At 36.7% G+C, this 105,092-nt stretch overlaps 6 protein-coding genes and 1 long non-coding RNA gene across 8 annotated transcripts; 2 read left to right on the plus strand and 5 right to left on the minus strand.

Annotated features, from left to right (window-relative positions):
* Positions 1–41,267: 41,267 nt before the first annotated feature.
* LOC108547167 (myrosinase 1) lies at positions 41,268–53,924 on the plus strand. 2 transcript variants are annotated; one of them, XM_017899576.1, is made up of 9 exons: positions 41,268–41,441; positions 46,302–46,428; positions 48,285–48,347; positions 49,427–49,533; positions 49,608–49,741; positions 50,961–51,616; positions 52,360–52,510; positions 52,790–53,031; positions 53,658–53,924. In XM_017899576.1, exons 3-9 carry the CDS (start codon positions 48,298–48,300, stop codon positions 53,767–53,769), a joined length of 1,452 nt encoding a protein of 483 aa, XP_017755065.1. In that variant the 5' UTR covers positions 41,268–41,441; positions 46,302–46,428; positions 48,285–48,297; the 3' UTR covers positions 53,770–53,924. The 2 variants fall into 2 exon arrangements, with proteins under 2 accessions (XP_017755065.1, XP_017755056.1); XM_017899567.1 differs by having other exon boundaries at positions 46,305–46,428.
* A 7,366-nt stretch (positions 53,925–61,290) lies between these two features.
* Positions 61,291–64,873, minus strand: LOC108547105 (UDP-glucuronosyltransferase 2C1). Its single transcript, XM_017899485.1, has 5 exons — positions 64,357–64,873; positions 63,413–63,780; positions 62,878–63,097; positions 62,550–62,769; positions 61,291–61,903 (listed from the first exon to the last, which is right to left on the minus strand). The coding sequence occupies exons 1-5, from the start codon at positions 64,844–64,846 to the stop codon at positions 61,609–61,611; spliced, it is 1,593 nt and encodes a 530-aa protein (XP_017754974.1). The 5' UTR covers positions 64,847–64,873; the 3' UTR covers positions 61,291–61,608.
* A 3,272-nt stretch (positions 64,874–68,145) lies between these two features.
* LOC108547027 (UDP-glucuronosyltransferase 2B15) lies at positions 68,146–71,544 on the minus strand. The gene is made up of 5 exons (XM_017899359.1): positions 71,043–71,544; positions 69,828–70,195; positions 69,191–69,410; positions 68,863–69,082; positions 68,146–68,440 (listed from the first exon to the last, which is right to left on the minus strand). The coding sequence occupies exons 1-5, from the start codon at positions 71,521–71,523 to the stop codon at positions 68,146–68,148; spliced, it is 1,584 nt and encodes a 527-aa protein (XP_017754848.1). The 5' UTR covers positions 71,524–71,544.
* A 2,399-nt stretch (positions 71,545–73,943) lies between these two features.
* On the minus strand, positions 73,944–78,185 carry LOC108547103 (UDP-glucuronosyltransferase 2B17-like). The gene is made up of 5 exons (XM_017899470.1): positions 77,687–78,185; positions 76,361–76,728; positions 75,723–75,942; positions 75,395–75,614; positions 73,944–75,044 (listed from the first exon to the last, which is right to left on the minus strand). The coding sequence occupies exons 1-5, from the start codon at positions 78,165–78,167 to the stop codon at positions 74,750–74,752; spliced, it is 1,584 nt and encodes a 527-aa protein (XP_017754959.1). The 5' UTR covers positions 78,168–78,185; the 3' UTR covers positions 73,944–74,749.
* A 2,793-nt stretch (positions 78,186–80,978) lies between these two features.
* LOC108547185 (UDP-glucuronosyltransferase-like) lies at positions 80,979–86,814 on the minus strand. Its single transcript, XM_017899595.1, has 5 exons — positions 86,264–86,814; positions 85,072–85,439; positions 84,036–84,255; positions 83,708–83,927; positions 80,979–82,174 (listed from the first exon to the last, which is right to left on the minus strand). Exons 1-5 carry the CDS (start codon positions 86,742–86,744, stop codon positions 81,880–81,882), a joined length of 1,584 nt encoding a protein of 527 aa, XP_017755084.1. The 5' UTR covers positions 86,745–86,814; the 3' UTR covers positions 80,979–81,879.
* Positions 86,815–93,953: 7,139 nt separating this feature from the next.
* On the plus strand, positions 93,954–94,582 carry LOC108547120 (uncharacterized). Its single transcript, XR_001890174.1, has 3 exons — positions 93,954–93,999; positions 94,088–94,408; positions 94,504–94,582. It is a non-coding gene; the product is annotated as an uncharacterized LOC108547120 (long non-coding RNA).
* LOC108547111 (UDP-glucuronosyltransferase 1-2) lies at positions 94,419–97,575 on the minus strand. The gene is made up of 5 exons (XM_017899499.1): positions 97,006–97,575; positions 95,997–96,364; positions 95,433–95,652; positions 95,106–95,325; positions 94,419–94,769 (listed from the first exon to the last, which is right to left on the minus strand). Exons 1-5 carry the CDS (start codon positions 97,484–97,486, stop codon positions 94,475–94,477), a joined length of 1,584 nt encoding a protein of 527 aa, XP_017754988.1. The 5' UTR covers positions 97,487–97,575; the 3' UTR covers positions 94,419–94,474.
* Positions 97,576–105,092: the final 7,517 nt, after the last annotated feature.

A 105,092-nucleotide genomic window follows, 5' to 3' on the forward strand; every position in this document is an offset into this window, starting at 1 on the left:
GTCTAGTAAATTTCATTGGCTACAAAGTGATATTCTCAGATTATTGTCTATTATTTAACTTTCAAAAATTTTGAGAAATTTCACTTTTCCCTGTATTGAAATGTATTGTATGAGCGACGTATGTAGAGTAATATAAAGGGAATTATTTATTGCTCGATTATTATTTTTACGTACCTATAGTTGATTATTTCTTCCCGGCATGTGATAAATATCTGCATGATTATTATTAGTATTTAAGATCACTCTTTTATTTACTCATGTTCGTAATTTTCTTATTGGCATGCGATAATTTGAATATGTTGACCAATAAGAGGTAAGTTCAATTATTTTCTGCTATAATTTTCGCCAGTCACTTATCGACATCGAATATTTTTTGTATGATTACCGATAATAGATAAGTGCATATTTTATTTGTTCTCATAATCTTACTTACGTAATTATCATCTGATAATTTTGTATATGATTACTGGTAATAGATTAGATCATATATTACGTAGTCTAGTAAATTTCATTGGCTACAAAGTGATATTCTCAGATTATTGTCTATTATTTAACTTTCGAAAATTTTGATTAATTTCAATTTTCCCTGCATTGAAATGTATTGTATGAGCGACGTATGTTGAATAATATAAAGAGAATTATTTATTGCTCGATTATTATTTTTACGTACCTATAGTTGATTATTTCTTACCGGCATGTGATAAATAACTGCATGATTATTATTAGTAGTCAAGATCACTATTTTATTTACTCATGTTCGTAATTTTCTTATTGGCATGCGATCATTTAAATATGTTTTCCAATAGGAGGTTAGTTCAATTATTTTCTGCTATTTCTGTCGCCAGTCACTTATTGACATCGAGTATTTTTTTGTATGATTACTGATAGTAGATAAGTGCAATTTTCCTATTTTCTCATAGTCTAAATTATGTTATTGACATCTGATAACTTTATATATGATTACTGATATTAGATCAGATCATATATTACGTAGTCTAGTAAATTTCATTGGCTCGAAAGTGATATTCTCAGATTATTGTCTATTATATAACTTTCGAAAATTTTGAGAAATTTCAATTTTCCCTGCATTGAAATGTAATGTATGAGCGACGTATGTAGAATAATATAAAGAGAATTATTTATTGTTCGTTTATTATTTTTACATACCTATAGTTGATTATTTCTTACTGGCATGTGATAAATGTTTGCATGATTATTATTAGTAGTTAAGATCAATATTTTATTTACTTATGGTCGTTATTTTCTTATCGACATGCGATAATTAATTGTATGTTTACTAATAGTAGGTAAGTTCAATTAGTTTCTACTATTTCAGTCGCCAGTGTCTTATCGACACCAGGTATTTTTTTGAATGATTACCGATAGTAGATAAGTGCAAATTTTCTATTTGCTCATAACCTAAAATACGTTTTTAACTTCTGATAACTTTAAACATGATTACTGATAATAGATTGGATCATATATTACGTAGTCTAGTAAATTTCATTGGCTACAAAGTGATATTCTCAGATTATTGTCTATTATTTAACTTTCAAAAATTTTGAGAAATTTCACTTTTCCCTGTATTGAAATGTATTGTATGAGCGACGTATGTAGAGTAATATAAAGGGAATTATTTATTGCTCGATTATTATTTTTACGTACCTATAGTTGATTATTTCTTCCCGGCATGTGATAAATATCTGCATGATTATTATTAGTATTTAAGATCACTCTTTTATTTACTCATGTTCGTAATTTTCTTATTGGCATGCGATAATTTGAATATGTTGACCAATAAGAGGTAAGTTCAATTATTTTCTGCTATAATTTTCGCCAGTCACTTATCGACATCGAATATTTTTTGTATGATTACCGATAATAGATAAGTGCATATTTTATTTGTTCTCATAATCTTACTTACGTAATTATCATCTGATAATTTTGTATATGATTACTGGTAATAGATTAGATCATATATTACGTAGTCTAGTAAATTTCATTGGCTACAAAGTGATATTCTCAGATTATTGTCTATTATTTAACTTTCGAAAATTTTGATTAATTTCAATTTTCCCTGCATTGAAATGTATTGTATGAGCGACGTATGTTGAATAATATAAAGAGAATTATTTATTGCTCGATTATTATTTTTACGTACCTATAGTTGATTATTTCTTACCGGCATGTGATAAATAACTGCATGATTATTATTAGTAGTCAAGATCACTATTTTATTTACTCATGTTCGTAATTTTCTTATTGGCATGCGATAATTTAAATATGTTTTCCAATAGGAGGTTAGTTCAATTATTTTCTGCTATTTTTCTCGCCAGTCACTTATTGACATCGAGTATTTTTTTGTATGATTACTGATAGTAGATTAGTGCAATTTTCCTATTTTCTCATAGTCTAAATTATGTTATTGACATCTGATAACTTTATATATGATTACTGATATTAGATCAGATCATATATTACGTAGTCTAGTAAATTTCATTGGCTCGAAAGTGATATTCTCAGATTATTGTCTATTATATAACTTTCGAAAATTTTGAGAAATTTCAATTTTCCCTGCATTGAAATGTAATGTATGAGCGACGTATGTAGAATAATATAAAGAGAATTATTTATTGTTCGTTTATTATTTTTACATACCTATAGTTGATTATTTCTTAATGGCATGTGATAAATGTTTGCATGATTATTATTAGTAGTTAAGATCAATATTTTATTTACTTATGGTCGTTATTTTCTTATCGACATGCGATAATTAATTGTATGTTTACTAATAGTAGGTAAGTTCAATTAGTTTCTACTATTTCAGTCGCCAGTGTCTTATCGACACCAGGTATTTTTTTGAATGATTACCGATAGTAGATAAGTGCAAATTTTCTATTTGCTCATAACCTAAAATACGTTTTTAACTTCTGATAACTTTAAACATGATTACTGATAATAGATTGGATCATATATTACGTAGTCTAGTAAATTTCATTGGCTACAAAGTGATATTCTCAGATTATTGTCTATTATTTAACTTTCGAAAATTTTGAGAAATTTCACTTTTCCCTGTATTGAAATGTATTGTATGAGCGACGTATGTAGAGTAATATAAAGGGAATTATTTATTGCTCGATTATTATTTTTACGTACCTATAGTTGATTATTTCTTCCCGGCATGTGATAAATATCTGCATGATTATTATTAGTATTTAAGATCACTCTTTTATTTACTCATGTTCGTAATTTTCTTATTGGCATGCGATAATTTGAATATGTTGACCAATAAGAGGTAAGTTCAATTATTTTCTGCTATAATTTTCGCCAGTCACTTATCGACATCGAATATTTTTTGTATGATTACCGATAATAGATAAGTGCATATTTTATTTGTTCTCATAATCTTACTTACGTAATTATCATCTGATAATTTTGTATATGATTACTGGTAATAGATTAGATCATATATTACGTAGTCTAGTAAATTTCATTGGCTACAAAGTGATATTCTCAGATTATTGTCTATTATTTAACTTTCGAAAATTTTGATTAATTTCAATTTTCCCTGCATTGAAATGTATTGTATGAGCGACGTATGTTGAATAATATAAAGAGAATTATTTATTGCTCGATTATTATTTTTACGTACCTATAGTTGATTATTTCTTACCGGCATGTGATAAATAACTGCATGATTATTATTAGTAGTCAAGATCACTATTTTATTTACTCATGTTCGTAATTTTCTTATTGGCATGCGATAATTTAAATATGTTTTCCAATAGGAGGTTAGTTCAATTATTTTCTGCTATTTTTCTCGCCAGTCACTTATTGACATCGAGTATTTTTTTGTATGATTACTGATAGTAGATTAGTGCAATTTTCCTATTTTCTCATAGTCTAAATTATGTTATTGACATCTGATAACTTTATATATGATTACTGATATTAGATCAGATCATATATTACGTAGTCTAGTAAATTTCATTGGCTCGAAAGTGATATTCTCAGATTATTGTCTATTATATAACTTTCGAAAATTTTGAGAAATTTCAATTTTCCCTGCATTGAAATGTAATGTATGAGCGACGTATGTAGAATAATATAAAGAGAATTATTTATTGTTCGTTTATTATTTTTACATACCTATAGTTGATTATTTCTTAATGGCATGTGATAAATGTTTGCATGATTATTATTAGTAGTTAAGATCAATATTTTATTTACTTATGGTCGTTATTTTCTTATCGACATGCGATAATTAATTGTATGTTTACTAATAGTAGGTAAGTTCAATTAGTTTCTACTATTTCAGTCGCCAGTGTCTTATCGACACCAGGTATTTTTTTGAATGATTACCGATAGTAGATAAGTGCAAATTTTCTATTTGCTCATAACCTAAAATACGTTTTTAACTTCTGATAACTTTAAACATGATTACTGATAATAGATTGGATCATATATTACGTAGTCTAGTAAATTTCATTGGCTACAAAGTGATATTCTCAGATTATTGTCTATTATTTAACTTTCGAAAATTTTGAGAAATTTCACTTTTCCCTGTATTGAAATGTATTGTATGAGCGACGTATGTAGAGTAATATAAAGGGAATTATTTATTGCTCGATTATTATTTTTACGTACCTATAGTTGATTATTTCTTCCCGGCATGTGATAAATATCTGCATGATTATTATTAGTATTTAAGATCACTCTTTTATTTACTCATGTTCGTAATTTTCTTATTGGCATGCGATAATTTGAATATGTTGACCAATAAGAGGTAAGTTCAATTATTTTCTGCTATAATTTTCGCCAGTCACTTATCGACATCGAATATTTTTTGTATGATTACCGATAATAGATAAGTGCATATTTTATTTGTTCTCATAATCTTACTTACGTAATTATCATCTGATAATTTTGTATATGATTACTGGTAATAGATTAGATCATATATTACGTAGTCTAGTAAATTTCATTGGCTACAAAGTGATATTCTCAGATTATTGTCTATTATTTAACTTTCGAAAATTTTGATTAATTTCAATTTTCCCTGCATTGAAATGTATTGTATGAGCGACGTATGTTGAATAATATAAAGAGAATTATTTATTGCTCGATTATTATTTTTACGTACCTATAGTTGATTATTTCTTACCGGCATGTGATAAATAACTGCATGATTATTATTAGTAGTCAAGATCACTATTTTATTTACTCATGTTCGTAATTTTCTTATTGGCATGCGATAATTTAAATATGTTTTCCAATAGGAGGTTAGTTCAATTATTTTCTGCTATTTTTCTCGCCAGTCACTTATTGACATCGAGTATTTTTTTGTATGATTACTGATAGTAGATTAGTGCAATTTTCCTATTTTCTCATAGTCTAAATTATGTTATTGACATCTGATAACTTTATATATGATTACTGATATTAGATCAGATCATATATTACGTAGTCTAGTAAATTTCATTGGCTCGAAAGTGATATTCTCAGATTATTGTCTATTATATAACTTTCGAAAATTTTGAGAAATTTCAATTTTCCCTGCATTGAAATGTAATGTATGAGCGACGTATGTAGAATAATATAAAGAGAATTATTTATTGTTCGTTTATTATTTTTACATACCTATAGTTGATTATTTCTTACTGGTATGAGATAAATTTCTGCATGTTTGTTATTAGTAGTTAAGATCAATATTTTATTTACCAATGGTCGTTATTTTCTTATCGACATGCGATAAATTAATGTATGTTTACTAATAGTAGGTAAGTTCGATTAGTTTCTACTGTTTCAGTCGTCAGTGTCTTATCGACAGCAGGTATTTTTTTGTATGATTACCGATAGTAGATAAGTGCAAATTTTCTATTTGCTCATAACCTAAAATACGTTTTTAACTTCTGATAACTTTAAACATGATTACTGATAATAGATTGGATCATATATTACGTAGTCTAGTAAATTTCATTGGCTCCAAAGTGATATTCTCAGATTATTGTCTATTATTTAACTTTCGAAAATTTTGAGTAATTTCAATTTTCCCTGTATTGAAATGTATTGTATGAGCGACGTAAGTAGAATAATATAAAGAGAATTTTCTATCGCTCGTTCATTATTTTTACATACCTATAGTTGTTTATTTCTTACTGGCATGTGATAAATGTCTGCATAATTATTATTAGTAGTTAAGATCAATATTTTATTTACCTATGGTCGTTATTTTCTTATCGACATGCAATAATTTATTGTATGTTTACTAATAGTAGGTAAGTTCAATTAGTTTCTACTGTTTCAGTCGCCAGTGTCTTATCGACATCAGGTATTTTTTTGTATGATTACCGATAGTAGATAAGTGCAATATTTCTATTTTCTCATAGTCTAAATTATGTTTTTGACATCTGATTACTTTATATATGATTACTGATATTAGATCAGATCATATATTACGTAGTCTAGTAAATTTCATTGGCTCCAAAGTGATGTTCTTAGATTATTGTCTATTATTTAACTTTCGAAAATTTTGCGCAATTTCAATTTTCCCTGTATTGAAATGTATTGTATGAGCGACGTATGTAGAATAATATAAAGAGAATTATTTATTGCTCGATCATTATTTTTACATACCAATAGTTGATTATTTCTTACCGGCATGTGATAATTTTGGGCCTGATTATTAATAGTAGTTATTTTCAACATTTCTATTTACATATAGTCGATATTTTGTTATCGGCATGTGTAATTTATATGTTCGATTTGTAACAGTAGATAGGTTCCAGATTGCCATTTACTCGTAGTCGATTCTATCTTATCTACATTTGATAATTTAGACCAGATTACCGATAGTGGTGAAGATGGCACCTTACGTTATCTTATAAATTCAATCGTTGCTGCAGTTTTACTGTAGATGTCACGCCTATGTAAAACTTAATGACTCGTAAGATAATCATTCATTGGCAAATGATGCAAGTGGCATATAATATTAAACGAGGTTGAAAATAGTGTTAAAAATATTACTCCTGGATTTATAAGCGTAATCGGATATTCATTAATTCTTTTCGAATATATATTTGTATATTTATATTATCGAATTCGTTAAAAGACCATTTGCAACGAATTGGTTGGGTATGAACTATAGTCCAATTGAAGTAGTGTCTTCTAAGAAATGGAAGCTAGTCGTACAAACAATTCTGAACTTTTTTACAATATCAATGGTCATTTGTCTATTCCTAGTACTGTATAAAGAGGTAAAGACATTATAGGTGTACCGAGAAAGCACGTAACAAAGGGAATAGGAAAGTGCGTGTGGTGATAATTAAACGATAAACAAAACATCTGGCAAATTCATTCATTCATAATAGATTCCTATTCGTGTCAAATATGGCATACCTAACTATGCATTAAAATCTCTGTATAACGGAATAAAGTTTCTACTGTGGATAATCGATCTTTCCATGCTTGGGTACAGTTAATTCAAACTCAAAGGTAAAATTTAAGGCCTTTGGTGTTAATTAACAAAATTAAAGGAAGTGGTTATATGCGTGTTTAATTGAAGTGAATTAAATTTTATTTATAGAGAATTAAATTGCAATTGATCACGCGTATAAAGAACGAATATAGATATCCAATGTCACCACATTTTTTTTCCTTTTTTCCATAGCAACCTGGCTAAAATGAAATTTACGCACGTTCCGTTGATTTCAATTATCCGTAGCATAACGCTCGATTCAATCTGTTGACTTGATCCGCACAAGTTTTAATTAACTCTGAACAATTTTCGTTTCACGGGAATTTATACTCTACTAGACGAAAGTATGCAAAAGTTAGGAGAACCGACAGATTGAAAGTAGATGTAAACGGCAACTTAATTTACTAAACTGTAAAGCCAGAAATATTCGTGTCAAAGATACGAAACCTCGAGTTAAACTTTTACAGCAAAATATAGTATTCGAATACAAAATTACAAAAATGCATTTTTATTAACTACAGCAAAATTATTAAAAAAATTCATGTATCAAAAATGAAATTTATTCTGATAAAATTAATAAATGTTATTTACAAGCTAATTTCATTACTATTTCGATGTCCGTTGTCAAAATATTTTGTCTTTTGCTACATATAGACATCGTATGCTTGACAAAAGGGGAAATTCGTTTGAATTAATGCGTTTAAAAGCTTCTATGATACATCTTCCAACTCAAAACTCATAAAAACGTTACACACGATAATTCCGATGATTCACGACATGGGATACTGGAGTTTTAACAATTTTATTACAGAACTTATTAATATTCAGCACACGTGTATTATAGTAAATTTCTCCTCTCTTCAACGTAAGCTGCATCAGCTTGATCAGAAAGTTGCATCGTTAGATTTTACCTGGATATTTATTACCTTATTTGCATAAATAACAGTTAGTTGAAATATGTATAAATTATTAATAAATATTTATAAATTTCATGAAAGCTGGAGAAAATTGGTTACTGGTGAGGATTTACGATGAAGGCAGGTAGACATCTCTGAATAAATTAGCAATTCGTTTAGACCTCCATAAAAATGGCCGAGGATAAAAAATTCAGCAGCAAGAGCTAGTGTATGAATACGGTGGAAAAATATTTTAATAGCAGAAGTGAGAAATTCTGTATCCACGGAATATATAAATAATCAGATGTAACGACGGCTATGTAACATATTAAATTGTAATGTTTTTTAAAATGACAATAAAATTCATCTGTTAATTTCAGGTTCTTGGGAATTATGGAAATATTGGTGCACATACATCTAATCTAGCAACCAATCCTGTAAGGCAATTCGTAAAGGCGAGTTCTCACGAGGACAAATTCTCAGGAAAACAATTTCTCGTAAAGGTAAGTTCTTATTTTCGTATGAAACGCATTCCACGAAGAAGAAACCGAGTTCATTGTTCGTAAGTTGGACGGTACACAATAGTCATTAATCAAACGAATGTCCACGGAGAAAATCGTTCGGCGCGGCACAAAGGAGAGGGATTATCGTTAATTCAGTAGAAAACGATTCGATCGTCGTGGCTATATTTACGTGGACTATAGGTTGCGGTCGAGTCCTTCAAACGTTCTCGAATCGATACCATACGTTCCTGGAAGGCAGCAGAAATTCCTTGACACACGCCACTTTGTCGAATCAAATATTTATAACACGTCGAACGTTACCGTCCGTCGTCTTTTGTTCGGCAGACATATTGCACTTATGGCGGCTCCTCACGACGCGGCGACGCGCGTTTTCAACGGACGTTCATCGTTCGCGCGACTATTGGGAGCAGAGAAAACGGGGTTTCCCGGGCTGGTAATTGGTAGACGTCTCGTCAAGTAAAACACCCCGAAGGGGGTTTTCGATTCGACGTGACAGGTATTCCTCTCGTTCCACCGTTCTTCCTACCGATTTTTAGCGAGTACTTGCTATAGCAAATGCTGTTGGTTTTTCAGAGCTGCAGAGTTTGTTATGGAATTACGAATTTATTGCTAATTGTTCTAACGCGAGGAACCTGTTTCTGTGTGATTAAAAGAAATTTCTGATTGTATTGCAATTGTACGGTATCGGATGAAGAATAATTCTGTCGTTAACTGGATCTTTTAAAAAATTTTATTATCACTATTTGTGGTAATTAAAGAATGGAGAAACTCCACATGTAGGTGTTTTATTCCGAAGACTTTGCATTTTCTCCAAGATATTATTTATGAAGATATAGGAAGCAAAATGGACACTTCATTTCATGACATTTATTAGACAATTCAATATTGCATGCAAAAGAATTATTTAAATTGTTAGCTATACGATATTACCAACTGACAAATTACAAACTGTGAATAATCTGAACAAAATGGTAGATTACAATGTACTCATATTTCATTTAGTAATATTGGACTAACATTGGAGTTTAGCTAATTCACAAAAGTATAGTATAATCTTTCTCAAACTCCATATTTACTATACTAAAATGTACATATTACTAAAATTTCCCTAATACAGATAAATTGAACTCGTAGAATTACTGTTACCTTCAAAACTTTCTTTATTTTCATCGTCGCTGAAACATAACCTCCAAACGACATAGCGCTGTAGTCGAGAAAACTGCACCGAGGAATTAGCAATAAAGATGGCGTTCTAACGCAGGTATCGTGAAGAATCAGAATTGGAATACGTGTTCTGTACAGATGCGGGTAAACTGTCGGTAGAAATTTATGAAATAGAGGCACTTTCAGGTTTCGAGGCACAGCTGGCGAATTCCTGTCGATGCAGCCAATACATATTTATTTACAAGATGCGTAGCAACCGAATGGGACGATCGATCTTTCCTTCGAGGTACATTTGATGCAGTTAGGGTAGCTCTTAATGCCTTATAACGGAATCGATATACGCGAAAGGAGTTTCATATCCATCCACGGAACGTTGCTTCCGCGTCTAACGTGTATACATCGCGTGAGAGCAGCGAGTTCTGCTAGATAATGTTCGATTTCCTTTCAGGAAACGAAATTATTGCTCGTAGCTTGTGCCTCGTCGACTCGATGGGCTCGCGATGCGATTCGTGGATAACTTCTCGAGTAATAGAAATCATTTCCAGTGGATTGATCATTTAAACCATGATATCAGGTAGTTTCTCCGTTTTTGCATTCTGCAGATCCTATATTTTAACCCCCTATTGCCCTTTGAAATTAACATTCCATAGCTTTGGAATTAACATTAATATTTATTATAATATTTATTATAATAATATTTCTTCAATACTAATCGGAGACTTCTGTGTTTCCTTTTGTGATATCAAATTACGTTTTGATATTTTGTAAAGGGATTTAAGAATTTTCCAAATTTCACGTAAATTCTGTTGTACATTTCAAAATAGTAAATAGAATTCTTTTGCATAATATTTTAGTATAAAGCTAAGTTGGTGGTAGTATAGAAGTAGTATAGAACTAAGGCAGTGAACACAATGGTAGTGCACAGAAATTCACTGTAAATTTGATGGTAGTGAAGAGAATTCCAGTGTACAAAATTTTGCTACAAATTTTGAAGTACTAAGTACAAAATAAAGACTTACTATATAACATTTAATATAATAAAATTAATTAAAATTTTGTTACATCCAGTGTTTATTAGGAAAGAAGTTAAAACTTTGGCGTACTCAGCGCTTATTAAAAAATTAATTAAAATATTTTCCTATTAGGTGTTCATAAAAATAAAATTAATTAAAGTTTGTTTCATATTCGGCATTCATTAAAATAAAATTAATTCAAATCCTTTTGTCTGAAAAAGGGTACTGTTTTCTTCGCGTGTAGAAATGCGGCATGAGTTGGTAGTTAAGACAAAGTAGCGCCACCTAGAGTATCTGCTATGGCGTTACGCCTTTACACTACCTCTCGCCATGGTAATTTTACGCAGTACGTGTTTCCAGGGTTATTTCTCCAACAACTACCGATATATGAACTTTTCGCACTACGACTAATGATTGACACGTTGCTATGAACAAGAGAAGGCGTAAGCAGCCTTGATGTTAAAAATATTGGCAATCGAGTCACGCGCGTAACATTTCTCTTTGTGTTCAAAAATATTTTGCAGCTGGAAAGAAAGCCAATCTGACTTTATACCCTTCTATTATACATGTAAAATGTAAAAGACAGCTTCGTTTAAGAGATCAAAGTGACGAATTTTTTAAAATAGAAACGATCAAATAATATTACAATATTAATTCTAAATATCATTTAGAAATATACGCAAAATTTGAAGTACATTAGAAGTACAAGTTAAAGTGTCCTGGAATCTAAAAACCTGTCATAAAGTGTTGAAAATTAAATGAATAGGTACAATAGGAGTACCTGCTTCAATGCAATTTTTATTAATACCTTTCTACCACCAATATGGAGGTAATTTTCTGAAATTTGGTATAATAACGTACTTAAGATCTAAATTTCACCTACCTTGCGGTATAACTATATACGTACAGCGTCATATCATTTAAGAGATCAGCAAGGCTGTATAAGGTATGCAAGGTATGAGAAGTACATAAAATTTAAAGACGTAAAGTTGCAAAGTATTTCGCAACGCTATGTAGCAATTATCTCACGTGACTTTAAACTTCCTCATTACAGACACTTAACACTTCACTGCATACATAATATCCTGAGAACTTTGCAGGTCGTGCAACAATGTTGAACAGAGATGTAAGACATCCTAAAATATTTTGAAGCTGTCCAAAACTTTTTACACTTCGTCACAATGTTTCATACATATGCATATACCATTATATATTATTTGATACCACTATCCACATTTGTACACATACAAAATTTGTCAAATATCTATCCAATATAACATAATTTCGAACAGAATAATCTATCAAGTATAATATACCTTCTTAAAAGGGAAAGCTTGAAATTCCATGAAATTTCATTTCCTCGAAATGTACAGTAAAATTTTATATCCTTAAAATGCGTGGTAAAATTTAATTTCCTAAAAATATCCCATTTCGCGCCACAAGAATTGTAAACATAATACACTACTTGTACATCAGACGAATCACCGTATAAGCTACACGTTAATTTATCCCTTCCACGCACGTGGAACGCGAGATGACTACATCGCGGTTACGAATTTTGATGCTATCTACAAACTGTGCGAGAACGAGACCAGAACACGCGTCGGCTCTTTCGTGGAAGTTCGTGAACTTACGTATCGCATATCTTATCCTCAATTTTGAGTGTAATCCACATTCGCGCTCAAGCATGCATCTATCCGTCGAATCGTCGTCTAAAGTAGTTGACAGGCACTTGATCGTCATGGCTGCGTCACGCACTTGCGCAGTAACCTGAGAATACAACTTACGAACAGCAACTTGGTCTGAAAGGAATAATAACAATAACGAAACGACTTACTAAAATATTTGTTGCTTATTAAGATTATCTTCAACTAAGTTGCATTTTGTACCTATCAATATGTATACTTACACACTGAGGCTTTCGAATTTTTGAAAACTCCTACCTTAGATAAAAGGAATTTTGAAATTTTAGGTTATGTCTTACAACTAGCAACAAGTCGAATAAATTGTAACCTAACGTAAATGGTGGAATTAAAATTTCCACGTTTGGTCGTTTAAGTAAGATATCATAAGTCTTCCTTGTCACACATTTTAGGTTATACTTACTATACTGAACCTTATGTTACATAAGTAAATAAATGCACCAATTTCTCAGCCAATTCTTCGAAATTAAAAACATCCGTCTACTATCTTCGTTAGAAAGATTATCATTCCAAACGATTGACGAGGGTGAACGATTCACACAGATGGCGCGCGCTATTCCATTCTTCGCGTTTCTAAATTTCTCGGGAGTCTCGGAATGACGAAATTAGCCGCCTGTCGCGCCGTGAAGGCCAGAACGCATTTTCTCCGGCCCGTCGTATCAAGCTTCGTTTGCTCGCTCTCGCCGATAGGAATAAATACATTTCCGATATTCCTGGCCGATCGGTATCCGACGTTATTAAGAGCGGCCATTTAATAACTGCTCGATGAAAACTTGAGAAGATTCCTCGTAGAAATGTCAGGATTAATAACGGTCGATATGTATCCGGATTGTCGACGGAAGCACTGCTGGCGCGGCGGAACAAAGAGGCTGCGAAGACGGTGGTCGAGTGGGGGTAAGAAGAACGGCCGGTGGCCGAGAGGGCGCAGCACAGTCGGAGAAGCCACTCAGAAAGTAATTTGCCCGATGCTTGGACGAACAGGGGAGAGACCATGTAGAAGCAGTCAGGATACGCTCATAGATGAAGAAAAAGGAGGAAACAGCACGGTGTGAAGGGAAGTAGAAAAATTGCCATAGAGACGGGAAATGGTAGACAGAGATGAAGGCTGGAGAAGGACGGGAACGTCTTGCGTATATACGCTAACGGCAAGAAGGAAATCGGTGGCCTCTGCAAGCAGAGGAGAATGCAAAATGGCTTTATAGGACGTTCGAATAAAAAATCACATCCACGCTCCCTTCCGACCCCGTGTTCCCTGTGTAACGCCTTCATTTCCAAAGTAAATGAGGACGTAGCCTCCGTTGAACGTGTTGCAGCGAAAACATAAACAGGCCGGCGTGATAAAAGAAAAACGAATCAAGGGGAGCCATGCAACGCGTAGGAGGCTGGAAAAGCTCGTCTTGCCTTTTCACTTTGTCGCGTGGCCTGGCCTCATCGAGAGAATGAAACGAGAACGAAACGATGGGTAAGGGAGCCTGGCTCGGTTCAAACGGTTTCCCGCTTTTGTATCGGTTCGTGTTTCTTTTTATTGAATCGGGGAACGATACGATTTAAGGATAGCACAGGCATCGAGAGTCAAAGCGACAGTGGCGCCGCGGGAGCGTTGTCGGTTTTAATCGACCTGGCACTAAAGAGCTGACCTCTTGTATCTTCTTCGGTTTATTACCCTATTAGACCGGCGTCTTGGGTAACTTTATCTTTCCTGTTTTTATCGAACGTGACGGTAACAATGGCTTACATTCTTCTAATTTATTGCCGCAGCTTAACGGTGCTACTGCTTTAAATTTGGGAATACATTTTCTTACTCCGGGGTTCTATTACCTTCTATATACTGCTATGTTATTGTTACATTAAAATATTAACTCATGGGACAACCATTTGGCGGAGGAACTAGCAAAGATTTGAATTATATTTCCGTCTTACAAAATGGCGGAAATTTAATGGTTCATAAATTATCGATAGAATGGGAAACAAAAGATATTAGAAGGACAATTGCATGAGACCAGTCGCCATCTTTACAATAACAACTTTGTTGTATTAATTTTACTGTATCTTAAATTTACAACAAGAAAGCTAGCAGATATTCGGGAACAACGAAGGAGCTTCTAGAAGCGACTTGAAAGAATTCTTTGCCAAGAGATCAATTGCCAAAAAGAGCATTTCAGGCGCTGTTGTCTGAAACGTTTCGCGTTTCGTTCTAATTGAAACAACGATATCGGCGGAGGAACAAAAGCAGCGAAGGTAAATAAAGAACGAGAAATGGTTAAGAACGCGAAACAGACTCAAAGAAACATTTACAATCCGTTAACAAAGAGAAGGGAACGGAAGAAGGAGAAATGGTGACGTTTAAAAACCGGCAATAGGAGAGCGTTGGCGAGACAAAGGAAACGAAAGGAAACAACGAAAAGGGGACAGCTTGTGGCGAAAGGAATTGTTTCCTGTTGCTGTTAATATTTTTACCACGCGTCATATTGTCACGCGTTCCCCACTCTTCACTTTTTCTCTCCCTTTTTCGCTGAATATTAACCGTAAAAGTTTCAGCCGGAAGTTCAACGTGGATTTCGCGTCAGCCCGCGGTAGCGAGGCGTGCGTTGACATGCCGGCAGAACAGAATAATCTCATTACGCCGCTGAAACTTCAGTCCTGGAATAATAAGGGGATATAAATGCAAATGAAAATTATGAAAATGAGCGATTAACCAGCCATTTCAGATACAAAACTGCCGAACCGGCTTGAAACTTACGATCGACTTCTCCTCGCGCCTGTCACCGTTGTCTGAATAACATTACAGCGCACGATGTACTTCGACGCGCGAATTTGCCATCGCGGCATGATCATCCGAGTAGATCTTAGTTCGCAAGAATATCAATTCATGGTGGCGCTGCATGCAAACTCCAAGATGACAGTGCTCTTTGGTGGTTTACCTTATGATCAACATACGTAAACCTAGCTAAGGAAGCTGATGAGTTGATTTCGTGACTGAAATAACGATATTCAAAGAATGGATTGATTATGAAAATCTGCGTAAAAAACAAAGACCCTATACGAAATTATAAGTGCGCATTCATTAAAAGTGAGGTTATGTGCACTTGTTTCTAATGTACCAGCAAAGTTTGTATCGTTAAATGCACTATATTTCTAATTATTTCCGAAGTTAAAGAATGGAATGGTTATGAAAATCTGTGTGAAAGACAAAGACCCTATACGAAAGTATAACTGCGTATTCATTACAAGTGAGGTTATGTGCACTTGTTTCTAATGTACGAGCAAAGTTTGTATCGTTAAGTGGACTATATTTTTAATTATTTACAAAGGAGTTTATGAAGTTAATGAACGATGGAGATACTTTAAGAAACTGAAACTGTAAGTACACCATAAGTGAGGTTATGTATATTTGTTTATGTACAAACAAAATTGGTATTATTGGAGATACTATATTTTTAATTAGTCCAATGTCAGACTAAAAGTTCTTGTCTAAATATATACAAATACGAATGTCTTTCCCATTTTTGTTTTTCATCTACATCACCGTTCCTTATTTCATACTGTCACCATAAGTCCACGGATCGCGCGGAATAACAGAGCTCGAAGAAGACGATAATCATCCTGGCACTGTCTTTCGACGGGAATCCCCCGCTGTCCAAAGGTGCATCGAACGTTTTCACTTGGTCGATCACAAAAAAAGCTTAGATTCGCAGGTGGTAGACGCGCGGCGATTACTGTCACTCACTTTTACCGGCGCGCAATCAGGAGCGGTTTTGCGACGCGCGTATCACAGACGTACAACCGCGGAAAACCATCGAGGCTGAGAGGTTCTGTCAAGTGTTCGACAAATACGCGACGTGTTTGCCGTCATCTTACGGTAAAATTTGATTACTCGTCCCCCGTTGTCTGTCGCCGAGCCTGGATTGACGTAAATCTTCCCCTAGCCCAGCCCCTTTGCCTGTAATACGACAACTTATGAAAAGTCTTCGCGTTTATCGTGGCTTTGCCTCGTAATCTCCTTCGGTGTCCGCGGAACGAAACGCGGCGCGACAGTCGGGATGAGCACACGAGCGAAGGTAAACCGTTTCTCTTCCTTAACCTCACTTTTCTATCAATTTTTTGAGACATCGGAATTAACGCTCAATCAGGCGACAATTGGATAAGTGGAAAATTAGGCGAATTCAATATTTATGATTATTTCTTATTTTCAAATAACCAAACTTGGCATAGAAATATTTGGTAAAATCGAGTTCGTGTGTATACAGGGTATTTCATAAGACTATACAATGAAAAATTCTGCAGATAGTAGTACTTTGAGTATTTTAACTACGAAATACAAAAATACTGAATATCAACTGATAAACCAAAATATTAAGAAATATGGGTCACCTCATTTGCTTATGAGATTCTTACTAGGTCAAGTTAAATGAGACACTCTGTACATGTTATCTTTATATTGTATCTGTATTTTTATTATTGCCTATTCGTTTAACTAATATTTGATTTTACTACAATGTAAATACACATTTTATGTAAATATCATAAGATATCATAAGGGAATCTGTTAGCTTCGGTAACAGGGGTCGCTCACGATCCATGTGGCGTGAACGGAAAGTCATTAAAAATCGATTCTGTAGGAACGTGTTAAGCATAGAGAGTTGCATTTCAGAAAACTGGATAACTTAACTGTTCTAGATCAAACAATAGGGGTAGATGGAATTTTTTCCGTTTAGTCCGTTTTCTGCAAATTGATATAGACGAAAATGTTGAAATACTAATGCGTCATAATTTACGGAGAATTTTAAATTAATGCGTAATAGCCGCAGAATGTGGTTATAATTGTTTAATTACTCGCTGAATTCGTTATTTTGAAAACTACGCCAACGAAAACACGCAAGCGCTAATTTACTTTCAGCATTATTTCTTTATTATCGTTTCAAAAGTGTCGCATTCAGGCCTTTATTCTTCGTATTTCCATTTTATAAACTTGTTGCTGGTACGTAGTACCTTTTTACATTTCCCGGAATACGTGCATATCATATATCACAAAACTAGTTACTTTAGTTGCTGTGTGCATCAAGTTGCAACGAAATTGCATGATGTAAATAAACAGGCTCGTTCGAAAGTAAATTACAGAATGAAAAATGCAAATGCTTCGTGAAAGTTGTATGAGATGACTTTAAGTTGATTGGTAGGATAATTTGTATTCAAAAATAGACATACAATGAATAAAACACAGAGGTTGTGGAAATTTCGCAACGGAATATTTGTAACACGTAACTTATCTTCGACTCAAAAATTCTGTGAACATCTAGATATAAAATACTTTTAAAAATAGTGAAATATAAATAAGATTAAATTAATACAGTATTTAGGAAACTGTAATGAACACAATTGCTAGGTCGAGCCACATATTTTCTGAACGAGTTCGGTTTATTTTGGTACCTCAATATTATTTGACTGGAGGTTGGTTGCCCTAATATTCTTCCTTGCTTCCTATCGATTTCCTATATGATGCCTTTGTACTTGTACGAGGATAATTTACAACACAGTGCATTGAAAGTCTTAAAACATATTTTTCTATTTTTCGATAAATAACAAATCTAAGGAATTTAATTCAGGCATATAATAATAAAAAAAATTTTTCTTAACCTTAAAATTGTCTATAATTAAATAGCTATTTTAATACTTATTGCATATTGAATTTTCTTTTTCATGTGTAATAATATTTCAAAATATCATCATTAACGTTGGTATTAGATAAGAACTCAGTACCAAGGAATACGAATGTTTGCAGCATATCTATCGTTCCTCATGCGATATCCTTTTACGTGTTCGAATAGTAAGCAAGCTAGGATTTAGTATTCGAATTGCCACGTGCACCATTCCATCTATCAGAATTTCTTGCACGTATATCGTCAGAAATTCAGCTCGCTAATATTCAGCTGCAAATTTCGGGGTCGCTTTATGCAAAGCGTCCAATTTTTCTGGGACGAAGTAGAAGCTCGACTGACACGTATGTACACTCTAGTCTGACCACGTACCCGCGTTACATAAAATAAATATTGACTATCCATCTTCTTGCGTATACATTTTAGTCGCTTTTCTATTTCATCCCATTTCCCACGAACCATGGATTTCGGTTTTCCAAGAATTTTCTTTCCTGTTCCTGTACATCTCACATCTCATATCATGCTGTGTCATCGCACTGCCACGTTACACAAATCGCATTCTAGAAGTATCGTTTAAATTTGAATATAAATTCACGAAACTTCGCGAGGTATAAATCTACGTGTAAATTAATTATACTTTTCTGTCACTGCTATTTTAAAACAATAAAAATTGCACTTAAATTTGTTTTCATTTAATTTATCAATACACCACTATATCATAATTATTTTCCCTAGTTTCACGAATTTTTATCATCACTTGCAATTTCTGATAAATTGCTCACGAATATATTTGTATAATTAATTCACAAAAACTGTTAAAAAGCTTCAAACTGTTGTAACTTATTACCACGTTATAACTGTTCTTGACTGACACGTAAAACCTACGAGATTCGATAATTTCCCGACAGAGGGCAGCAGACACAGCTCGAGCTGAGACCTTGTGACGTACTAGCGGGATAGCTAGATGCTCTGGGAATTGTCTGAGATATTTCTTCTCCCCTTCGTTCGTTCCTTAGTAAGAGCGAGAAACAATCAGTCGGAGTGGGATAGAGAGATTCGACTGTTGCTTAGTGACGTCATACGATCGGTCCAGCGTCGCAATGTAAACATAACAAGCCGAGTGCTCGCTCGAAGCAGTTCCAAGTAACGGTGAGGACATACAAGTACGTGGAAGCAAACTCTCTCCACGGAACTATATTTCAACAGTTTACAACGGTGTAGTCGAGATGAACGGTGATGTCGAGAAATATCTCGTCATCCGTTCGCATTGTATTAAGTCTCGTCTAATTAGAATTATCATAGAATCCAGACCTGCACTGGGTAAGTTCCATATCTTAGACGTCCTCTGTGATTCTACTTGCGTCATACCGTAATTGATACAAAGTTAGTTTTCACTTGTTTCTCAGCATGAATTAGTGGTAGTATATGGGAGTGGGGAGCGGCGTGTTAGTCTCTTTCTAAACTGTTTCTGTCTCTTACAATGGACGACATTGGAGGGACACTAGAGGCACGTGGCGAAGGGAACTGGACTAAATTATATATACCCAAACGAAGTTAGCGACGAAAGGTGATGCAGCTCGCGTAAACAGCGATGTGGCTTTTGCTAAATAGAATACAAGGCGTTTGCTGCCCTTATATGCTCGTATGCTACCATTTTACAACGGAAATTTATACACATATAAATTATTTCTGTATGTTTTTAGTTCCCGTAAGTAGAAAGGATACTTCGGCTTTATATTTAGATAAGAAAGAAGGGAACAAGGTAGTGCACTTAAAGGATAACGGCTGCGTTCGTATATTTTTCGCATGGAAATAATTTATTCCTGTATTCATACGCCACTTTCCACTTGTCCACGTAAATTGCAACTGATTAAAAACGACAGATCTTAGTACTTTTTTTATGGGAAGCCAAATTCGGGGACCGTTAAAAATGACACAAAAGCAGAAAGAATCATGCCAGTTAGCACATATCAATCACGTGTCCTTTTTAAATTTTCACCGACGAACAGGTAAAATACGCACTGGTCGCAATGTACAATTTCTTATTGTTCAGACGTGGAATATGGATGTCGAAGAGTTAGAACTGTCGGGTGGCAGACATGTTTTATAATACCCGGGTGTGGAGTAGCCGCGAGCAACAAATTTTCACTTCCAAACATAGAATCCATAGTCCAGCTTTTTGTGCCCACCTGAAATTTCGATCTGTCGTCACCCCGGTCACCCTGTGAATACACTTCGTTTCCATCACTTCCTGTTGCCACCACTGTATAGAGATAACCAGTGAAAATATTTGGTATACCTCCGATGTAAAACCTGATATATAATAATGTAATGTATCAGACGAGGGACAGGTACATGCGACGTCCAGTAAACAGTCTTTATTTGAGTTGACATTATATTAATAGGTGAGTACTAAGGTAATATTTTCTGCGTTGAAAATGTGTCAGTAACTGACACTATTACATATTAGATATGAATAGTTTCTTCCATTATTTGTACCTTTTTGATACTTTTGGGGTATGTTAAATTTTGTAATTTCACAACAAAGGATTGAAGTTGAGAAAAAGGTTTTGACGCTTTTTGCTGTTATATTTATTTAAATTTTTTACTGGTATGGCAACAAAAGATGTTCAATATATCTTTTTTGAAATTGAATGCATACACGTTGCTCCATTTTATTAAGCAATCTAAGAAAAAGCGTTTGTAATTCCAATTACTTTCACATTCTTGGTCTTACATAACCTCAAAGGTCCTTATACAGATTATGCATGAATTCGTTTAGATGCACGCCATCATTTGGAGATGATATATATATTGCATTAAATTTGAAAGATCGAGGGTTACGTTTGTTCTTCAAAAAACGTCCTAAATTTAGGAAATTAATATACAGTCTTGGTAATTACGGAAAACATTTATGAAACTCCTTTTTTGATTTTATTTTTGTAATAATTATCATCTATGAGAAAAGCATTGTTGGAAGAAAAATAATTCAGTGTACAATTACTGATTTTTAATATTTAAACAATTGGTGCTGCTAAACGTTCAAATACTTGATGTTCCAATTACTATAAATGTCAATGCCGTATCAGTTTAAATCTAATTAATAGGGAACAAGCTCATTCACTATCCCCTAATTAAATTGTACAAGTGATCTAGTATAGGATGATAGATATATCCAATCCTGTAGATACATCACTAATCAAACAACGTGATACACATGTTACCATGAAAGCAACTAAAAAATTCCTATTCCCATTCCTAAACTGATAACCTATTATTTTTCACTCCATTTCCAGTATAAGATATTTAAAAAATTACTATATATATTGTATAACAAATTCCAACAAGACACGTGTATTAAATTATGTACAAACTCGATGCCACAACTTTTGTTCCACGCTGTATCTTACAAGTCCCGTTCCCAGAAGACATTACATCATTATCAATCACCCTAATTACCTCGCGATTTTCTCGTTCGAATCTCGACGGAACGCCCTCTACTTCACTGGGATATCGTTCACACATCTCCGAGGATATTTACGTGTCCATAATTCTCGATCGTTTCAACACAACATAAATAACGAAATTCGCGTGAAATTGGGCGAAGCGAAACGTTTTCGCTGAAAGGAGCGGAATAACCCTTTTTCCACGAGGGACGAATCGATGAAGGGTGCGTTGGGATTTATTGCTCGTGGGTTGGACGCACGACCGTTCCGGTGCACGCGTGTGAGCGCGGCAAATTCAAAAAATCTATCAGCGAGTGGCCAGACAAAGGCCCGAGTTTTAATGAATTTGCTTAATCGTTTTCACTTTAATGTTCGGTTCAAGGTTTGGGCAAATCGACGATCTGCATCAAACAGCCGCAAATTACACCCTAGCTTATCTTATTATTAGCAGTGTATAAATGTGAAAGTGATTTTGAAAGTGGCGCAAGTCATATATATTTTATTTCGAGGTATCAAAAGTTTTGCAATAAAATATATTAGAAAATTATTAGAATACAAGTATAATACCAACTTTCATGTGCGATTCAGCTTTCGCCACTTTTAAATGGAGTTTTATATTATGTAAAATAAATGGCTGTAATTCAAAATAAATAAAAAATTCATTTTCTATATATACCTAACTTAGCCCACATCATGGTTAGGATTGGTGTTCAAAATGTAAATTTCAACATGTTATAAATTCGGTATAATTACAATTACTATTTTTAGAAGAGTACAATTATTGCATTTTTTGTTCTCCTACCGGTATACCTCTTACAGAGTACCAAAACAGAATTAAAAATGCTATTACTTCCTTCATTCATCACGTAGGTACACCCAATAAATAATAAAGAAACGCATAGCGACTACTCCCAGTGTAGCAACACTGAATTCAATTTACCACGATTCTATTTATCAGCCCCTTATCTCCGGTAGTACCATAATCAATTTCAAAAATCTCACCGTTTGCTAGTTACCTGCGCTGTCATGATAACGCATCGAGATCCCTGCGAGATTTGAATATCGATTTAAAACTATTCATTTTGCACCACTTTCACCGTATCGTTTATCCAGTACAATACAAATGTGCAGCTCTTCCAAATCTCACCACAGCGTCGAAAGCAAAACATCCACTAACAATCATATTCGTCGAGTGACAGGCTTATCAAGAACCTCTACACCTCGTGCACGTGCAATCCGAGAAAGATCGGTGCGTGTCGCAAACTTTGTCGATCCTCGATTGGGAGTCGTTCAATCTCAGCGAATTCGTCGGTCGTAAAAGGAACGTCGTCGACCCCCCTACCGAAAGCTGGCACGTGTGACCAACGATCCCTAGCTAGCCGGCGAGTGGGAAGGGGACAGAAAAACTGGGAACAGATCGGACTGGAGCGTTTTAATCCGTGGCTAGGAGCAGCGGTAACTGCCATCTTATTGGTTGCCCATATTGGCCTCTTTGGTGGCTGCGTCTAAACCCCGGAACTCGCAGCGAAACCTGGTCGATCGATCGTTCTTTGTTCCTAACGTGGAAATCCCGGAGGATTCTCGGTCCAGCGGGGCCAGGTTGCTTTGTTGCTACGGCTGGCTCGCAATATCGCTCGAAAAATAAAGTATCGACATCTTTCTTGATATAATCTCCCCGTGCTTTTGAAAGGGGAAGAGTTTTCCACTTTTATTCCCATCAGTGTATACTTACTTACCTCTGTGAAACTTAAAGCGAATCCAACCTCACCTTGGACCGAGGCAGGATGAAAGGGATGGCTGAAGGAGGTTGGGCAAGTGGCGACGTTCGCGTATTCATTGAACGCGTACCAGCTGAAATCCTTCAGCTTTCTGCATTTTAATAAATCTCGATGCAACGCAACAAAGGAACCACGATCGAATTCAGACAATTCTTAGCGACGACCTCGCGACGCGTGCTCGCTGGACCGGAGCGCCCCCTTTGGCTGAAACTTTTGCTGGCAGACTTGGGGAGATTTGGAGACCCGTGTGGGTGGATCCTTGGAGATAATGGATGATCGTGTCAATGGAATTCAACTCGTTTTATTTATGGGTTACAACTGATGGTGGTGAGAGAATCCGAAAATATCGGGAACTCGGTGATCCAGACGGGTTAGGTATAGCGAGACGACCCATAACGAGACGAGGTTATACATCGAGTCTCACTCGCGTTAATTATTGAAATTTCGAATCGATGAAGGCAGATGAAGATCAGTTTCAACCCTGGCCTTTTCTGTCTTCATTCTTTATACTGACGATGAATACTATTAAATATAAATTATTTATATATTCATTTATGTTAAGTATTTAATATAAATAATTATATCAAGTACTTAATTATAATCTTACAACGGTAAACATTTAATTTCTGATAGCTTCCAATGAAATCATAAGGTCAGAGGTTAGGTTCAGTTAGAACCTAAGACACGATAGAAATGTTTGTTTTATAGGTTAGGTTTTGACCATGTGATTGGAATGATTATTTTACAGGCTAGATTTTGGTAGACCTTGTATGCTTCTTGTTTTCTTTTCTTTTTTAGCATCTTACTCGATGAATGTAGTATTTCGATACTTTTTGCAGCCTTTAGCTAACGCAAAAGGGGTCTGGACGGGTCTCATCCGGCTACAATCTCGTTTCGGAAAACTCGAGTCACGTTTCGAAATCGAGATAATCTGCGTTGAAATCCTGCACTTCTTTCTAGCCAGCAGGTCGCCTTAGCAGAATCCACGTCAACCATGGAAGATTTAACCTAGTTCTGTTCGCTCGGGATTCTTGTTCCACGATTTCGGTTCTGAAGTGAAGATATTGTCGAAATGCTGTATTGAAGTGAGAATATCGTGGAAGAAAATAAAATATTATGAACAAACTTTGGAAGCTTTCTTTCATAATACCATCTTTAGGAGATTGTTCGTTATTAAATTTTAATTATATCTTAATAAATTGATTAAAAATGAATGGCAACTCGGTTCAAAGTTTAGGTAGCTAAAAATTTCACTGTATAGCTTAGATGTCCGACATAAGTGCTACATTGCTATCTTTTATACATCAATATCGACCTGAACGACGCGTTAATGGGAAGCAAAGCGGTTTCATCTGCGTTAACTGTCGTCTTGAAGGACGATCGACGCGATTCGACTCTTCTCAAGGCTCAGGATAGATGTCGCCGCGGAGATTGTGAGAACGATTGGAAAGGTGTGTTCGATCTAGCAATGGAACAATGCTTAAGTGGCTGTTATCGCGTTTGAGCACAAGCTGTCAGGCGTTCCTGACCCATTTCCGGCAAGGTTCTGCGGCAGGCAATAATACCATCTCCTGTTCGAGCACGTCCTACGGATACTCTCCGTATGGCTCGCCGGTTGTACAATGAGAATTACATTCTGTATTATCGTAAACGTCTGGATTGATCCTTTGTAAACGCGTTTCGACTAATTGCTCTCCAACGGAGGGAAGAAACCCGATGGATTGGAATTCTTTGAAGATAATTTGTAGGACACGATAGCGATATAATCTTGACTGATCCTTGAAACAATTTGCTTCATCCTGATAACGATATTTTGCGACCGATAAGCTTGAAAGTGTGCAAGAAGAAAGAAATTTGGAGTACTCCTCTATTTATGATTTCTTTAGAATTAATTGTTTTTCATTTTGTTTTCGAATTTCAGTTATGCATTTATATCTACTTTTGGGATTGGAAATAAAAAATTTACTTTTAGAACCAAGCTTTCTAGCTTTTCATTTGGTTCTTTGTATCCTTGGTCTTATTCTTATTGTTAGAAAACGATGAGCTTATTATTTGTGCCTTGAAGTACACGATTATTTGTTAAGTAGATGTAGTTATCTGTAACGATGCGTGATAAATATAACATAGATAGGGTATACGAGCTTTTAGTATCTGAAATAATATCTACCGATCTATGTGATTTCATTTGCGATTCAATAATTAAAAGAAATAAATTATGTAATGTGATTTATTTTTAAGACATTTCTTGAGTTATTATACATTTATTTTACGTTATCATTGCAGTACAAGTATTATACTTCTTTTGTATAATAATTATTTTATTTCATTATATTATTGTTGTAATGTCATTGCATTATTATTTATATTATTTCATTATTATACTGTTATTTTCGTACCACTATGATAGCGCAGATATACAAGGTATATTAAATAATCACCCTAGTTAAGTGAAAAATGCAACTAATTTGTAAAATCATTTCAAATGAAACAAATATCCATTAAGCACGAAATTACACGTTCTGTAATTGAACGTATACATAGCCGTGCTCCCAATAGTAATTTTGATTTCGATATGTTCTACAGCTCGTAATTGGAAGTAAAATAATTTCTCGATGAATCAATTAACGTCCAGTTCTCGCGGAAATTTTGAAGAAAATAACAACAGCACAATCCAAATATTTTAATAAATAGCTCGCCAATATTGAAATCTAAATAAAATTTAATCTGCAAATCTACATACAGTCCCGTCTTCTTTCCTTATCCGTTTTCTTGCAGCATCGTTAAATTTTTAATGACAAGTTAATCGCGTCATATATAATTCATAAAATCCTCTTAAAAAGATAAATGATTAAAATTTTAGATCAATCGTGATTGATTTCTGCAAATGGGAAAATGACGATATACCTTTGTTATGCACGTCGAAAAAACTGAATATCTCGGTGTAAATAAGTTAATTCCAAAACACTGACAGCTTGCGTGTCAATTTAACTCGTTTTCCCCAGCGAACGAGTTAGAGTGTGCAATATTAATCCTCGCGTAATAATACCGTAACGAATTGAGGTACGCGATATTGTGTCGCATTGTTAGCAATAAAACTAAAATAGTGTGTTAAAACATCCTTTCTCACGAATTACTAAGTTGATCTTATTCTATACAGCTGCACTCCAATAATTATTAGCTCGTTGAAATTTAAGTTGTAATCTTTTTTACGTTTAATTTCGGAAACAAAAAGAGTCTATTAGAATATTAAATAAACGAAATTAAATATAGCACAAGACATTTTTTCGAATTTGTAATTGGAATGCCATTTAAAAATTCTTTTACCAAATCCCTTTCAAAATTCTTTATAAGTGAACGTATCAAAAATATATTACCAATATGTTCAATATCTTATCATATTGCAAATGAAAGGTAACACTCTGTAGAATACCGTAAATGAAAAATCATGTCAGCTGAAATTATGGAAAAATCATTTCCATTGAACATCAAAATTCGACATAATTTAAAAAATAAGTGTATATGGATGTAACACTGTTCTACTATTCATTAGTATATAATTTATTTGATTAATCATTGAATTAAGCAGTTAGCCATTCAAATATAACCAATTAATCATTATTTATCTAATGATATGAACAAGAGATAGTAAGGCGCAGTTTTTAGAATAGACCTGGAATAAATTTTCATGAATGCATTGGTGTTAAACCACTAATGACACGTGTAATTATTGATCACCCTGTATAGTAATGATCGCAAGAGAAACGCCACGCGATACAGCGATAACTAACCAAAATTTCAATGTAGCGGCCTCAAACCGAGTCGGCATTAGAAACGCTATCGCCATCATCTGGGGATAAGCGGAATATTAAATTTTACTGCCTTCAGGCCGACATTGAAAGCCACCTGCCGGAAGTCACTTCAACCCCAACTTCGTTCCGCGATTGTTAACTGATAAAGTAATTTCGATTCCATCGTAATTTCTCTGGTAATATTTTATTTTTATTAATTCAAGCACTTTTTGCGTCTATAAAACTAGTGACATGTCGTAAATTAAATTCGAAACGTCTTTGGAAATATTATTTTTCATCTTTCGTGATTTTTAGAAACATTTTTCATATTCCAAATTGGAAACTCATAAATTAAGTTATAAACGTTATCTTTTCGATTAATACTTTTCCTTGATTTTCCATGTTCCTCGTTGAAAACATGTTGCAATTAAACTTCGAAACGTTTTTGGAAAAATTACTATTTCGATTATGATTTTTCCTTAATCGAAAGAGTATAATTGCATATATCGTTGCATGTTGCTTTCTCTGTTTATACATCTGATATCTGAAATGATTCAAGAACTGGATTTATAAAAAATTCTAGTATTTTGCTTTAAAAATAGAAAAGGAATTAATATACAGATGTACTGTACATAGCTGATAAGATGGCACTCGAGTCGGTAGAAGGGCATGATGGGTATTCCGTTGGCTCAGCGTGACGCCATCTTTGATTCTCTTGAACTCTACACTTTTAGGTTAAGTGTCAGATGCTTTGACATGATATTAGGTATTCCTTTTAGTTCGTTCTTAAATATTTAACACTGGTTCTATACTTGTGGCCCTTAGCGCGGTATATTGAAGAAAAAGTAATATAAATATGCTGGAAATTGTTCATTAATAAATTGTTTCGTGTGTTCCTTATCGGTTACGTTATAGGGATAATTGGTAGCCTCGAGGTTGTTACAATTGAACTCTATTATCGCCTTTTTGATAAAGGAATTGCGTACTGCTTGTGTAATTCGATTATGTTTGGACTGATACAAAGTGAGAAATTTGTTAATTTTGTTTATATTTATAGTGTGTGTCCTCGATCTGACAGCTTGTTAGTGATATTTGTATTTACGAAATGCGAGCGGAAAAGACCGTACTTTTTGCGGATTAATTTAAATCTTTCATTCGGCAGATAGCATGGATCGCATAGCACCGACGAACAACGTTGTTTGCGTAATTGCGATCGATGGAAGAACAATGTGCAAACAGGCATTAATGAATGCCAGATGTGAAATTGATCGTACGGTCTGCCGAAGTACTGTTGTCCTCCACAACTTTTGTACATAGCTGTCGTTCCATGCAATTCACTCGCGAGTTTGCGATTATAATTGATTCAAGCGATAACTCGTACGATTTCCAGAGAAAAGAAAACCAAATTGATTTAAATTAATTTGCATTAGAAAATTCAAAAATTAATCTGCATTATACAAATAAAATCACATCTTTCGGAAAATGTATATATAAACTTCACACTGTATTAGAAAAGGACCAATAATTTTAGCATAATTATAATATAACGAGTTATTACATAGTAATAACGTATTATATAATTGATACATAGATAGTGACATTTAGAAAAATATTATAAAAGCATCGAAGGATCAAAAATTGAATTACACCCAAAAATTGCGAATTTAGGAAAAAGAAAAGCTATTGTTACACATCAGAGTTGAAATTAAAATGAATAAATATTCTTCCAACTTTGATTCATGGATGTCCGCTCTTTACCTATTCTAATATAAAAAAGAATTCCAATATTGAGTACCTACATATATTGCCGACATCCTGCACTATACTGTACACGGTATACTTGTTTAATGCAAGCTCCAGACTTTCGATTCTGCAAAATTCAATTTTCCAAAAACTCGATAAAATTTCGTCACGAACGGGGATAATCAGATTCCATTCGAGAAAAAGAAAAAAAGGGGGAATGGAAAAAACGAACGAGGTGCAAGAAACGCGGAAGTTTCAGCTCCCAGAGGGTGCACGCAAAACAGCAGAAAATAGAGGAGCGGAAGTTCGATAACAACCGGCAGTGTTCTTATTTTCCGTGGCCCCATCGATCATCAATAATTCATCGGTTGTAATCAAATTCCCATTGAGAGCCGCGGCTTTTTCTCCGGCATGAGGCTATGGTGAAAACCGTCGCTGAATTTCGTAGGGCGGAAGGAAACTCGTAAAAAGGGAACAGGGTAGTTGGTTGCGTTCGATCAGGTGTCAGTGACGCGAGGCAAGTGTCGTCAAGAATTTCACGAAGCTTTCCCTCGACACGAAAAGAGAGTTGGAGTGAGAAAGAGAGAAAGGAAGGAAAAAGGAAAAAGAACAGAGAGGGAGAGAAAAAGAGAGAGAGGGTGACAGGTGAGAGAAAGAGAGGAAAAGAATGAAAAGGGAGAGAGAGAGAGAGAGAGAGAGAGAGAGAGAGAGAAAGAAAGAAGGAAAAAAGAGAAATAGAGAGAGAGGGGAGAGATAGAAATAGATATATATATAGAGAGAGACAGAGAGGGAGGGAGCGAGAGAAAGAGGGAAAAAGATAGGAAGAGAAAGAGAGAGAAAAAGAGAGGTAGGTGAAAATCGTTCAAGTGAATGTATTCCTTGGAGGTAGCGCAATTCCGTGACCGGATATCCCGACTTCCGGTTGCCCTTTGTGGCGAGCGCCATCGACGAATCGAGCCTGAGGGCGAAACGGTGAGGATCCGCCCTTTGTGGCCCGTGGCCTTTCACTTCATCATCACGGGGAACCGACTTCTCTGCCGGGGACATGGATTTTCAGTAACGGTCACGGAGAACATTTTTTTCAACCGAAGATCTCTTTGACGTGAGCTGAAAAGCGGCCAGACCGAGGGAAATAATATTAAGTGGGCGGACGTGTTCTGCGGCGGCACTGCTCAAGGACTCAGCGTACCACGGTGGTTAAACGTCCGTCATAAATTTTGCCCTTAAAGCGATAACGTGTTTTATTCGTCTTTAATATCCTTCTTCTTCTCCTATTTATTTCCAGCTTTTTCGTTTTTTATTGTTGTTGAGAGTTGCTCCAAGTGGAGGCCCTGTTCACCTAAGGTAACCTAAGATTCGGTGGTGCGATATAATTGCTATAGTTCGTAACGAGTGGTTGTTTTGTACCATTTCATAGCCTTTTCATCTTTTCCTTTTTTAACTTTTTCGTTGTTGGAGGAAAGTGTTACATTGCGCCGTTTTAAATGGCGGCGTTCGAAGCGCACCTAACCTCCAATTCGCGTGGTAGATCTATAAGACGCTTATGACTGCTAGGGTTTGTAACAGGTTGTAGTTTTATTCTCTTCTGTAATCGCTTCTTCTTTTTTACTGTGTCAGGCAGGCGTTAGTTCCCGTTACAACTAGTAGAGGCGCTGTAAGCGTACATAACCTCCAATTCTGTTGTACAACCGTGGGGTCCACATAATTGTCGAGGTTTCTCACAGGTTGTGTTCCAGGATTTGGTTTAATAACGGCAATTACATCGTATCTCGTGCTTTCATCATTCTTTTATTTTTATTTCTTTCTTTCTGCCTCACGTGACGAGCAATGGCGACGTTATTACAGGGATGAAAGATACGAGGCTGCACCTTGAGAAATTTCATTTTTGTTCATATGGTCATAATTTATGGTACTTGTTATTCTTCTAGTAATAAACAACTATCATCCATCAACTATGTGAATATAATATTTCCAAGGTTACCAATAATGACTACCATATTTTTGGTACAAAATGGTAACCATTTTGTTTTAAACCAAAAAGAATTGACTAAATAACACATTAACATAATCGCAATCTATAATAAATAAATCTATTCAGGAATATTCCAAATTATTATTTCGTACTAAAGAAATAGGATGACAATTTATTTTACACTAATTACTTCTAAAATCCCATTTTCAAAAACTCAAATATTCACGGTCTCAAAATAAATTTCGAATTAATTTTCACAATTAAACAACTACTTCCATAGTACATGTTTAACTCTAATTTTTAAGAATAATAAAATTCGATTAAATCGTGCAATTACTTCGTTTCTCTTCAATTTCATTCACCACGCGACGAACTCACACGATTAATCGATCAAAGGATGTTTCACGATTTTTATCGAAAGCCGAGATATTCAGAATCCGCGAGTTTACCGAATTTCCATGAAATTCGATGCGTCGCGGTGGACATATTTTTCTGGCGATTTTGCAACGGGGATCGCGTTTGACGTGGCTCGAGGAACTCGGATCGATGATCAGGTTGGAAAGCGATATCAATTGCGGGTGGGCAATATCCGACGTTTAATTACGTCAAGCGTGGTAGTACGTAGGTTGTGTCGTTAAATTTATTAGCACGCCGTGTGCTGATCTATGTTACACGCCTCCTATTTGGTATTCACATATTGCACGCCGCCATTAAACAAGTACCGGTAGCGGGACGGCAAACCTAATAACAGAACAGCCACGCGAAACATGTGACCCGAGAATATGAATTCTGCTTTTATTTACGTCGGTCGGGCAAGTGTGAACGTTGCATGTGACAGATAAAGAGTCTCGTTTACGAGTAATGGTTCGATATCGATTATCGAAGCAGTTGGGTACTCGGTTTCGATAAGCGGATGATCGAGTTTCGAGAAGATCGTCGAAGAAGATTATCGAGCTGTTAATTAGTTACCTGGCTAATAAATATTTTAGCAAGATACCAAGACAATGATTCGTGCGGTTTTATATCTGGTTTAATTATATGAAAATTTAAAATGACTGAATGGAACTGTGGATCGATAATGAGTACTGTTATAACCTTCATTATTGTTATTTTTTTGTTGTTTAATAAATATGATTAATATCCAAATGTGTGGTTAGAGTAATAACGAGTACCGCCATAACATTTATTATTTCTTTCTTTTATTGAATAGCTTTCGTAAATATCTAGATGTCTATAGAGTAATAACGAGTATTATCAAAATTTGTATTTCCTTACATTCTGTTAATATAATATTAGAAGGTGGAAGTTGAAACAGGATGTCAACAAAATAACTATGTGCTTATAACTATTTATATAGGTTTTATTAGAGATCTATTGCACGTGAGTATTGTGCACCGTATCCACGAAGGTCTACCATATACATAATATGACATATAATTAGTTTCAAGGGTTGCCAACACGCTGTGGCTCTTTAAGGCGCGAAGTATGAATTGAACGTACGAATATATTTCAACACATTCAAAGAATCCAATAAATATCTAAAAATGATAATAGAATAATAACGAGTGCTATCACGAGTTTTATGTTTTAACATTACATGAATCTAATAAACATAGCGATATAATAAAGATTGATAACAGAATAATAACAAGTACAAACACAGGTTTCAATCATTTTGATTTACGACATTATTCCCGATTTTAATAGGTTCTCGTGAACAGAACACGTTTTTAATAAAAATGATAAGGGTAAAGAGGTTAAAACTATCCGAAACTGCCAACATATTAGGTCCGAGGAAGTTGTAAACTAATTTTCGTAGAAAACGTAGTTAAAATTCTATTTCTAGATTATCCCGGGTAAAATTTCACGGTACTATGTTAATTTACGTTGTACCCATATCGCAAGCTGTTTAAATGCAGATTCTCGTTAAAAACTTTATTTCCCATGTTTCAAGTCGCGGTATACTAGAACATCATGTTCTTAATTTCATACGTAATCAGCACGATCACACGAAAACATACAAAATTACTCAGATCAGTTTGCAAACGTTAAACCACTACCTTTCTCTCTAGTCTGACCAAACTTACCAGAAAAATAAATATCTCTGGAAGCATAAATTTTTATAATTTCGTTTGAGTCACTAATGACCCAAATTAACGAATGATCTTAACTCTTTCGTGCACGCTGGGATTAAAAATGTCCCACCTTTTTGATGCACCGTAATGCATGCTGGGACATTTTTAGTCCTACCTCGAAATATTGCAATAGCTGCACGCACATAGGTTCATATTTCGTTTTATTAACGTTATTTATTTAGTTTATAGCAACAAATGCTATAAATGTATTCGCACGTGTTGACAGCATTCAACATGCCAGTATAGGTTCATCAATTGGTGCAAGTGGAAAGTTTATCGTGACAATCTTTTTCTCCTAGTTTTATGCTTTTACATTATGCGATTCCCTTATTAGTAAAAATATACCAATTTTGCTTCATTTAAAACGCAATAAAATTTCTATTCAACATGGGTCTGTTTTATTATCTGAAATCCAGTGCCGCAAAAAGTTAAAAAATCGCTATAGATCAAAATTATGCACACTATCTGCTGATAATTACATCCAAAGGTTCAATACGAGTGTATGTACAATTCGTATTTCACATCGAGAGCCTCGAATTTTTTACCAGCAGAATAATGGCTTATCTATCGTAGCAATTAGCTATCTTGAGGATACTTGGCACGTCTTGGTCGATAAGCTTGTTATTTCGGCGTTTTCGAAATCGTTACCAAAGAAACCGTGTACTGTAACCAATATCGACATTTTTATCCGTTTATAGACAAGCGTGGCAAATTGCTCGATCCAAAACTATTCGAGTTGGAGCGACTGACCGTGCCACATTACTTTCTGGCTCTAAACTTTCCCACGCCATCGATAACGAGGGTCATGGAATTCCGACAGGAATTTTATCGACGTCCAATCGAATTTTCCCCTGGCTGAATGGCGAAGAATGAAGTGCAATCTGAGACTGTTTAATTGCTCTTCGTCGGCTTTCTTCGAAGTTGATTAATAATTAAGAGGTCGACTGTGGCCTCTGAACGTCCATTGCGTAAAGTTTCAATCCAAAAACTCGCTCGGATGGTTTCTAAATGTTTGATGGATTTACGAGCTTATTAGCTGTATTGCCTGTGAAATGAAATTTCATAGTATGACAAATCCAATTGATGAAAATGGCAATCCGAGATTACGATAATGGCTAATCTGAAGAGTGGAATTTTTTCTCCCAGTTTTACGTGGTCGTTTGAAATATTATCTGCTCGCATATTTCGAGAGTATCAACCTTTATTAGGATGTGAATTTTTGAGAAAAAGGGTGGAATATTTTTCTCCGATAAGTATTGAAGGATTTAATTAACTTTCCTTAAATCTATATTACAGTAAATATCGCGGTTGCGAATCAAATATTACCATCGATCAATTAATATCTTGGCTAAATAATGAAATTTTGTTGAAAATCAGTCTGATATTGGAGAACGTACATATGGAATTATATTGGAACAATTAACATGTACACAGTTTACAGATACAACGTTAAAATAAATTCGACGACTCCATACTCTCAATGCTTATTTTCAGAGATGTACCATCAACGTAAAAATGCGAATGAAAAATAGTAGATTTAATAAATAGCAGGAACAAGGAGCACAAAAAGATTCCAATTCAATGTTCCTCTGTAAAATATCATCATGCCTTGTACAAATATCATGTACAACAATAGATCCTGCAAGAATTAAGAAACTTATGTGCCATACTGCATAAGGCAGTTTCCTTTAATTACACTTGTTGAACTTAACAGGATGGTAGAGGGGAAAGTAATTTAGATTCCTGGCATAGTAATAAAACACTTTTTGTTGTGCCAACGTTGGTCGAAGTTCCAATGACACGCTACACCATGGTTTGCGCGAACTTCAACGAAGAAGAACTCGAATTCTGCCGCGTCTCAGACACCTTGAAGGAGACACCCACTTCATCCTCGACTTCCGCCGGGGTACAGCCTTTCCTCCTGTAATTAGAGATGCCAAACATCGCAGAGGCGACCTCTATATAATAGCTTCCTTGGACAAGATCGTTAACACCGGATATAAAATCTAGGAAATTGAAAATAGCAAAGTGGGGCATTTATTCTTCATTTATAACTCTTCGATCTAGATTTTCGAATTTTTATTGGGAAAAAAATGCGTTCAGCGACGACCCTTGGAGTCTTTGATAAATACTAAATAAGTATTAATAGCTACTGGTAACTATCCAATAAAATCCGCTTATTTTGGCTATTACTATTAAATTATTATTAACATTATTGTATCAGGCAGATCAATAACTTTTACATTAATTTTTCTTACCTTGTTTTATTCACTGTTAATATAATATTAGGAGGTGGAAGTTAAAACTGGTTCTTAATAATGTAATCGTATATTCGTAACGATTGATACCGATTTTATTATAATCCTATTGCACGTGGGTATTGAACACCGTATACCGAGCACCATGTATTAAGGCCCGCCAACATTCACAACACATAACACATAGCAACTTTCGAGTATTGCCAACACGTCATGACAACTCTCCAAGACGCGAAGTATGAATTGTATATATTTCAACATTCACTACAGGAGTTATCGATAAAAGTTAAATATTTATTTAATTCAATAGCAATAAAATATTATCAATCTTCGCACTGAAGTGTTTAATGTAAGACAATGTTGATTGTGCACATTGAGCAAGGTTCATTCCGATGACCATCAATTTTTTGTAAAGGAAGATAATTCGAAAAAAGTGTACAATTTAAACTAACAGACAAGTTATCTACATTGCAATTATTTGCATCAAAAGAGCATTTATCTTCTTCATTAAAGAGTCTCGATGGCGCCGTATTAATTAAAATTAAATATGACTTGGAAGCTATCAGTTGTTACGATATAAATAAGTCGCAATGAAGCGTAAATGATAAATTGGAATGCAATAATAAAATTGTTATAATGTCCAATAAAATGAAAATATAATTTGTTTGCGACTCGATTATATAAAAGTAATACAACACAGAACGCTCTGTGAGATAATGGATTTTTAAACAGCCCTGCCCCTCGATGCCACGAATATGCCGCGGGTTGAAAGTCGAAAAAATTAGTAGAATTTTATAACGACGTTGGTTAAGTCGTTCAGCCTATGTATAAAACGATTGCAATTCGAGACGAATTATCCATCTTCGGAATGAATTAGGTTTAGGTTTCCTACGCACGAAACAATCAGACACGATTCGGTGGGATATTTGTCGCGTAGGCTAGTCGGTCTTTCGAATAATCGCGTCTCCTTTGTAAGACACGATATTTAATAAGGTGTCAGTAGCTTCACTTTAACTTCTTTCGCTCCAAGTTAGATTAGGCTACCTTTGATACGGATAGCGCCAGCAGGCTGTGCCACTAGGGCGCATGTCGGGCCTCGATGCGTAGCCACCTCCACGTGGTGAGACCTGGTAATTGGTATCGTTTCCCAAAAAACAATTTTTGGGAAGCGATACCAAGCTAAGAGTTAACGCACGACGTTTAAGATATTTCTTAACTTAGGTATAGTAAGTTTTACTTGATTGATTAGGGTGCAAATGGGGTAAGAAAAACGAGATTACGTAAACTGGCAAGTAGAGCACTAAAATGTCTGGAGACAAATGACAGTGAGAATTTTGATGATTCGAACAGCCCCAAACTCAAGATTATTCGATCACAGATCTCATCACGTCCCGTTCGATCGACTGGGGTGTACGTGGGATGAAAAAACGGAATCGCGGAAGTTAGCAAGCTAAACATTGAAATTTCTGTAAAGACAAAACGAGCAGGCCGGAGGGAAAGTCGTTAAGTTTCAGCGGACATTGCAGGTTTCGCCGACTAAATTGAACGGGCCGAGGAAAAGGCGTGCGTGTGCAGTTGGTAGTTCACTAACAAGGTATGATTAAAGCAAGCCCGTCGAGCTAAAAGATATTCCGTTTTTGCTCGTACCTACAAAAACATCTTGTTATAATAACCTGTGTATCTTTTGCTAACGATGTCGCGGCCAATCGGATTACCACGGAATAAAGGAACGCGACCTCTTACGGGAGAACGAAAAATAAGAGTGTAACGAAGGGGTATTAAAACGCTACCATTTATTCCCTGCAACGGAACAGCGTGATTGCTGTGGAAGTGCTTTATCGGAACAAGACGTCCCTCGAGGCTAACCATCTCGCAAAAGGATAATTTTGTCGTAGTTTAGAGGCAATTAGTCTTTATGACTCTTCATAGGAATGTATCATATACTATTTGGATTTGTTATACTTGTGTGGTAGGATTAGATCCCATAGCTATGCCAATTTGGTTTGTGTGTTGATAAATAGCTGAAGTGATCAACTCCAGTTTTTTAATTTTTCAAAATTTTATCCCTCGAGCATTGGATTGGTGCTTATATACAAACACACTTTAATTAAAATCAAATATCTACTTCCTGTTTCTTGGAATTAATCCATTTGACAAATTGGCAACTCAAACATTGCTATAGAATTTTCCTAATTACCCTCTGCTCTTTTTCTACTTGTATATATGAGCATATGGGGTGGCCAATTTAAATGGTAACAGTTAAATGTTACTGTTACTTACATAAGAAAAGATACATTATTTAAAGTACAGTACATGTAAAGTAGAATTCTTCACCAACAAATTTGTTTTAGTCATTGCTTCTTCATCATTTCCCTTTGTTTCTGAAATCAATACTGTACTCATATTATGCGCAAAAAATATCCGAGTTCCTACGAGGAAGATAAACTAAGAATTAGAAATCCATGATCGGTGATGATAAAATGCACGAACAGCGATGACCAAATAAGCACAAAAATATCCCACGTAAACAGCATTTGAACTGCATGACATTCCTCTCTCGTCGAATTATAAAAACGCTCGTATGAAAACACCACTTGCTTCCCGATTTGATCCACTCCCAAAAGTCTATCCGACCCAAAAATAAACAGCTAAAAGGAACTGCCTTATTCCCCTCCGGCGAGACTACGAGTCCCTCTGTCGATCGATCGGCGAATCACCAGACGGGCACGTGTCGACACTGAGAATGGGGCACGAGAAAGAATCACGGGGGATCCCCTCGGTACTGTGCCCAATCATGGAACGCGGTTCCCTGCGATTAACATTCTCGTTCGATACGTTCAATCGTGGAAACGCGACGAACGCTCTGGGAGATGTAATAACGCCTATTACCGCTTACACGTGCTCCTTTGTTCGACGTGGCTGGTACGCAGCAGCCAGCGAATGCCGATGCGAGTGTATCGCGGACGTGGAGGGGGCAGAGAAGCTATAGTCTCGTGACGGAGACCAGTGGTGGGAGAAGAGTGGAGCGGAACGAGGTTCGCGACACAATAAACCATTCCACGGAAGGCAAAACACAAGCCACGGCGCCGTTATAACCGAAGCCCAACGTGCTGCTTCATTATGCGGTGCGACGTGGCAAAGTGCCAGGGCCTTTGATAAAGGGGGTGGCCACGTTCTACCAGATTCTCCACCACCTCGTCCCTCCGTCTTTCCGCCCCTTCGTCGTAACACGGGCACGCTGTCCACCCTCTCACGCACATCCATGACTCGCACACAGGTACTGTACTATAGACACCTACTGCTGGCTCCAGTTCGGACAAAGAGCGGAAGGCTGTCCGGGGAATATACATCCTGATGCATGCTCCCTCACCTCTTTTGCGTCGGCCGCTAGGGGAGCCACCGTCGCCGCGGGCTCCTTCGGTTTCTTAGGGGACAGGATTTTAAGCGGATCTTGATTTCGACCGAACGCTACGGGCAGAGGTGTTGGAGAAGATTGGATGTCTTGACGGGGGCATCGGTTTAATATTTTTTTATGCGAGTTTATCGAGGTCGGATGCTTTTTAAGTGGTATGGAAATCGGCCCAAAAGAAAGTATCGCGAGTGAGAGCCGTTGTTTGTAGATAGTGCTCAGGGCGAACATTACGGGTCAGGGTCGTGGTCAACTTCGTTGATGTTTTTCTCTTTCAGTTACGCGTTGTACTTCGACGCGTTCAGACGAATTTGCTTGACGTGTATCAGATCTTGCTTTTGACTATGGCACTTCCCATCGCAACTTAAATGGCAAGGGGTTAATACTTAGATAATAGTAATTATGGAAGTTACGTGATGGAAACAAACAGGTGTACGTGTTGGTTTGTATTTGTTTTTAGGTGAGTTTTGAACGGTTTGCTTGGATTGATTTGATATTGGGAGTATTTCATTCCTACGCCTACGATATCGTGTGAGGTTCGTAAGGAATCGGGCTAAACATGAATGTCACGTATGAGGGACGTGGTTTGTAGTAGATACAGCACACGACTCAGTTACGTGTTAATTCTGGATACGATTCGACGTATGACCAACAAAAATCTTGCTGTTGATTGTGGCACGAACCATCAGAACATAAATGATAAGTCTGGGGGTAATGTAGGCTGGATTGGTGAGGATTTTGATGATAGAGTCGTGAAAAAGTACGTGTGCGTGAAATGTTTAAGTTGCTAAGTTAAGCTTTGTGAAAATTAATCATTGTGTGATATGTTGAATTAGAAATGGAAATTATATTATATATGAGGCAAGCTCTCTTCGTGTTAAAGAGAACAGGTCTGTCTGTTTTTTGAAAGAATGGAGGGAAAGGGTATAGGATGATGCGGTTTCGTCCGAGGTCTGCTAGCGGAATTGTGAGTCCAGTAGACTCGTGCCTCAGACGCGGGATATTATATAAAAATCAGGAACTTCCATTTATAGGACGCGGAGGATTCGTTGAGACATCTGCGAGAACCTCAATCGTCTCAGAATCCCTCTGGTGGAGAGTGCGCGAACTATGGGGCTGCCACACAAAATATTTTCAGTTCATATCTAGTACAGAATTCACAAATTCTTCCATCTGTAAAATTATTTAGTCATGTAATCGAATTCTGTTTAACACAATAATCTATTAACTTTCTAAAATCCTATAAACATCATTACAAGCATTTAAATAATGGAACTATCAAATGACTGCCAAAGTCAAACTAACTTCTTTTAATAATTATCATTTATTATTATTTATACAGTACATATCGATACAGTCTGCAACTATTATCATCTGTACATACTTTATTCGAGCAAATATTATAGTTCGGTAGTTCTAAGGTCAACGCATGAGGGACGCAGATAGCCATAACCTAAAAATTGCAGCGATTATCAGCGTCATGTGACTCACATTAATTCAAAATGTTGAACCACATAACTAATTGAAGGAATAACCTAACGTGACATGATATTTCTGTTATCAGAGATATATTTCTCCATCGTAACGAAGGTCTCACGATGAAAATCTGAGAATAACAGATTGCACTATATCAGAGTATCGAGTATCGCAAAACGAAAATGTTTTCAGCTCACGTTCCCTGGGAATTCTCCGTGAACTCGTATTACACACTCAGGGACTTGATAATACTGAAAAGCAGATATCGATCGAATGTCAATCTTGACAGATAGAGATAATTACTGATAAACTTATTCATCGGCAACCATTCGAAATCACCTCTCGTAATCAAATATTCGTGTTTCACGATTTAATCGAGAATTTGAATGCCACTTTGCATAATGTGTAATATTAGTTTGTACTGATCAATTTCGACCTTCTCAATCTTATCATCTACAATAATTCTTTGAGTCTCATTTCCTACTCTTTGAGATAACGATTTTATTCCAATAGGTCAAATGCCTCTCTATGACATTTCGGTTTTATTCCAGAGAGTTTTTGATATCAATACTAATGTTATATGTATCAGTATTGATATCAATATAATGTTTTATATTACAAATAAATATTATCATTTTTCTCAGAGATTTTGTGCGATACAAATGGATCAAGTAATACGGAACAGTGCTATTTATCTTTTTTATCCAGCAGAGAATGCAGAGGAACTTACAGAATGTTATTTCTGTTTAAATTTTGTGGAAAGATTGTTGAAAGAATACATACGAGTGTCCGATATATAAGTGATGCATCAAGAAGAAGTTGGTCAGTTCGAGTTCTACTGCATCACTATTGGTTCAAGTGTCCATTTTTGTTTAGACATCTGAATTGCAGCGAATTGTTTAATCTTTTAATTAATCTCTTGATTTTATACCAGTGGTAATTATGAGTGACATCTAACTGCTACTCAACTTTCAATTTTCTAATAGTCTCATAAAGCACACAAAGGTATTTCAAATGAAAAATATTTATCGTTGTAGAGATGGTTCAAATAAAAAATATTTCTTACTTTAATGGCACTTTCGAATAAAACTATATCTTTCTTTAATTGCATTTTCAAATAAAACTATTTTCATATTTTGAGGTGCTCAAAATTAAAGATGTTCCTTATTTTAGAAATAATTCGAATAAGATGTACTTCTTATTTCAGGGACAAAAATGTTATTTGCTTTAAGAAATATTTTTTATTCCAACACTGAAGCTAAGATTAATTTGCATAACACAATCTACCGGCTGATTCACTTTATATGTCTTCAATTATTTAGTTATTAAATAATACAAAATTATTTTGTCACAAATCAGAGGTATTCGAATAAATTTCGATGTAACGACAATAAAATTTTTATTAAATTAACGATATTACCAACGAGAGGAATAATTAATTAATCGAAAACGATCAAACTTGTTAGGATTAGAAAAACTATCCAAAATAATTTTCAAACTGATATGGTATACAGTATTTCTAGACTGAAATTCGTATTCGCGCACTGAGATTTATTATTTTCGTTTTCTCAAGCTATATGGTTAAGTAATCAGTATGTTGACGCTTACGAGATATCGGTCGACACGCACACGTTGGTAACAGAGGAATAAAGTTTCTTGACTTCACATATCCGCGAAATTGGTTTAATTAAACGACACTCGGAAGAAATGTCAAGTAATCGGAATCATTAATAATAACCGTAATTTCAAGACTTTAGACCACAACTGATAACTAATTATCGTCATAAACGTTTATCAAATTAAGTTTATTAAGCAATAATCGTAAAATAAAAGCTGTAACGTCGTCACTAAGTTTAAAAGTTAAAGTAAGCCTCTCGGGTTCACGATTCTCCATCTTTATAAGCGAGTGCATTTAATCATTCGCGAATAATTAATTCTTGCCGGCGATATTCACGAAGGTTACTTAATTAAATAACCTTAATTCCAGATAATAATTTCTCATGACTTAATCCAAATTGAACACTCCGATGTCAGGGTAGGTCTTTCATGTTTACAATATTCCATCCTCTTCAGAAGTAGATTTAATTATCCGTAAATAATTAGTTATTGCAATTGATATTTGCGAAATTGACGTAATTAAATAATAATCATCGAAGACAATAAGTAACTGTAATTCCTGGTAATAATTCCTCGTTGGTTAATCCAACCGAACGCAGAGAACTAATTTACGTATCTTTGTTAGGAAAGGTCGTGTACCTACAAGCAGTGAACCTGTGGATCACGATCTTCCTTCTTCTTCAGTTCGATCGATGACGTTGGGTTATATATTCCTTGCGATAGATTTCGAGTAAAGATGAAAATAAGAAATTCATAGTCAAAAGAGGGGGATATGTTCTGCAGAAGTATTCAATAGAAAGATCTAAGAGTAGGGGTGGGCAAAGAAACGGGTGATAAATGGAGGTGAAATCGACGAAAATGGAGGGAAAGGAGGGACGTTAATGAATTTGCTTCTTGCATGCATTATGAGGGATTACAGATTCGCAATTGGCCGGTTTCAGGTTCTTTTCGCAAATACTGTGGAAAAACACTTGTCTCTAGAAAAATCAATATTAATTATTATTCTAGTAGGAATGTAATAATATATGTATATTTGTTTATCTTCATCATACAATTTCAATTAGTATTTAAAACATATTTATATAAATTACTTTATATACTATTAATATATAAGTATTGTGAATGTAAAATATGTACACCTGTTTACCTACATCAAAACATTTCAACTATTTTGTACAATACATTTGTATATATTAGTACAGTATAAAATTATATACTTAAATTCACAACACCGTAATTCTGCTCTTCAGTAGTTTAATAATTAATGTTAATTAATCAATAACTTATCCAGAGAAAACCGGAAATGATTATCTCCATTATTAATTTTTCAAAATTTTCGGGTCACAGCAATTGATTAGTACTTAATTTTATATGTATTCGAAGTACATTCCGACTATTTAATTTCCCAAAGTCAATCGATTCGCAATAAATACACGTCACGCGTAATAATTCGATCAAAGTTCGATCCAATTTCACGTTAGAACTCGGAATACCGTTCTTCCGGTATAGGGGGCGAATAAAACGCGGAGCACCCTTTGAGTATGACCTGACGGCGAAATTCCCTTTTAAAAACTCGGCCAACTTCGAAAACTTGACATTTTACTAACTTTACACAAACTTACCGGTGCATTAATAATTTTCCTTCATAAAAATGTTGCGGCTTATGAATTCCACTGAAAGTAGCGTCCCGTAGAAGCCAGGCCACGCTTTAAAAGTTACTTCAAAAATTCATCGTCCTGGGATACGGTGAGCGTTTATCTCTGTGGATAATGTTTCAACATTTATTTCACATTTAATCATGCGCGAATTGCTTCCGCGTCGTTTCTGGTTGACTTCGTTTTATCAATTTTGTTATTCGATAACTAGTTACTAGTAGGTACACGATACTCCCTAGCAGCGTGTATACATAGGGTATCCAATTTTTATCGATAGATGAGAATTTCTGTAAACCAACGACCAAATAGAAAACAGGTCCATACAGAAATCGAGGTAAAGTTCACAAGGGGATACAAGATGGCGTGATAAGTGGACAGGTATAGATTACACTAAGGTCAAATTTGGTTTTCTACAGGGGAATGTATATTTTTTACTGAACCGTTTGATACAGCTCATTATGGACTACGCAAAACTATTACTTGATGTCAAGGAATAATTAGAGATTATTCCCTCATTTGCATAATTCATTTTAAATATGCGATATACACGATGTCCCATTTCCAAATGCCTGGAAACGATACGAAGAAATGGTATAAAGTGAAACGATTTCAAAGAGGATAATGGGTGATACAAAAACAAATTTGGAAATTTTCAATTTTATTCTATGTGTTTCATTATTTAGTCGACATCAAAGCAATTATTTAAAAAAATTTTACTATTTTAAATATTTAAATTATATATAAAAAATTTTAAATATAAAGTTTAGGTTAGGTGCAAATTAATAACACTATTGCAGACAAAAAATTAATTAATCCAAAATGATTAAAGCGGTTAGCTTAGGTAGACCTCCCAGAAAAAAATTAATAAAGGGATGGATGAAGGGAAGAGCCTCAAAATTATCCAATATTTCGATACTTCGAACCCGCACGTATATACTCCGTGAGACCATTCAAATTTGTTCAATGAAAACATAGATGGAGCATAGGAAACCGTATGTAGAACATATGTGCAGATTTAACGACGACACGTAACAGAGATTCGGTTGCCTGTGCGAACGTATGCGCCACGATAAGGGCAATTTTGACTGCAACCAATGTGCACGATAATCGGGAAATAAAGCCTGGCTTAATGTTATCTTCAAGTTCGATCGTTTGTCCAAGCAATATGTTAATACATTCGATCCCACGTAACTTCGTGCCTCGTTATTTTTTCGCGGCACACGAGAAATTATGACAGTGAAGGTATAGCGTGGATATAAACTAAATTGTTATAATCCAACGAGATCAAGGTTTTGAGAACTGATATTGATCGACACTATACATAGAGTACCCAGAATTTGCAACGTTCCATTTAACAGATTTAATAGAAGAATGGTTAAGAAGGTTTTGTTCTAGATTTCTGAAAACTTTTCTGGAGACAGATAATTCCTTTCCTACTCAATTTAAATGCATATTTTTAACATAATACTTTAAGAGTATCCATAATTTTGTTATGCAAAAATTTTTCAAGTTACTAGTGAGGGAGATATAGTCAGTACAGTACAGTTCTAGAAGAAGAATGTGTTTTCATGGTTGCCACGATTCTGGTGGTTCTGTCCATCAGAAACGAAATGATTGTATCATTGTTAATCGCGTTCATTGCAAATTGAACATGTTTACTTTCATGTCTGACTGATTTTAAAACCTCGTCATATCGTGGCCTCTGTTATACCTGATTTTTTTCTTCAGGCTGGTCAGTGTGTCAATGAACAAGTGATAACGTGGTTCGAAGTACGACTCGCAATTATTTTTTGTATTATCTTATACGAGAGATTACAAGTGAAACAAGTTATCGTAGAATTTTATATGTTCGAATTTGTTATACCGTTTTAATAGGTTAGGTCGAAATTTTAGTTTTAATTGTGTCGAAAATTAGTTCTAATCGGCTTAACATAAAATTTAGTGTTTAAATTTGTTAGATTACTATGATAAGTTAGGACAAATTTTTATTTTTAAATTTGTTTCAGTATCTTATATGAGAGTTCAGATATAACGAGTTAGGTCAAAATTTTATTATTATTTTAAGCGAAAAAAATCAAATGCAACAAATTAGTTGAGTATTTGATGTTGTATGACTTGAATATTATACATTAATTAATTGTCCGAAGCGCTGACTGCCTGTACTAGAATATATATGAATCATTCTTGTTTAATAAATCGCAATTTTGAAATGATTATGTCATTAACGATCACACTTTAGTAACTTCAGCTTTGCAGTTTCATAAGAAATTAAATTTTTCATTGCAATAAAGTAGTTTCAGAAACTGATCCACAATTAATAAATTGTAAAATAATGAATTTTGCCTAAGGCTGAAGCGAAAGCATAGGGACACGTAGAAGCCACCTGGCGGAGGCGTCACGAAACTGTCGAGTTTAGAGAACGCTAGCCTATCTATCGAACTTTTACTCGCGGTGATCCAAACGCAGACGGAAAGACGGAGAGAACTTTTTTATCCTATTATCCGCGAAGAAAGAAACGAATTACCACAGACAATGAACAAAACGGGGAAGCTCGGTTGCCGCGGCAACATTTCTTAATCATATTTCAATTAAGCAGGCCGGAGGTGCACCGACAGCGCGCGGCATCCAACCGTATTTCCTCTGGCTGCATCGAGACGTCGCTAATACCAGACTTCCGGCTGAAAATCCGCTGTTAGGAAGGAAGAAGGTTTTAACGAAGCGTAAGTTAGCTTAATAAATGTAATAGATTTTTATCGAATTACCACGGAGTAAATGTCCATTTTGCAAATATAATCCAAGCATAACGTTAGAGACAGTTGCGAATGAATTGCATTACCGATTTAAACTACCAGAATGTTTGGTATCGTAGAATATAATTTAATTACTCGAGATAATAGGAGTTACTTTTATTGTTAAGTATTATATACTTTGTATGGTAGACTTAACAAAATATAATTGGTTTCTAATTTCTCATATTTAAGAAAAACTTGGAGACTTTCCTACTGTCAATCGCCTTTTCAATGCAAAATGATACTACATACAATTTTCATAATTCCCGCCGAAGGCATGAAGCGCCGATAAAATTAAAGCAGGAAGCAGGCTCGCAGACAAGCCCTATCTGTCTAGTTAGAGTCACAAAATTAATCGCAATCGGCGTTGACGACACATGTTCCGATCACGTATAACCTCTATCCGCAAGCTGCGTTCGCATCACTGTCGTTCGCATGATGGAATTATGCCCGACTCGATCCCCCTAGGGTGATACGCCGACTGTCGGTCGTATAATGTTCCCTATCCTGGCGGAGAGAATACCCTTGATCCACTTTCTTTGCAAACTGTCGTAAAGCTGCGTGTCTCGGCACGCTACGACGAACGTACGGCGTATTTCGTATCGGGATATCGGGGAACAAAATAGGGAATTGTAGAAAGGGGCCGGTAGGTGGCGTCCTCGCGGCAACAAAGTTTTCGTACCTCTCCGCGTATTTTTCTATCCAGCTTATATAACCTCGCAGCCGAATGTTTCGCGGAGATTACCTGTCAGGATACGTATTTCCCGCTGGAAAGATTTTCCCGGGGTATTTCGTGCACGGGAACGACGAGCCACGGCGAATGCCCCTTAAACGCATTCGTTTGCCTTATTTCTCTCTCCTAACCTCTCATCTGTCGTTATTACCGTTGTTTACCTCGCGTTTAATCCGTTCAACGGAGAGCCGCAGTGTCTGGCTTGGAATGCGAATTGCTCCACACCTGCGACAATTAACTTAGCAAGGGGAAAAATGTTCGGGTGAGGAACGCGGTATTTATTGCAGAGATGCCTGGGAAAAATACCGGTAATTTAAATATCGGTCAGACCCTTGTAACACTCGTGGAAATCGACATAAAGGAATACCGTCTCGCATCGTTATATCTATGAAAAATATTTAGTTATATTAATTCTTATTGGTATTTTTATTGATAAACGTTTTGAAACTGCTATTTCTTTAGGAAATTTAAAAATTATGGATTTTTGGTTTGGAATCAAGACAAATTAAATTTTGTTCTTCTATAAGTTGTGGTAACATGGGGTAGCGAAATAGGAAGTAATAAAAATGAATAGGTAAGAATTGATTTTCGAAAATACGGATATTTATTTTGGTTTTTGATAAACTATTCGTTTCGATGCTATATCGGAATTGGTATTTCGATGATAGTCGATTTTGGTATTATACCGGTATTAAAAGTTCGCTTAGAGTCGACTTCGATGTCATATCGGTTTCGGTATAATTTTATTGGCATAACACTGGTATCAAATGCTTAATTTATTTGCATCTGTCTGATAGAAGATACGAGTTACTAGGGGAATGTCAAAAACTACGTGGAGGTAATTAACAGGTTGATAAAGAATTTTATTTGATAATCAATATCGAGAGATATTGATAAAATCGGCAAGCGTTTAATTACTTCAATCGTAGACATCGGTATCTCGGTAAGCAGTTAAAAACATAAACATTTCACGAACTATATTATCAACAAGGTTCGATAACATATGAAAGTTAAATATATAAACGACTGGTAAGAATTATTGATGCATTTGTAGTTTCCAAGCAAACATGTTCGCAACGTGCTCGCTGGGATTTGGCGTCGTTTTCCTACTTGTAATGTAAGTACCCAATTTTCTAACTCACTTTGGACCAATTGTTCCGAAATTTGCATATATTCTTAGAACTATTCAATTATCATTAATACATAATTGTTTTTAATTACTATTCAATCAATTTCCTTAGTTCTGCCTTTCTGTACTTAATTGTACTTAAGGGGGAACATACTTTGTATTTCGTGAAATTATGGATCTCCTAAAAATTTATTTTTGGAAGAATTATATATTGAATTGGTTTAATTTCTTTTACACAGTGAAAGAGGGATTGAAGCTAAATATAAAATATATATACCGATCACTACTTATTTTGACAAGTATTTAACAAATAAGTATTTACTCCGTTAATATTAACTGTAACTTCGTGAATTTTTAGAATCTTTGAGTGATACTTGTTCTGAATAAACTAGTAAAAAAAAGAAACACTGATTTTTTTAAATTTTTCATGAGTGTCTCTTCTCATAGGCATAGAATATATTGATTTATATTTCCTTCAATACTTCTGTGGTACTTAACGTTTCTCACTAGAACTACTCAAAAATCACTAGTTTCAGATATTTCATTCATGCAACTACTTCAAACATACAGTTGCTTCTGATGAAATTAATTTTTCTTCTGAAGTGCGAGACAAAAATAGTAGAAATACAAGTTCATTACTTTACACAAAAAAAAACTAGTTTTTATTTATCAAACACTAGAATGCATCTGAATTGGGGATAATGCAGTTTCCTCCGCAGCGCCCTCTTATCTGTCTGTAACTTATTGATTTTAGATCTTCCACTCTCCGTTGTGGCATTAGTAGTTTCTCGCAACCGTCACAGACGAAGTTAACCATCTCTAGAACGCAATCATAGCCGACTCATATCTGATGCTACTTCGATTATTGTCATTGCTTTATTGCAACATTATTTAGCTAAATAGTATTACTACTTACACGCCCCCCCCCCAGATCAGTAATTCTAGTGTTAATAAATAAATACATTAAAATACAAAGCAACAACGAGGAAGAATTAGAGACGATAGCGATTTTTCGATGGCTGGATATTCGATAGATAGGCAAGTTTCTCTAAGCTTGTCTTTTCTAGCTCTGCAAGTGGCGAATCTGCGGAGCAGAATCTGCAGTTCCCACCGAACTTTCTCCTGGGAGTTGCGACAGCCGCATACCAAATAGAAGGAGCTTGGAACGTGAGCGGTAGGTTGCTCAAGTTTAAATTCCCGCCTTCGAGCCTGCGAACTTCTCTAATATTACCCGTACTGAAAACGTAGATAAAACAGAAAGTACCTGGGATCGGTTCTCCCATTACCAAAATGGCGCCATTTACAATAACCACACTGGAGATATTGCAACCGACTCTTACAACAAATACAAGGAGGATATCGCCATTTTGAAGAAGCTCGGGGTAAATATATTTCGATATATCCTTCGTATCGCCTTATGGCAGAGGTTTCCAAAGTGTGGATCCCGAGTTAATCTTGAACGAATCGTGTCAAAATATTAAATTACTTTAATTGTTGATAGCAATTAAATTATTATATTTTCCAATCCATTTTAAATATTAAATTAATATTTTTATAGCCCTTTATACCCTAAACGAGTGGGGTTGCGAAACTGATCGTCTTCGAAATTGATCCGTAACCACAAGTTTGGGAACCACTGATATATGGTACATATTGTAGAATCGAAGTGACGGGACCTTTACAAAAAAGAACGTTGATATTATAAATAGAAAAGTAGTAACGTTTTAGTGCGAGAAATTGACAATATTTTAATAGTAATTAGTTAGTAATGGATAGAAATACGTAGTGAATTTTATGCAGAAGGAATGAAACATTCTCTCCTAAAACTGTATGTACGCGTAGCTGCTGTAGGAAGTTCGACAGCTCAAGTTACACGGAATTATGTCAAAATGTCACTCTGGAGTTCTGCGACGGTTTAAAATGTTCACGTAACAAAGTTTCCAAAACATATCGGGGAGTTGCACGATTTAAAAATCTCTGCGTCGAGTTTCCAGCGATACGACGCAATTTCCATCTGGACTTGACAGAATTCCGAGCAATTCAAACGTAAATAATCCTGTAAATTCGAACGTCTGCGCACTGGAAACAATACCATCCTGAATTACAATATTTATACCTTCCATATATAATAGTTCAAACTACGTACTTAAAATTGAATCCAACCAAAATTTCTGCTTAACCTCCATGTGTCAGCACAGCGAGAGGCTTTTTCCGCCTTCCATAGCTCTCATCCAATCTTCCCACTCTTTGCTTCCTCTCATTATACCAGTGTCCATTTATCAAGAATTTATTATCAAAATTGTCGGTAATTTCACCAATTTAATCACGCACAATCGTCATAAACAGTAGCGTCCGGTTAAATGTCCGCAGCCCGGACATATACACGGACGCTTATGCGAGGAGGTAATTTCCTCGAATTCAGCTGGAAAAAGGGGATGGAATATAGGTGAACACTAGAAAGAATCGAAGATCGGTGTCAAGTCCTGTCTGACAGCTTTTCTTAATCCGTACTTTGCGTTTTCAACAACGGGCACTAAAGCGGACAGGACTTGAGCGTCAAACCGAGGTCTATGTAATACGAACGATTCTTCTTTCTGTCAGTTCAAAGCGTACCGGTTCTCCGTCAGCTGGCCAAGGATTCTTCCAACTGGCTACTCGAACTACGTAAGCAAAGATGGCGTCCGGTTCTACCATGACTTCATCGATGAGCTGTTAGCGAACAACATCGAGCCCATGTTAACGATCTATCACTGGGATCATCCACAAGTGCTGGAAGATGCCGGTGGCTGGTTGAACTCCGAAATGGTGGACTGGTTCGCCGATTACGCTAGGGTCGTGTTCCGCGAATACGCGCCGAAGGTGAAAATGTTCATCCCAATAAACGAACCCTCTGCCGTTTGCAAGAACAGCTACTCCCACGGCATATACGCGCCTGGCAAAACTCTGAACGGATTCGGCGAGTACCTGTGCACGCACAACGTAATCAAGGCACACGCGAAAGCCTACAGGATCTACGAGGCCGAGTTCAAGGAAACCTACAAAGGCATAATAGCTGGCATGCCCAGATCTCACACGGATATCGACGCTGTTGAGAATTATTTCCAGTTTAACGCCGGTTGGACGATGCACCCTATCTACTCCAAGGATGGCGATTACCCTCCTCTAATGAAGAGCTTGGTGGCTAATAAAAGTATGGAGCAAGGTTACTCCAAATCTCGTCTACCAACCTTTACTTCGGAATGGGTCACTTACATACGGTATGGAATACACATGCTGATAATCTGTTAGTTGGAAAGAATATCTATCCTTGGCACAATCGTAGTGGTAGATGATGCGCATTTGTGTCGCTGGCTAGAAATGTCACACACAATAATATAAGTATGTCCATTGCAACGCATGACAAGGATAGCGAAAAAGACTCGATCGAGATCAAATGGGGTGGAAAGATGAAGCACTGGCACAGGCATAGAGTCAGCGTTGATTAGTCAGCATGAAACGATAGAAGAGTCTACGTAATATATCTATTAAGCATTTAGGGGTATGAACTTCAGTGGTATCAAGGTTGACACTTCTCTTAATTTTATCCGTCCCGAATGTCAACTGTCAACTGACCAGTCTTGCAGAGTACACGTGAATCATAACACAATAGTTGGGTCGAAGGATATAGGTAGAGCAGGTTGATACCAGCGTCTGGCCCTTTCAGTTTCTGAATTTTATTGTTAGTTAAGTAGCTACTACCTACTACCAGTTTACTAATCACTCTGAATTTTGTTTGGCATCTCGAATCTTTCAAAGAACTCGTGCTTCTCACAAATCATCGTCAGTATTAGCCAGCAAATGGATGAACCCGATACAAATTGATCTCACGTAACATTGATCGATACCGTTGCTTTCATATCTCAAATTACTGATTATATATCTGTTGCTGCTAGATGTGTGTACCTATTATGGTACTCGGTGTGACAAATTGTTGAAACGAGTGTAACGTTTGCTCCTGCAGAGGAACCTCAGACTTTTTGGCCGTCAATCACTATACCACGAGGCTAGTTACAGCTGGCTCAATGGGAAAAGTACCATCTCACGAGAATGACCAAGGAGTGAAAGAGATCGTGGATACACTCTGGAAACCTGCAGCTTCCACGTGGCTGAAGGTATGCTTATTGCTTTTGGATCATGCGAACCTCGAGTCTGTTGCCTGACAAGTATGTACGCCATCTTGGCTCAGGAGAGCTCGAACGAACAATTATAACAGGGCAAATGCTGTCAAAACTCATTTGAGCAGCAGGATTGCTATCTACTTTCAAATAATTTTTATGAAATGTTGTTCTCAGATTTTATTCTTCTTATCTTCTCTTCTTTCCTCTGGTTCATACTTTAGTATCCAGTGTAATTGGTGTGCGTGTATAGTAATCGACAGTCACACGTTCCAGGTTGTACCTGAAGGCTTTCGGTTCGTTCTTCGCCAGTTGGCGGAGAATTATGGCAATCCACCGATGTACATCACGGAGAACGGTGTTTCTGATTTCGGAGCATTGAATGATGACGACAGAATCAATTATTATCGCGAATACTTGAAACAAATGCTTAACGCCATTTACAACGATGGCGTGAATATACGAGGATACATCCTGTGGTCGCTTCTTGATAATTTCGAATGGAACATGGGGTACCAGTAAGTGTTCATCATTTGGCAATAATTGCGTCATACAGTAAATATCATAGAACTGTAAATTTCAAAATTGATGCTGTGAATAGCACGAAGTATCTGAGAATAGGATGTCCCAAAATTCGTGTGAAATTAGAATTTTGCGCCACTTTCGCGATAAAACGTTGCTGACGGTACAGAAAATGCAGCGTAACAGCTGACTGTCCAGGGTTATTAAAAATGGAGCGTTACGTACAAGAATAACGCATCTTCATTGTTGAGCAATATATGAAATTTTTAATTAAAATCATGTTTTTTCTATAAAAATTACTTTTCGCGTGAATTTTGGGATACAATAAATATATCGTACCTCGACAGCTCAGTGAGACTACATACTGATCAGAAAAAGTAATTTGTAGGATGTTAGTTTTAATGTACCTGTTAGTTTAGTAGGTACCTTTATACGTAGTAAAATTAGTAAGAATAATTAATATGTGCATTTGAGATTATTAAACTGATCAAAGTATTTTTCTGTATACTTAGTTCTGAGAAATTTTATTTGTCGACGAATTAAGTTAATTGATAAAAATTGGCTAAATTAATCGAATATTAAAAATGAAGGTGTCATCAAGTAATTATAATTGCATTTACAGTGAACGGTTTGGCATCGTGTCTGTCGACTTCAATGACCCACAAAGGCCACGAACACTGAAGAAGTCTGCCTCCTGGTGGCAAAGTATTATAGCATCTGGGAAGGTCGAGTGAATTGAACCAACATCATCGACTATTCATTAACAAGTAACAGAACTCAACAGATTTTAAATATAGAAGCATCCGTTCATCTTAAATCATGCGCAACTTCTATTCACGAGCATTCTATATGCAACTTCCATTATTTTAATAAAATAATTTAAAAATTATTTCCTGGATATCTCGTTGAAAGTGATCACAAAAATATTGATCTAACTCTTTGATACCTGGACTTTCAAATTATTTCATCGTTATAAACATTCAAAGATATTCAAATGTAAGTTTAGAGATAATAACTTGCCGACTACTCACAATGATAATACAAGAATTTTATTCTTAATCGTCCTTATTATTTTTAAAAAATAGTTTTTAAATATATCATGGATATCCCAAAGCATTTCAAAATATATACATATCTAAAAACAAATTAGGCAGTCATAAAATCTTTAAATTATATTTAACATACAGAAACATTAAAATTTATGTTTGAAAATAATATCTAGTCGATAATTCACATAGGTTATATAAAAATTTCATTCCCATTCGTCTTTATTAAATTTGATTTTTATATCCCTAACGATATTTCAAAAATACGGTGTCTACTCTGCTCGACTACACGTTTCATTGTTTCTCCGCGCGATTCTCTCTTCCACGAAACATCGAACAATATCGATTTTGCGAGAAGAAGCTTCATTCAACGGGCGTTCGTCCATGTTGCGTTTTAACCCCATCCATATTGAAAGATCAGGATGGCAGGGGGCGAGATAAGGCGTCAGCTACGAGGAAGCAGAGATAAGGGGGATCGAGGTTGGACTCGTAAATGCACGAATGCCTATCACGTTTATACAGCTTCCTATGCAGTCGACAGTCGCCTCAAGAGAAGGAAAAAGTACACTAATGGATCACGCTGTGCCGTGCTGGAATCTCCCGTAATTATCTTTTAGGGTTGCACATATGTACCGCGAAAATCGCGAACTTTGAGTGGCGAATTTCGAGTTTTACACTATTTTCCAAGCAAATGTGCGATACACGGGACAAACTCGTTATTTGAGACTCGAAAAAACGCGTTATTAATCGTAAATCATGAAAATCAGGAGAGCAAGAAAGATGTGATTTGAGGACTTCCTATTGGTCAGACTTTGCGTTTCACGAAATCACATCATTCACGAATGAAAATAATATATAATATATATATCCTTATATAGCTTTTACATAATTTAATTAATTTATTTTTAATAGATTTTTCAATATATTTCTACATATTATATATATTTAAAACATAATAACGTAATATAATATACACAAGAATATTCATAACTTTTAATCTAAATAAAAATTAAAATTTGTTTTGTCAGGAGGAGTTGTACACTTTCAGAATCTGACTATATCAAGCAGTTCAAGTGTTAAATGCTCGCATAACGAAGATTACGTCATTGCACTCCACGATAAAAGGTGAAATTCTTTAAATACCACGCACCGGTACTTGAACAGTAATTCATAAAAGGAAAGTAGCGTAACAAAAGAGCTGCCTGAATCTGGAGAATAATTCAGTTTCAACCCCGACGAAGCTTAATGTTCCCGAAGCCATGATTTTACTCTATCTTGCATTTTACAGCGCGCCACTTGCGTTTACCTTCACAGGTGTATTTTCCTTTCATAAATAACGTAATAGACCTCCATTTTCGTACAGTTACGATACTCCGCAGCAGATTTCTGCAGGGAGCCATGCAAACGGAAACGTGGAAGTCGTCAAAAATCGGACAGAATAAAATCAGCCGAGCTTAAAGCCGGTCGGAGATTCTCAAGAACCCTTGTTCCCGGTAGTAAATATTACCTGTACGTGTAATATATGCAGAGAGGCCGGAAATCTGTGCTCTGCAATCCCATGCGAGGGATTAGCTATCCACCGTATGCCCGGAACTGCGTAAATTCCTGTCACTTGGCGAGAAGTTCCACTTAACTCACTAGCGCCACCACGGTCGATATCTCCAATGTACACGTTAATCGATAACACCGTGCACATGATTGAATTATTTTCTTATTTTACCTATATGGTCTTGTAATTTTCCTCTTACTACGCTTGTCATATTGCTTGCACGATATTACTTTCACAAATTTTTCGACTGTGGAAGAGCTTACTCGTGAAAGGATACATAGATGGCGGTGGAAGAAGGTGACCTCTCATATACTATAGAATGGTTTCTAAAATACGTAGAAGAGTCTTACGATACAGGGAAGGTTCTCGAGATGGCGGCTATGTGTAATTGCAAAAGTTCGTGGCGACGACGTGTGAAACAATAACCGCGAGAGATCGTACGAAACAATGGCGTAGCAGTTTGCACCATTCTCTCACTTTCTCTTCATTTCTAGCCGTCGATACTCGAGTTGATTTCGATACTTCACTGACAAACCGTCTCCATTATCGTTCAACGACATCACGATTTCTTAAAGACGTTTGCCTTTGCCTCTAGTTGGGTGGAGCTCGAAAATCGTGGAGGATAAGCAGGAAGAGGACAGCGCGTTATCAAACGCAGAAATAAAGAGGAAGTACGAGCGGAAAGTACTCGAGTAGGAAGGAAAATGTCTGCCTTTATCGGTTTCTGATAATCTCTTTGCCACGACTGCGATGAAGTGGCTTTCCGATTCTCTTTGCTCGCGAGTCAGTTAAGGTGGCGCCACAAGCGACGCTTCGTGCTAGCATTTTTATTCAGACGAACCGAGGAAGCGTTGAATAGGAAGAGAGAAAGTCGAGCATTTGATTGGTAAGAATGAACAGCATTGAACAATAGTGTCTTGTGGCGTCAGTAATAGATGCACTTATAAATCCAAGAGACAATACGTACGTGATGTGGTCAAATATCGAGTGAAATCTAATACCAGTTTAATACATATGTATTTAATAAAATAACAACCACCATACCAGTTTCTATTTATCAAACAGAAATGTTTCATGAAATTGAAATTAATTTTTCCGTCATTACATATAGTCCTACTTATAGTAGAGTGAAGTGGCGTAACTAGAAAATTGATAGCTTCCAAATTCTGTGTATTCATTTATGATAAAAGAAAGGTCAAATGATATATAATTACGTTGTAATAAGCATATGCATGTAACCATTTATGTAATATAACGTGTGCTCCAACGTTTAATTATACAAGCAGTGCAATTAAGGAAAAAAGAAAACAATTTACCTTGAAATATTACGCGCTGTTTTCCGTGTCACAAAATCAGCATACAAAATTAGCTATTTCTTAAGGTCGTGTTATATTTAAACACGGAACAAGAGTTAATTATATTTCATAATTTTTTTAAAAATTGGTATGTGTACGAATAATTAAGGAAAATTTGCATCGTAGGCAACGGGCATTCGCTATTTTCGAACGATTAACTGACCTTCCTCCCTCCCTCTGATTCACAGAAGTGTTCCGCCACCGTTTGCAAACGCGTACGAGAAGTTTCCTACTTATTCTGAGCGCAATCGAGAAAACTATAAACGTAACGGCCGCTAAAAATGCCACGGCATCCACATCTTCGTGCTGGTAGCATGGTTTGCCAAGCCAAATTGCTATGAAAATGCGGAGCGCCCTTGTCACGGATCACGTACTCCGTCGACCAAACGAGATTGTTCACTGGATGGTACGGGGTGTCGTTAACCGGTCTTCCAAGTTTGATCATGCTCTCCTTGTACCCGAAAAAGTGGCCAAGAGGTGGAAGAATTAGACGAAGATAGAACTTGCGACTGCGAAAATTTCTTCCGCCATCTGTCGGAGACGACAAGAATCGATTTGGCCGCTTTGCATCCTCGAGGTTAGAAAATGTCTACGTACTGAAGAAAAATAATAGGGTTGAAGTGAAACCGGAGAACAGCGTTTGCTTCAAATGTTTTTTTAACGAACGGTGTATAATTTAAAGTGTTGGACGCTAGAAATAAAGATATTTAACACAAGAACAATGGATTAGTCCGTAACATTACACGGACACCTGTGAACGTGCCTTAGGGATGATTATACAGATAAAAAGTAATATATTATAAAATATAATGTTAATAGTATAATAAATTACAGTATAGTATTAATAAATAAATTAATATTAAAATAAAAGTAATAATAGTAGCAGTAATAATAATAATAGCACAACTACGGATACGAAAATGTATAATAATAAATATGTATAAAAATAGGTTAAGAATTATGTAATAGAGAGTCAAGATGACTATATAATGAGTACGTACTCATTCATAAATATATTAAAGAATGCACATTCATTTCACCATATTCATCGATTATGCAATATCAATAAATATTCATTCGCTAAACACTTGCATTGTGCAAAATACGTGTCAAGATTTTATTGCAAGTGGCAGGAAATTTCAACTGGAAGTATTAAAATAGAGTATTTAGTCACGTTCGGGCGAAGTTAAAGCGACGAATTTTTGCCTATTTATTATACGAGAGACGCGTCATGAAATCTTCGGCAAGATGAAAATTCCGCCCCTTTCTTTTATCTTTTCAATTTCCCAGCGTGTGTCAATAAGAGTCAGACAATCTTCTTTCTTACAGTTTGATTCAACAAAGTAAAAGCATCCATAAAAGTTCTTCCCTCCAACACGAACTTACTCTTTATTACTCATCATTTCTCGAATAGTAGCTTCCAGCTGGTCCTTCGTCAACGTTTCGAGATCCAAGCGATTTGCAACACCGTGAGACTTGAGCATCTTCAATTGAAATTCTTGATCCGATAATACCGGCGAACCGAGAACCGGCACGGTGTAATGGACAGCTTCTCCGGTGCTTCGTAACCTACCTTGGTACATATACAGCTTGATATCTGCATGAGCTACGAGAAAATACATATACATAGAAAGTGAAAAAATTTGTTTACCCTCGCGAATAAGAAAGAATCCATAAAAAAGCAAAAAAGATATTTTATAATTATGAATATACAGAATATTTGATATTTATATCACAATCAAAATATTTCTGAAGAAATAAACAAAAATTGGACAAAAGAGGAAATGTAAATTTTAAGTCTCAAGCAGGAAACGAAAACACTTCGTACCATTTCAAATAAAAAGGAATCCTCAAAAGAGGCAAAAAGGAATATCTCTCAAAAAATTACACGCAAAAATTGGTCAGAAAAGGAAATAACAATTTCAACTCGCAAACAGAAAGCGAAAATTCTTTTCACCACTCCAAATGAAAAAGAATCTATGAAAAAAATTTATAGGAAAGTTATATACAAAGGTTTCAAAGAAAAGAGATAGTAATTTCAGCGAAAAGTCTTTTGACAATTTTAAATGAAGGAAAGTCTATAAAAAGAAATTTATTAAAAAATTGTGTAGAAAAAGAAATTTTAACTGTCAGACAGAAAATGAAAATTCCTTTGACTATTACAAGCAAAGAAGAATCTGCGAAACAAATTTATTAAAAAATTGCAGTTGTCTTGAATTGCAATTGGAAAAGAGTATAACTTATATCAATTCCATGGACAAAATTATTAATAATCTTTCCCCTTTTGCAACTTACAATCTTCTGCGAAAATTACACTCTTGGAGATGTTAAACAAACGTTAATATGTTTTACGTAAACATTGAAATTAATGAAATAATAAATAATCATATCAATGTGAACATAATGCTACATAGGTACAAAAATTAATATGTCAATGTCCTTTTTTTTTTATTAACATATCTTTACATAAATTAACAACAAAATTACCTGTGGGCTACTGAGGTTCAATTCAATTTTGATCAATCATGTTTTCACCATATTCATGTATTACAAAGTTATCGAAATGACGAATTATTAAAGGAAAATTTACGTGGGGTAATAGAACGTGTCGCTGAAAATTTGTTGAAGCATTTAAGCCAGAAAGCTTTAAATCGTTTGCAACTAGTCGAACCTTCCAATCAGTCATCCAATTCACCAATAAACGAAGTTGAAATCCTTGAAGATGGGTTTCAAGTGACATTACTCTCGGGAGCTGTTTTTCAGGGAGGCGCAACACAGGAAATGTGACAAGATAATAAAATCTCGCGACAAAATAAAACGAAGTAGAATAGCTTGTTAAGGGACACTGATTATTCCCATCCCAAGAGTATTTTGACGAACAATTTTAAGTATGTACAGGATAAATCACTTAACTCCGTCACTTTAAATTACTTGCAACCTGTTCTTCGCGAAGAAGAATAAATTTTAAATGTAAGTTATTTGATATTAAATGCAAGGATCAGATTTTAAGTATTTCGTCTTTTTACAGTGATATGAAAATCATGTTTGATATGTACTTATCTAGAATTTGATTAAACGATTCAGCAGAATATTAAATACTGAGTGAAAAATCTTGAAGGTACTATAATTAAAAAGTGTCAGTAATTGATATTAATTATTATAAATATGGTAAAATGTTACACGTTATGGTTAAAGATTCAGGATATTCTTCAAAGCTCCATAAAAATGAAATATAACAGAAAGTGAATTATTCATTACATATTTTCCTTGTCATTGAACCACTCTTATTTGAAACATTTTTTATAATTTTCCTTATAGGAGTAATTTAAAACTAATTTCAGTTGGCTAAATTAAATCGCTTTGTATGTTTATACATGGTAAATACACGAAAACAAATTTTCTCCCTATAAACTGAGACTTGGTCTTTTACAGTCAAACTTCGCCAGTGTGTTTTATAGGTGGTATAAAGAAAAAGTTTATATAAAGGCAGATTGCTCGAAGTATTATTAAAAAGTTGTAACAAAATTATAAAATGTAAAAAAAAGATTATGATGCAAAGTAGAGAGACGGTAGCCCTGTTTATTTGTTCCGTTTACGCCGTCTGAATTTAATATTGAAGAATGTCAAAAGTGTTTTGCCAAATTTTAAATTTATTCTATGGTTAATGTTGTAATTGTTTTCTGATTACAGCTTACATGAAGTACCTCACATTTACAAGCAAATTACTATCATAAATTCGATCATGCTCATATGGCAATAACAAAAACAATGTTCATTTCACATTTTTGTTACAATGTTTTAATAAAAGGTGCAATTATTTGTCTTTACAAGCATGCTACTTCTTCCTTATTTCTATACAGAGAATGTACAGGAAGAAATTAGAACATCACGATATAAATAAAGAGAAAAGTAGAAAGCTCCTAGAATTCTCGTTGTTTTTAATTATCCTCACTAAAATTAATTTTCCATTATTCTTATTTTTAGCATGAAGAGTGTTTCAATTGTGCAAATATAATTACAAACACTTGTCCATGTTTTGTCTCAAAGGATTGAACAATTTTGGTTTGAAAAGTTCCCAAATTAATTACAAATTAAAGACTGTTCGTAAATTAATGAATCGTCTGTATAAAAGAACAAGAGGAAGAAAAAGGAATCAATTTTTCAACTCCTTCACAACAGCATGAAACGTCGTAGACCCAGTGTGTCTAAAGGATTAGTCAAGTGTTTAATACTTAATTAATGTTTAATACTTAATGAAGATACACATATTTCACCATAAATCTACCAGAAACAGTGTCTGTCCGTGGTTCAAGGTTTAGAATCATATCTCGATATGCACTCACGAAACTAACCAAAGTCAACTCGTCAAGGAATGTCCACACCAATGCAGTCCTGACAAAACCGTACAGAATATTTGGAAGAAAACGGTGGCGACAGTTCAGTGTTCATCAAACAGATGCACACACCTCTACGATACTTACGATCCCCTAATCAAACATTGCTCCTTGATTATCCCAATAATAATTATCCGACATAAGTGGAGTACAAAATTCATTCGTCGGTATAAAATATTTAACATTTGACACTGTCAGATGTAACTGGCTGAGTACATTTCACATTGGATTAGCTTATCTTCTGCTTCTGAGAATTACAGGAGTAAAACCTCTTGTAAGAGTACACGATAAGTTTGGCCACGAGGCTAAGTGTGTTTGAAACGATGAGAATAGTGACAATCGTCAGGAACACCACGATGTCCATGTCGCAATACTGGTACCAAGGTTGCCTGGTCAGACTGGAACGAAGATGAGGAGCACCGTCAGATCGAACCACGTACTCTGTCCACCATGCCAAATACTTCACGAGATCGTAGGGTGTGTCCTTGGTGAGATTCCGAAATCTCATCATTCTCTTCTTGTAACTACAGACATGCACAATAATACCTCGATATAGTTAAATAATAAAATAAAAACACCTTTAAATTCTTAACGTAGCAATATATGTCTAGTAAAACACCTATATATGTAGGAATGCTAGGGTATGAGAGTGAGCGCAAAGGAACACTTGGGCCTACCTAGCTGATGATGGGCAATAAATAGCAGCCTAGGGTTCAGGTCGAATGTTTAGAGCGACGTCTGAATTGCATGTGGAAGGACGAGTAACTGCGCACAAGGATCGAATGAACGGGATATTCATGATTGTATCGAGTGAGAACAATGTGCGAAAGTTAAGAATGCCTCTGAGTGTTTGGAGTACCTGGTCCATCGGGGGCCAGGTCGCTAAAGATACGAGTGGACAAGGAAGAAAGAATGCGTAGGAGAGAGTAGGTTTAAATAGAGGTGCAAGGGCTGTCATAAGATATTCCTTTACGGAGTTTGAAGAAGAGTCGATGTACGAGTGTTAGTTGCGTGGTCATATCAGTTATTACTCTAGTATTTAAGTTTGTACTTTACTCCTAAGTCTCATTTAGTTCGTAATAAATAATATATTGTAATAAACCAACATCTTTTATTCCTTATATTTGCCAATCTCAAGTATCCCTACATATATACTTAATATATACTTACTCCTTGTTTGTTATTATCTCTACAACGGTATTTCTGAATTCTTCTTTCGTGACCGTTCCAATTTCCAGATGTTTCCCAATGCCAAGGGCATCCATTTTGGTTGCTTGACAATCTTGATCACACAACACTGGGAAAACAATAGTTGGAACTCCGAAGTGAATGGTCTCCTCGGTACTTTGAAGACCTCCTTGCATGATAAACAGTTTAATATTTGGATGAGCTAGAGAACAATATAATTCGCCATATAATTCCCATTTTTCAACCGATCGCTGAAATGTAACTAGAATTTAGCTAGAAGGTAACTAGTTCACGAAGGATAGGGTTATACCGAGGATAGCTTGCTGACTGAACCATTTGCCTGTGTAAACGTTAGCTGGTTTTTCGTCTAGCTCCGTTTCGAATTTCCAGACGACCCTGTACGGTAACTTGGCGAAAACGTCGCAGAACATTCGTCGAAGTTCCATAGGTAAATCTGCACTTCTTGCGTTGCTACCCAAGCTGAAGTAGATGAACCCCGCGTCCGCACCGTCGACAAACTCCTGTAGATCCTGTGAGAAGGATAATTCGAACGACAGTTTACGTCTGACAAAATAGCTTGTCACTTTAAAAATATTTAAAATATAATAATTTCTGGGAACCAGAATAATAAGTGAAGACGAGTTAGAGTAGTTCAGAATAGTTCAGAATAATTAGTGAAAAATGTCGTCTCAAATATTGAATGGAAGTATGGTATATAGAGGTAAAAATTATACTGTCGTTCGAATGTTAATTCGAGTAACTGTATTTGAAACACGAAATATATCTGACATGGATCACTGTCGTGGTCACCTGCATAAATAATGAAATCATTTTTCCAGTAGTACCTTCGGAAGAGGATCCAAATTTTCTTCTATATGAAAGGAAGTGAATGTGATCATGTTGGCGAGTTTCGGTCGGGCCGATGTGAAAACGTCGGATTGATCGACAAAATACACGCTAGTGTTCTTAACAATGTCTAGCAGAGGGGGTAAAGGCCCAAGGTAACTCTCTGCCAGTTTCTGGTGAGCCGGGAATAAATCGTGATACATGTAATAGATCAATCGCCATATGGTTACGAAATTGGATAACCTCTTCGTGAACGGCAAATTCGAGCCCGTGTTCCATTGCATTTCCCACGTGGACTCGTGAGAGGGCAGCACCAATCCGCCAAGAACGTGTTCAATGAAGGAGGTCACACCCATTGAACTTAGCCCTACGATCATACAAAGTATGATTAGATAGTTTAGTCGAGATTCTTCTTACGTTTTGATCCATTCACGACGATCATAAAGTCAAGTTGATTCGAATTAACCAAATTTTTAACCTCTGACTCGAGCTTTTAGAACCGTATTAAATCTGCCAAGTTGCAAATTACTCGAAGTACGTATGTCTTTAGAAACAGCAGACCAATTGCGAGTTTACCATGCGTCGTGTCAAAAGGTAAACGTTTTTACTTCAAATTTGAGACGATACATGACTATTCGAATTCGAGACTACTAGTTTCAAAGCTAATCCCGAAACCCTATTTCTTATACATTAATTAAAGAGATAGCAACTTTACTTTTCATGCTACTTCTCGAAAAATGGATGCAAATGTAGTCAATGACGCATCTACTTTGATAAATGTCAAGATGAGCTTTATCGAAAAATAATTGCATGCTTACAGGATTCGGGACCAACCATTCTGTCAGATTAAGTTCGCTAAGTCTGTCGCTATGTCCTTCCCGCGTTTCGATTTCGGTCACTATGGATACTATACAATTTTTCAAAGAAAACTTGGCATCGGTACCTATCACGGGGACGTTAAATCTGTACGCAAATGCATAGAGGCCTGGCACATAGATTAATTCCGTCAGGAAAACATCGAACTTCGCGTTGCTATCCGAAGCGTAGATCATCTTCATTTCCGGGGCTTCGAAGACATATCTGGCGAAATTCTTGCTCAGGTCAAACATTTCGTTCATCACGAAATTGGTCCATGTTTGTCCTTCGAGCATTTGCTGCACGAAGTTTGTCGTCCTTAAGGTTGCGAAGCTCTTACTAATGTCGATCTGGGTGAAATTCGGAGATTTGATGCCTGGTATAGGATTCGTGGTGACCAGCACTATTTCGTGGCCGCGTTCGTGCAATTCCAACCATAATCGCCGATACGGGATCTGATGGCTGTAGGATGGCGTTGAGACGATGGCTAGTATCCTGTAGCATTTCGTCTGCGTCGTAACACACAGCACGCATAGAAAGAAAATTAGGCTCGTGACACTGTGATCCATGTTTCTCATGTGAGGGCCAACTGTTATAAATGGCGAGTACCGTTATACTAAGACGCACATCGCGTTACTGCCAATTTATGTAATGCCAACCTCGACGTTGATACGGTATCGTTGTACATTTCATTTCAAAAACGTTATCACTGAAACATAGCTAGGCCGAACGTTCCACCTGCTGGTACAAAATCGTTGCAGTTTTCACAACGGCAGTGGTCATTGCGTCGAGCTTCGTTGGGACACCAAACATTGCAGCAACTTTATCATTTCCACGAGAATATCTATTCACTGTGACACAATAACGGTTGTATATCCAGTCCTGTTAATATCAGTCCCGTGATCCTGCAGCGAGAAATGTTAGGTTATGTTAGGTTAGGTTTAGAGAAAGATTAGTATGAATTTACTGACGATAAACGGGATTATCAGAGAATTGTGTTTCTAATTTGTGGGCAATATTTCGTGGGTAGACAAGGATGATGCTTTGAAGTTGAAGAAATTGGTGTCGGTGCTATATTAAGACTCAGGAGCTTAATGTGAGCAGTATTGAGGTTAGGTTAGGTTATGTTAGGTTATGTTAAGCTTTTTTAGGTTAGGTTAGGGTTAGAGAAAATTTAGTATGAATTTACTGGCGATAAACGGAATTATCAGCCAATTGTGTTTTTAATTTGTTGATAGTATTTCGTGGGTAGGCAAGTTTGAAGCTTTAATTATGAAGGAATTGGTGTTGGCGCTATTTTAAGATTCAGGAGCTTAATGTGTGCAATATTGAGGTTATGTATTTTGCATAGAAAGCGAAGCTTCTCCTGGTCTCTATGATGTTTAAATTAAATTTGAATTATTGTTTTATTATTATTTATTCCTTTTCCATTAAATTTTTATTTTTGGATATATTATTTGTCTTGCATTTGTAACTATTATTTATATTATTTTGAGTTACTTTTTTCGTGGAAATCTGTGGGCGATGAGTAGAATATTGAATGATATTAATTAATAACGGGTAGTCGTGTTGTATGCAATGTTAATGCAATATTGCTTATTATGCATGACATTGCATAATGTTCGTCAAACTGTGATGTAATGAATTTATGTTTTTACTACGCAGTGTCTTTTAATTATGCAAGTTACTACGGTGATTTGTCGTAATTTCACTAGACATGAATTACAAGTTGCATAAAAGGACTGTCCAGTCAACGTATATTGCGAAACATGCCGGTAGTTAAATGGCTCTATGTCATGTTAAAATGACAGGAAGTGTAATCAGAATATTGTCATAAAATTGGAATATTTTTAATTTATCCTGCCAGTTTAAGTGGCCCGTTTATTTTTAAACATGGCATATCGCGAATTACTGCCTATATTTCTAGCAACTGTCTGATCATCTGCATATAGGTATAAATGTAAACATGGGTACATACGTCCTGTGGATAATATATTACATTATTTTTCCTCTTTATGTTATGCAAGATGCCGGAATAGATATAATGGGAATAAAATACGGATTTCTTTATGTAACGTAATTTCCTTGCTTCGTTTATCTATTCTTAAATATGTTTTCAAAAGGTTTTTATCAAACTTGACGAAGCAGCAACGCTCATTTCGGTGATTCATAAGTGCTTGTCCGTATACGTAATTATACTGTGCTGATTGCCTAAAACGCTCATATATAAACACAGAAGTTATTATCTGGAAGATTAGAATTTATAATATTCCCTCTAATGGACGACATGATCTTAGTATTTAAATATCCAGAAAAACTTTGACACATAATCCTTTTCATATTTTAAATTTTCTATTTAATTTTCTCTAAATTTTCGACTAATTTTGTGACCATAGCTATTTAAATATATATTTCAATTTTCATTATCAAATTTTTATTCCTCTCCATCAACTATACACAATTACATCGCTAATTGTATTTTTATCGATTCCAACTTGTCAGCTGTCACGAAAATAATTTTCTCTACTCTTCAAGCAAAGCCTTCGGAATGAACATGCGCGATTAGAATTTTGACTAGTATTTTTCTTTAGATTTTGAGCTATCGAATTAAATTGAGATATTTTACAAATAAATATTCTGTAACCTTTTCGAGTGTTCCAGTGTAGTGATTCCATATCGTCCATATATATAACATGTATCATGTACTCTTATGAAATATATAATTCGACATTTTAAAATAACAATGCTATTGATAATTTTACAATATTCATAGGCGAGACGAAAGTTAGGTTCATATAATTGTGTCATTCTTTTAACAACATATGTTAGAACCTAACATTATGCAACAGGATTATCCACTAGGTATTTGAAGTCGCAACTTTTATAACCTGTTAACCTTAGGTTTTATCATAGTGAAGCGATAAATGTTCGAAAGCAATTTTTAAACGCTTCAGTTTAATATTTTATCAAACAATTTCGCTGAATGCCAAGAGTTACAATGAAATGAAGTCAAATTCATGCCCAAAATAAATCAATCAAATCTAAAATAAATTAGTCAAATACGATCATTAAGTTTAATACCTATATGGTAATAAGGAAAGACAAATCGTTCATGACATATCTCTGTTAAAATATTTTATTACACAGACTGAGCAGATAAAATTTGAGATGTCAAATTTGTCAATATGTCGTCCCGAAGAATTAAACATCGATTTCTAAAATTCCTAAACTAATTACACACGCGTGAGTGTATTTTCTGACACAGGAATAAAGAAAAACAAGAAGGAATAAATATTTCATGTCCTTCATAATAAGAAGCCTAATAAGCATAGTGTATCGAGAGAATTAATCACATGACAACGACGAGGAAAGTCGAAGACTAATCATGAATGATGATTCACGATTTTGTCATAAATCTTCCAGAAGCACTCAGACAGTCAACTACCGTCTCCAATCAATCCAGAAATATTTGTAGCAAAAAAGAAGCTACGAATTAAACATCAATTTCCGTCAACAGGAAACAATGAGTACGTGCATCCTCGAGGAAGAAGCAAATATTCAGTGATATCGTTCAACGAACGGAAATGTATCCCGATGTTTACTTTTAATTTTGCGATCCAACTGATCAGATTTAACTCGTCAGGGTGTGTTTGTGTCTAATATAGTCAAGACCGTTCCGCAAAGGGAATTTAGGATCTAATTATGGATATACTTCAACGATGATAATTCTTCGCTGCTTACAATCTCCTAACGAGAAATCTTTCTTTCGTAATGTCAAAAATAATTAGCCAACTTAACTCGACTATAAAATTCATTTATCAGTATAAAGTATTTAACTTCTCGCCATTTTAACTGTAGACGCACACACCGCGTACAATTAGCACACTTTACGCTTCTGATATGCAGAGAGCTGCCATATCTTGTAAGAATGCACGATAAGCTTGGAAATTAAATTAAGGGCACATGGAATGATCAGGCAGGTGATGCTAGTAAGGAACACTACGATGTCCATGTCGCAATATTGGTACCAAGGTTGCATGGCCAGACTGGAACGAAGATGAGGTGCACCATCCGATCGGACCACGTATTCCGTCCACCACGCCAGATTCTTCACGAGATCGTAGGGTGTGTCCCTAGTGAGATTCTGAATTCTAATCATTCTCTCTTTGTACCTACAGACGATCAGAATAAAATGGTAGAAACACTGAACAGCTTACAGCACAAGAAATATATAGTATTATTATATTATATATTTTTGTATACTTTTACATATTAAATTTTATACGAATTATTTTAGAATAATTCATTCCATATGTATTAAATAACAGGGAACCTTACAAAATTTATATAAGACTATATACAGAAACATATCGGTAATTATATAAAGTTATGCATAAAATCTTACATAAATATAAAACATGTATATTAATTGATGTAAAGATACTGAAAAATGTCTTATAAATTATGAAACAGTTTTTAACCCGATGGCTTGAATTGAGTGGAATGGAACCAAGGAAATTCGAATTAGTCGAAAATAAATCCGTTCAAATGGTCGATTGCATGTACAATTGTTCACGAAGAAACAAGTACTTACTGTGTATTAGTTATCAGCTCTTGGACAGCATTTTCGATTTCGTCTTTCGTGATAGTTCTGAGCTCCAGACGTGTCCCAATGCCAAGCGCATTCACTCTGGCTGCTTGATAATCTTGATCACCCAATACTGGGATAACAATAACTGGAACTCCAAAGTGAATGGCCTCCTCGATACTTTGCAGACCTCCTTGCGTGATGAACAGTTTAATCTTCGGATGAGCTGGAGAACGGAATAATTCATCATATAATTCCCCCTTTTCAACAGTTTGGAAAAAGGTAACTAGAGTCTAACTAGGATGTAACTAGTTCTCGAAGGATAAGGTTATACCGAGGATGGCTTGCTGACTGAACCATTTACCGGTGTACACGTTGGAGGGTTTTTCGACTAGATCCGTTTCGAATTTCCACACGACTCTGTACGGTAACTTGGCGAACACGTCGCAAAACATTCGTAGTAATTCCATCGACAAATCTGCACTTCTTGCGTTGCTGCCCAAGCTGAAGTAGATGAATCCCGTGTCTGCACCGTCGAGGAACTCCTGTAAATCCTATGTCATGGATAATTCGAATGAGAGTCTTTGTCTGACAAAGTGATCTGTCACTGGAAAGGGGTTTGAAATATAATAATTTCTAGGAATAAGGATAATAATTGATGATGTGTTACTGTAGTTCGAGAGAATTAGTCAAGAATTAACGAGAAAGATATATACTCTGGAATTATGTTGTAGATACTGTCGTTTAAAATGTCGGACATCGGTTCAACTTACTAGCCTTGAATTGTTTGTGCCTAAATATTGATTTGAACTACAGCATATAAAAATCAAAGTTACAACGGTGTCTGAATATTAATGCAACCAACTGTATTTGAAATGGGAAATTATTAATAGTTCGATAGGAGACGTATATGATTTGGGTCACTGTCGTGATCACCGACGGGAATTATAAAATTGTAATTTAAGTCGTACCTTTGGCAGAGGATCTGGATTTTCTTCTATGTGAGTGGAAGTGAACGTGATCACGTTGGCGAGTTTCGGACGGGCAGCTGTCAAAACGTCGGGTTGATCGAGGAAGAAGGCGCTAACGTTCCTCATGAGGTCCGACATAGGTGGCAAAGGCCCAAGGTAACTCTCTGCCAGTTTCTGTTGTGCTGGGAATATATCACGATGCAAGAGGTACAGATGCCGCCACATAGCTACGAAATTCCACAACCTTTTTGTGAACCACAAATTCGGGCCTGTATTTGCTTCCATTTCCCATGTGTACTCGTGAGAAGGTAACACCAATCCACCAAGGACGTGTTCATTAAGGGTGAACATCCCCAATGAACTTAGCGCTACGGCCATACAAAGCGTGATTAGCCAGATTTGTTAAGATCGTTCTCACATTTTAAATCGTGCGTTATTAAAACTTCTACAAACAGCTTCAAACTTATTCTAAATCACCTAGCCTCGATTTTCAGTACCGCTGCAAATCTTCCTAGTTGAACAATACTCGCGATACGTATGGCTTTATATGCAACAGTTCAATTATGTTGCCACCACGTATAGTGCAACAAAGTAAATTTACAAACTTGTGACGTTATTCTATGACTCGAAACTGAGAAGAGTTTCAAAGCTGATCACAAGGGAGAATTTTATATTCTAATTCTAGGCGATAGAAGGTTTGTGATTTAAAAGCTGATCACAAATCTAGACTATGGGATGTTTGTGATTTCAAAGCTGATCACAAATCTAGACAATGGGATATTTGTGGTTCCAAAGCTGATCACAAAAGACAATTTTCTATTCTAATTCTAGACGATGGAATGCTGAAGGGGATATCGACGCTATTTTATACCCTACGTTTCCGCTAGGCGCCAGAACGACAGATTTGCAATGTGCACCTATATATGGTGCATATGTATACATAATAATAATTAAATTAGTACGATGAAGATAGATAGGTGTACACAATTGCGCTTTTACTTCCATAAATATTGAGGCGAGCTTTGCTGAAAAATAGCTATCCGTTTTCCGTAACCACGAGTGCTGACGTTTCAACCATTTTGTCAGATTCAGTTCGATAAGTTTGTCGATACGTCGTGCTCGCTAATCGATATTGCTCACTATATCGTTCGAACGCTTGGAACAGCTGTTACCTACGGAATGAAAGTATAATTAAACAAAATATTGCAGAAATACCTATCATGGGCACGTTAAATCTGTGCGCAAATGCATATAGGGACGGTGTGTAGAGGAACTCCGTCAGGAAAACGTCGAATCTTTCGTTGCTGTCTGGAGCATAGAGCTTCTTCATTTGTGGGAATTCGAACACTGTTCTGGCGAACCTATCGCACAGCTCCAGTAAGTCCTTCTCTGCAAAGTTGCACCATGTCTTCCCGTTGAGTCTCTCCTGCACGAAGTTGACCTTCCTCAAGACTCCGATACCTTCGCTAACGTCGATCTGGGTGAAATTCGGAGAGTTGATGCCCTGCATAGGGTGCGAAGTGACCAGCACAATTTCATGACCGCGTTCGTGCAATTCCAACCATAATCGCCGGTACGGGGTCTGATGGCTATAAGATGGCACCGGGATGATGCCAAGTATCCTGTAACATTCCGACTGCTTCGCGACACACAGCACGCATAGAACAAAGAATAGACCCGTCACGGTGTGCTTCATACTTTTCGTGTCAAGAGGAACGGTCGAAAGTGCCGATTATGGTCTTACTAATACGGACAGTTAGGCGTTGCTGCCAATTTATGCAGTGCGAATGTTACGTTGATATGGTATCGGTACATACTTCATATCGTAGACGTTATCACTCAATCGTATGCTGCCCTGTAATTTCTTCCAATGGTTCAGCTTCGTTGCTACCGATGCAACCTCTAATGACAGTTTCCGTTACGTTGAGTGTCAGTTTCACTTCTGAAACACTTCCTTGAAAATATTTCTTCAGTTTGAAGCCATGGGGGTTGTGCACTCCCTCCGGTTATCATAAACCCTGCGGTCCTGGAAGGAGAGGGATTGACAGCTAGCAGGGTTTTACTATCTATAAATGGGATATTTTGCAAATCGTGGTTCTCATTCCTGGAAATTATAAGAAAGAAATAGAATTGAAGCTCCTTTGAAGTTCCCGAGATTAGTTTGACAGACAATCAGATTACGTTTGTTTATCTAGTCGAACGATCCTTAGTTTGACAGGCATTCAGATTGCGTTTGTTTATTTAGTCGAACGAAGCTTCTATTGTTTCACAGAAAACGAAGATCTTTCTGATCCTCGTGATATTTACATCAAATATTTCTCGATAATTGGATTTTTTATTTGACTTGTGTATCTAAATATATCATTTTGAGATACACTTTTTTCTGTGGACGAACATGGGATGCTGCATGATATGAGGAATGTTATACACGTGATACCGAGATAAAAAACTGTTTGTGGAATATCGTTTGCTATGAAATGTCAACACGATGTTGTATATTGAGTGTAACCTTGCATTTTGTGTTACGAATCAGTCATGTGGTGAATTTATGTCTTTATTTTATTGTACCTGAGGCGGAATCATTGTGACCCTCGGCACTGGAGAGATTCCAGGTTCAAGGAGGTTTGAGAAATTTCTGGCAAGCTTTTGATAAACCTACAACCTGCTATATATAGAATTTTCAGGTTCTAGTATTCTCGTCTGAGGCAGGGCCTGCTATGTAGCCTTACTGAAAAATCCAATAACAGGCCCGGGACGAAACGCAGCTCCTCCTCTTTCCGTTCGTCTCTTCCAGCGCTACGTGCCACAGCAGTGCAACAGCCACCATCAACCTGAAGGAGGACCTCTACATGTCATTTAATCGATCAAGTTAAGGTGACAGGATTAACTTAAACGCACGTGACAGAAAGTACCACAAGTTGCATAAAGGGATGAAGATGCATTTTGACAGTTTATTGTCGCCTCATGAAGTTTAAATGGCAGGAAACGTGATTCAGAAGATCGTCTTCAAATCGGAACTTCTTTTAAATATTTTACGTCACTGTAAATGACATATTTACCTTTTAAAGCGACAATTAACGAATTATTGTTTATATTTATGATAATAACCTGAAATTGTGCATATGGATACTAATGTATGATTTCATATGTTACATATATTATATATTGCATTACAACTCTTTTATGATCTACAAGATCCTGGAATAGGTCTAAAGATAGCAATATGTCAGTTTCCTTATATAATTTAAGAACTCTTCTTTGTTTATCGATTTTCGAACCAGAATTTAAGAGGTTGCTTTCAAATTAAACGAAACAGCGATACTTGTTTCGGTTATTTATAAATAGCTGTCCTGTTTACGTAATTATATTCTACTGATTGCGTAAGACATTTATGTAACGAAATTAGCACGCATGGTAGTTTTTATCTTAAAGATTAGCCTGTACCAAATGACTTTTTATGAGCGAGTTGGTCTTTATATGTAAATGTTATGAAAAGTTGTGACTCCAAGTATTTCGTACGTATTTTAAATTTCCCAATTGGAACACCTGTTATCATCGACTTATTCTATGCATTGTCATTGAACAAATATAAAATTGAATCGTATAAAACCTATATTCTTACCTATCCCAGTGACAGGTATCAGGTATTTTTGCCTTTGACATTTATCAGGCATTTGAAATAGCAATACAGATAATCTGTTAATCTGAGGTTATATTAGAGAGGTGACAAACGTTCGATAACAATTTATACACGATTCTATTTGCGACTTTCGTTCAATGTTTTCAGTAAATGTCACGATTTGCCAACAACAAATAGTAACAGTCCTTTTCACGAGGAATGAGAGTGTGTGAAGCATGCACGTTTGATATTCCATAACTCATTATAGAAAAGGCAAAACACTAAGGCAGGAACAGATGTGCAAGTCTATGTAACACACTAAATGAAAATCGAATTTAATTGTAATTTAAATCAAAACAGGCCACTAATTTGATTAATTAAATCCTTATTTCTATGCTCAGAACGTGCTGAAGAAGGCGAGGAAGTAAAAATCAAAATAAAAAATAAGGTAAATGATTACTAGATATTCTGCTTTTATTAATTAACCGTTTTATCATGAATTTTTCATCATCTTCATTCCCTGACTTGGGAGGGTTACAAATATTTCAGAGATTATTACACAAACTATTTCTATTTCGTCCCTAGGGATTACACAACTTTCATTTCTTCGATCTCAAATTAATACCAAAAGGAGTGGGAGTACACAGATTCATGAAGCATTGATGTAAGAAAGGACAGAAAAAAGGAAAAAAACAATAAACTGTCAATCTCCTTCGTAACAGCTAAAGACGATCGTAAAGCTAGTGTTTCCGGAGGGTAAGTAATGTGACAATGACGGTGCCAATCGAAAATAAATTCTAAATGGAGAAACACGATTCTATTATTAATCTTCCAAAAACATTCGTTCTGCTCAACGATCCGAAATCCGGAAATACTTTAATAAACAAAGACACTTGCAATTTAATGTCAATTTCCTTCAATTGGTATCAACCTGCACCGAAGCAGCCAAATAATAAATGACGTGGCTTGACGTTCACAACCACATTCTGATAAGTATTTGCTATTTACGTGATTCAACTGTCCATTTAACTTGTCAGGGTGTGTTTGCAACCAATGCAGTCACGACAACACCGCAAAGGGAATTTAAAAATTAATTATGGCGACGACTCACTGATCCTCGAACGGTAGCATTCAGCAGATGCACGCACTTCTTCGCTGCTTACGATCTTCTGAGAGAAATCCTTCTTTCACTGGCCCAAAACTGATTAGCGCACTTAATTGAACTATAAAACTCATTGCCAGTATATAATATTTAACATTTAATCGTCCTTGGGGTAACTGTATGAGTACATTCAGCATTGGATTAGTTCACCTTCTGCTTCTGAGAATTACAGGAGTAAAACCTCTTGTAAGAGTACACGAAAAGTTTGGCAATTATATTAAGTGCGTTTGAAACCACGAGGACAGTGACAATCGTTAGGAACACCACGATGTCCATGTCGCAATATTGGTACCAAGGTTGCTTGGCTAAGCTGGAACGAAGATGAGGAGCACCGTCCGATCGGACCACGTACTCCGTCCACCATGCCAAATTCTTCACGAGATCGTAGGGTACGTCCTTGGTGAGATTCTGAACTCTACTCATCCTTTCTTTGTACCTAGAGACAATAAATTGTAATATGGTAAAAGATAACGAATAAGATATAGTGTAAACAGTATATTATACTATATTACTATATAAACGTTTAATACCTCATTAAATATTTTATTCTTTTTTAATTTCTTCAATTATGTATTATAATACAGAAAATTTTCTAAGAACATTTGCACAAACATATATCAAAATTCGCATTAAAGAAATAATGAAATGACACTAAAGAAGTAATTACAAAATGAGAGCTTAATGTTTGTAGATGATTAACATAAGTAAATAATACGACAAAAGCACTTTTTGATCCTTAACGTAGTACAATATTCCAATATTGACTTAATTTATATATATACTCACTGTGTATTAGTTATCACTTCTCGAACAGCATTTTCGATTTCGTCTCTCGTGATAGTTCTGAGCTCCAGACGTGTCCCAATGCCAAGCGCATTCACTCTGGCTGCTTGATAATCTTGATCACCCAATATTGGGATAACAATAACTGGAACTCCAAAGTGAATGGCCTCCTCGGTACTTTGCAGACCTCCTTGCGTGATGAACAGTTTAACCTTCGGATGAGCTGGAGAACGGAATAATTCATCATATAATTCCCCCTTTTCAACAGTTTGGAAAAAGGTAACTAGAGTCTAACTAGGATGTAACTAGTTCTCGAAGGATAAGGTTATACCGAGGATGGCTTGCTGACTGAACCATTTGCCGGTGTACACGTTGGAGGGTTTTTCGACTAGATCCGTTTCGAATTTCCACACGACTCTGTACGGTAACTTGGCGAACACGTCGCAGAACATTCGTTGTATTTCTATTGGCAAATCTGCACTTTTTGCGTTGCTGCCCAAGCTGAAGTAGATGAATCCCGCATCTGCACCGTCGACGAACTCTTGCAAATCCTATGTCATGGACAATTTGAATTAGTTTCTTCGTCTGTCAAAGTAACCTGTCAGTTAAATCATATTGAAAATATAATAATATCCATAATATAATAATAATAATGAGCGAATAGGTTTTACTCTAGTTCCACAGGATTAGCCGAATATCCACAGGATAAAGATGTAATTTCGAAGATTATGCAGTATACATTAGCGTTTTATACTCCAGATATCGATTCAACTTATTTACGGTAACCACGGCATGTGCCTAAATATTAAATTGAACTATGACATATGCAAATTAAGGGTATAATGGTATCCGAATACTAATTCGAGTAACTTTGGTCGAAAGCCAAAATATTCTTTTTTGAACACGGAACACATGATTTGGACTGCTGTCATAATGATCCAAATTGTAAAATTATATTTTAAATCGTACCTTCGGCAGAGGATCCGGATTTTCTACTATGTGAGTGGAAGTAAACGTGATCATGTTGGCTAGTTTTGGTCGGGCAGGTGTCAAAACGTCGGATTGTTCGATGAAAAACGCACTAACGTTCTTCATGATGTCCAGTAGGGGAGGTAAAGGTCCAAGGTAACTCTCTGCCAGTTTCTGTTGAGACGGGTACACGTCCCGATGTAAGATGTATAGAAATCGCCACATATATATGAAATTTAACAGCCTCTGTGTGAAAGACAAATTCGGGCCCGTGTTCGCTTGCGATTCCCACGCGTACTCGTGAGAGGGAAGCACTATTCCGCCAAGGGTGTGTTCATTATGGGAGATCATCCCCAATGAACTTAGCGCTGCGACGATGTAAAAATTGATTAGCAACATATGTTAATGCCGTTCTCACTATATCTGTTAGAAAGTATTTCTTATCCTCCTGATACTATTTTCTGTACCGTATCAAATACTAGGTGAAAAATATTCGCGATTCGTATATCCTTATAAGCAGCAATTCATTTACGTGTCCACCTCGATTCGTTCAAAGAAGTAGACGTTTTTACTTGTAAATATATAGCGAATCTTGACTATTCGATTCCAAGGCAAAGAATTTCAAAGCTGATCCTGAGACCATGGAATGATGGACGTCGTAACGATGCTTACTACTTACTTACTTGCACTGCGCAGTTATATCTGGTGTATACATTTACATAATAATAATTAAAGTAGTACGATGGAGACAGACAGGTGGACGGGATTTCGTTACTACTTCCATAAATCTCGAGGACAGCTTTGATGAAACAGAGCTATCCGCTTTCCGTGACTGCGACTGCCGATGCTTCCAGTTAGAGAACGACCATTTTGTCAGATTTGGTTCAGTATGTCCGTCGGTATGTCGTGCCCGCATGTCGATCTTGTTCATTATGACCTTAACCTACGTGCTATTTCCCGATTGCGCGGACTATAGTAAATAAGAAGGTCGGTGGCGCGCCGAGCCATTCACCTGTTCAGCCGTGTGCCCGAACTTGCGCAAAATGTATACTTCCTATGACATGTATACTTCGGCGCAACGAAGTACCATGACTTCGACTCTTGTGTAATATTAATGGAACAAATTCCTCACAACGTGTCAGACACGTGGTTTTCGCTTATGACCCAAATTCCTCACCACGAGTCGGACTCGTGGTTTTCACTTATGGCCCACATCCATTACCACGAGTCTCACTCGTGGTTGTAGGCCAGAGGGTTAAACCGTTCGAACACGTGGAACTATTCTACGGAACAAAGATGAGGTGACTGAAATTGATGTCAAAATACCTATTATGGGCACGTTAAATCTGTGCGCAAATGCATATAGGGACGGTGTGTAGAGGAACTCCGTCAGGAAAACGTCGAATCTTTCGTTGCTGTCTGGAGCATAGAGCTTCTTCATTTGCGGGGTTTCGAACACTGGTATGGCGTAATCAGTGCACTTCTCCAAGAATACGTCCTCCATGATTTTGTGCCATACTCTTCCATCAAACCTCAATTCCACCAAGTTCATCTGGCCTAATTGTCCGGAATTCCTGCTAATGTCGATCTGGGTAAAATTCAGAGAGTTGATTCCCGATATAGGGTTCGTGGTGACCAGCACAATTTCGTGGCCTCGTTCGTGCAATTCTAGCCATAATCGCCAAAACGGGACCTGATGGCTGTAGGATGGCGTCGCGACGATGGCCAGTATCCTGTAGCATTCCGTCTGCTTCGTGAAACACAGCACGCACAGAACAATGAACAGACTCACGACAGCGTGCTTCATGCTTCTCGTGTTAAGATAAACTGCCTCAAGTGTCGATAACGATTCTGTTAAAACGGGCAGCTACCAGTTACTCCCCACTTACGCAATGCTAATGCTGACAATAATACGATATCGGTACACTCTACGCTTTAAAAATGTTATCACTGGATTTCGAGTGACAGTATTTGATGTGCTGAGTGGTATAGCGGAATGCGCAACTTGAGAATATCTCTTCACTCTGGCACTATGGCGGTTTTGGATTTAGCCGTGAAAACGTCAATTCTGCAATGAAGGAATGTGAATGAAGGACTTTTATGGTCATAATATGATTTCAATATGGCATTAATATGGTTTTACTACCTATAGATAGGATAATTCGAGTGAACCTCTTTGTCTGACAAAATGATCTGTCACTGGAAATGGGTTTGAAATATAATAACTTCTAGGAATATGAATAATAATTGATGATATGTTATTGTAGTTCGAGAGAATTAGTCAAAAATTGACAAGAAAGATATATACTCTGGAATTATGCTGCAGATATTATCGTTTACAATGTCGGACATGGGTTCAACTTACTAGCTTTGAATTGTTTGTGCCTAAATATTGATTTGAACTACGGCATATAAAAATCAAAATTACAACGGTGTCTGAATATTAATGCAACCAACTGTATTTGAAACGGGAAGTTATTAATAGTTCGATAGGAGACGCATATGATTTGGGCCACTGTCGTGATCACCGCGGGAATTATAAAATTGTATTTCAAGTCGTACCTTTGGCAGAGGATCCGGATTTTCTTCCATGTGAGAGGAAGAGAACGTGATCACGTTGGCGAGTTTCGGACGGGCAGCTGTCAAAACGTCGGACTGATCGAGAAAAAACGCGCTAACGTCCTTCATGAGGTCCAGCAGAGGTGGTAAAGGTCCAAGGTAACTCTCTGCAGTTTCTGCTGAGACGGGAAAATGTCGCGATACAGGTGTCGCCACATAGTTACGAAATTCCACAATATCTTTGTGATCGGTCAAATGGCAAATGCTACGATATTTTTGTATGCATTACTATTCGATAAGTTTATCGCTGAGAAAAACTGTGGGCGGTAAGTCGGATGATGTATGATGGGAAGAAAGATATTGTTGACGAGATACGAAAATAAAATATTATTTGTTGATTATCGTTTGCTATACAATGTTAACTAGATATCATGTAATCAATAAGTCTTTAAATTTCATACATTACGAAATAGTGATGTGTTGAATTGATGTTTTTACTATTATCTGCTATCTAGTCGATCAGGTTAGGATGTTCGAACTGACTTAATTGACAGAGACAGCAAGTGTCACATTTTGCATAACAGGTTTATCCATTCAACAGATGTAGAGAAGAATTCCGATAGTTTATTTTCTCTTCGTGGCAGGAAACGTAATTAGATTATCACCTTAAAATCGAAATTTTAAAAATTTCTTTTGTCATCGTAAATATCATGTTTACCTTATAAAATGGCAATTCGCGAATTTTTAGTTATTTTTAATATCGTGTAGTTACCTGAACCTGGGCATATGGATGCAATTGACAGATTACACATTTTTTATATATTATATATATTGTGAGGATGGTGAGTGAATGACATTTATTAATTCGGGTACTATAGCTGAATTGTTCCTGTGTGGAATAATACGTCAGACATAGAAGACCCGTTTAGGCCCTTTAGCAACCAAGACTCTAGGGCAGAATACTTTATTGCTCGGTGTTCAATTGTGATCAGTGTTCAGTGTTCCTTATTATCTGGGATTACCGGACTCGAAACGTCCTACAAAAGTTTAATTTAGGAAATTAGGTTTTAGCACTTCGGATTTAGCTGATGATGGACCGCAGAAGATCGGGGCATTTCTCTCTCTTTCAATAAATATTTAAGACGTTCTTATAAAATTTAGCGAAACAGCAACTCTTATAACCGTTTCTAAAAATTTTTGTTCTGTTTACGTAATTATGAGCTACTGAGCTAAGATATACATGGGAGTTTTTATCTTCAAGATTAGACTTTAGAATATTACTTTTTATGAACTAAATGCTCTTCATCTGTAAATTTCATAAAAAGACGTGACTCCAGTAACCCCTTTATATTTTAGATTTCCCACTTAAAATTCCTGATATTTTCAAATTATTCTATGCATAATCATCGAACAAATATAAAATTTAATCGTATAATATCTATATTCCTATCTATCTATGATACACTATTGCACCACTATGTATGATGTATGCAAATGAAATATATATAGTGACATTGGAAAACGATAATTGTAATTATTACTGTAACATTATGTAATTCGAGTATTTATCAAGTAATTGAAATCGCAACTCTGATAACCCGTTAATCTCTAGGCTTTATCACAGTGATATGACAAATGCTCTATAACTATTTATAAACGCTGTTATTTCCTTGTTTCATGCAACATCTCTGGTAAACGCCAAGATTTACCAACATTAGATGATAAAAGTCCTTTTCACTAGGAGTTGGAGTTGGAGATGCATGCACATTCGATATTACGTGAATTAACATGGGAAAAGTAAAACACTTTAGGAAAGGAATTGATGTGTCCATCTATTTTACTCAAAAAAATAGAACCTAATTCAGACTTAACGTAAACCAAAACAGGTCTTTTGTTTGTCAAATTAAATCGTTGTATTTAATACTTATATGGAATTAAAGAAGAACAATACATGCAATTCATACTTCTATTACAATTAAAACATCTAATTACTTACGCCTACGTGTATGATTTTTTATCACTATTTCTATGCTAAGAACGCGTAGAAAAATATTAGCGCATAGAAATAAAAATAGAAAGTTCAGTAAAAAATTACTAGATTTACGGTTACTATTGATTAACATTTTTAATATTAATTTTTCATTATGTTCATTCCTAATTTTCAGACTGTTCCAATTTTACATAGATTATTACACAAATCATTTACTACATCGCCTCAAGGGATTACGCAACTTCCACTTCCAAAGTCCGCAAATTAATAACAAAACGCCTGAGAGACTTTGGATACAAATTTATGACACATACGTACAAAAATGAAAGTCGAAATGCATAAATTTATCGCTTCCTTCATAATCAATCAAGACGAGTCCGAAACCTCGCGTTTCTAAAGAATTAGTCGATAACGATATGACAATGACAATCACTATCGAGCACTATTCCTGAATGAAGATTTAAATTTTATCATAAATCTTCCGGAAGCACTCAGTCCGTCCAACTATTGTCTCCATTTTACCCTGAAATGCTGTTAATAAGAAAGAGATATACAATTAAGTATAAATATTCCTTAACAGGAAGCAATCAGCACGTACTTCCTCGAGAAAGCAGCAGTCAAAGATTCAGAGACGTAGTTTGACGTTTAGAACCATATCCCGATATGTACTTGCTATTTACACGATGCAGCTTGTCAAAATCTAACCTGTCAGGGTGTGTTTGCAATCAATACAGTCATGACAGTTCCGCAAAGGGAATTTAAAAATTAACTATGACGACATTTCACTGGTCATCGAACGGATGCATTCAGCAGATGCACGCACTTCTTAGCTGTTTGCGATCTTGTAACGTAAAATCGTTCTTTCATTACGCCAGAAACCATTAGCCCACAGATCTCGATTAAAATTCCTTTGTTCGGAAAAAATATTTAACATTTTGTCCGTTTCAGTATACGCACATTCCGGGTTCGATTAGCTTATTTTTTGTTTCTGATGTGAAGAGTGCTGCCACGTTTTGTAGGAATACACGATAAGCTTGGCAATTAGGCTAAGTGCACTTGAAACGATTAGGAAGGTGACGATAGTAAGGAACACTACGATGTCCATGTCACAATATTGGTACCAAGGCTGCATGGCCAGACTGGAACGAAGATGAGGAGCACCGTCCGATCGGACCACGAATTCCGTCCACCATACAAGATTTTTCACGAGATCGTAGGGTGTGTCCATGGTGAGATTTCTAACTTTAATCATCCTCTCCTTGTACCTACAATCAAAATAAAATGATATAAAATACTGAATAAGGTATAGTATAATGAATATACTTTGGTATGTTATTATACAATGGTATAAGATCATATTAAATTATTTTTTACAATAGTTTGTGCAATCGTACATAAGATGTAGATCATTTTTTGAAATTCTCACCAGAATATTTATAAGAATATATTCATTTTTATAATTGTATAAAGTTTCATATAAATTCTAAAGAAAATATAATGAAGTGCATATATTAATAATAGAAGTAACATTGAATAATATAATATTATACATCATAATAGTTCCAAAGATGGTTAGGTTAGGTTAGGTTTTTAATGGGGTGAAATCTCACATAACTCCACCTCCTCCCCTAGGGAGGTAGGGTATCTTCTGAAGATTTCCCCCACGTAAAAGGAAAGAAGACAAAGAAAGGTTAGGTTAAGTTAGGTTAGGTTACACTAGGTGAATTTAGTTGAACTAAGTACATTAGAACATCCATACAAGGCGCTTCATGCTATTTTGAACAAACTTCTATGGCCAAAAATGCGTGAAATTCGATAGAAATGCAAAAATTACAGGTGAAATATTCATCACCTTTCCACAAGTAATTGTTTGTATATTTTTATTTAAATTGGTAAATTCTGGGGAAAAGATCGAAAGAGAAATTGAGAAGTAATTTCGAGAGGAGAGGAACAAAGTTGCTCCAATTTGAGGTGCCCTCCATAGCTCGTTCACTATACTATATAACATTCTTCAAATTTGTTTTCGCAACATTCCAATTTTGCAAATATTTATTTCACAATCTCGTAATGCACTCGGTGTTAACGTTCATCGTGTCTAGGATTAATTGCAACAAATGTCAGTTGCATAATGAACGTCAAACCGTACTCGTCTACATAATTTATTCCAACTTTAGTAATGTGTGCTGATTTATTGTACGTAAGATATGAGTAAACGATGCGATCTAACGTGAAACGCCAATTGACTGTGTCACACTAAGATAACTATCAAGCAGTAAAAATATTATACACATCAGTATTATATACATCAGAGTTATACACATAACATCGATGTGCTAGTGAAAAAGAAGCTAGTAATTTCGTAATTAATATGATACCAAAATATGTGACAAATGAACAATAAAATGATACCAAAGGAACAACTATCCAAGCCACAGATAAATACCTGTACAAATTCGATGTAGACAAACGATACAACAATAACATCTTTAAATTCATAACACAGAACAGTATATACTTAATATGCTTAATATATTAATAATACTATATTATATTAATATATATTATATATATCATTATAATATATTATTAATATATTATAATGATATATTATATATATCATTATAATATATTAATAATATATAATTATACCTAATATATACTTACTTATTGTACATTATAATGTATATAATGACAGAAAAAGTGCTGTACAAATATGACGTAATTAATTAACAAAACAGTAACACCTTTAAATTCCTAACGCAGTGCAATGTATTTGTATATACTTAATGTATACTTACTCTTTATTAGTTAACACCTCTTGAACAGCATTTTCGAATTCGGCTTTCGTGACAGTTGTGATTTCCAGACGTTTTCCAGTACCAAGAGCATCCATTCTGTTTGCTTGATAATCTTGATCAGCCAACACTGGGAAAACAATAACTGGAACTGCAAAGTGAATGGTCTCCTCGGTACTTTGCAGACCACCTTGCGTGATGAACAATTTAATTTTCGGATGAGCTAGAGAACAGTATAATGCGTCATATAATTCCCCCTTTTCAACCAAATGGCAGAATGTAACTAGAGTCTAACTAGGATGCAACTAGTTTACAAAGGAAAAGGTTATACCGAGGATGGTTTGCTGACTGAACCATTTGCCGATATAAACGTTGGCAGGTTTTTTGGCTAGTTCCTTCTCGAATTTCCACACGACTCTGTAGGGTAACTTGGCGAACACGTCGCAGAACATTTGGAGAAGTTCCATCGGCAAATCCGAGCTTCTTGCGTTGCTACCCAAGCTGAAGTAGATGAACCCCGCGTCTGCACCGTCGAGGAACTCCTGTAAATCCTATGTCAAGGACAGTCCAAATTATTCTCTACGTCTGACAAAATCACCTGTCACTTGTAAGATTTTCAAAATGTAACAACATCTTTGAACAATACTAATTAGTGGAGACGAGTTAGTGCAGTTCATGAGAATTAGACAACAATCGGAGAAGAAAATCCAATTTCTGTGGTTGCGCTGTAGATGTGGTTCTTTATAATTCCGAGCATTGTTTCGTGTTATTACCATTTAATTGCGTAACTTTTCGCGAATATAAACGTTTCCTCTTTGTTCGCTTTTCTTGGTAAATTGCGTTAGTCGTACGTTTTGCCATGTAATTGAGAAGCAAATAAGAACACTCTTATATATTTTTTAGATTCATCAATCACACGAGCAAAACACTTGTTCTGTTAGATGTGATCGTAAACAGGAGAAAAGAGACTGAGATCGAGAGATCGAGAAAAGTTGTAAATGAAACAAATCGATAATAGAAAACAATATTTAATCATTTCATTTTCTACTTACGAATTATTCGACACGACGTACATCCAAACAACCATGCAATTTTCGTAAGAAATTGATGTTTTAAATTTACAAAGATCTAGAATATTAATCTGTAAAACTTTTCTCCATAGGTAGATAATATACATATAGCAAAACAATTTTCTGCGTTGATCGTGTAGAAATGTTGAATCAAAATGTGTCATAAGCCATTCAAAATTACAACGTCGTCCGAATGTTAATTCGAGGAAATGTATTTGTAACACAAAACAAAATATACGACTTATGACATTGTCGTGGTTATCTACATGAATAACAAAATTATTTTTCCAGACATACCTTCGGCAGAGGATCCGGATTTTCGAGTATGTGAAAGGAAGTGAATGTGACCACGTTGGCGAGTTTCGGTCTGGCCGCTGTCAAAACGTCAGACTGATCGAGAAACATCACGCTAACGTTCCTCATGATGTCCAGCAGAGGTGGCAAGGGCCCAAGGTAACTCTCTGCCAGTTTCTGTTGATCCGGGAATACGTCACGATACAAGGTGTACAGAAGGTGCCACATATTATAGAAATTCAACAGCCTCTGAGTGAACGGCAAATTCGGGCCCGTGTTCGCTTCTGATTCCCACGTGTACTCGTGAGAAGGGAGCACCAATCCACCAAGGACATAGTCATTAATGGTGACCGATCCTAACGAACTTAGCCCTATGATCGTGCGAAGCGTGATTAGCCAGATTTGTCACAGTCGTTGGCGAGGATTATGGCGCGTCCTTGAAAGCAGCAGTTCAATCGCGAATCAACCACATGTCATACCAAAAGGTAAACGCTTTGACATGAAATTGGAGACGCTACTCTACTATTAGAACTCGGGGTTAAGAATTTTAAAGCTTTCTATCGTAATTCTAGAGCAGTGGATTTTTAAACAGATATCGACGTTTCTCCTCATACTATTTTTAGGAAAATACACGCATATATTATGCCTCCATTTTTATAAATATCGAAGCCTCCTCTGCTGAAAAGTAACTGCACACTTTGAATAAACTGTTCAGGGTAGGAGTGTCTTTGCAAACTGAAGTTCAAGTACGTGTCATAAAGTAAACGTTTCTAGTTCTAAATTTGAGACGTTAATCATCGGTTTGAATCCGCGACAATGAATTTCAAAGCTGATAACGACGTTACTGTCATGCTACTTGCAGGCCAACCGCTTGCCAAAGACTTGTCGTGCGCAGCTATATACGATGCACATAGATAGAATAAATAAAATCGTACGATGAAAATAGATAGGTGTACCCTATTACGCGTCTGCTTAACAGATATCAAAGCCAGCCTTCAGAAATGCAGCTGTACGTTTTCACTAATTACGACACCTAATGCTTCTGTTTCAGGACGTTTTTCAGATTTAGTTTGACAGATCTGTCCTAATTGTGTCCTTCCCACTGGTCGATTCTGTATACAGCACTCTGTCAACACTTCGAACTGCTGTTTTCAACGAAACGGAGAAGTGGTAAAAGAAAAAGTTGCAACGATACCTATCAAGTGCGCGTTAAATCTGTGCGCGAAAGAATATATGGACGGCATGTAGAGGAACTCCGTGAGGAGAACGTCAAACTTAACGTCGCTATCTGGAGAGTAGAGTTTCTTCATTTCCGGGGCATCGAATACGTGTCTAGCAAAACTGTCGCACATAGCCTTCAATTCATTCTGCACGAACTGGTACCACGTTTTCCCTTCGAACCTCAACTGCACGAAGTTGATGCTCCTTATGTCACTGTAGCCCTTGCTAATGTCGATCTGGGTGAAATTCGGGGATTGAATGCCCGGTATAGGGTTCGAGGTGACCAGCACAATTTCGTGGCCGCGTTCGTGTAATTCCAACCATAATCGCCGATAGGGGATCTGATGGCTGTAGGACGGCGTGGCGACGATGGCCAGTATCCTGTAGCTTTCCGCCTGCTTCGCGACACACAGCACGCACAGAACGAAGAACAGGCCAGTGACCATGTGCTTCATGCTTCTCGGGTCAAGACGAACTGTCGCAAGTGCCAGGCTACAGGCCTGCTAAAAGGGACATCTCTTCGGTACCGTCAATTTACGTAATACGGACGCCGACGATGATACGATATTTTTGTATGCATTTCAGTTCGATAACATTATCGCTGAGTCATCAGGTGCTCTATGATTCCCACTAGTTGTTCTAAGCTGTTGTTACTATTGCTATTTATTATGACAGTGTGTTCGTTGCAGTGAGTTTACTTTAATCACGAGAAACACTGTGTCGTGTCCAGCTTTTTCTTCAGGATTCCTCTTCTTTCTGACACGCTACCGTTTATGGATTCTGTCTCGAAAAGAATTCCTGCGATCGTGAAAGGAGAATGGTTAGGTTAGGTAACCTCCGGTAATTACCGTCGGTAAATGAGGTTAATCGCGAATCTTGTTTCTCATTCCCGATTAGTACATCGTGGACAGATAACAGAGATATCTTGATAATGAAGGAACTGCAGTGAAAGTTATTTAATATATAATATAAGTTATTTTACATAGCCTTGCGGTCATGGAAGGAGTGAGATTGGCAGTTAGTAGTTTCAGGGTTTTGCTACCTCTACATGGGATATTTCGTGAATCGTGGTTCTCATTTCTGGATATTATTTCGTAGGTAAATAACGAAGATATCTTGAAGACGAAGGAACTAGAATTGAAGTTCTCCTGAAGTTCACGAGATTAGTTTGACCGGCATTGAGGTTACATTTGTTTATCGCATCTAGGGACATTTTCGCGAGTGTTGTATTGTTTCCTAGAAAGCGAAGCTTCTTCCGGTTCTCGCGATCTTTGTATTAAATTTGCCTCTGTAATTGGATTTATTATTTGCCTTATATATGTAACTGTATATCGTTTTAGAATATTCTTTTCCCCGCCCAAAGCTGTGGGCGATAAGTGCGATATTGAATGATACGAAGAATCATGCAGTGGACGTGATAATGATAATAAAAATTAGTTGAAAATTATCGTTTTCTTAAGATAGTTTTTTAAAAATTAGATGATTTGTTATCATTCTTTATAGAACATTAATCCAATGTTGTGCAATAAGTATATCATTGCATTTCATATGTTACGAAACAGTGATACAGTGAATTTGTATTTTTATTACATTGTGCCATTTCATCGATCAAGTTATGGTAGAAGTGACTTAGTTGCACTAGATGTAAAGTATCACAAGTTACATAAATGTGTTATCGAGTCATCAGACATTAGAAAGTATATCGACACATTTTCTTTATCATGTTGAAATAACACGAAGCAGAATTAGATTTTCGACGTGAACTGAAAATTTTTTCTTAAATTGTTTTATTATAATACCACGTGATTTTTCTAATTCACATTCCGAAACATGTCGTTAGATCGCATAATTTCTCATGTGAGTAGAGACGACTATTTTATTACAACCACGTGCCTCGTGTTCAGTACGGAATAATACCGTAAGCCCAGTCGCGACGGCTGTGATACGTCTTAGATTACCGTAATTACTAATTCATCTTTGCAATCCGGCGAATCATCGCAATAGAGGGTAATATTAAGTCATAGGACGCGACTCTTACCGTAAATAAATTTCAATTGAGCCAAATAACCAGTCAGGGGTAGGGAGTGACCCAATTGAACGTTCGACGTGGACAAAATGGTAAAATTTGATCCTTCCTAACGAGAGAAAATGTCTGATATTATTTTCGTCAACATCATGACATAGCAAATGACATAGCGATTGCTTTGGTTGACAAGGTTAACAACGCTATAGTCTTGCATAACGTCAGGTCAATAAAAATCAGCGAAAATATCATCGAATAATAAATAATCAAATATCGCAATGACATTCCACAATTTTGCATTTTTTAATTGGTTTCGTTGTTAAATTAAAAATTTGGCCGAGAATGGAGCATGTATGCCATTAATTTATCATCTATTATTTCCTTTATAATGATATGTATGACGTTATTTGCCAAACTAAATTGAACAAATAAATTTAGTAAAGTCTTCAATTCGATTTCCGGTATTTTCTATTAAAATGCTTTAATAATTTTAAAGAATATACCGGGTGTTCGCGAAATCGTGATACAACGAGCACGGAGATAATTCATCGCATAGAACTAAGTTGAAAATGTAAAATGTTTCCTGTATGTGGCTTCGTTTTCGAAAAAATCGTGTTTAAATATTCGATAGAAGCGCGCACACTTATTCATTGTCCATTTCACATGCACGTACTATTGTTCGCACTTGTAAACGACGTTGGTCAATATGTGAAATAATTATGACGGATAGCAAGCAGTAAAATTTATTTTAGTAATTTTCTGACGTGGAAAATGTCATCTTTGGTGCCACAGGCGAATTATTCCACGAATTACGAAATGCAAACTGCACGCATTTCCTCGAATTTTCAACCTTGACTTTCTCGTAAATGGAGGCTCGTACAAAAAGATTTTATTCAGCATTTTGGATTCAGTTTTACTCGAGGAATTACCTGCGCTTCGATTGTGTCACGATTTCACGACCACCTAGTATATTAATATATTGCTGTTACGTTATATATTGCACCTTTTAAGTTATGTCATAACATGCAAATCACATGTCATTTGTCTACACGAAACACACAAGCAGCTTAGAAATATGTAAGTAATACTCGTTTAATATACCCTTCGTGTAATAATTATATAGATATATATATCGTTCGGAATTATCTTCCATAGCACATTCTATACTTCTAAATTCTATTATGCATAATAACGTATGATATTATATTTATTTATTATTTATGTTTATATTTCATTCACCACAGAATTATCTAAGGCAAAGTTTACAGCAACGATTGCGACATTCATCTAAGTTTAAATTGATTTCTCCGTCAAAATCGTTCTAATGGATTTCATTGTCACTGCAACTAACACGGGACTAAGTCACGGTCATGGGCATACAAGCGCTAGACGCGACGCCAGTGTCACGGAACGATACGGTAAATAAGTAATGCGTCAGAATTTCTAGCAAGCATACGACAGTCTTAACAACTTATTTTAATACTTTAACCGAACGCGTGCGACATGCCTTAAAGCAAGATTTATAACGACGAAGAATATCACGGTTGGTTGGCTGCACAAGACTGTCGCTTATGGCGAAATGGGCGCCAATTTATAGACGAATATATCTTAAAATGGCATGGGAATTTAGGGAAATCGGGAGGACACGTATCTATTCTTGGAAAACGAGATAATTTTATCGGAAGCTACGAGGATACTCGTATCATCTTGGTAGTAATGTAGTGGGAAATCTCGTTCTGCAAGAGGAAAGTAAGATCGATTCGCGTTACACAGGACACGCGTATCTTCTGAGAAACGATACAGCGGAGTTCTGGAGCATGTCGGAGGTAAACAAGATAGGCTCGCCACGCGTCGGCGTGCTTGAACTGTTAAGCGTTGTGCGTAACGGTGAAATTCGGAAGTAAAAGCTGCTCGTCCCGAGAGGGCGCTGCGAGCCGTAACGGGGGCAGAAAAACGTCTTGTGACTATTTTTCACCGCAGTTCTCGTCCGTTTCGCCGGTCACGAGGCCACGGACCGGCGGTTTTGCTTCTCCGCAAACGGGAAAGTGTGAAATCCCACGACGGTCTGTCGCAACGGAACGCGAGGCGAAACGATTTTCCGCGCGCGGGTTTGTCAAGTTTCTTAACCGCTCCCGTGGGCACGCTGCTCGCCTCTGGTTAAATCACCGATAATTGCTCGACAGGCGAGCTATCGCCGGCTGGAATTCAATTTCCTTCGAAGTTTCGAGAAAGAGACCGAGAAACCCGGACAGCTTTTCACGCGGCAGCGCCAAAATTGGATTCTTTTTAGCGAAACGATCGTGAACGGTCGGTGGAGTTTCTAGGGAGTTCGTCGACGATTTTCACCGCGAACCTCGATGGAAATTGTTAACTGCTGGGAAGTCGTTGTCGACTGGAAATGACGCGTTGCAGTGATTCCGTGTAATCGAATCCAGAGCCTGGAGACGCAGAATTGGTTAGCTGGAATATTGTTCCCTGTTGCATGTTGCTTGTCGTACACACGCATGGGGTGGCTTTTAATCTCGAGGTCCATTGTGTATCGAAAAGGTTAGAAACGAATTACTCTTATATCAACCCATTTGCACTTTCGCTCTAAACAGATTCCTTCTAGCTTTGGATCAAACTTGAACTAAAAATTGTACACATTTTAAAGTAAAATAATATTATACGACTTTGTAACAATATGAATATTTACTTTTTTACTTAGCTGCACGGTAAATAAATTTAAAATGCAAATGAGTATATTACAGAAGTTATTAAAGGGTAGAGGATAATTTGTGATAGTGTTGTTTCCCATTTGCTAATCAGGGATATCGAATGAGGAAATACTGGTTTCAAAACGGTGACGAATCTGTGTATCTTAGTGTCAAGCATCTGGAATTTCGATGTCCGATAGGATGGTTCCAACTATAGCGGGGCTGTTTCCAATCTCGAACAGTTATCGTGGAAGATATATAGGTGTTTTAGAAATTGTCGACGCTATCTCTGTCAGCTTAGATTGCTTCTGGTATAGTCAAGTATACGTGTATGTTGTGTGAAACAGAGGGAAAGGTTTAATCGGTTATTTTACGACACACGATACAATGACTCGTGTAATCGCCATGATTATGTACAACTATATCGTAGTGTTCATAACGTAGAGTATAGTATGCTGCAACTATATCAATATTCAATTGCGAAAGAAATAATACGGCTTATTTTCGATATGAGTGACGCAATGACTAATATAAAATAATTATAATACTGCCGCGCAGTTTCCGGAGTATTAATAAACTCGATACAACGTCAATTACGAAGGCAAAAGTGCGACAGTAAGAGGTTATGAGCGCCGATCAAAAGATCGCGATTTTGGGAAAGGAAGAAAGGAAGGTCGGAATTGGCGGGATTCCCGGCAGGAATCGGGACGCGTACGCGTGCTCGCACAAGCGAACGGAACGAATCTACCGAAGACAAACATTTACCGGTGAACTCAAGCTGATGCGATCTCTTTTCGCTCGGTGGCGAGGCCAGACAGCTGGCCGGATTGCGCGAGGTACTCGCGTACATACCCGCGAGCGGGCGAGATATGCAATGGATTGCCAGACTCGTCTTGCACGATCGCGTAATGCTCTGGTGACTTGCCAAAGTGCCATCGATCTCTTCCATCTCGGCGAAGAAATTGCACGGCTACGCGCACGCCGTGAAGCGTGTCCGCAGACACCACGTACACGCCTCCTGCGACGGGAAACAGTGAATCCAACGCGTTCCACGTCTTCCACCGTTCGTACCGGTGTTATAGCGGAAGCACAGCCTGTGGTAAGGCTGATGGCTTGTAGGGATGTAGAACTGGCACGGGGTGGTACCCGCAACGACTATAACCTTGATTTTACGGTGAATCGATTGGGATTAAATTCTTTAATCCGAGACTTGAATGTTTGATGTCTCCTATTGTATCGTTGTTACGAAGAATTCATTTTGGCCCAGTTTTATCTCGAAAGTGCACTGCAGTCCGGTAGAATAAATAGAATAATAATAACAATAATAATAATATAATAATAATAAATAGTATAAATAGAATAAATCTGTAGCGACCATCATTATCACACTCGCCAGTAAATGGCTTCTGACTTGTAGGAGGTTCAAAGGCTTTCTCGTAAGTCCTCAGTGAATCCCCGACCTCCCTAAAATAGAAGCTCCTATTCTACCTAAGTATCCCCGTCTAAGTTAGGGCCTACTAGAAAGCCGTACTGACAAGTCCACTAGCTTTCCTTCCTTTTCCTTTCGTCCTTCCACCTGCCACCCTATCATAGTATGACGACCAAGTGGTTACCAACAGGCAACACCATAGGAACACCAGACCATCCATACGAACATCAGGAAACATAGAGTTCTAGCACGAGCGTACCAACGAAGACCTCGTCACCTAAATACCGTGGGGGGAACCCCCACAAATTGAAATTTTATTCCATTGATCTTTCACGTTGTAAGGATTCCCTATGGTTATACAATTGGCAGAGAAGGTATTGGCATGCTTTATTACAAGGAAATTCAATTGAACAGAAGATTCTGATTTTAATTTTCCAATTTGGAAGAAAATATATGAGCACGTTTACCATAAGAGATTATACATGCAGCAATCTTCTTCTTCGCGTAATATCACGCAAAGCAGACGAAACGAGGTATTGAATTTCCAATGTTTTCCTCCCTTTCATCGTTATTCCTTTGTAAAAGATATAACAAAATGTTTTATACACTATTGTTTAATCCTCAACGTTGCATCATCCCATTACGAGGACTATTCAGAGGAAAGATTGTAACTAAACGACTAAGGTTTCTTTCCCAGAAAATCTTTTAAATATGAATTCCAAGATACCCTTGTCTCAGAGTTCCAGAGGCCAAGCCATACTTAGGCATTACGTTGAATCGTTGTTGATTTTGCAGACCAAGTACTTTGCTTCCTGGGAAATATACACGCAAATGTCATACAGATTACGCGAACTTGGTCTATGCCTTCCTCTCAATTATGCAAGAAGATCCATAGTCATTGCATGAGCATATTTGTCGAACAGGGGAGGAAAATCCCTGAAATTACCTCGAACGCGAAACTCCTTTCTGAAAGAGTATATCGGTGGAGTTATCAGTCGTTGAAATAAAAATGACAGAACCACGACGGCACTGCCAGCTGCGTGACTCTCACGAATCAACGTGAACGACTGGTAAACGCTGTTAGATAGACTCATAGAGCTTATCTCCTCTGTTCTACCTGAAACGACACGAAATTGCAGATTAAATGTGCATGGAAGTCATTCCTGCAACCGAGTGAAAGATATTTCTCGAAACAATAAGGTTCCCTCTTCATCGAGCCATCAAATACGAAGCATCTGAAAAATTACAAATTTCAGTCGCAGTACAGCTAGCAGTGAAAATTCGTTTATCTAAAATAAGCGAATTTTCAATTACATCATAACGCCATTTGTGTTATCGGTTGTGCCGTGTTCATAGCTTAACATACTGCAGGATGTCGAAAATTGGTTTTATTGCCTTCAACGAAAAGAAATTACTGCCACCCAACAGTCATACAGCATTGCAGTATGTCCATACACTTAAACACACACATGATAGATTATGCAGTATCATATGCGCACATGAAATATATAACACGATATTTGAAAATGATATCTACAATGACAATTGCACGATATCGATAGGTGAGATGAAAATTAGGCTCTCATGCTCCAGTCTTTCTTCCAGTTGTACACGCGAAACGTAGCATTATGCAACACGTGTATCTTTCAGGTGATTGAGCACATGCGTCCTCGAGGAAGAAAAAGTCAGACACAGTTCAACGTTCTGAGCGGCGAAGCGGTATGTACTTGCTATATATGCGATCCAGCTGTTTAAAGTTAACTTGTCAGGGAGTGTTCGCAGCGAATGTCATGCTGACAGTTTCGTGAAGACAATGTGAATGCCAACGATGGCGACCCACAAAAGTTCAACGAACGGATGCATTCAACAGATGCATACGCGCTCTCGATGCTTCCGATGTTCCAACACAGAAATGATGTTGCATTAGGCTAAATATGATTAGTCCAATTAGCTCGAATATAAAATTTATTTGTATGTATAATATATTTTACATTTGGTGCTCCTAGGTACAACTGTGTGCGCACATTCCGCGCCCTGTTAGCTTATCTTCTGCTTCTGATGAACAGTGGGTGGCCAACTCTTGCGAAGGGACGCGATAATCCTGACAATTAGGCTAATTGCGGTTAAAATGACGAAGGAAGTGACGGTAGTCAGGAACACCACAATATCCATGTCGCAATATCGGTACCAAGGTTGCGTGGCCAGACTGGAACGAAGATGAGGGGCACCGTCTGATCGGACTATGTATTCAGTCCACCATATCAAATTTTCCACGAGATCGTACGGTGTGTCTCTAATGAGACTCCGAATTCTAATTATCCTCTCCTTGTATCTGCAGATAACCGCAATAAAATATTTTACAGAAATGATTTAACAACAACTTTTGCAATCGTGCACTAAAGTATAGAAAATTATATAAAATTCTTGTAGGAACATTTTGTGTTTACGCATAATATATACAATGTCAGAAATGCTAAACTTCATGAGACATGCAAGAATTTCAAGTAAAGTTCGTATCAAAGGAATAATAAAATGGTACTAAAGAAACAGCTGTCCAAATCACAGTTAAATGCCTGTACAAATACGACGTAATTAATTAGTAGAACAATAACACCTTTAAATACCTAACGCAGTACTATATAGTTGTATATGCTTAATATATACTTACTCCTTATTAGTTATCACCTCTTGAATAGCACTTTCGAATTCGTCTCTCGTGACAGTAGTGATTTCCAGACGTTTCCCAAAGCCAAGAGCGTCCACCCTGCTTGCTTGATAATCTTGATCACCTATTACTGGGAAAACAATAACTGGCACTCCAAAATGAATGGTCTCCTCGGTACTTTGCAGACCACCTTGCGTGATGAACAGTTTAATCTTCGGATGAGCTGAAGAACGGAATAATTCGTCATATAATTCCCACTTTCAACAGTTTGGCAAAATGTAACTAGAGTTTAACTAGGATGTAACTAGTTCACAAAGGAAAGGGTTATACCGAGGATGGTTTGCTGACTGAACCATTTGCTGCTATAAACGTTGGCTGGTTTTTCTTCTAGGTCCGTTTCGAATTTCCACACGACTCTGTACGGTAACTTGGAGAACACGTCGCAGAACATTCGTCGAAGTTCCGTCGGCAAATCTGCGCTTTTTACATTGCTACCCAAACTGAAGTAGATGAATCCCGCGTCTGCATCGTCGATGAACTCCTGTAAATCCTATGACAAGGACAATTCGAATCAGCAACTATATCTAATTGACGTTTAAGGTATAATAATTTCTAGGAATCAGAATGATATGTGAAAACGTGCTACTGTAGTTCGGGAGAAGGATGTAACTTCTGAGATTATGCAGTAGATATTGTTGTTTAAAATTTCATAACTCGAATCACCTTATTAAATTGTTTGTGCATAAATATTAAGTCGAAATATGCAATATACCATTCAAAATTAATGTTATCATTATTATTATTATTATTATTATTATTATTTAGAACGCGAATTACTTAGGTTAGTGTAGTGGTTATTTACATAAATAATAAAATTATTTTTCAAAGCCGTACCTTCGGCAGAGGATCCGGGTTTTCGGATATGTGAAAGGAAGTGAACGTGACCACGTTGGCGAGTTTTGGTCTGGCCGGTGTCAAAATGTCAGATTGATCGATGAAAAATGCGCTAACGTTCTTCATGATATCCAGCATCGATGGTAAAGGGCCAAGGTAACTCTCTGCTATTCTCTGATGAGTCGGGAATACATCGCGATGGAAGATGTACATCATTCGCCACATGATTAGGAAATTGGACAACCTTTTGGTGAACGGTAAATTCGGGCCCGTGCTCGCTTCCATTTCCCACGTGCTCTCGTGAGAAGGGAACACCACTCCTCTAAAGACGTGTTCATTAATGGCCGCCGTCCCTAACGAACTCAGAGCTACGATCATGCAAATCGTGATTAGCCAGATTTGTTATGGTCCTTCGCTTGGATTATGGGTGAAAGCTCCGAATATTCTAATTCCTAACCTCCAACACCGTCTTTAAATACCTATTCAAATCTACCAAGTTGTATAATACTGGTAATACCTGCGTCTTTATAGCCAGTAACCCAAAAGATAAACATTTCTACTACAAAATTTGAGACGTTATTCCACGATTCGAATTGGAGGCTAAGAATTTCAATGCTGATCGATACAGACAATTTCCATTGCAATTCTTCAGGCTTAAATAATTCAAGAGATATCGACTGTACTCTTCATGCGTCTTTCTAGCTTGATGCTAGAACTGCAGGCTTACCGATTGCTGCTATATATAGTACAAGTAGATGATAATAATTCAAGTGGTAGGATCAAAATAGATAAATGCACAAGATTACGCGTCTACTTCGATAAATGCCGAGTTTTGCTTTGCTGAAAATTTACTACACGTTTCAAATCAATATAGCAGCTGAAGCTTCTAGTTCGAGACTGATCATTTCGTCAGACTACGTTCTATTTTGTTCATTACACCTTTCTAGCACTTCGAATTGCTACTCTGAGCCGACTAAAGGTGTCGCGAAAGAAAATATGACAACAATACCTATCATGGGAATGTTATATCTGTGCGCAAATGCATATAGGGACGGCATGTAGAGGAACTCCGTCAGGAAAACGTCGAACTTGGCATTGCTGTCTGGAGCGTAGAGTTTCTTCATCTGCGGGTCTTCGAACACGTTTCTGGCGAAGTCCGCGCACATGTCGAAGAACCGAATCTCCAGAGAGTTGAACCATGTTATCCCATCGAACCTCATCTTCACGAAGTCGATTTCCCTTACAGGACTCAAGCTCTGGCTAATGTCTATCTGAGTGAAATTCGGAGATTTGATGCCCGGTATTGGGTGCGTGGTGACTAGCACGACTTCGTGACCGCGTTCGTGCAATTTCAACCATAATCGCCGATACGGAATCTGATGGCTGTAGGACGGCGAGGCCACGAGGGCTAGTATCCTGTAGCATTCCGTCTGCTTCACGACACACAGCACGCACAGAGCGAAGAACAGACCCGCGAAGCTATGCTTCATGCTTCTCGTTTTAAGATGAACTGTCGTAAGTGCAGGTTACGTGTCTGCTTAACACCTCTGCGCTACCTTCAATTACGTAATGCGAACGCAGACTGAAATACGGTATAGGTTTACGTTGCAACAGTGTGCAATGATTCAATGACGCAGGTTCAAACCCGTTGCTAATGTTACTATCTTCATTGATGGTGTGTTTGTTATATCGAGTTTTGTTTGGATTGTGACATGAATCACCGTATCTCCTCTAGCAGTTCCTTGAGAATGCCTCTTCAGTGTCACGCAATGTTATATGTGTAATACACATACTATAGGTATTACACGTACCGTTGAATTATCAAATTTTCTAACTTTATTAATACAGCCTTAACATCGTCTCGTGATTATATATATCGTGTCATTTTAATCATTTCAATTAATTATATACGTTCTCATCGTCTGTAATAGTGCATGTTGATACAGGGATCAAGGTGGATGGTGGTTTAGTGAAGTGCTTAAGAAGTAAGTTGCTGCTAGAGGACCTCTGATTAGACTTTATTAGGCGGCTATGATCGTAACTCGTCTAACTGAGGGACTCCGACGGACTATCTTAACAACTCGACAACTATGACACTCACTCTGCAACTAACTCTGTATCTCTTGAACTTTCTTAACAACTCGACAACTAACTCTGTTTTCCAGAACTTTTAAAGTCCGTCTAGAGGACAAGCGCCTCCCCGAAGGAGGAAAAACTCCCTCCATGCCAAGGTCAAGGGTGGATGGGACTCCATCTTCGGGGTTAGGGCCTCCGATGAGCCACACTCGCGGGAACCCTTCCCGAGAGGTGACCGCGATGGGAAAAGTGGGAGTTGCGCGAGGCCATCTCACGTGGTCCGGCCCCAACTTCCTATTATCCATCTGGCAGTCAATACTAAATCCCGAAGCCTAGTAGCCTAAATTAGGCTTCGGAATGGCGCCTCGTGTCCGGTGACCCGAGGCAATATAGAAGTTCAGCTGGAATGTACAATGAAGAAATAAACACCGAGTCACGAACTGCTCAGCATTTAGGATTGGATTACAAAAGACCGAAATAGGCCCTTTAGTGCTTAACTCGACGTTATGTCCCTAAAAGTATGCTATATTAATCAGACGAGAGAAGTAGTTAATATGTTTGTAGTAATTGCATGAAGGAGAATTTTGAGAACAGTCTTTTTGACTAGATTGGTAGTTCTAATATTAAATTCTCGAATCCTTCCATCTGAACGCTATCTTTATACCAAGGTAACGAGAAAAATTATCTTGATAGAACGTTGAACAGTACTATCGCCGATATGAAACGTTCGTGTACCTCCAGGACTGTCTGTGTGGCCCAAGGGATATTAATCGACTTCAGCTGGAGCACGCAAGCGAATCATGGAGGACCCTGTCACGAATGGGATTCTTTTGCAAGTTCATCGCGTCCTGGCTCTGGCTGGTAACCACCATTCGCATGTTGTGTCTCGTGCAAAGCTGGGTACTATAATTAAGAAGAGCCTCCGTCCTTGTTAACTCACGCGTGTCTCGACCTCGGTCCCGCCTGGTACTGGCGTTTGAAGACATGCAAGCCACTTTCGACGAAATCACTGACATCGTCCCGCAATAATGCTTCCTCTTGCACGATGTCAGCGGATGATCCGTGGCTGATCAATTCCATCTATTCCAACGTTGCTAAATGACTTGCTAAACGAATTACGTGAAATCGGGGTTGAAAAGGGGGAAGAGGAAACTTGCTTGGTCATTGTATTATTATCTTAATAATTCTTGTAACTTCTTTGTACACGCTTCTATCGATAGATGCCTATTGATGTAAGCAATGACATTTACATATTTTATTCCAAATAGAATTATCTTGGGGTCAAATGGCATACCGATAACATTGTTCACCTGATAAGCTGGAACTGAAGGCTGATTAGTTTGTGCGTGTAATCACTGTACTTTAATTAGCGACCAATTATCCATGACTAATGAGCGATAATGGAACAATTGGTTTTGTGTATTGTTTAGAGTCACGAAGCTTCATTCTCATCTAAGACTCCTATTTTCTAGGAAGTATCATATCGTTCTGAAAATATAATGCTGCCTTGTTACTTAGACCTCCAATTTGATATTTAATTGCTGACGAAGAATGAGTTACGATTTATTATCTTCAAGTAAGGCTACAAACTTTCTGACGAAAGTGTGAATATTATATTGTTACATAAGTTGCTACTTATCGTCCTATGGATCACGACATACGAAGAATCAAATAACGCAATATTGTACTTCTTCGCTACGCTGAAGCTTTAATTAAACAGCTGAAATAGTTTGTAATTAATATAATTGATACAAATACCTATCCAAATAACGTGATGTAAGGCTGATAATATTTCTCGCTATAGTAATTGCACAGGAGAGATATAACGTTGCAACAGTGACCCAAATCCCATTTAAGTGAAAATTTAAGTAGATAAATTTAAGTAGAGGGAAAAGGAAATAACTTTTGTGTTACCCAAGGAAAGTTACCACAAAAATTACTAGTATTAAATATAACTAGAAATATTACTAGAAAGTTACAGATGTGAAATATTGCTACAAAAATTTATAGTGTGATAGTGCCTTATAATATTAAAGATAATTCAACGCGAGTAGAGACGTATCATGGGATTGCATAGCTTATACAAAAGCCTTACGATTTTCGAGTTATATTATTCCAAGTCACTCTGAACAACGTTGGAATGTCAAATATAACCAACATCATTTTCCTTCAACTTGTAATGCTCAGTTGCCATTAGATTTTAATAGTTCGATGAACTATACATCACAATTCCACAGAATCAACAAATTCGTGTACCACGTGTATGCTCAAATTATATTACTTAGGCAGCTGCCGTTTGCAACAGCTAGAAATCTATGCGCACGAAAATCCGTGTAACGTGGAAACGAAGCAGCACAAATTGACAGAACAACGAAGATCCATGCCAAAACATATAGGCAAAAAGAAGCACCACATAAATTGACAAACGACAAAGATCTATGGCGAGCCACGTGTACGTGCATATAACCAAAATTCGGCGAATCGACAAAATGATAAAGCTCCATATACAAACACGTGTCACTCGGAAATAAAATCACGCGAATTAACAACGCGACGCGTAGGTCGATACAGCGATATACGTATCGCTTGTACACACGATCTCGTAACCTGTTCACGTTATGCCGATACACAGGACAGCCCATTAATTACGAATTCCCACCGTAGCTGCTGGAAATCATGCCTGTACTTCTCACAGAATGCAGTAGAACCGGCGAGGTATCGTCAGAATTTACGAGCTGTGCCTAGAGAGTCTCGTACTATGAATTGCAGACAAGAAGTCTGCTCAGCAAACCGTAGGACCGAGTCCACATCAACCCTCACTGACCCAGCCATTCTAACGCCAACGCAGAAGTAAACGCGCTTCTTTTATTAGCATAAATGATCCGATTCTTAATCTTATTCTTAGTCTACCTTAACGAACAACGTTAAGCAGATCGTGCTAAAGCCATCCTTGTATCTGTGCCGAAACTGAGGCCTTCTCGTCTGCAACGAAAGACCGACTAGCCTACGGGATGTACCCTCGTGTACAAGACAACTTCGTGTCTCGGCACCCTCCCGATCGAACCTAGCCTACCCAGCCACCGCAGACCCTGCCATGACTTATTCGTGAACGAGAGTGGTCGACCAGCGAAGCACCCAAAATCAAGCCGAGGGCTCCTAGCGAGGCCCAGTAGCCGGTCACGCAGGCCCCTGCAACATGGGGGAGAAATTAATCATCCCATGGGGTCTGACCGCAGGCCCATATGCAGTGTCACGGCTACAGGGCCCATACCTCAGTCGTGCACGCGCTGGTGCCCAGGACGACTAGGGCCGACAGACCCTCGTATTGATTCCAGATGAGACCCAGCCCGCCGACCACCCTAGAGCCGATGCGCGACAAGGGTGGCAGTGGCGAGGGTGAGTGTCGGAACGAATCGTTTGGATGACTTATGAAGCATGTAGTTATCGAGTACGCGAGAGTACGTCGCGTAGGCTAGTCGGTACTTAAGAACGACCGCGATTAGCGCGAGAACAATTATGTTCTATTTGGTAAACGATAGGGATAAGGAAAATATGAAATGCATATATTCGCTCCAAGTTAGGTAGCTTACCTTTGTACAAATAGCACGTACAAGAAACTTAGTCTAGGCATCTATCTTATGACTACTTAGGTCTACTTAGGTCTACTTAGGTCTAAACGCACGCATCCCGCAGCATTCATTGATATATCCGAAACGAAGTCCTAAGGAAAGTTGAGAATCTTGAGAAATTTAAAAGCTAAAACAGAATATATCATTGTTAATATAACCCTGAAATGAAACGGATTAATACAAGGAAAGGAAACGAAGAGATAGAAACCATGAAGGTAAACCAAGTGGAAGGAACAACCCACCGATGAGACAGAAATAAACCAACGACGAAACATTCGAATATTATGAGAAATATTCGAATACTCGTGTAAAGATATATAGAAACGAAAAAGTAAAATCTGGGAAAGGATAAATAATTAAATCCGGAAATGAAAATAAAATTATTAAAGTCCCAAAAATGAGACAAAAACCTTAACGATGAGACACGGACAAACCAACGACGAAACATTCGAACATTATACGAAATATTCGAATGAAAATAAATAGAATCAGAAAATAAAAGCTGGAAAGTGAAAAAATAATTAAAATCTGAAAAAAGAAAAAAATAATTAAAACCTGAAAGGAAAAAATAATTAATACCTGAAAACGAAACAAAAATTGTTAGTAAATTGTTTAATGGGTGGGGTTGAGGATGGGGTAGCCAGCCCCCACCTCAGTTCGAATCCCCACCCCTCGTGCACAAAGAAAATTTAGACGTTACACTTCCGAAGTCTAACCGACAAATGACTTCTGCTGCGTTGCGTCGCTCCTTATATAGCCGCCGATCGGCTAAGTCCCCCACCCCGATCGGAAATCTTTGAACGTCGCCGATTTTAATAATTATTAATTTTCCGTTGTAATAGCCACTAATTTAACAATTTTTTTACCGGTATTAGAAGTTTACATCGTGAACTATCTGTTAATAACAATATTAATTTGTTATTAACAATCAGTGCAATAATTTATAAACTTTTTGCAAATTCTAGGTACAATTTAACAAAAGTACAAATTAACAGAAGTGATAAGTTCGAGTAAATAATCAACAATTTATTCATTTTTTCACTCATATTATAAATTGAAGTCACAAAATATTTGTTAATAACAATATTAATTTGTTATTAGCAATCCGTGTAATAATTTAAAACCTTTTTCCAAATTGTAGGTAGATTTTAACACAAGTACGTAATAGATTCAAGTAATAGCCAACAATTTATTAATTTTCTCACTCTCATTATAAATTTACGTTCCGAACAATTTGTTATTAATAATAAATTAGATAATTCATATGTTTTATAAACTAAAACTACATTCGCACTTCCATAGTATAAATTTCTATAATACATATGTATACCTCAAAATATTTTTATTTCCTTTGTATTTTTTACTAAAACGAAGTATTACTCAAAATGTAAAACCGCTAGAAGATTCATTCTCTTCTTAATAGTTAGGTGGGAGCTTATTTTTTAGCGACTTCATGTTATAAAGTCATTCCTTTTTCAGTTTCAAATTACTAGTAAGATTCAGAGAAATTTTTTATATTTTCGCGACTGTCAGAAAAAATTACACGATAATAAATACATGTTATGCATGCTGAAAATGTGATATACTGGAGAATGATTTTGGTGTAGCTTACGCATCTATTGATCTCGATCTTCCAGAAATAGATGCAAGAGAGTAGACTTATCCCTAAAAGATTTACTTCAGATTCTTCGGATGAATGTCCATTTCCAAATTTTATTTAACTATAGTTATATTTCACACAGGTGTTAAATATATATCCAACATTTACGAAGTATTAGTAAAAATAGTTATGTTTTGCTTGTGCAACATTTCTCTCGTACTCGCAGGCTTGCAATGTATCGTTCAAGTATACAAATTTTCTGGATATCTTACGCCTATGTTGATGTAAAACGCTACCAAATCTGAAGATATTGGTTTCAGAAGTGTCACAGAAGAGTAGAAACTACGAGCGAACATAGCAAGCTAAAATATCCCTATGCCCCGTGCCGAAATAGCGGAGTTCTTGTCTGCAACGCACAGTACGTGTCGCTCAAACGCCTCGTCCTTGTCTATCATTTCTCTCTTTCCTTCGCATATCTCGCGCCTCCTTTCGCTCGCTGCTCTTTCCTCTGACGTGACGTCACGGTATCCGGCGACGGCCGATGAACGACCGACGCGAATGTAATGAACGGCTTTCGGACTTTTTCCAGAACACGAGTCCGACCGCGGATAAACTAGAAAATATTATCCTGCCGTTATATCGTTCGGCCTTTGTCGTCTGTTCTCCCTTTCTCGCCAACCCGGCGCTCTTGTTGTACCGTAATGAACGCCGGATACATCGCGCTCCACGCTGCTGCTTTCGGCTGGTTCGTCGTAACTCAAGATGACCAGCATCGTCGCGTGTTGTGTTTTCAGATGCTTCTGTTGCTCGCTGAATTAACACGTTCCTTCCCACGTTCGCCAGTGAAACAGTGACGGTATTTGAGCACGGTTCAAGGGAACGCGTTCGGCAATTAAATTATTTTGTTTGTTCCGTGAGATTCAGAGGTTATGTTCGGGTTTAACCTTCACAGTTAAAGACGTATTGCTCCGCGTGAGATTGAGAACTTATCGGCTACGTCCAGTATGTACTCGAAGATAGATTTGACTTCTCCATGTACGTAGGTGTGCATGTACATTGCGTGATTACGAATGAATTATTTTATCGCTGCAGACTGAACTGTCTTGTACCATGTATCCTTAAATGAATATGGTGAATACCATATGTGAATTTTGAGCGAAACTTTTGGATAGGTTATGGGGGTTTAGGTAAATATTTAAATGATTTCTAGCAAATGATAACGTGAGGACACTATAATTATCGTGGGCGGTTTTAAAATAGAAAACTAAACAATTTTCGGAATTTGTAATTTGTTAGTGAGTATAATTTTCTGCTGTGTACTGGAGTGGAATGAAAAAATGTGATAAGAATATCTATTTGTAGAGGTCGCTGATTCACATAACCATGTTGCACCACGGTTTATAACTATTATTGTTCTTTTCTTTATAATTGGTTATCTTTTGTCATTATCTTATCTCTTCACTTTTACAAAATTATTGAATGTTGCGTTACGTGACTTTGAATATTTACAAGTACATCGAAGTAAAGTATATTGAAATAGTAACCAGGTGGACTGCTAAAAGAAAACTTTTCTGTTTCGTTATATTTTATCGGATGCACGTAGGCTATCAAAGTATTTGTATTCATAATGATACTAACGATGACTAGAAGACAGCCGGATTGTAGTCGCATAACATAAAATTAGGAGTAAAAGCTGAAGTAGTTTGACCGCAAGATGAGTTTTAACTTCTCTATTGGATCGCTAAGGTGAGTTTGCAAGTCTCGTTAGAAAATCTTTCCCAGTTTTCCGTT

Source organism: Eufriesea mexicana, unplaced genomic scaffold (genome assembly GCF_001483705.2).
Source record: "Eufriesea mexicana isolate 0111107269 unplaced genomic scaffold, ASM148370v2 scaffold474474840, whole genome shotgun sequence".
NCBI classification, from domain to species: Eukaryota; Metazoa; Arthropoda; class Insecta; order Hymenoptera; family Apidae; genus Eufriesea; species Eufriesea mexicana.

Coding starts and splice junctions, on each gene's coding strand:
- LOC108547103 (XM_017899470.1), bottom strand. CDS start 78,167: ATGAAGCACGCTGTCGTGAGTCTGTTCATTGTTCTGTGCGTGCTGTGT. Junction 75,943..76,360: donor ATCCGGATCCTCTGCCGAAG/GTACGATTTAAA, acceptor TCCATGACATAG/GATTTGCAAGAGTTCGTCGA. Junction 75,615..75,722: donor CAGTCAGCAAGCCATCCTCG/GTATAACCTTAT, acceptor TCCGTTCTCCAG/CTCATCCGAAGGTTAAACTG.
- LOC108547105 (XM_017899485.1), bottom strand. CDS start 64,846: ATGAGAAACATGGATCACAGTGTCACGAGCCTAATTTTCTTTCTATGC. Junction 63,781..64,356: donor ATTTAACGTCCCCGTGATAG/GTACCGATGCCA, acceptor GTATGATCGTAG/GGCTAAGTTCAATGGGTGTG. Junction 63,098..63,412: donor ATTTGGATCCTCTTCCGAAG/GTACTACTGGAA, acceptor TCCTTCTCACAG/GATCTACAGGAGTTTGTCGA.
- LOC108547111 (XM_017899499.1), bottom strand. CDS start 97,486: ATGAAGCATAGCTTCGCGGGTCTGTTCTTCGCTCTGTGCGTGCTGTGT. Junction 96,365..97,005: donor ATATAACATTCCCATGATAG/GTATTGTTGTCA, acceptor GCATGATCGTAG/CTCTGAGTTCGTTAGGGACG. Junction 95,653..95,996: donor ACCCGGATCCTCTGCCGAAG/GTACGGCTTTGA, acceptor TCCTTGTCATAG/GATTTACAGGAGTTCATCGA.
- LOC108547167 (XM_017899576.1), top strand. CDS start 48,298: ATGTTCGCAACGTGCTCGCTGGGATTTGGCGTCGTTTTCCTACTTGTA. Junction 51,617..52,359: donor GAATGGGTCACTTACATACG/GTATGGAATACA, acceptor TTGCTCCTGCAG/AGGAACCTCAGACTTTTTGG. Junction 53,032..53,657: donor GAATGGAACATGGGGTACCA/GTAAGTGTTCAT, acceptor TTGCATTTACAG/TGAACGGTTTGGCATCGTGT.
- LOC108547027 (XM_017899359.1), bottom strand. CDS start 71,523: ATGAAGCACACCGTGACGGGTCTATTCTTTGTTCTATGCGTGCTGTGT. Junction 70,196..71,042: donor ATTTAACGTGCCCATGATAG/GTATTTCTGCAA, acceptor GTATGGCCGTAG/CGCTAAGTTCATTGGGGATG. Junction 68,441..68,862: donor GAGCTGATAACTAATACACA/GTAAGTACTTGT, acceptor GATCGTCTGTAG/GTACAAAGAGAGAATGATTA.
- LOC108547185 (XM_017899595.1), bottom strand. CDS start 86,744: ATGAAGCACATGGTCACTGGCCTGTTCTTCGTTCTGTGCGTGCTGTGT. Junction 85,440..86,263: donor ATTTAACGCGCACTTGATAG/GTATCGTTGCAA, acceptor GCACGATCATAG/GGCTAAGTTCGTTAGGATCG. Junction 84,256..85,071: donor ATCCGGATCCTCTGCCGAAG/GTATGTCTGGAA, acceptor TCCTTGACATAG/GATTTACAGGAGTTCCTCGA.